The 144,179-nt window shown below is 47.6% G+C and overlaps 1 protein-coding gene across 2 annotated transcripts; it reads right to left on the bottom strand.

Moving 5' to 3' along the window:
* Positions 1-42,948: 42,948 nt before the first annotated feature.
* Positions 42,949-85,933, bottom strand: vegfab (vascular endothelial growth factor Ab). 2 transcript variants are annotated; one of them, XM_069887806.1, is made up of 8 exons: positions 85,084-85,933; positions 79,022-79,061; positions 67,398-67,594; positions 57,466-57,542; positions 56,983-57,015; positions 55,833-55,904; positions 50,736-50,867; positions 42,949-44,033 (listed from the first exon to the last, which is right to left on the bottom strand). In XM_069887806.1, exons 1-8 carry the CDS (start codon positions 85,147-85,149, stop codon positions 44,012-44,014), a joined length of 639 nt encoding a protein of 212 aa, XP_069743907.1. In that variant the 5' UTR covers positions 85,150-85,933; the 3' UTR covers positions 42,949-44,011. The 2 variants fall into 2 exon arrangements, with proteins under 2 accessions (XP_069743907.1, XP_069743908.1); XM_069887807.1 differs by lacking the exon at positions 55,833-55,904 and having other exon boundaries at positions 85,084-85,932.
* Between the last annotated feature and the right edge of the window lie 58,246 nt (positions 85,934-144,179).

The raw sequence follows: 144,179 nt of genomic DNA, 5'->3' as shown, positions 1-144,179 counted from the left end.
TTTGAGGAACTCAGCTGGTCTAGCAGTGTCCGCTGTCATCCTGTGGCTTCCCAATTTTCCACCCCATTCCCTTGCCGACATGTCTGAGTATGGTCTCATGCGCCGCCAGACTGAGGCCGCCTGCAAATTGGAGGAACAACACCTTAGCTTTCATCTGGGCACCCTCCAACCAGATGGGATTAACGACGACCTCCAATTTCATTTGGACCCCCACCACCTCTCGCATCTTTCCCCTATGTCTCCTGTCCTCTCTCTCTCTCTCTCTCTCTCTCTCTCTCTCTCTCTCTCTCTCTCTCTCTCTATCACTCTCTCTTGTCCCTTTGCCCTCTGTCTCCAGTCACGGAGTCAAAATCAATACCCACCTATCCTCTCTCCTGTCCTCTTATCATATTTAATGAACATCTTTTGTCCGTTGGTCTGCACTCTTCCCTGTCCTGTTCTTCCCTTTCTCCTCCAGCCTTTAACACAGACGCCCATCTCTCTCTCTCTCTTTTGCTCAAACCTTAAGGGCTCAGGCCCGCATCGTCGCTAATATATCTTCACCTCCTATGGACACTGCGAGACCGATAGTGTTCCTCCAGGATGCCCGTGTTCTTGCTGTTTCACAGCACGGTTGGCATAGCGGTTACTGCGACGCCTTTACCAGGGCCAGCGATCGGGTCACGGGTTTGAATCTCACTTTGTAAGGAGTTTGTACGCTCTCCCCATGTCTGCGTGGGTTTTCCCTCGGGGGGGGGGTCTCTTCTCGCTGATGCCATCAGGAAAAAGGTCTAGGTGCCACAGGATTCGTGCCACCAGGTTCAGGAACAGCTGCTCCCCCTCCACCATCAGACTCATCAATGACAAACTCAATCAGGGACTTTGACTTTGCACATGATTTATTATGTGTTTTTTTCTGTATTGCAATCAGTTTGTTTATATTTCTCTCTTATGTATATACATATCTTTCCTTGAGTACGTTTTCCACTAGTGATGTATAGAGATTCTGCCGTACCCGCTGGAAAAAGAATCTCAGGGTTGTATGTGATGTCATGTATGTCCTCACATAATATATCTGAAACCTGAAATGTAGGGATGTTGGTTGTTCGTTGTTGCATGAAGCTCAGTCCCAAACAAACAAAGCCGCCCATATCAACATGGAAGAAGACCAAGGCGGCAGTAACACCGAGAGGGGAGTTAGAGGGGGTGGGCACAGTTATGAGTGCCATAGAAAGGTGGCTCGATGTGGAGTTTTATAGCACTGAAAGAGGCCCTTCGGCACAACTTATCTATGCTGAGCAAGTTGTTGTCCACCCATTGGCCTACAGTCGGCCCATATCCCTCTAAATCTCACCTGTCTAAATGGTTTCTGAACAAAATGTAATCGTACAAAAACAGCAGAAGGCTCTTCCGGTCCAGGAAACTTGTGCCGCCCAAGACTCCCAGGCCCCGTAGGTTTCGGAGGGTGGGGGGAAACTGAAGGGCCCGGAGAAAACGCATGCAGACACAGGGAAGAATGGGTAAGCTCCTTACGGATTCGAGCCCAAGTCGTGGGCGCTGTGATACCGCCATGCTAACTGCCACGCCGACTGTGGGGCCCACTTCTACCACTTCCTCTGGCAGCACAAACCCATTGGCCTCTCAGTAACTTGTAAGTAGTAAAACTTGTAAATAGTGCGTAATATGTATTAGTGTGATTTCCTGTAATCACTGAATAAACCACCTTTGTTAAAGGAAAAGCAAACCCTGCTTCTGAGTGAGGAGCCTGCCTTGCTGGAGAAACTCAGCAGGTCTCTCCAGCATTGTGTTTTCACTACAGACAGAGCACCTGCAGACTTTTGTGTTTCACTGCCTGTTACGTCATTCCCCTCTTGCCTTGAATCTATCCTCTCTGGTTTTGATTTTGAGAAATGTTTTCCCCTTAATAGAGAGATTTCGAGAATAGCAAAGTGACCCGCCTCAAGGACTTTGAGTTAAACAGCAGGCGCTGGGATTGTAGTGCAATGGGCAAAAGTGCTGGAGAAACTCAGCAGTCAGGCAGCGTCCACAGGAAGCAAAGGGTGACCAATGTTTCGGGCCTGAGCCCTTCGTCGAGGTGTGAGCACCAGGAATATGGCTTGAATAAGTGCTCAAAGAATTATTGAGGATCTTTCCCATCCAGCAAACAGAATCCTGACCCACTGCCGTCAGGAGGGTGCATCAAAATCAGGACTGCCAGGCTGAGAGAATGATGATCCTGTAGCCGAGTAAATCATTCAAAAATATTTATATATGTTTGTAGAGTATGTCGATGTTTTTGGGGAGATAAATTGGGGCAGGGTTATTAGTGTAGGTCACATACAAATATTTTAAAATACTGGAGCTCTGCCCCGTGATAGACATGTCGGCCCCAGAACTTTTGCAGAAGCTTTGGAGAGTGCCCAAGAGGCTTCACTAATGGATTGTTGTTAACAAAAAGGCAACAGATGAAAGAACTTGTTGGAGCCACAGGCTGTCTGGAGGGGAACTTGCTGTTCTAAGAGGGTCTTGAGGTTTTGCAAGCTTTCGCTCTGAGAGAGAGAGAGAGAGAGAGAGAGAGAGAGAGAGAGAGAGAGAGAGAGAGAGAGAGAGAGATCAGTTCTACAGTGATACAGTCATCAACAACAGGACAAGCTGGCAAGCTTGTGAAAAACCCCATTTGGAAGATGGGTTGTGAGTTCTTAATTCAGCCTGGTCAAAGCCCTTGTGGTTCAGACAAGAGGAGAGGACCAGCTGTCTAATGTTTCACTTGAAATAAGTGACACAAAAAAGAACTCTGTGGTGACCTGAAAGAAAGAAGTTATCATCTGGAAAACCCTCAGGGGGCAAGTTTCTTTGGCAAGACACTGAAGTGCCTGGGAGTCCAGCGTACAACAAAACCAACAAGAACCTTCCTGAGCAGTAACCATTTAGGTTTAAAGCACCAAAGCCTGGTGAACTTTATAAATGTTCAATTCTGTGCACAGTCTAAGAATGGCCTGCAATTAGTGAACTTGGAGGAATGAGAAGTGAAATTGGACTGTGAACCAAAGAACGTTTTCTGAACTTACACACACGTGCGCTTAGAATTAGAAGGGGGTTAAGTCAATAGTGATAAGTTAAAGTGTGATTGTTTTCACGTTTAAAGATAATTAAAAGCAACTTTTGTCTAAGTAACCATTTGTCTTGGTGAATATCTATCGCTGCTGGGGTTTGGGGCCCTCTGGGCTCGTAACAATATTATATCTTAATGTATACATGTGATTATTATATGCTGGCTATAGTGTATGTGCGTGCACCATAGTCCGGAGAAACAGTTTTGTCTGGTTGTATATACAATCAAATGACTATAAACTTGAACGAACTTTGACACCTGTGTCGGGCTGCTGTTCGTTGACTGGATCTTGGAGTTTAATATTGATATGTTCAACCTGCAAGGATCTGTTCTGGGACCCCTGCTCTTTGTGATTTTTATCAATGACCTGGATGAAAAGGCGGAAGGATGGGTCAGTAAGTTTGCGGATCATACGAAGGTTGGAGGAGTTGTGGTTGGAGCTGACAGTTGTAGAAGGTTACAAAAGGATACAGACAGGGTTCAGAGTTGGATGGAAAAGTGGCAGATGGAGTTCAATCTGAATAAGTGGGAGTTGATGCATTTTCAAAGGACAAACCAGAAGGCTGAGTACAGGGTTAATGGTTACTTAAGAGTGTGGATGAAGAGAGGGACCTTGGGGTCCAAATCCATACATCTCTCAAGATCGGATAGGATAGTTAAGAAGGCCTGTGGGATGCTAGGCTTCATTTAATAGGGGGATTGAGTTCAGGAGTTGAGAGGTCACATTGCAACTCTACAAATCTCTGGTGAGACCACACTTAGAGCTCTGTGTTCAGCTCATTATAGGATGAATGTGGAAGCTATGGAGAGGGGTGCAGAGGAGATTTACCAGGATGATGCCTGGATTGGAAAACAAGTCTAACGAGGCAAGGTTAACAGAGCTGGGACTTTTCTCTTTGGAGCCAAGAAGGATGAGAGGAGATTATGGATACCTAGCGCCTGTTTCCCAGGGCAGGAATAGCAAGCACCACAGGACATGAGTGAAAAGTGAAGGGAGGGAAGTTTAGGGGAGACATCAGGGGTAAGTTGTTTTACACAGAGAGTTGTGGGTGCCAGGAATGCCTTGCCAGGGATGGTGGTGGAGGCTGAAACATTTGGGCCATGTAAGAAACTCTTAGACAGGCACATGGATGAAAGAAAAATAGAGGGTTACAGGGCAGAGAGCACCTTTTTTTAGGAATATATGGGTCAGCACAACGTCGAGGGCCAAAGGCCTGTATTTTGCCACGTTCTATCACCGTCTCCTCACTGACCATCAACACAAGGGGCACCGCAAGACTGCGCCCTTCACCCCCTGCTTTATTCCCTGCACACTCACCAAGCTCAGCTCCAACGCATTCTATAAATTTACTGATAACACCACCGTTGTTTCACGAATAACAGGAAATGATAAGCAAGAATACAGGATGGAGATCGAGAATGTGGTTGGGTGGTGCAAGAATAACAACCGTGCCCTCAAGTTTGTGGTTAAGGTAGTTCAGGGAGATTTAAAAACTAAGGTTCCTTTTTATTCTACATTAGCGTAATATATGTATGATACTTCAACTTCTGCCTGCCGTAAGTCAAAGAAAGATTCGCCATGAGCAATTGAGAAAGAGAAGCAACAGAGAGCCCCTTCAGTCACTGAGTATCCGTGGATTTGCCTCCAGCGCTCCCTCTCAGCTCTTCAGCTCCCTCTCCCCCCTCCCCACACTCTGACTAATGAAGGCCTTTTAAAGGAAGGATGTGGCGACTTTGGAAAAGGCCCGAGATGTCCTCCTAGGGGAAAGATTCTGACCCTCCATCCTATTCTTCGTGTGTGGCTGAATCAGACTGTGCGTGGAGCTAAAGGACGAGGGCTGAGGTTCTACCCGTGTCAGGTCTTGCGAAGTATTGTCCTGGCCCCATTGCTGCGCAATGTCCCAGTCAACTGGGGCACTGCCTATTCTTCAAGGTAAAGTTTCTCCAGACAAACACCTTGGACAGCAAAGCCTTCAGACAGTGGTCAGCACAGAACGTCATGCAGACACTAAGGACTCAAGGGATGCGACAGGATGGTTCCCTGTGGTCATCTCGCTAATAAGCACCAGGCCTTGGGGGGCTGGTAGTCAGAGGAGCCCTCCAGATCAGATCCTTCCTGTGCAACCAGAATATCACCCATAATGCCTGTTGGTCCCCAGGATGACTGCAGTGGAGCAGAGACAGTCACCCACCTCTTTGAAGAAGAAAGGTTTGCTCGGACTGTGTGGAACAGCATGTCAGAGGATCCACGGGCTGTTCGCGGGGATGCACCCAGTCAGACAACCAGAACTGCTGGAAGACCACAAATATGGTGAGACACGCCCATTGGTCTGCTTGATACTTGTTGATCTTTCAACACACGGAGATATCGGTGAGGAAAACTCTGCCGACTGGCACATTCCGGGCTGCACGAGTACATGCTGAGGGATGCACTGAGGCTTGCCGCAGCCAACGTGAGGGCGCTGTGGGGAACAACCACAATCCAGAGAACTTCTGCCACTGGCATTGAGGGCCTGAGATAGGAGGGGAAGTCCCTCAAACAACAGAGTGGGGAGTGAGGACAAGGTGCCTCAGTGGTGACAATGGTGTAAAATAGAGAGAGTATGTAACAATGTACAGCAACAAAAAGTTACGGTCATGTTTTGGTTGCTGAAATCCCACGCCCGCAGGGTCTGCACCCAAGATGGCGGCGCCTATCAATTGGCAGCAGCCACGAGGGGCTGCAGACTCCGGGGAAGTGGAGGATTGGGGTAGGGCACCAGAGGACAGGAAGTTCACACACCCACCCACCATATGAGAAGGAGATGACCCTCAGGGAGGGGCTTCTGCAGCTGAAAGGCCCATGCACGCGGCAGGGCTGCTGGCAACTCGAGGCGAGGAACCCGCGGAGGCTGCGGGCTTCTGGAGACCGCTGTCAGGAGACTCGCACTGGGCGGCGGACTGCTGGAGACTGGGAAGTGATGCTATGACTGTTTAAGGCATTGGTGAGGCCAGGTTTGGAGTAGTGTGCTGCATATTATAGGAAGGATATAGGTAAGGTGGAGAAGGTGCAGAGATTTACAAAGATGTTGCCTGGCTTATAGCGTCTAGAGTACAGAGAAAGATTAAGGAGACTGGGACTTTATTCATTGGAATGTAGACGGTTGAGAGGGGATTTGATAGAGGTATTTAAAATTATGAAGGGAATAGATAGACTAGACGTGAGTAGACTCTTTCCCCTGAGGGCAGGGGAGGTTGGAACAAGAGGGTGTGGTGGTATACCACCGGCCCACTGCAGGGGGCAACCTCTGTACCTGCAGGAGTGTAAGGGGACAGGACAACACCTGGCCGGCTGTCAATCAGTCGGCCTGAATGGATCAAGCCCCACCCGGTCAGGTGTCAATCACCCTCCGGGATACAAGTCTGCGCCGGCCTCCCGAGGCCTCACTCGGAGTTGCTGCAGCTACAGTCAGCCTGGCTCTGTGGAGGTTTTTTGTGGATTAAAGAATGTTGTACAGTCTTTATCTTGTGTGTGTCTGATTCTGGCTAACAGCGCACCACAATTTAATCCACAAAATTTTCCCACGGCTGCCATGGAAAAACTCATGTGTGCAGGGAGCCTCGAGGTCGACCCACGCCAAAACTGCCCAACTAGGAACCTGTATTGTTCCCGATGTGGCAAGAAAGGCCACTTTGCAAAAGTGTGCCTCTCTGAACCTGCCGGCAGCTCAGTGGCCCTCTATGACCTCCCCACCTCCCCTGCGGACCCCCTCATGAACTTCTGTTCTCATTCGCCAGGAGGTCGGTGACTGGAATGTCACTCCCAGCATGGCTCACGTCCCTGGGACCGGTGTTCCTGCGTAAGCACGTATGGACATACAAGGCCGAAGCCCTGGTGGAGCAGGTCTTCCTCCTACATGCAAACCATAACTACGCCTACGCTAGGTTTGGCAGTGGCAGGGAGGACACCGTCTCAATCAGGGACCTGGCACCAGCAGGAGCACCCACCTCACCACTCTCCAACCCAGGACAACGCTGACTGGACATACATCCCCATCCCCATGCAGCTATAGGGCACGCAGGACCTTCTGGACCACCAGGGGCCTGCTTCAGCCTTAGGAGACGAACCCACCCCCCACCCATCCAATACGACCCGCATTCGTCAACCTCGGGCCCCCCTGGCCACCCCTCCACGCGGCACCACACCAGTCACACACACCCCTGCCACCAGACCCCCCCCACTTCCCCTCTGACCAGTGACCAGGAGCCAGTCCTATGACGGTCACAGAGAGCCAGGCGGCCACCGAATCATTTCAACCTGTAAATATTGTATGTACATAGTGGGTGCAATTCCTTGTTACTGCCCCTCCGGGACAATTTTAAAGAAGGGGGTGTCTAACAGCATACCACAGAGGGCATAAGTTAAGAGTAAGGGGACAAAACTTAAGGAGAAATGTTAGAGGATGCTTCTTCACTCAGAGAGTGGTGGCAGAATGGAATGATCTTCCAGAGGAGATAGTTGCGGCAGGGTCTTTTCTGTCATTTTAGAGAAGGTTGGAGATGTACATGGATATGAAGGGGTTGGAGGGTTATGGGTGGAGAGTGGGAGGGGGGAGCTAGTGGAGTTGTTCAAGTGAACTGGCGCGGACTCGAAGGTTATAGATTATATGATTATATATGACTCAAACTGGCCGGAGTGGGTACCAGGTGTTGGAACCAGGATGCGAGGAGGTTCCGGAGTTGCCGAAGGGTCCCTGACCATGTCGGAGGTTCGGATCTGGAGCTCAAGTTGCCAATGGTTTGGACTGCACTCTGTGTGGCTGCGGAAGTGAACCTACAGACACTCGGTGACTCTGAGGGATCTCTCTTCTGCTTCTCTCTCTCTCTCTCCCTGAATGTAAGAGGCACTTAGGCAATTCCCGCCAGTGGCAAATCTGCCTTACAGCAGGAAAAAAGAAATTTCGTGCAATAGGACACTGCTTAATTACTACGATAATAAATTGAATCTTGAATCTTGATACTAAAGGCGAATGTTGTTTCTTTGGTAAATAATTTAGAGTGAATAAAGTCTATTTTTGCTTTAAAAAAAAAGCCCATCAGGTCTCCACTCTGCCTCTGCCCCTCCAGATGGAACCACCCAAGTTCGTCCAACCTCTCTCTGTCACTCATCCCCTCTCTAAACCAAGCACCAGATGCAGCAGGCCAGGATAACTCCCGGGGACCAGCCAATTAAATTCCACACTGCCGTGCCCGTCTGTGGCCTCATGCTGTTACAGAATTATGTTATTAGTAATTTTTAAGTTATAAAATATATTATTTTTAGTAAAGTCATTTACACACACAAAAACACATCAGAGATATCTTCTAGAGACAAAGTGTCTCTTAACTCAAAGCAGGAAGAATTTTGGATTGTGCTATTGAGACAATTCAGAACCGCCTGTGTACACACACAGCCATTCTGCTTTATTGGCCTGAGCAGACAGTCCTGGAAGCATTTTCTCGTAAATTTTTGGAAGAGTGGAACTTCAAACAAAACCCAGTGATGATGTCATGTGACTGGGACGCTTCAAGGAGGCATCTTTAACATTGAACCACGAAGTCAGAGAGATGCAGTAACCTTGAAGGAGAGGTACTGTCTTGCGCTTTCCCTTTCATAGGGAAGGAACATAGAGCCAGGGCAGGATCATCAAACACCAGGAGTGAAGGGAGGGAAGTTTAGCGGAGACATCAGGAAGTCGTGGGTGCCTGGAATACCTTGCTGGGCATGATGGTTGGGGAGGGGGGTGAAATATTGGGGGCACTTAAGAGACTCTTAGACAGGCACATAGATGAAAGAAAAAATGGAGGGTTATAGGGTAGGGAGGGTTTAGTAACTTTTTTCAAGGGATCTATGGGACAACACAACATCGAGGGCTGAAGGGCCTGTACTGTGCTGTATTGCTCTATGTTCTAATCAGTGACTTCAAAAGGAAAGGGCCACTTCAACTCCCTCTTGTTCAAGAGAGGGCAGTTCTACCTGCCCATTTGTCATGGTCACTACATTTGACCCTTGTCTGGGTTGGAGAAATCATCGTGCGAAACACAAGTTCCGAAACCACCATGCAAGAGAAGGGAATTTGTGAAAAGTCATTCGTATGAAGAAATATGTCTGAAAGCAAATCTACAAAGAATTTGTGAGTTTGAGAACTTTTGAACAGCAGTTGAAAGACTCTGAGTTTCAACATAAAAGATTTCGAAGACTGAACTTTGAAATAATCTCTTCAGTATTGTGCCTGAACACACACACACACACACACACACACACACACACACACACAAGCACACGCGCACACACGCACACACACACACACACACACACACACACACACACACACACACACACACACACACACACACACTCGCGCGCGCGCCAGATTTGAACTCGTGTCGGGGGTGCTGTAACAGAGTTGCTGTCCTATGCTCCAGAACATAGAACATTACAGCACAACGCAGGCTCTCCAGCTCTCCAGTCCACAATGTTGTGGCGACCTCTATAAACTTACTCAATATTCTAACTTTTCTCTCCCTCGCACCCATGTTTTTCTTGCATCCATGTGCCTGCCTATGAATCTTTTAAATGTCCTCTATTACACCAGCCTCCACCCACACCCCCATGCAACGCATTCCAGGAACCCACTACTTTCTGTGTAAAAACTTTAGGCCTGATGTCTCCCCTAAACTTCCCTCCCCTCACCTTACGCAAGCGTCCTCTGGTATTTGCTACTGACAAAGAAATGTCCCGTTTAAACAGTTCACCATTTGGCCCTTCACCCACAGTTTAGGGGAAACACTTTCAGTCTGACTGGCGGTGAAGAGCTATCGCTCTCCACTCGTTTGTGGAAGGAAGTTCAGGGCAGTGAGATTGGATGGATTTGGATGCAGGCCAAGATGGTGGCGGGGTCCAATCGTCAGCCAACACAACCGGGAAACTCTGCTCTGTGGTCAGATGCCTGCTACTCTGGGACAGCACCATGTTGAAACTCTTCCCACCGTCCGTTAGGAATTTACGGAAGATGACGTAAACACACACTTGTGGGAATTGACCCCGTCACTGACTTGGCAGAAATTGGTTGGACTTTGAAGCAAAAATACAGGAGGAAGTTAGATGTCCGTTTTATTTTGTTTCAGCTTCTACCTTGATGAAGGGCCCAGGCCCGCAATGTTGGCCACCCTTTAACTTCCCACAGATGCCACGCAACCCGTTGGGTTTCTCCAGCACGCTGCCCTCGGCCCTAGGGTCTGTGCACTTCCTTGTGTCGCTCAGGGTACAATGCGGAGTTGCAACTTAACGGTCCGGCCCCATTGGGACACGGGTGGAATGGGGCGGCGGCAGTGTGGGTGAGGAGGTGTGGGGGGCTTACCCGCTCGGCTGCAGGGAGAAGGGACAAACCCTGTGGGGTCCGAACCCAAGGTCAGGATGGAGGCAAGTGCTAGTCCCTTGTAGACATGGGGAAGGGTAGGGCCACCCTTCAGACTGGCAGGCAGTGAGTGACAGACTCTCTCTGCGCCTTGGGGGAAAGCATCGGGAGTATTGTGATGTGAGTGGGAGACTGTAATGAGAAACTCAACCTTCTATTAAGACAATTTAGATGATTATAACCCACATGGGCTTTAAGGAATCAGCAATCTTCATGGCTAGGTTTAAATGCAATGGATCTAATGATAGTCGGTGGCTAATCTACACAAATGAGGAAATTATAGGGGTGACTGCAGTCTAAACGTGCAGGCCGGTTGTGCCAAGGTGCTGGCTTCTAATGAGATGGGACACCTTGTAGATCTGAGCATGTTTAAAGATTAGGATGAATGAGGCAGCAGCGAGTTCCTGGTCCTTCTGGCCTCTGCTTGCAACGGATCCTCCAACAGCCCTTCCTCTTCCAACCAACCATCTGACCAGATGTTCTATAAATGGGCGATCGCCAAACAAGCCTGAGAGGGAAAGGTGCAATGGTTGTGGCACCGGAGGTCATGAGTTCAAATCCTGCCACAAGGCAAATTGCGGGAGCTGAATTCAGTGAATCGGCAAGGCCAAATGAAGCCCCTGAGGTAAACATCGGGTTTCCTGTTGTCTGCCCGGAGGAAAAGACCTCATCTCGTCACCTCTGTGCGACCTGGCAGCATCACAGATCGGGCGTCGATGCAAAGCACAATCAGTGAGGGCATCAGAAGTCACAGGGAGAAGGCAGGAGAATGGGGTAGCGAGGAAAAATATATCAGCCATGATTCAAGTGGTGGAGTAGACTCGATGGGCTGAATGGTCTAATTCTGGTCCTCAGTCTCATGGTCCTTTCCGGGATAAAGCGTGGCTTCAGGGGTGGACATCCATCCTGGTCCAACCGATGTCCATGGAAGTGCCCAGCACCTCTGCTTCCTCATTTGCCCTGAGCCCCTTCTCTGGAATGTATCCTGTCAGAGTGCACCACCATGCAGGACCTGTCAGGGTGTATCACCATGCGGGACGGAGACTGCTACACCAATAAAAAACTGTAGAGGGTGGTAAAATAGCGACATTTTAAACACTCCAGGAAGGCGTGTTGATATCAGAAAAATGGAGGACGGAGCATGTGAGGTAGGAAAGGGTTATAGTTGTGGAACAGCTTCACATTGGTCATCAGTATATCTGATATTCTGTTATAAGCTGCAGATTCACACACCCCCTCCCCACCATCACACACACCTCCCCTCCATCACACACCCCCTCTCCACCATCACACACACCTCCTCTCCATCACACACCCCCTTCCCTCCATCACACACCCACTCTCCACCATCACACACCCCCTCTCCACCATCGCACACCCCTCCCCTCCATCACACACCCCCTCTCCACCATCACACACACCTCCCCTCCATCACACACCCCCTCTCCACCATCACACACCCACTCCCTTCCATCACACACCCCTACACTCCATCATACACCCCTCCCCTCCATCTATATCACATACCCCCTCCCCACCATCACATACCCCCTCTCCACCATCACACACCCATTCCCCTCCATCACACACTCCCTCCCCTCCATCACACACCCTCTTCACTCAATCTACTCCATCACACACCCCTTCCCCTCCATCAACTCCATCATACAACCCCTCTCCACCATCACACACCCCTCCCCTCCATCACACACCCCCTCCTCTCCATCACACACCCCCTCCCCTTCATCACACACCCACTCTCCACCATCACACACCCACTCTCCACCATCACACACCCCCTCTCCACCATCACACACCCCTCCCTTCCATCACACACCCCCTCTCCACCATCACACACCCACTCCCCTCCATCACACACCCACTCTTCACCATCACACACCCCCTCTCCACCATCACATACCCCTCCCCTCCATCACACACCCCTTCTCTACCATCACACAACCCCTTCACTCTATCACACATCCCTTCCCCTCCATCACACACCCCCTCTCCACCATCACACACCCCCTCACTCCATCACACATCCCCTCTCCACCATCACACACCCCTACACTCCATCATAAACCCTCTCCCCTCTATCTACTCTATCACACATTCCCTCCCCACCATCACACACCCCCTCTCCACCATCACACACCATTCCCCTCCATCACACACCCCCTCACCTCCATCACACACCCACTCCCCTCCATCACACACCCCCTTCACTCCATCTACTCCATCACACACCCCCTCCTCTCCATCAACTCCATCATACAACCCCTCCCCACCATCACACACCCACTCTCCACCATCACACACCCCCTCTCCACCATCATACACCCCCTTCCCTCCATCACATACCCCCCTCCCCTCCATCACACACCCCCTCCCCTCCATCACACACCCCCTCCCCACCATCACACACCCACTCTCCAACATCACACACCCACTCTCCAACATCACGCACCCCCTCCCCACCATCACACACCCCCATCCCTCCATTGACACCATCTATAGCATCTGCTGCCATGGAAAAGCAGCAGAATAGAACTTTACTGTTCATTACAGGCTCTTCATCTCATGATGTCATCCCTTCCAAGTAAATCTACCCCACAGCGATCTTGCTCTTGCAGCCCGTAACACTCTTGCCATGGTAACAGTTTCAGGGGAGTCGGCATTAAAGTGGAACCGCTTCTCCCAGAGATTAGTGAATCTGTGGAATACTATACCCACGGATGTAGTAGAGGCTCATTAAATTTATTAAATTTGGAGATTCTGCAAGTTAAAATGCACAAGATTACGAGGGGTATAGATAGTGTAAATGCAAGCATTTTTGTTCCCCTGTGGTTGTAAAGTTAAATTTTCCATTATTGCCACATAATACTACATTTCAAATGTCACAGGCATGAAATTCTTTAACTTTTGCCTACTATAAGGCAGACAGAGAGTGGCCTCTTTGTCCAGTGTCCCTCACAGAGTCTGGAGTTCCATGGCAGTCTCGCCTCCAAGTACCGAGCAGTCCCGAGCCTGCTTAGTTCTGAGATCAGACAATTCCAGGTGTATTCAGGCTACTAGGTGCTGTTAGGTGAGACCAAAAACTAGACCAGTGGTTCTCCACTCTTTTCTTTTCACTCACGAACCACTTTAAGTAATCCCTCTGCTATCGGTGCCCTGTGATTAGTAAGGGATTGCTTAAGGTGGGATGTGAGTGGGAAGGGAAGGTTGAGAATCACTGCTCTAGATCCAATTGTTACTGAAATATTTTGCCTGAGAAAAATTGTCATTGGCCCATTTCCTTTGGAGTTATGAAACCATGCACATAACGAGTCAATGAGGGACGATTAAAACATTGGTTCAAACTTTTTCTTTCCACCCACTCAAAAGGTTGAGAATAACTGAACTAGAGGGCGTGGGGTAAGTGTGAAAGGTGACATTTTTTAAGGGAACACGAGGGGGAACCTCTTCACACAGAGAGTAATAGGTGTGTGGAACCTTGGCTGAAATGGTGAACACAGGCTCAATTTTTACATTACAGAAAACTTTGGGGTAAGTGCATGGACAAGAGGGGAATGGAGGGCTCGGATCCTGGTGCATGTGAATTGGATTCAGCATAGACTAGTTGGGCTGAAGGGCCTGCTTCTCTGCTGTGGTGTTCTATGGTTCCTTGGTCGGGCCCCATGCCGTCCTGCACTGTTCTACCTTCTCTTCTGATAACTTCAGCCCTGGTAATTGTCCCACTGCCTTAGAGGAGGATGCGGTGGGGGTAAATGGCCCATTTCTGTGCTTGGAGCTCTATGACGATGGCACATGAGCCTCTTGGAATTGAGATGGGTGTGGCACATAGTGTGACCTTTTTGTTTCCCTCTGGACTAGCTGTGGCCCTGTGCGACTCAGTTATTCCCTCCGAGGTGCCTTGAGCCAGGGCAGTGAAGAAGGCGTTTGGCGTGCTTGATCGGCCAGGGTTCTGAACGCAGGACCTCTCTGAGGCCGCTCCTGGAGCTCTGTGCGCAGTTTTGATTTCCTTACTTGAGGCGGTGCAGAGGAGGTTCAACACGTTGTATCCTGAGATGAGGGGGATAGCCTGTGAGGAGAGACTGAGTCATGTGGCTGGAACTCCTCAGAATGAGAGGAGATCTTGTGTCGAGGTATGGGTGGGGCGGAGGGGTGAGATGAGATAGAGACAGGAAGGTTGTTGCCATTGGTGGGTGAGATTAGAACTAGTCTCAAGATTTGGGGGAGTAGATTTAGGGTGAAGACGAAGAGTAAGTGTACTTCCCAGAGAGCGGTGAACCTGTGGAATTCTCAGCCGTGGCCTCAGTTCCCCATCTGTTCCCCCAGGATCCTTATTTCCCCCACTGCACCATTAGCTGTCTAATATATTTAATGAGGCCACCTCTACTGATTCCATGGTCAGAGAATTGCAAAAGGTACTGGACACAGCCCAGGACATCACAGGCAAAACCCTGCCCACCAAGAATATCTACAGGGAGCTCTGCTACCAGAGAGCACCAGGCAAGCTCTACTCTCGCTGCCACTTTCCAGTCTCTATCTCATTTGTCCCTCCAATCCAGAGGTAATGGCCAGTTATGTAAGAGTGTGGATGAACAGAGGGACCTTGGGGTTCAATTCCATACATATTTCCAGGTCGCCACACAGTGTGATAGGATGGTAAAGAAGGCCTATGGTTTGCTGGGCTTCATTAAAAGGGGGACTGAGTTCAGGAGTCGAGAGGTCATGTTGGAACTCTACAAATCCCTGGTGAGACCACACTTCGAGTATTGTGTTCAGTTCTGTTCACCTCATTACTGGAAGGATGTGCAAGCCATGGAGAGGGTGCAGAGGAGATTTACCAGGATGTTGCCTGGATTGGAAAATAGTCTTATGAAGCAAGGTTAGCAGAACTGGGACTTTTCTCTTTGAAGTGTAGAAGGATGAGAGGAGACTTGAGAGGTCTGCAAGATTATGAGTGGCATAGATAGGGTGGATGGCCAGTGCCTGTTTCCCAGGGCAGGAATAGCAAACACCAGAGGACATGAATACAAAGTGAAGGGAGGGAAGTTTAGAGGAGACATCAGCGGTATATTTTTTAGGTTGAGAGTTGTGGGTGGCTGGAATGCCTTGCCAGGGGTGGTGGTGGAGGCTGAAACATTAGGGGTATTTAAGAGACTCTTAGTCAGGCACATGAAAAATAGAGGGGCACGGGATTGACCAGGTTTAGTATTTTTTTAAGGAATATATGGGACAACATCAAAGGCCAAAGGGCCTGTACTGTGTGGGAGGCCAAGGTTGGTGCTAAGTGTGTGGTGAATGCTTGTTAATTTCATCTGATCTGCTGTCAAAGGGGAGATGCACAAACTCTGCTGGAACTGCACGACGCAGAACTCAATCACTGGCCATCCGAAATTGGAGCGAGTGCAAGAAGCACTCAGCAAGTCAGGCAACATCTGTGGGGAGAGAATCAGGGTAACTGTCCCAGGCTGTTCGGACACAAGCTGGAAAGGGATGGCTAGGTGAAATTGTCAAGGTTGATGAGAATAGAGCAGTAGATGTCGTTTATCTGGATTTCAGTAAGGCCTTCGATAAGGTTCCACATGGAAGGTTGGTAAGGAAGATTCAGGCCCTAGGTATTAATGTTGAGATAGACAGATGGGTTCAATGGTGGCTAGAAGATAGATGCCAGAGAGTCAGGGTGGATAACTGTCTGTCAGGATGGAGGCCATTGACGAGCAATGTGCCTCAGGGATTGGTGTTGGGTCCCTTGTTACATTAATGATTTGGATGGGGTGGCAAATTGGGTTAGTAAATATGCAGAGGATACAAAAATAGGGGGAGTTGTAGATAGTGAGGATGGTTTTTGGGGACAGCAGAAGGATTTGAACTGCTTAGAAGAGTGGGCTGAAAGAGGCAGATGGAGTTTAATGTAGATAAGTGTGAGATGCTTCATTTTGGGAAGAATAATCAAAACAGGGCGTATACGGTGAAGGGGAGGGCATTGAGGAATGCAGAGGAACAGAGAGATCTTGGAATAATGGTTCATCGTTCTTTGAAGGTGGATTCTCATGTGGATAGGGTGGTGTAGAAGGCTTTTGGTATGTTGGCCTTTATAAATCAAAGCATAGAATATAGGAGCTGGGAGGTGATGTTCAAGGCAGTGGTGAGGCCAAATTTGGAATATTGTGTGCAGTTCTGGTCACCGAATTATAGGAAGGATATCAGTAAGGTAGAGAGGGCGCAGGGAAGATTTACTAAAATGTTTCCTGGATTGCAGTATCTAGAATACAAAGAAAGATTGAGTAGACTGGTCTTTATTCATTGGAGCGTAGAAGGTTGCGGGGGGATTTGATAGAGGTATCTAAAATTATGAGAGGGACAGACAGAGTAGATGTGAATAGGCTCTTCCCCTTGAGCGGAGGTGAGATTGGAATAAGTTAAGGGTTAGGGGGCCAAACTGTAGAAGTAACATGAGGGGAAACTTAACTCAGAGAGTGGTGCCTGAGTGGAATGATCTTCCAGAAGAGATGGTTACAGCCGGGTCATTTTTGTAATTGAAGAAAAGGTTGGATGAGTGCATGGATGTGAGGGGATTGGAGGGTTTATGGGCAGGGAGCAGGTTGGTGGGACTAGAGGAGATCTCCTAAATCAGTGCAGACTAGAGGGGCCGAGATGTCCTGTTTCCGTACTGGAATTGTTATATGGTTGTTATATGAATCAGTGCTGAGTTCCGAGAAATGTATTATTCACTGTTGGTAAATGTTGGTAAAAGCTCTTCAGCGCTTGACGTACTGCTTTGCGGAAACTGCCAAAATGTTTGGCCTGGAAGTCAGCCTGAAGAAAACTGAGGTCCTCCATCAGCCAGCTCCCCACCATGACTACCAGCCCCCCCACATCTCCATCGGGCACACAAAACTCAAAGCAGTCAACCAGTTTACCTATCTCGGCTGCACCATTTCATCAGATGCAAGGATCGACAATGAGATAGACAACAGACTCGCCAAGGCAAATAGCGCCTTTGGAAGACTACACAAAAGAGTCTGGAAAAACAACCAACTGAAAAACCTCACAAAGATAAGCATATACAGAGCCGTTGTCATACCCACACTCCTGTTCGGCTCCGAATCATGGGTCCGCTACCGGCACCACCTACGGCTCCTAGAACGCTTCCACCAGCGTTGTCTCCGCTCCATCCTCAACATCCATTGGAGCGCTTACATCCCTAACGTCGAAGTACTCAAGATGGCAGAGGTCGACAGCATCGAGTCCACGCTGCTGAAGATCCAGCTGCGCTGGATGGGTCATGTCTCCAGAATAGAGGACCATCGCCTTCCCAAGATCGTGTTATATGGCGAGCTCTCCACTGGCCACCGTGACAGAGGTGCACCAAAGAAAAGGTACAAGGACTGCCTAAAGAAATCTCTTGGTGCCTGCCACATTGACCACCGCCAGTGGGCTGATAACGCCTCAAACCGTGCATCTTGGCGCCTCACAGTTTGGCGGGCAGCAACCTCCTTTGAAGAAGACTGCAGAGCCCACCTCACTGACAAAAGGCAAAGGAGGAAAAACCCAACACCCAACCCCAACCAACCAATTTTCCCCTGCAACCGCTGCAATCGTGTCTTCCATGTCCCGCATCGGACTTGTCAGCCACAAACGAGCCTGCAGCTGACGTGGACTTTTTACCCCCTCCATAAATCTTCGTCCGCGAAGCCAAGCCAAAGAAAGAAAAGAAAAGAAATGTTAGCAAGGAGGTCTGAAGGCTCATCCCTTACTGGATGCCTCAGTACCCACGCTTGAACTCAGAAGGCTGTTGAAAGTGTCAAATCTCGCCAAGTTCTTCCCGGGCACCAACTTCCCATCCATTGAAAATATCCATGTTTGATGCTGCTTTGAGGAGATCACCAACATCACAAAGGTTCCCCATCACTCAGGTCGTAACCTCTCCTCACTGCTACCTTTTTTTTTAGTTTTTTATTTTTCACACCATAAATCACATTAACCATGATACACACTTTTTCCTTTTCACACATATACAGTGCCATTTTCTCCCCCCCCCCACCTCCTCCCATCCCACCCTCCCTACCTCCCCCCTCCCGTCCATTTAAGGTATACAATCTAGGATACATTAAACCAGTCAGACAATGTTGTCATTCAATAAAAATACACCAGAAATTCTACTGAGTCCATTCTTTTCATTTCCTTTTCCTTCCGTTAACTTAGGTAATGATTGTCCCCGGTAGGTTTTCGCTATTGTATTTAATGTAAGGCTCCCATATTTGTTCGAATATTTCAATATTATTTCTTAAACTATATGTTATTTTTTCTAATGGAATACACTTATTCATTTCTATATACCATTGTTGTATTTTCAAATTATCTTCCAATTTCCAGGTTGACATAATACATTTTTTTGCTACGGCTAGAGCTATCTTAACAAATCTTTTTTGTGCATCCTCCAAATCAATTCCAAATTCTTTGTTTTTTATGTTACTTAGGAGGAAGATCTCTGGATTCTTTGGTATATTGTTTTCTGTTATTTTATTTAATATCTGATTTAGATCTTCCCAAAATTTTTTTACTTTCTCACATGTCCAGATTGCATGAATTGCTGTTCTCATTTCTTTTTTACATCGAAAACATCTATCAGATACTGTTGGGTCCCATTTATTTAACTTTTGAGGTGTAATGTATAGCCTGTGTATCCAGTTATATTGTATCATACGTAACCTCGTATTTATTGTATTTCTCATCGTTCCGGAGCATAACTTCTCCCATGTTTCCTTTTTTATATTTATATTTAAATCTTGTTCCCATTTTTGTTTAGTTTTACCATTTGTTTCCTCATTCTCCTTTTCTTGCAGTTTAATATACATATTTGTTATAAATCTTTTGATTATCATTGTATCTGTAATCACATATTCAAGGTTGCTTCCCTCTGGCAAACTCAAACTGCTTCCTAATTTATCCTTCAAGTAGGATCTCAATTGGTAATATGCCAGCGCTGTATCTTGAGTTATATTGTACTTATCTTTCATTTGTTCAAAGGATAAGAATCTATTTCCTGAAAAACAATTTTCTATTCTTTTAATCCCTTTTTTTTCCCATTCTCTAAAGGAAAGGTTATCTATTGTAAAAGGGAGTAACTTGTTTTGCGTCAATATTGGTTTTGGTAAATGATAATTTGTTTTATTTCTTTCAACATGAATCTTCTTCCAAATATTGAGGAAATGATGTAATACTGGAGAACTTCTATGTTGTACCAATTTTTCATCCCATTTATATAATATGCGTTCAGGTATCTTTTCCCCTATTTTATCTAATTCTAATCTCGTCCAATCTGGCTTTTCCCTTGTTTGATAAAAATCTGATAGGTATCTTAATTGTACGGCTCTATAATAATTTTTAAAGTTTGGCAGTTGTAAGCCTCCTTGTTTATACCATTCTGTTAATTTATCTAGTGCTATCCTCGGTTTCCCCCCTCTCCATAAAAATTTCCTTATTATTTTCTTTAACTCCTTGAAGAATTTCTCTGTCAGTTGTATTGGCAATGCCTGAAATAAGTATAATATCCTTGGAAAAATGTTCATTTTAATACAGTTTATCCTTCCTATTAGTGTTAGTGGTAAATCTTTCCAATGCTCTAAATCGTCCTGTAATTTTTTCATTAGTGGATAATAATTGAGTTTATATAGTTGGCCGAGATTTTTGTTTATTTGTACACCTAGGTATCTTATTGCTTGCATTTGCCATCTGAATGGTGATTCCTTCTTAAATTTTGAGAAATCCGCATTATTCATAGGCATTGCTTCACTTTTATTTATGTTTATCTTGTAACCCGACACTTCTCCATATTCCTTCAATTTCTTATATAATTCTTTTATTGATAGTTCTGGTTCTGTTAAATACACTATAACATCATCCGCAAATAAACTGATTTTATATTCCTTGTCTTTTACTTTTATTCCTTTTATATTATTATCTGTTCTTATCAATTCTGCTAGTGGTTCTATAGCTAACGCAAACAATAAAGGTGATAGTGGGCATCCCTGCTGTGTTGACCTGCTTAAGTTAAATTGCTTTGATACATGTCCATTTACTGTCACTTTTGCTAACGGTCCCTTATATAATGCTTTAATCCAATTAATATACTTCTCCGGTAAACTGAATTTTTGCAATACTTTGTCAAAGGCCTTCTCGGCGTCTAAAGCAACTGCTACTGTAGGTGCTTTATTCCCTTCTACTGCATGAATTAAGTTAATAAATTTACAAATATTGTCTGTTGTGCGTCTCTTTTTGATAAATCCAGTTTGGTCTGAATTTACCATTTCCTGTACATTCTCTGCTAATCTGTTTGCTAATAGTTTAGCTATTATCTTATAATCTGTGTTAAGTAAAGATATTGGTCTATATGACGCTGGTGAGAGTGGATCTTTCCCTTGCTTTAGTATTACTGTAATTATTGCTGTTTTACATGAATCTGGTAAGCTTTGTGTTTTATCAATCTGGTTGATTACTTCCAGGAGGGGCGGAATTAATAAGTCTTTAAATGTTTTGTAGAATTCTATTGGGAATCCATCCTCTCCTGGTGACTTATTATTTGGTAATTTTTTTATTATCTCTTGTATTTCTACTATTCCAAATGGCTCTGTTAATTTATTTTGTTCCTCTATTTGTAGTTTTGGTAGTTCAATTTTAGTCAGAAATTCATCTATTTTCCCTTCTTTCCCTTCGTTTTCAGTTCGGTATAATTGTTTATAGAATTCTCTAAAGTTTTCCTTAATTTCTTTTGGATTATATGTAATTTGTTTGTCTTTTTTCCTTGATGCCAATACCATTTTCTTAGCTTGTTCTGTCTTAAGCTGCCATGCTAGAATTTTGTGCGTTTTTTCACCCAGTTCATAATATTTCTGTTTTGTCTTCATTATATTCTTCTCCACCTTATATGTTTGTAGTATTTCATATTTTATTTTTTTTATCTGCCAATTCTCTTCTTTTAGTTGTATCTTCCTTCATTGCTAATTCTTTTTCTATATTTACTATTTCCCTTTCCAACTGCTCTGTTTCCTGATTATAGTCCTTCTTCATCTTGGTTACATAACTTATTATTTGCCCTCTAATGAATGCTTTCATTGCATCCCATAGTATAAACTTATCTTCCACTGATTCCGTATTTATTTCAAAATACATTTTTATTTGTTTTTCAATAAATTCTCTAAAATCCTGCCTTTTAAGTAACATGGAGTTTAATCTCCATCTATACATTCTTGGAGGGATGTCCTCTAGCTTTACTGTCAATATTAAGGGTGAATGGTCCGATAATATTCTAGCTTTATATTCTGTTTTTCTTACTCTGTCTTGCATACGAGCTGATAACAAAAATAGGTCTATTCTTGAGTATGTTTTATGTCTAGCCGAGTAATATGAATATTCCTTTTCCTTTGAGTGTTGTTTCCTCCATATATCCAAAAGTTGCATTTCTTCCATCGATTTAATTATAAATTTGGTTACTTTGTTCTTTCTGTTAATTTTTTTCCCAGTTTTGTCCATATTTGAATCCAAATTCAGGTTGAAATCCCCTCCTATTAATATGTTCCCTTGCGTATCTGCTACCTTCAAAAAGATATCTTGCATAAACTTTTGATCTTCTTCGTTAGGTGAATATACATTGAGTAGATTCCAAAACTCCGAATATATCTGACATTTTATCATTACATATCTCCCTGCTGGATCTATTATTTCCTCTTCTATTTTAAATGGCACATTTTTACTAATTAATATAGCTACTCCTCTTGCTTTTGAATTATACGATGCTGCTGTTACGTGTCCTACCCAATCTCTCTTTAATTTCTTGTGCTCCAATTCAGTTAAATGTGTTTCTTGCACAAATGCTATATCAATTTTTTCTTTTTTCAGTAAATTTAGCAGTTTCTTCCTTTTAATTTGGTTATGTATTCCGTTAATATTTAAAGTCATATAGTTCAACGTAGCCATTTTATACTTTGTTTATCTTCCCTTTCCGTTTCTCCATCATTACCTTTCCTTCTTATCCATTTCTGTTTTCTTATTTTGAACCCTTTATAAGACAACATTCCTAAAACATCAAACATTTTCCTTATTCTCCTATTTAAAACTTCTTTAGCCCCAATCTCCCCTTCCCCTCCTGAGTTGTCCTTTATCCCTTGTCGGACAACCACATCTCCCCTCTCCATTTGGATTTGCGAATTCACTCACAAGCGTCAGCTGATTTTGCAGTGACCGCAACTCCTCCCCACCCAGCCCCCCCAGAAAAGATTTCACTTTTCATATGTAACAAAGGTCACTCTTTTACTTCCCTCCTTATTCCCTCTATTCCATTTCCTTCCCTTATTAATTCTTGTCTATACTATCTATATTTTCCTCTAAATACGGATACATTCATGTATGCACATTATATATATACACACATATACCTCTTTACCCACATACATATAAATCATGGTCATTTTTACTCTTATTACATGTCTTCATCTCTCTGGTTGTTTTGTAGTTGTTCTGCAAATTTCCTTGCTTCCTCTGGATCCGAGAATAGTTTCTTTTCCATAAGATCGTTTTCGATGTATTGAGCTCCTTCCTCTTCTTCAGGAGTTCAAAACTTATGTGTCTTTTTAGTTCTCAGTCTTTTGTACTCTCGTTACACGTCTTCATCCCTCAGTCTATTTTGTAATTGTTCTGCAAATTTTCGTGCTTCCTCTGGATCCGAGAATAGTCTGTTTTGTTGTCCTGGAATAAATATTTTCAATACCGCTGGATGCTTTAGTATAAATTTATACCCTTTCTTCCATAAAATCGCCTTTGCTGTATTGAACTCCTTTCTCTTCTTTAGGAGTTCAAAACTTATATCTGGATAAATGAAGATTTTTTGCCCTTTGTACTCCAGTGGCTTGTTGCCCTCTCTTACTTTTTCCATTGTCTTCTCCAGTACCTTTTCTCTTGTAGTATATCTTGGAATTTTACTAAAATAGATCTTGGCTTTTGTTGTGGTTGTGGTTTAAAGGCCACTGCTCTATGTGCCCTTTCTATTTCCATTTCTTGCTGTAGTTCTGGACATCCTAGGATCCTGGGGATCCAATCTTTTATAAACTCTCTCATATTCTTGCCTTCTTCATCTTCCTTAAGGCCCACTATCTTTATGTTATTTCTTCTGTTATAATTTTCCATTATATCTATTTTCTGAGCTAACATTTCTTGTGTCTCTATAACTTTTTTATTAGATTCCTCTAATTTCTTTTTTAAGTCCTCTACCTCCATTTCTACTGCTGTTTCCCGCTCTTCCATCTTGTCCATTTTCTTTCCCATTTCTGTTAAGGTCATATCTATTTTATTCATTTTCTCTTCTGTATTGTTTATTCTTCTTCTTAAATCATTAAATTCTTGCACTTGCCATTCTTTAAATGACTCCATGTATTCTTTAATAAGAGAAAGTATATCCTTTATCTTGCCTTTCCCTTCTTCTTCTATTTCACTGTACTCTTCCTCTTCTTCTTCCTCTGGGTTGGCCATCCGTTGTTTCTTTGTTGCCCTTTTCTTCTCTTCTTTCTTGTTTTCGTTATCTTCTATGTTCTCCTCTTGCTGCAGGTGTTCTGCAGCTGTCATTGCCGGCTGTGGAGATCGACTCCCCAGCTGGTCCCCCCTCCCGTCGGTGTGTTTTTTTGGATGCACGGATGCGCACTTTTACTCGGCTCAGCGAGCCATTTTTGTAGTCCACTTTCTACCGACCTGAGGGAGCGGGTTTCTCTCTCCACCGCGGGGCTCTTCGAACAGGTAAGGCCTTCTCCTTCTTCTTCCGTTGTCTTCTCTTCCTCTCTTCTTACCGTTGATTTCGATTTTTCTTTTTTCGTCGCCATCTTCTTTCCACCTTTACACTCACTTTTCTTTAATTTTTATTTCTGTGCCTTTGTGTTTTCCTTTGTTTTTTCCGACTTTTCTGGAGAGGGCTGGAGTTCACCGTCCGGCCACTACTCCATCACGTGACTCCTCTCCTCACTGCTACCTTAAGGTATAAGGTAGAGAATTCTGATGACCAGCCCCCCTGGGTTCAAGAACAGATCTCCTCAAACATCTATCAGGCTGTTGAACCTCGCTGCAGGACCCTGACCTTTGCTATAAACTACTCTGGAACCACAGATCTGTGAAGTTAGAAGCTTTGGGTTAAAGGGACCTTGAAAATTCTGTAATTCTCCAAAGAAGGTGGAGAGATATATACAAGGACTATAAAGGGGACATTAGAATGGATTCCAGAAAAAAATAAGAAGGCAACGTGAACTGTGAACTTAATAATCTGGGTAAAAGTGAAAAGAGAGTTATATTTTGAGTTGTCTTGTATTGGTTAATTACAGTAGTATTTGATGTGTGAAAGGAGAGCTCGGGAGAGGGTGAATACTTAGTAAACTAGCGGCAGGGTGGACACCTCGATTTAAGGGGGTAAATGGCTCCAGAGAAGGAGAGTTTTTACAAAATGGTTCTGAAGTTAAGGGGAGCTTTCTTTTAGACAGTACTGCAGGCTTTTTCTCATGGGCTTCTATGGTTTCTTGTTTACATCAGTACAGGGGCAATGCACGTGTTTTATAAAAGGGGAAAATCAATGTACTGAATGAATGAAGGGTCATATGGCAGAGCTGGAGTAAAATGTTAAAATTTATTCGTTTTAATGTTATCAGTTTAAACGGACCATAAAAAGGAAGAGAATCTTGGCACACAAAAAAAAAATTAAAGGCGGACATAGTTTTTCAACAGGAAATGCACCTTACAAAATTTGAACATAATAAATTGAAAAAGGACTGAATGGGACAAGTCATTTTGTCTTTCAACTCCAAAGCAAGAGGGGTGGCCATTTTAATTAATAAAAATACACCAGTGTTGGTTTTGGACACATCCATTGATTCAACGGGAAAATTTGGAATGGCACGTTGTTGGACGTATGCAGATTCCTGAATGCTTCTGAATATTTATGCTCTGAATTTTGATGATGAATTCTTTACATCTTCTTAAAAGCAGTGGTTGGGGGAGATTTTAATTTCTGCTTGGACCCCATCCTTGATAAGTCACCAAAGGCAGTGACAAAAGCAAAAGCTGTGAAAATTACTTGATCTTTTATGAAAGATTTAAATCTGATATGGAGACAGTCACACCCCAGGACGAGAGATTATTCATTCTATTCAAAGGTTCACAACTCTTATATGCAAATTTATCTTTTTTTAATGTCTGCGCAAATAGAAAACAGAGTGGTTGAAATGGAATACCTGATTAGATTGCTATCTGAGCATGCACCACAGACCTTAATGATATTGATGGCAGAGAACCAAGAGAGTGTTTATGGATGGCATCTTAATTCTACACTGTTGAGAAGGACGGACATCTGTAATTTTATTAGGGGACAAATAGAATTGTTTTGTGAAATGAATTGCCCTTCTACAGATGATAGATTTTTAAAATATGGGACACACTTAAGGTTTATCTAAGGGGACAGATAATGTCAGATACTTAAAAAAGGACCACGTGGCAGAGATTAATGGTCTTGAGAAAGAAATAACACAGCTGGAAAAAGTACCAGAGAACGGGTGAGAAAGATAAATACAAGATCTTGGAAAATAAAAATAAATTGAAATTTCATACATTACAAACATTTAACATAAGAAAGAACTATTATGAATTGGGAGATAGAGCACATAGGTTCGGCTGGGAAATACACCTAAATTTATAACTAGGACGTATTTTGTTCTCCCAGGGGAAAGTGCTACAAAGATTGAGAGAGAGGTGGGAGTTACAATACCAGAGGAGTTTTGGTCTGACTGGTGTTTGGAGAGTATGACGTCAAGGATCAATGCGAGATACAATTTTCTACATCTACTATACCTCATGCCACATAAATCAAAATCTGAAATATCCAAAATGTGCTTCAGATGCGGCATTGAAATTGGAAGCTTTTCACATTCTACCTGGTCGTATGTAAAGGTGAGACCATTCTGGCATAATATCACTGTAACACTAACAAGAGTAGCATGAGTGTCTTTCCCATGCGACCCAGAGCTCTACCTTATGGGCAACCTTATGGATGTGAGCTACACACTGACTACATTTCAGATTTGCTTTGTTAAAGTAGCTCTGGCTGTGGCCACAAAGTGTTGGCAACCACCTGGAAATACGATTCCCCCCTTCTTATTGCTTGATGGGCCTTGGAGTTACGTTGTTTTGTACCCATGGAGAATAAATATGACATTCATTATGGCAAACATACATGGATTATGTAGGGGTCCAATTATAAATTTGACCTTTCAATGTATGTAACAATGTGGTATCCCCAAAAAAGAAAGAGCACTGACGGAACATGAAGTTATATTTTTCTATTTATGGGGGAGGGAGGTGTGATGGAAAGGGGGGGGGCAAGTTCTGCTGATATTTAATATATTTGACATGTATAAAAGGTTAAAAATTGTATGAGGATATATATGGAAAATGAAAAATAAAATATTCAATAAAAAGGTTGCCCCATAGGTTGATAGGATAGTTAAGAAGGCCTGTGGGATGCTGGGCTTCATTAATAGGGGCATTGAGTTCAGGATTTGAGAGGTCACATTGCAACTCTACAAATCTCTGATGGGACCACACTTAGGATATTGTGTTCAGTTCTGGTCACCTCATTACAGGAAGGATGTGGAAGTTATGGAGAGGGGGCAGAGGAGATTTACCAAGATGTTGCCTGGAATGGAAAACAAGTCTTACGAGGCAAGGTTAGCAGAGCTGGGACTTTTCTCTTTGGAGCGTAGAAGGATGAGAAATGACTTGATAGAGGTCGACAAGATTATGAGAGGCTGAGATAGGGTGGACAGGCCAGCAACTGTTTCCCAGGGCGGCATCAGGAAAAACCAGAAGACATGTGTATAAAGGAAGGGAGGGAAGTTTAGGGGAGACATCAGGGGTAAGTTTTTTTAACGCAGAGTTGTGGGTGCCCAACGCCTTGTCAGGGTTGGTGGTGGAAGCTGGAACTTAGCAGCATTTAAAGAGACTCTTAAACAGGGACATGGATGGAAGGAAAATAGAGGGTTAAGGGGTGTGGAGTGTTTTGTATTTTTTTAAGGAATATATGGGTCGGCACAACATCGAGGGGCCGAGGGGCCTGTGCTGTGCTGTATGTTCAATTCAATATGTTGGCGAATTCAGCAGAGGTGACGATCCTTTATTCCGCCGGTTCCTTGCAAACCGATACGACCTGAGGCTTGCTCCGGCTCACTTTGTGGCATGCCTGGCAGGCTCTGATCAAGGCACGAGACTCTGCAGGGAGCTTTGTGGAAGGCTGTACCTGGCTTTGGAAGCAATCCAGATCAAGTGAACCTTTTCATGCAGCCTCCCTTAATCCAGAGGCATGAAATGTTGTATCCAATTAAAAACCCAAGCAGAAACACTCCCCTTCCGAACAAAGATCTTGTGATTTTGCCGGAGTGTGTCACGTTGGGAGATAGTATTTCAAGGTGTGATGAAATACCTTGCATAGTTGGATGGAGCAGACATCTCAGTGGGGGACAAAACACAACCCAGAGAAATAACCACCCTATCGCCAAGTCCTGTTGAAGCAAAATTAAATATTTAATCAGAACTCTGGATTAGTTGAAATAATTCAGCATGTCAAAGCAATAGCTTTTAAGGGGACCCTGCTGCTCCAATTCCCAGGCTGAGAAATATTCGTTCTCGTTTCATTTAATTCAGCTAATCACTACCTGCTTGTCAAAGGAGCCACGGCCTTTAACACAGACGCCTGTCTCTCTCTCTCTCTCTCTCTTTTGCTCAAACCTTGAGGAAGGCCTCAGGCCCGCATCGTCGCTAATATATCTTTACTCCTACAGTCGCTGCGAGACCGGGCAGAGTCCCTCCACGTTCCCATGTTTTAACTATGATCGTGCAGTTACACAGCATGGCTGTCGCGACACCTTTACAGCGTCAGGGATCGGGACTGGGGATTCGAATCTCCGCGCTGTCCGTGAGGAGTTTGTAGGTTCTCCCTTGTCTGAGTGGGTTTTCCCCCTGGGGTGGGGTGGGGGGGGGGGTGGGGGCAGCTCCAGTTTCCTCCCACCATTATGCAGAGTGGGAGTGTAGGTTAATTGGGTGGAAATTGGGCAGTACAGACTCATGGGCCAAAATGGCCTGTTACCATGCTAAATTTAATTTAAAATTCTAAATTGAAAAATTTAATAGCCGACTGTTTAATTTTTCTTGAAATTTAGACGTACAGCAGGGTAACAGTCCCCACCAGCCTATGAGCCCTGTGCTGCCCCATATACCCCAATTACCAAGAATCCTTGTACGTTTATTGTTTGGAATGTGGGAGGAAACTGGAGCACCCCGAGGACACCCAGGCAGGTCCTGGGGAGAATATAAAACTCTTTAGAGACAGTGCTGGATTTGAACCCGGGTCACTATCACCATAATAAGGTTGCGCCAACTGCTCTGCCCTTATTTATCAATTTGGAGACACAGAACAGTAACAGGCCCTTCCGCAACATGAGCCCACGCTGCCCAAATGCCCCTCCATGAGCGATTAACCTAACAAACCCCGCTCGTCTTTGAGTCGTGCAAAACCCCGAATTTCATGACTTGTTCATGACGTAAATCCTGATTCTGACTCTGATCCAGATCACTCATGCAGGTCACGGGAGAAGCCACAAACTCCTCGCAGAGGGCGATGGATTCGATCCCAGGTCTCTGGCACTATAATGGCGCCTGGGCCCACAATGCTACGTGAAATTTGACATTGTCTGCCTCTCGGCCTCTGCTAATTACAGGCCAACTCTCAAAGGTTTGACCAAGCTGCAGTGAATGGGGCTACTGATCACATCACAAGGGAAGAAACGTCTTTTGTAAACTGTGTCCGTAGCTGACAAAGGAGGGAGACTAAGAATTCAGCTGAATGGTGCATACCTTACACTCAATGTCATCAAAAGTAAGGAGCTGATTGTTGACTTCAGGAAGGGAAAACCAGAGGTGTATGATCCAGTGATCATCGAGGGAATCAGAGGTGGAGAGGGTGAGCAAATTTAAGCTCTTGCGAGTCTCTATCTCACAGAATCTTTCCTGGACCCAACACACCAATGGCATCGTGAAGAAAGCACGTCAGCGCCTCTACTTCCTCAGGAGTTTGCAGAGGTTCGGTATGACATCAGAAACCCTGGCAAATTTCTACAGAGGTGTGGTAGAAAGTGTGCTGTCTGACTGCATCATGGACCCCCGATACCCCTGAGCGTAAAGCCCTGAAAAAGGTAGTGGACACAGCCCACAGGCAAAACCCTCCCCGCCGTCAAGAACATCTACAGGCAACACTGCTGTGGGAGGGCAGCAGGAATCAGCAAGGATCCACACCATCCAGCACACGCTCTGTTCTCGCTGTTGCCATTAGGAAAGAGGTGTAGGTACCACAAGACTCACACCACCAGGTTCAGGATCAGCTGCTGCCCCTCCACCATCAGACTCCTCAACAACAAACTCAATCGGGGACGTGGGTACTTTGAGTCAGTGTTTTTTTGCCCTGCCAATAAATGGTAATTCTGCCTGTCCTGCAGGAACAAGAACCTCAGGTGAGTTTTAAAAAAAAATTATTAAAAAATTTTCCATACATAACTCTACAGATTTAAATAAAATAGTTACATACATGATGGTTTTTCACCCCATCACACAAACCCCACCCCACCCAACCTCTCCCCCTCAAAAAAATATATTATACAATACAGATAATAAGGATAAAAGGAAAAGAGAGAGAGAAATAGAAAGAGTTTTTGGATTGGAATATAGAAGTGTCACCTGGACAGCTCAAAGTTTTTCGTAACTACTTGGGAGTATCTCGCAGGTCTAGATGCATAGGAAGGACATCATTACAAATTTAATCCCATTATTTGGGCGTACGGATACCAAATTTGTATAAGCATAGAATACTTTTTTCTCAAATTATAAGTAATTTTTTTCCCAAAAGAAAACAACTTTGAACCTCTGCATGCCACCTTAACATATCCAAAGATGTATTGGATTTCCAAGTGACTGCAATACATCTCCTTGCTACTGCTAAAGCAGTGGTTCTCAACCTTTTTCTTTCCACTCACATCCCACTTTAAGTAATCCCTCTGCCATTATGCTCTGTGATTAGTAAGGGATTGCTTAAGGTGGGATGTGGGTGGAAAGAAAAAGTTTGAAAACCACTGTTTTAATCGTCCCTCATTGACTCGTTATGTGCACGGTTTCAGAATTGGGTCTCGAGCAGTGATTCTCAACCTTCCCTTCCCACTCAAGTCCCACCTTAGGCAATCCCTTACTAATCAAAGAGCACCGATGGCAGAGGGATTACTTAAAGTGGGGTGTGAGTGGAAAGAAAAAGGTTGAGAACCACAGATCTAGAATGAGGGGATTCTGCCTCAAGATTCGGGGGAGTAGATTTAGGATGGTGATGAGGAGGAAGTGCTTTTCCCAGAGAGCGGTGAATCTTTGGAATTCTCTGCCCAAGGAAGCAGTAGAGGCCTCATTAAATTCATTTCAGATGCAGTTGGATAGATCTTTGCATGGTAGGAGAATTAAGGGTCCTGGCATTCGGGTCAGCTGTGATCTTATTGAATTTCGGAGTAGGTTGGATGGGCGGGATCCCCGGTTCAGGTCCAAGTCTTGCAACAAGGGGTGGCTCATCTATTAAGCAATTACGAACAGATGTAAAACTTGTGCAGTTGAAGCTAGAACATGCCATTAATTGGGGTAAAATTAGATGTACTTTATAATGCTGAGGCTTTTCATAAATGGGTTTTGCTGAGAAACTGAGTGGGACCAGACAGAATAATAGTCTGGCACAGAATAGAAGGGCCAAAGGGCCAATGGACTATGGTTCTATGCACAATTGGCATCAAATCAGAACAAAAGCATCAAAGATAGAATATAACTTAAAACTCCCCAAGTCCAACGTGTACATTTGGAAGCGTGCATGGGTTTTAATAACATATTTATTCAACTTATCTGTCAGCCTGGGATTTTACGATAAAGGTCAGGTGTTAGCCAGAATTCCTGCATGTGCAGTTCCAGCCATCAGCAAGATGGCAACGTCCTTGGCGTCTCACAGAGGTGAGGAGTACCAGTGACTTGACTGTCCGTTCCGAATTCTGGTCGGGAGGTGTAAGACTCTCGGTAAAAGGTTCCCCAGTTCAAGCCTGGAGCTTGGAGAGCCCAGCAGGATATATGGGAGGAGTCACGGGTGACCGCAGATGCTGGAATCCGGAGCCAAAATAAAACAAACCACTGAAAGAACTCAGTGGGCCAAGCAGCACCTGTGTGGGGGCGGAGGGGGGGGTGATTGGGGGTGGTGGGGGGGAGGTCTGATGAAGGTTTTTGAATGGAAACACTGGTCATTCTTTCACCTCCCCCCACAACATATGACGGGGCTGGACTTCTTGAGTTCCTCCAGCAGGATGAGTTATTGTTGCTCAATTGGGAGTCCACTACACCAGACCTTCTCAACGGCGACCGTGCAACCCTCTGGGGGCCACAGCACATTAAAGTGATTTCATGGGGGTTGTGGACTGAAATCATAAAATATTTCTTTTTTTTGTGTAGTCGGTAGGAAAGAATTTAAATTTAGACATACAGTGTGATGACAGGCCATTTTGGCCCATGAGTCCATGTGGACCGATGTACACCCCCCTATGTTTCGAATGGTGGGAGGAAACTTGAGCCCCCCCCTCCCCCCCACGTGGACACATGGGGAGAAAGTACACACTCCTTACAGACAGCGCAGGATTCGAACCCCGTTTCTGATCGCTGGTTCTGTAAAGGCATTGTATTAACCACGGCTTCCTCCAGGGCTCTTGCTGTGCAGTGCAAGCTGGCTGGACTTCCTGCTCTCTGCAATAGCGGTTACCTTCTGCCAGAGCTGCATCAGCTGTTGGCAGCGAGAAGCAGTGAGACTTTGCCTTTTCACATTTGGCTCTTTATTATCCTCTTTGAACCTGTGAGGTCATGATAACAAATAATTATGATAATGAGTTTATTGGTGTACAACGTACATATGTGTCGATATTCTTAATCACTGCAGCCAAACGAGAACTTTCAAAGAAAATCTATTTATAGTAATCTAATCAAACCTTAAGTTACGAGACACTAAACACATTAGCAGGGACAATAAACGTGCAAAAAGTTTCTTGAAATAGTGTAGGCAGTCCTTCTGTGGTGTCAGAGCAGCCTGTGATTAAATGAACAAGGGGAGGTTCAAGGCACTGTTGGAAAGAAACTGTACTTGAGCCTAGAGGTGCTTGTCTTCAGGCTGAGGTACTGAAGGAAGCAGTGAGAAGAGGTTGTGACCAGGGTGATGGGGGTGTTCAGGGGGAGGAAGGTCCTTGATGATGTCGGCTGCTTTCTTGGGGCATAGATTATGGTGATATGTATATCCTGCTGTGTAATGATACAACCAGTGGGCATAATTTCCATAATAATTCACCTGTGGAAATTTGATGGCGAATCCGACAATAGGCCAAATCTCCTTACCCTTTTTCGGACATAGAGGTGCTGGTGTGCCTTCTTCCCCATGGGCAGTGTGCTGTAACCATAGAACCGTAGATTTGGAAGAGGGGACAGAGTGTCGTGTAGCCAAGTTTTCAGATGATACTAAATTGAGTGGAAAAGCAAATTGTACAGAGGATGTGGAGAGGCTACAGAAGGATGTAGTTACGTTAGGGGAGTGGGCAAAGGTCTGGCAGATGGAGTACAACGTTAGTAAATGTGAGGTCATCCACTTTGGTAGGAAAAGTAGAAGAGCAGATTATTATTTAAATGGTGAAAGACTGCAGTATCCTGCAGTGCAGAAGGACTTGGGAGGACTTGTGCATGAATCGCAAAAGTTGGGTTGCAGGTACAACAGGTTATTAAGAAGGCAAATGGAATGTTGGCCTTCATCGCTAGAGGAATTGAAGTCAAGAGCAGGGAGGTCATGCTGCAACTGTACAAGGTCCTAGTGAGGCTGCATCTGGAGTACTGTATGCAGTTCTGGTCACCATACTTGAGGAAGGAGATACTGGCCTTCCAGAGGCAGTCCAGAGGGGGTTCACCAAGTTGATCCCAGAGATGAGGGGGTTGACCCACAAGGAGAGACTAAATCACCTGGGATTAGACGCACTCAGATTCAGAAGAATGAGAGGAGATCTTATAAAAACATATTAAATTATGAAAAGGATAGATAATATCGAGGCAGGAAAATTGTTTTCACTGGTAGGTGAGACCAGAACTAGGGGACACAGCCTCAAGATTCAGGGGAGTAGATTTAAGATGGAGATGAGGAAAAACTGTTTTTCCCAGAGACGAGTGAATCTGTGGAATTCTCTGTCTGGGGAAGCAGTTGAGGCAACTTTATTAAACATATTTAAGGTTCAGTTAGATAGATTTTTACATAAGAAAGTATTACGAGCCCAAAGGACTCCAAAACCCAGCAGCAATTGATATTCACCATGACAAATGGTTACTTAAACAAAAGTTGTTTTTAATTATCTTTAAACATGAAAACAGAATCACACTTCAGGTTATCACTATTAACTTAACTAACCAATCTTAACCCCCTTCTAATTCTAAGTGCTCGTGTATGTAATGAGTGTGTAAATTTAAGAAAGTTCTTCGGTTCACAGTCCAATCTCACTTCTCATTCCTCCAAGTTCACTGGTTGCAGGCAATTCTTATAATGTGCACAGAATTTAACATGTATAAAGTTCACCAGGCTTTGGTGCTTGAAAGGTAAATGGTTACCACTCAGGAAGGTTCTTGTAGGTTTGCAGAGAGAGATTTGTTGTTCCATAATTTCCACAACTGAGGTACCACTCCAGTGGCTTTCTGATGAAACTTTCCCCATCACGGTTCTCCAGATGATAACCTCTTTCTTTCAGGCTACCCAGAGTTCCTTTCTGTTCCACTTATTCCAAGAGAAACATCAGACAGATAGCACTTCCAGCCATCCGCCACTCTGGAACTTCTGTTTCAGTTCCATCAAGCTTCTCCTGGCTTGTTACAGCTTTCTGTGTCACACAGTCAAAGACTCCCTTTTCTCTCTCTCTCTCTCTCTCTCTCTCTCTCTCTCTCGCTCGCTATCTGAGATTCAAAACTCCCAGCAGCATGTCCTTCTCTCTCTAACTTGCAAAACCCCTGACCTTCTCCATTTGTTGGTTTAGGTAAACAATAACCTCTCAATGACCTGAGTGAGCACTTTGCAGAGGTCAAAAGCTTTGCAAAAAGGTCCAAAACAGACAACCTGGCTCTTCCAAGACAATAGTCCATTCATTTCATGACATCATTTCAATTAGCACCTACTTGTGAAATGTGGATACCATTCCTCACAGTTCCTCTTCAAAGTACTGGGGACATGAATTCCCCAATGTTTCAAATAAGATCTGTTTTAAAGTGTGTGCATGTATGTAACCTTCTCTAATTTTACCAATTTATCTCCCAAAAACATTCCCAAATATTCCATCACAAAAGGAATTTGGGGATATGGGGAAAAGGAAGGTGGATGGAGTTGAGTCAAAGATCATATTGAGGTAAAGTGTCACCTTGATGAAGGGCTCAAGCCCGAAACATCAGTTCTGCATCTTTACCTTAGCTTCTGCAGAGTTGTTTCTACTTCATCATTTGGGGATGTTTTTTTGGGTCGGGACGCACTGGACACTTCCACCTGGATATTTCCACCTTCCTCCACTTCCTCAGGACCCAGGGGGAATTCAGCCGGTCCCCTTCTCAGACGCACCACTGAAATCATCCTCTTGGGGTGCATCACTGCCTGCTACATGGACTGCTCTGTCCAAGACCGCGAGAAATCGCACAGAATTTCTGAACGCAGGCCACCACCCACAACCCCCTCTCCCCTCCATCGACTCCTTGGAGAAGCAGCTTAAAGATTAAAAGGATTTGTCCCCCTCCAGTCATACTCTCTACTCCCCTCTCCCGGGAAGAAGCACAGATTCAAGGACAGTTTGTTGATCGTTTGCCAGCAGGTTCAAGTTCAAGTTCAGATTTATTGTCAGAGTACGTGCATGACATCAACCCTGAGCTCTGTGGGCCCAGCAGAATTTCTACTTATCAGTAACTGTAAACTGTACTCAAGAAAAAGATATTAATGAGTTAAATATAAACAAAGAAAGAAATGTAAACAAATTGATTGTGCAAATACAGAAAAACATATTCAGTAATAAATAATGTTTAAAGAACCCTTAAGTGAGGTCATGATTGAGTTTGTTGTTGAGGAGTCTGATGGTGGAGGGGTAGCAGCTGTTCCTGAACCTGGTGGTGTGAGACTTGTGGCACCTACACCTCTTTCCTGATGGCAGCAGCGAGAACAGAGTGTGTGCTGAGTAGTGTGGATCCTTACTGATTGCTGCTGTCCTCCGACGGCAGCGAGCCACGTAGGATTTTATTGGTGGTAGGGGAGAGTTTTACCTGTAATGCCCTGGGCCATGTCCACTACTTTCTGCAGGCCTTTACTCTCATGGCCATTGGTGTCCACATACCAGGCCGCGATGGAGTTGGGCAGCACACTTTTCACCGCACCTCTGTAGAGATTGGCCAGGGTTTCTGGCGTCGTACCAAACCTCTGCAACCTCCTGAAGAAGTAGAGGTTCTGATGAGTTTTCTTTGTGATGGTGTTAGGCCAAGGACAGATTCCTGAACGAATATCACACCAGCGAAACAATGCTGCCTTTGCTCTATTCTCAGTGCTCTCTGTTACTCTGCAGTGGGGATTTTTAATTGCTGTACTATGTAAGAGTTGCTTGGCTGGATTGCACCCAAAACGAACTTTCTCATCGGTGCATGTGACAGGACACTTGAACTGAATTTGAACCCCCATGCCTACTCCCCTACAGTTGCACCCTACAAACCTTTTTTTAACCTTTCCAAACTTGGAACAAGACTACAATTTTAAATTTGAATGCTGTTTGATTTAAATTTAGGCATACAGCACAGTAACAGGCCTTTTCGGCCCACGAGTCCGCGCTGCTCAATTACACCCAATTGACCTACAACCCTCTAGTACGTTTTGAAGGGAGAGCAGATGAATCGTCCTCCTGCAACAGGATGGCTGCTGACTTCCCCAATCCTAAGGGGTCCCCAAATCCCTTTTAGATAATTGACCTTTTCATGGAATACTTGATCCCTCATCGATCCCCAGATATAGAACTGGGTGGGTGGGTGGAAGGGGTGTCTTCGCTAAATGGGGGTGGATGGTGGTGGAGCTGGATGGCGGGGGGGGGGGGGAGGGTTGGGGCGCTATCAAAGATACAAAGAATCCCTATATCTTTCTTCTACGCTCAGTTCATCCTCCCATTCGCTCTCAACTTATTCAAAGGCCGAAGCCTACATGGCAGCCACCAAGGCCCATTCTCGTTGGCTCCTCCATAGCCATAGGTGCTATTTTCTGCTGATCTGCCCCTGCTTTCCACCGCTAAAGTTCAATTGACCATCTGCCCACCCATTAATTAATCCACTTTCAAACCCTTGGCATTTATCGACCCCTTGGATAGTCCCATCAAACCCCTCCCCCGCAGGTTGATATCAACCACTTTGGACCCCTGCCTAATCTCCTTCGTACACCCGGTCCTGACCACCCTGGACAGGGGCAGAATCCACAAATGGCCACCCCAACTAGTCCCTTCACATGGGTTACCCCAAAGGTGAACTGCCTCTTGCTGGAGTCCAGGGACTGGCCTTCAGGCAGTTTCATCCGCAGGACACACTCCAGTGACGCAGCGACCAGGACAGGAAGGGTCCTCGGCAACTCATTGCTGATGGCTACCCAAATGGTGACTTCCTTGATGGGCCCAGTCCCCCTGTACCCCTCAGATCCTCGACAGCAACCCAGGGTCCCCGACATGCGTCAGGGTTGGCTGGGACGCTCGGTGCCGGTGTCCACCGTTGATGTTACCCTTTCCCCAGCGTACAGCCACGGGGTGGGGGGGGGGGGATCTTCAAGCTGGCAAAAGGCTGCCGAACAAATCTGCCGGGTGAGCTGCCCCAATCCTGTGGCCACTGAGCTCTGCCACCACTTCCTGCAGGGATATGGTATGGTCTGGAGGGGGCTCTGATGTGGGGTTGGGCCAACCCTTGCCCTTAGGGGACAGATCCCATCTCTCACTTGATTCCCCTTCCAGACCACACACAGCCCTTTGACACACCTCACAATGGGATTGTTCTCCAGTCTAGATTGGCTCTTACCTCAGCAAGAGGACACAGATGATAAGAGCGAGCCTGCATCAAACGGTCAGGTTTAATACTCTGACCTGGGAGATGACCCAGGACTTCAGGAGGCCAACCGTGGGGTGAGGGGAGTGACTTTTGGCCTCCTTACCTGTCCAACCAGTAGGGCGACCCTCCGTGTTACACCTGGACCCAGACCATATCCATCCATACCCCTCCCATCCATGTACCCATCCAAATTTTTCTCTGATGTCAAAAATCGAGCCTAATTCACCACTTCAGCTGGCAGCTCGTTCCACATTCCCACCACTCTCTGCATGAAGTAGTTCCCCTAATCTCCCCTTTCACCCTTAACCCATGCCCTCCGGTTTGTGTCTCACCAACCCCAGTGGAAAAAGCCTGCTTGCGTTTACTCTATCTATATAACCACATATTAATTACAGCACAGAAACAGGCCAGTTCGGCCCCTTCTAGTCCATGCTGAACACCTTCTCCCGTCTAGTCCCATGGACCCGCACCCAGACCTCACTAATCACAGAGCACCGATGGCACAGGGATTACTTAAAGTGGGATGAGAGTAGAAAGAAAAAGGTTGAGAACCACTGCCCCAATCTCGTACCCTCATAATTTTGTACATCTCTTATCAAATCTCCCCTCATTCTCTGAAATTCCAGACAATAAAGTACTAACCTGTTTGAAGTAAGTGCTCCAATACTCCCTATACCTCCAACCCTGGCCAATATCCTTGCAAATCATTCATGTTGGAACTTTATTTGTTTCTATGGGAATGACTCCTATTCTTCCGGCTTCCCGTGAATATAACCCTCACCAAACAATCTCTCCCCCTCCATCTTACCTGCCATCCTAAGATCTGAGATGACAATGTAGCGGGGAGCTTACATAAGCCATTTGACTGCAATCATTAACGTACACCATCCAAAAGAACAAGAGCTGGAACATCTGGCCCACTGAACCTGCTCCGCCATTCAATGAGATCATGGCTAATCAAGCCATGGACTCATCCCTACCTCCCCGCCTGTTCCCCACAACCCTCACCTCTGTAAACCACTATGAAACTATGTTTTATATTAAATGAGACCATCTCTGCTGTTCCCTTGGGCAGAGCGTTCCACAGATTCACCACTCTCTGAGAGAAGCAGTTCCTTCTCATCTCCGTCCTAAATCTATTCCCCCAAACTTTTTTCTCCTTAGTTCTGGTCTCGCCGATCAGTGGAGCCAATCTTCCTGCCTCTGTCTTATCTATTCCCTTTGTGATTTCATTTGTTTCCGCAAGATCCCCTCTCATTCTTCTGAATTCCAGTGAGGACAGTCCCAGACGGCTCAATCTCTCCTCACCCCCTCATCTCCGGAATTGGCCTGGTGAACCTCCTCTGCACCGTCTCCCAAGCCACTATGTCCTTCCTGACGTACGGAGACCAGAACTGTGCGTGGTGATCAGGTGCGGTCTCGCCGGTACCTTAGCACAGTTGCAGCTTAAATTCAGTCCCTGTAGCGATGGCCCCGTTCACCTCCTTGATAGACTGCACCTGCAAACCCTCCTTTGGCGATTCGCACACAGGCACTCCTAAGCAGTGTCTCTGAACTTTGAAGGCAGAGTACGACGTTAATGGGAGGACACTGGGCAGTGTGTGGGCGAACTGAGTAATCACGGGGTTCAGGGCGCTCAGAGTTGCTGCACAAATTGGTGGTATTGTTCAGAAGGCGTGTGGGGCGCTGGCCTTCATTAGGCCTTCGAGCTTAAGAGCCCTGAGGTAATGTTGCAGCTAGATTAGACTTTGGTCAGACCCCACTTGGAATATTATGGTCACCTCACTACAGGAAGGATGTGGAAGTTATAGAGAGGATGCAGAGGAGATTTACAAGGATGTGGCCTAGATTGGAGAGCCCGCCTTACGAGGTGGCTATTGGGTGGTTGGTCATTTTTTCCTTGGAGCGACAGAGGGTGAGGGGATAGAGGTGGGCATTGATCATGTGGAGGCTTTTATCCCCCAGGGCTGAAATGGCTAACACCGTGGTTCTTTTTCTTTCCACTCACATACCATCGGTGCTCTGTCATTAGTAAGGAATTGCTTAAGGTGGGATGGGGGTGAGAAGGGAAGGTTGAGAATCACTGCTCTCGACTCAGTTGTTACTGAAATATTTTGCTTGAGAAAAATTGGCCCATTTCCTTTGGAGTTCTGAAACCGGGCACATAACGAGTCAATGAGGGACGATTAAACCAGTGGTTCTCAACCTTTTTCTTTCCACCCACATCCCACCTTAAGCAATCCCTTACTAATCACAGAGCACTGATAGCATAGGGAATACTTAAAGTGGGATGTGAGTGGAAAGAAAAAGGGTGAGAACAACTGGGCTAAGAAGAGGAGATATAATTTTAAGGTGCGTGGGAGTAAGTACGGAGGATGTAAGAGGTAAATTTTCACACAGTGGTGCATGGAATTTAGAGATACAGGACGGTAACAGGCCCTTCTGGCCCATGAGCATGTGCCACCCAAATACCCCAATAGCTTAGCACCCTAGAATGATTTTGAAGGGTGGGAGGAAACCGGAGCACCCAGGGGCAAAGCCACGCAGACCCGGTGAGAACCTACAAACTCTTTCCAATGGCGGCAGGTTCCAACCCGAGCCGCTGGAGCTAACACCGCTGCCCACAGGTACTAAGAAAAGTGGGGAGGGGGGGGGAGAGGAGGAGTCGTGCAGTGGGGAAATTCTAGGCAGCTGTTTGAGTGTTGGTCATTGGGGTAGCCCAACCCTGCGGTACATTTCGATGATCTCTGCTGTGGAACGCAAACCCACCGACCAGGACCCACGTCCCCTCACCAGGATACCTTTTGAATACCAACACCCCCCCCCACCCGGTCCTGAACACACCCCCTCCCCACTACCCAGACCCCAGAATAACACCCCCAAAAAAACATCTGATTAGAAGAAAGCAGATTACAATTAACATTTTTTAATAAAAAAAGATTTATATTTTAGTTCAAAAATAAATATGTGATGCTACAGAATAATTATCTAGACCAAAATAATGTTGTTAATATTTTAACAGTATTTCTTTAATAATTATGGATAAGGACAGTAGCACCAATAAATATACTTTTAAATGACAAAAAAAATATACTAAAATGTGACTATAAACATTATGGAAAGAATCAATTGCGTGGATCTTTTATCTGCTGCTTCTTTTCAATATTTAACCGACTGAATATTAAAAGAACAATTTGAAACATTCTGAGTTTTATACAAAATACACAGCAGTTTTTTGTTTCTTGCTTGCCAATGAGCATTGTCTTGGTAAGGATGGACAGGGATTGGCTTGGAGGCAGAGGGAGCAAGCTATCCGCATGGGGGGAATGGCCAGCCTTCTGCGGCAAAGCCTTGGTGGAAGGTCAGTGCGCCATGTTGTGGCGGAGGGGGGAGAGGTGGATCCTGCCCTTGGTTCTCCCGTGGGTTGAAGCGGAGTAAAAACACAGAGCTGGGAGAAACTCAGCGGTGTCCTTTATGTAGCAAAAGTAAAATAAAATGCACAACCAACGTTTCGGGCTGGAGGCCTTCATCAAGGTATGGGAGAATGTCGGCAGGTGGCCGAATGAGGGGAGGTGGTCGCAAAGGCGGAAGGTGATAGGTAGACTAGAGAGGGAGGGGATTGCAGTGATCAAGGGTGAGGAGGGATGGCTAGGTGAATAGAGAGGGAGGAAGGAGAGCTGGAAGGGGAACAGGTTAGCAGAAATCTTCCTGTTTTCATTTTTGACTCTCCCCCCCACCCCCCTTCTCTCGTACACTTTGAGGTGCTTAGGCGAAATGGTTCTGTTGGACTTGCGGTGTTTGCCAAGGGGCATGCTTCACTGATGCAGGTCTGGGAGGAGGAAGTTGTGGGGGGTGTGGGGGGAGGGAGATGTCCATCGCGACGGGCTTTAGTCGTGAGTGTGAGTGGGTGAGGGGCGGAGGGAGAGTCATTGCGGGGGTGTGAGAGAGCATGTGAGAGAAAACAGGAGAAAGGGTGGGATAGGAAACAAGAGGGCGTGAGGGTGAGGGCAGAGATGTAGAGAAAGGAGGAATGTGAAAGAAGGGATGGAGAAACAATAAGAGAGGTGATAGAGGAGGGATGGATGGAGGGGAGAGGAAGGGAGAGGAAGAGGATGGAGAGAGAGTGAGAGGGCAGAGGGGAGAGAGTGTGAAAAAGGGGGAAAGAGAGGGGAAGGGACTAGAAAGTGAAAGGGATGGAGAGAGGAACTACCAGAAATGAGGGTGGTGGGAAAAGGGGTTGGTCATGTCATGAGGGTTCTATAAAAAAGGTGTTTGAAGGCAGCCAAAGGAGCAACAATTTCCATGGCAACTCCTCAACATCTGTAGGTACATCAACACTGCTCCACAAGGCTGACTGCCGCTTGCTTTGCAGACTCCATTACAACTTCACTCGCTTTTGCCCATCCCTCTCTGTCTCCTCCTGCAACATGTGGGTCTTTTCCCCACGACCCCCCCCCCCCCCCCCCACCGACCCAGGGGTCTTTCTAGCAGACATAATGTGGCATCTGGTGACCGGTTCCGATCCAGGGATGCACCCACCCTGCCCACTACTCCTTGATCTCTCCCCCCATTCTTTCCCCAGTGGGAGACCACTCCTTGCCCTGGCAGGGTATCGTCTCGGAGCAGGGAGCAGGCAAGGTGTGGTAGTGGGAGTTTTATCCAGTGCCTCTCCGCGGTGCCCGATCTTGATCTGAGCAGTGAGCTAATCTCAGGATCCCAGCTTAACTGATAGACTGGTCTCACCGAGCTGGACTCGACTGAAACTGATCTGGTGAGTGAGAGTGGAGAAGTGGTTCAACATCAGCCCCATCCCTTCTCGCACTCACCCTTTTCTTGCACTCCCATTGCCCAGGAGTTAGTCAGACAGGGCTGAGAAGAGGGATGGACATCACATCTGGTTGTCAAGCACAGACCAACATCAAGAATGACCACAAGCGCGCGTGTGCGTGTGTGTGTGTGAAAACAAGAGTGGGATTGTGTGTGTGAGACTGAAAAAGTGTGTGTACGTGTTAATAGATTGTGTGTGTACGACTGTGTAAGGTTTTAGAGTGTTGGACTGTGTGCATGTGTCAGAGACTGTGAGTGTGCGTGTGTGCGTGTGTGTGTGTGTGTGTGTGTGTGTGTGTGTGTGTGTGTGTGTGTGTGTGTTTGTGCGTGTGTGTGTGTGTGTGTGTGTGTGTGTGCACGAGTTCAGAATCGGGAATCACCTCTACGAGCAGGGGGGTGGGGGAAGACCATTCATATATCTGTCAGACAAACCAGCCAAAACCCTGCTAGCAGCAAAACATCACCCACTTGTCTCGTCTGTGATGCGGGTTCACGCACGCTCCTTCTGTCGGCCCGCGCACTCCAGCTCTCTCGCTCTGCCCACACGGCATGCCAGGGCTCGCCCCCTTCAGCAATGGTTCCTTGGCCACGCTCTTCCCGGCGGAGACCCTGGACCAGCAGGTCGGGCGGGGTGGGGGTGGGGCGGAGGGGCGCGTTCAATGTTCTGGCCCCATGCGACCCCCCCACCAGACTCCAACACAAGGCACAAGTAGACAAGGGACATCCATGCAGTTCCGTCCCCTTTGTGAATGACCTCAATCACCCCACCACCCCCCTAATCCCCCAAACAACGCTTTCCAATCCCAGATCTTCAAACACAAACATCTTCATCCATTCCCTGGAAAATCTTGGGTCCTTGATGCGAAGCTTCAATGTGTTCTTATTTATTACATAATGAATATTTAATCTTCAACTTTAAAGAAGTCTTTCGCAAGGCTTGCTTCTTAATATAAATATATATATATATATATATCGATATATATATATATATATATATATCTCGATATATATATATTTATATATCGAGAGAGAAAGAGAGTTTTAAATTTTATATATATTTATATTTGTCTTTTTTCTTTTAAAAAAGTGACCCTTAAATTGAACCAGGAATCCATCTCTTTGCCAACAGTTTTCCAAGTACTCTCCAACAATTTTAGCAGCATGTATCCTGAATAATACTAACCCTTTTTCTACGAATAGTCACGCTTGCTGTAGGCCTTCTTATTTCAATTGTCTTCCAGAAGTAGTATCAATCAAATTCAAAGTGCTGTGCTCTTATCCTTCATTTTTGTTTTCTTGTTCAACTAAAAAAAAACCAGGATGATTTTTCTTTAAAAAAAATTGATAATGGTTACAGTTTCTGAGAGAAGTTGCCTTTCGTGCCAGGTTCTGCTCATCTCCGGGGTCTTTCACATCTGGAACGAAAGGGAGAGAAGAAAGAGTTTTAAAATGGGGATGAGTGGTGGCGGTGGGGGTGGTGGGGGGAGGGGGGGAACGACATCAGGACCCCAATGGAGTGCAGCCCACCCCTTTCCAGGATTTGGCCTGCCAAATCCATGCTGACCGTGTTCCAGAATTAAAAAAAAGGCTGTAACTGACCATGAAGATTTATTGTCTATCTGTTTTTTTTGGTATTTATTTTCTTTTTAATTTGCTCTCCAAATCTCTGGTGAGACCACACTTGTAGTGCCCCTGTTCAGTTCTGGTCACCTCATTATACGAAGGATGTGGAAGCTATGGAGAGGGGGCAGAGGAGATTTACAAGGTTGTTGTCCGGATTGGGAAACGAATCTTAATGAGGCAAAGTGAGCAGAGCTGGGACTTTTCTCTTTGGAGTGGAGAAGGATTTAAAAGAGAGGCATGGATAGGGTGAATAGCCAGCGCCTGTTTCCCAGGGCAGGATCAGCAAACACCAGAGGACACGTGTACAAAGTGAAGGGAGGGAAGTTTAGGGGAGACACCAGGGGCAAGTTTTTTTTTTGCGCAGAGTTGTGGGCGCTTGGAAATGATGGCGGTGGAGGCTGAAACATCAGGGCATTAATGGGTCAGCAGAACATTGAGGGCTGAAGGGCCTGTACTGTCCTGTGGTGTTCTATGCTCTTTTATACAGTAAAGCCCCCGTTAGCTGCAATTCAAGCAAGCAGTGGAAAAAAAAATTGCGGAAAATAAATAGGTCAAAGCCACGGAAGTTTAAAATTTGTGCGCCCCGCCGTTAGCTCACCAATCCACGCAAAGCTAGGACAGGCACACACAGGACAGGCAATCTCAAGCAACTGGAAAATTCACTTCTCTGGCATCCACCAATCCCCCATAGGTGCTGGATACCGGGGTTTTACTGTTCTATTGTGGTTATTTACTTTTCATAAAGCAACTGTTCAGTTGGTAGCAAGTAGGAATTCTGGTGCATAAGTACATTATCACCCAACTATCCATTCTAATCTCACCTTGTCGGTTCAAGTGCTTATCATAATAAATGCAGTGTGAGTGTCTACCTCCAGATTATTTGTTTATACAGCATATAACAGAAATCAGTCCTTCGGCCCACAGTGCTGTGCCGACCCAATAACTCACCATAATGACTGCCTGAGCCTTAACTTTCCATTTCTCTCCACTCCACCTACTTATCCAAATGTTTCTTAAAAGATCCTCTTTAATTTAGTTTTGAGTTAATTTGTCACTTAAATACCGAGCACAGAGAGAAGGGTTCCACTGTGAACAGACCAACATTTTCCCAGGGCGAGAGTAGCAAACAAGGCAAGGGGAGGAAAGTGGAGGGGTAGGGTATTTTTTTTTTTTTTACACACAGAGAGTGATGGGTGCCTGGACTGCATTGTTAGAGGGCGGTGGCACAATAGGGGCATTTCAAAGACTCTTCGACAAGCACATGGATTTAGAAAAATATTGGGTGTGAGGGAGGGAGATTGTTGAGTAGGTTGAAAGTGGTCTGCATCTCCCTGAGGGCTGTAATGCTCAGTGTCTTAATACATACAGCTGCGTAAACATTATACGATCACAATTAAAAGGGTTAGCACCAAGCACGGGTAGCATGTGGGGTTCATCCAGAGGCGAAAGAGTGACCTGGTGGAGGCACACACAGGACAGATTGCAGAAACTTCTCTCCTCCATACATCTCAAACCAGAGGACACATCTTTAAGGTCAAAGTTCCAGTTTGAGGAAGGACTTTTTTTCTTTAAAAATCGACCCAAAGGTTGGTTCGAATCATGTATGCATTGACATGGGGGTGAAGGAAGGAAAGGCTCTCACAAGGCAACCACTTGAATGTCCAAGGTATGGGAAGCTGTGGGCCAGGGCGTTAGCGTCAATGGGTACTTGACCGCCACTAAGGACATGGTCGGCCCAAGGGCCTCGTTGTGTGCTCTCTGACGCTCTTTGCTTCCCCAGAGGAGGTAAGTGGACCAGGTGATATCTTACAACAGAGAAATGCGAAAGGTGCAGATGTTGGAATCTTGCGCATGCAAAGAATCGGTGGAGGAACTCAGGTCAGTCAGCATCCATGGGGAGAAATGGTCCATTCATGTTCAGCTCGGGTCCCTTTTTATCAGGACTGGAGGCTTGATGTTATATGTACAAAGGATATTGGATATTGCCAGGACTCAGGTGGAGTGGGCGGGTTATAGGGGGTGGCAGCTGAGATACATGGAGGGTTTGAACAGGCCGGGACTTTATTCCTTGGAGTGCAGGAGGATGAGGGGTGTACAAGATCATGATGGGGTAAACATAGAGATCCTTTTACCCAGAGTAGGGGAATTGGTAACCAGAGGACATGGGTTTAAGGTGAGTGGGGGAGATATTTAACAGGAATTGTGGCTGATTTATTTTCCCTCTCAACCCCAGTCTCCTGCCTTCTCCCGCAACCTTTAACACCCTTGCTAATCAAGAATCAGCTTTAAATCTACACAATGATCTCCACAGCAGCGCGTGGCCTTGAATTCCATAGATTCACCACATTTCTCCTCATCTCCTTTTGAAAGGGATGCCCTTTTTATTCTGAGGCTGCGCTCTCTGGTCCCAGACTCCCACACGACTGGAAACATCCTCTCCATGTCCGCTCTCTCTTTCCAGCCCTTTCAATGCTCTGAAGGTTTCAATGAGATCCCCCTACCATCCTTCTAAACTCCAGCGAGTGCAGGCCCAGAACCACCAAATGTTCTTCATGGGCTAACCCTCTAATCCATGGATCATATCACGGGACAACATGCTGACAACAGGGCCGTATAAAATATATCAGGGAACTTTACACGTCTAATTTTTGTATTCAATATTATTTTTGGACATAGTACGTTATGATTTAATCGTTTAATTATGAATTATAGAATTTGATGTCCTGAATGAAATAAGTTATGTAATAATTAAAATTATGATCCTAATTTACAATGGATGTGTGAGATGTTTATGGTAGCGTTAATAAAGGGTTTTTGTTAAAGTCAATAAAAAATGTTTAATAAGAGAAAGAGGCTTCTAGCTAAGTTCGAGAAGCTAAAGGGGGTGGAAATGACCTATCAAGTGCAAACAGCAGGTTTGCACGCGGATTCGTGGGCCAAATAGACCACTCATGCTCCATGAAGGTCCTGCTTCATTTCAGCCCCCGGTACTCATTTTCCCTCCCCCCCCTTCTCTACCTACTCCTTATTTTCCTGGCTGCCTCTCCCCTGCAACCTTGTTATTCACCCCGTGAGGACAAGTCCTGGACTCCGCTGGGGTGAGATTTCACAAAGCTCGGTTAATGATTGACTCCACAAACAAGCTCAGCTTCCATTAACACCGCTGATGAAGATTTTCCACTTTGTGACTCGTGATCGCTGTAAAGCAATCGACCCTTTTCATGTCAGCCCTTGTCGCTGGTACCTGCTACAGCTATCAAAGAGCTAATAAAACAAGGCAAAGAAATGTTGCGGACATTCCTGGAGTGTCAGAGAAGTGTAATTAAACACCGGAGGAGCAAAGGTCTCCTTGTGCAATTCATTTGTTCAAAATAGGGTCAGGCTGATTGACAGCACCTCTGTGCCAAGTAAGTGCCGATCTTACAGGCAATCTCACAGCCACCAGCTGGGGGTCCTTCCGATCACCGGAGGAGGCAGGGCGAAGTGTGGTTGGGATCACCATTTCTAGATGGAGGACCCAGTTCATCCACGACGTAAATGTCGCTGTTTTTAAAAATTATCTGAGTTTTGGACTTCAGTGATGTCTCTTTCCAAGACTTGCCAGTTTTTTTCCCCTCCACCCTCTTTTTTTTGGAAAATGTTCCGTCTTGGGATCTGAGGGCCCCCTCGAGGTGGCGGGGGGGTGGGGTGTGGGGCTGCTTTCTTGGACTGTTGCAGTCCTTGTGGGGGGGAGGTGCACCCACAGCGGCAGGAGGAAGGGGAGTCCTCGGTTTCCAGCGGTGGCAAAGGGATAGCGTCGGTCTCCGAGGGGAAGCGTCAAGTGGCGATGCTCACCCTCGTTCTTGGTGGTCAGCTTAGGAGGTGCTGGTTGGAACCATCTCCGAGAGCTCAGCCACTGTGGAGGGGCGAGGAGGTTTCGGGTGGTGGATGGGGCATGCGATGAGAGTTCTCGGAGGAGCAGCCATCCGAGCGAGAGGAGAGAGTTTCTTCGCACTCGTGCCTTGGAGGCCTCTAGGTGTTAGGTGTGCGAGCTCGTCAACACAATGCACCCAGGGGCCTGGAAGCTACAGAACTTCCAGCCGAGATTTCGGCGAGCGGTGGTGATGGCAGATTTGCCGATGCCACTCGATGTTGCAGGCAGCCTGCATATCTCACTCCGCTGGCAGATGAAGCTTGGCTGGCACTTGTAGCTGGCATTGGTACCAATGATTCCCAGCGACTAGTTCCATAGTCTGGCTGTCCAATATCCCAGGTGAAGCAATTTCCCTCTCCTTTTATCCAACTGGGTCATTCCCTTGCTTCGAGCCTGGGCGCCCAGGCACTTTGTCGTCCGTTGGATCCTGATGTTCTCCACTCTTCTCTAGTCCTGTTCAATCCATGGGACACACTCTCTCCAGGATGTGGGCCTCTTCCAGAGTCCTGCATAGAAGCCAGAATCCAACAGACTGTCCAAACTCAGGACCAGGAAGTTTTGGGAACAATTCGATCTTCTCCTGACCCTAACCTGCCTGTTCCCCATAACACTGAATTCCCCAACTATGCAAAAATGTGCTCAAACCGCGTCTTAAATATTTTCAATGAGGCGGCCTCTACTGTTTCCTTTGGGTAGAGAAGTCCACAGATTCACTATTTTCTGACCAAGGTTTCTCCTCATCTCAAACCTACCTCTGTAACAATATTCATAAGGACGGGGCTTGCCATTGACCCTGACCATCCCAGGAAATAACCCTGAAAGCCTCAACTCTCCAATGAAGGATACATTGCCCGGAACTCGGCTAAGGATGAACGCCACCTCCTCTAAGAGGCAGGCAGGAAGGACAAAGGGCAAGCGAGAACCCACGCCTGGGAATTGCCGCCTGCTCAAATGAACATGGGGAAATAAACGAGGTGTTATCACAGTGGGGGGAAAGCGGTTGGAGAGAGAAGGGTGGTGATAATACTCAACCACAATGGAGGATGTGGGGTGACCTGATGGAGGTGTACGAGATGATGAGAGGCATTGATCCTGTGGATGGCCGGAGCCTTTTACCCCCCAGGGCTGAAATGGCTAGCACCATAGTTTTAAGGTGTTTGGGGACAAGTACAGGGGGGATGTAAGAGGTAAGTTCTTTGCAGAGAGGGGTGGGTGAGTGGAATTTGCAGCCGGAAAAGGTGGCGGAGGCAGGGACAACAGGATTTGTTCAGAGGCTTCTAGAAAGGTACTTGGAACTGGGGAAAATAGAGGGTTATGCAATAGGGAAGTTCTAGGCAGTTGTTAGGGAGGGTTGTCAGCACAGGAATGTGAGCCAAAGGCCTGTATTTTGCTGTAGAGTTCTATGTTCTACACTGGTTAAACAAAACACAAGGCAGGTGAGCAACTTATCCATGGGCACACGCACTTAAGGAGGGGAAGGAAACTGGCCAAGTTGTGCTGCAGGCTGGAGTGTTGTTAGGGCTGCCATACGCAGGTGGAAAGACGAGCACCATCAGTTAGATTGACGACTGCTGCAGCCTGCTGACTAGTCTGGGATCTGGAGTGGGGGGGTGGGCACAGATGAGGCAGGGAGGGGAGGGGAAGGTGTTTTTGCATTCTGTGGCTGCTGCTTCCCAACCTGGGAGCAATGGGGAGAAGGGGGGCCTCCATTAGTGGATTCTGTGCCCACTGGCCCTTCGACCCACAGATTTCACGCTGAACCTCAAGCGTCCATTTACACTTATTCTACACTGATTCCATTTCATTCTCCCCCCAGAAAAGTGCAGCACCTCAAGGCACAACCTCCCCTCTCTTTCCTCATCCCTGGTCTCACTCGTAATCTGAGTGACCCAAGCTCTTGGAAAATACTGGCGGGTAATGATCCCTGACCACCGTCTATCATGACCTCTGACCATTACTTCTAACCCCTGACCTCCCTAACCAGTACCCTTTGATGATGACCAGGCCGGTTGGGTGGTGACATGAGAACCCCAGCACTGGAGGACGGTGATCCTCCCGACCTCTGAGCAGCGATGGCGAGCAATGGCCTCTGACCAAAGCTGGTGGGTGGTGGAACTCTGACCTCTGACCCAAGCTGGAGGGTCATGACCCCTGACCCCAGTCCGCCATGGCCTCTGACCAAATTGTGAGCAGCAGACGCAGAACCCTGAGCTCAGAGCATTGCTGGTGGGCAGTGAACTCTGACCCCACCCCACCCACCCAGTGGCAAACCCTGATCTCTGACCAGCACTGCTCTCTATTGCCCGACCTCAGACTGACAGTGAACCCCCAACTCCCTAACTTCGACCAACGCTGACAGCTGGCTGTCCCTCACCTCCGACGTTTCCTAATCCAGGCACTGACTGGGAGACCCTCTACATCTTCCAACTCTTGTCGATGAATTGGGCATTGGCAAAGTTGGGATCAGAGAGTGAAAAGGGTATGTAACAAATCACGAGACCCACACAGAACATCAGTAACAAAGCGTGGACACCGTCAAAGATAAAACAAAGATCATAGCATGAAGCTTTATCTGACGAACCTGCAGCTTCGTTCATTTAACTCAAGACCCCTTGACTTGCACCGTAAATGTGTGAATTTACACGAACATTTACAACTCTGCGGATCTTGTACAAACAAGTGCTTTCTCTTCTCTGAGCAAGGCTCACAGTTACTGCGAAAAGGTAACAGAAAACATCGCTAAATCTAAAGCACGTCAGCAAAGAAACATTTAGACATGCAAATCGATAACCAAGGTGTTCGCCCGACAGCCCAACGCAAGCCTGCGGTGGCGAGAGCAGGGGGAAAGAGTGAGCGGGAGGGAGGGGGAGAGAGTTAGAGTGAAAGAGAGTGTTTGTGTCTGTAAATTCTTCCTCTGAAGATGTTGAATTCCTCCAAATTGGTGTGATTCTGTTTTAAAGTGTTCCGTAAGCCAAATTATTTCATCCTCTCTCTCTCTTCCACTTTTGCCCTTTCTCTCCCTCTTGCTCTGACGTGGTTGCCCGTCTCTCAACTTCGCGACCCAACCCTCCCCCAACCCCATGGTTTGCCTGCCCTCAATCCCTTCTCTGTCGTGAGCTCATTCTCTCCCATGCTCTGCACACGCGCGCCCTCTGGCTGACATCGAGTCACAACTTCACAAAGCCATGCATCCTGAGCTAAACCCAACGCCACAGGGTGCTAAAGGCCAGCAAGATCGTTCTCTGAAGGGCCCCAAGAAGCATTGTAAGTAGAAGTCTGAAACATTGGTTCTGTATCTTTATCTTTGCAATGCAAAGTTCACCGAGTCTTTCCATGATCTGTTTTTACTTTATCTATCTGTTGTCCTTCTGCCAGTTTCTTTCCAAGGGCCAGTGTGGATTAGTAAAAGCAGATGAAAGGTCTTAACTTCACAAGGCAATGGGGAGATTGGTCGGTCAGTCAGATGTGGATCTCAAGACCCCACCCACGGGGCAATTGAAGACCCGAGTTCGGATTGGCGAGGGTGAAGCGTATGCTTAGAGGACCGAGGGACTGGGAGACCTTGGAGAAGAGATTCCTCCCCCCACCCCCACCCCGGGGTGCATCACGTGCACCCTGTTGAGGGGGGGGGGGAAACCAGGCATCCGCAAGGGTGCCAATGGCGAGCAGGGCTCAGAGGTGCTAGTTGGTGGTTTTTTTTTAAATTTAGAATTGGCAGATCTTTCTTTTTAAACATGTTGAGAACGATGGAGAAGGGACGGGGATCTCAGGTCAGAACAGCAGAAAAGAGCCCTGCTCTCCCTTCCGAAAGCAACAACCCTCCCCACACACCCCCACATTCCTCGAGCGACTTTGGAGTGGCCAAGTCAAGGAAGGCACATGGAATCAAACACACATCGGAGAAGCAAAATTGCGATGCTCAATCGATCTGACAGACAATTTCAAATCAACGCTGAAGCAGGCAAAACCAAGCCAAACACCACATTGAAGCCACGATTTAACCACTGACCGAGTACTTTTGAAATCTCCTGTTGGCTGTCATGAGGCAAAGCACCCCGATTGGGATATTCCTCCAAATTTTATGCAGAACCAATAATGATCGGTTTTCTGGGCCACATTTTTATCCACACCAGGAACCTACGTTGGAGCGGTCTTCAATGAGCTGGGACTAACTTCAAAAGCAAAGCAGCTCAGGGTATTTGAGAATCAGGGGCCAGAAGTTTGATGGTATAAAACCCACTCAGGAGAGAGCCGCACTCTCCAACCTGATCTCACGGCCATCCTGGACCTCTCCAATGGAATCTCAAATCCCTGTCCATCTCCACCACCCCCCACCCTCCACCCCGTCTCCCAACACTTCACTCTCCCCCACGGACAAGTGCTCACTCCCCACCTCCGCATACCCCCTCCAAGGAGGAAGAAAGACATAGTTATTAATTTGACCGTGAGAATTAGGATCTGGGAGATGGTCAACCGGCTCAAGGTCAAGGAACTGCCTCCAAAGCCCTCTTGCAAGTCACAGATGGAATGCAAGCCTGCCCTCCCCATCCCCTTCTGGAGCAGCCCTTCGAGACTGTACCTTCCTTCATCGAGATCATGGACGATGGGTGTACTTGGCCCTATGACCCTCCAAATATCCCAGAGCATAATGAAGGAACTCAACTCTCTTGGGCACCCAAGAGCAGAGGAAACAGGAGCAGGAGTCGGCCATCCGGCCCATCGAGTCCTGTCCGCCATTTAATGAGATCATGGCTGATTTGGTTCTATTTACCCGCCTGTTCCCCATCACCTTGTAATTCCCCAATTTTTCAAAAATCTATTCCAAATCTTTTCCTTGCCTCTGGCCAGCACGGTTAGTGTGGTGGTTAGTGTAACACTGTTACAGTTCCAGTGACCCGGGGTTCAAATCCGGCACTGATTGGAAGGAGTTTGCACATTCTCACCGTGTCTGCTCTGGTTTCCTCCTACCCTTCAAAATATGTTGGAGCTTGTACGTTCATTGGGTGTAATTGGGAGGCACGGGCTCGTGGGCCAGAAGGGCTCTTTGTCGAAATATAACAGACATTTAAAAAAATGTCTCCTCCCTTCAGTCCTCAAAGAATGACTCCCTTGACTGTGAGACCCCCCCCCCCACAAACCCCCACATCTCCCTGCCTCCCAGGGTCTTAATCTTCAATCCTCACTGGAGCATTCTGGCTCCAGAGGCAAGCAGAGGGTCCACGTGGTTCCACGTGCCCGCAGCGGCCTCCGCATGGTCCGAACTCCCAGGATAAAGGCTGCAGGGACATGCCCGACTTGACCGCCCGGGGGTGGTGGGGCTGGGGGCAGAAGGGGTGACACCCCTCTCTGCTTGTTAGAGACACCCAGATGCACAAACTCACCACCCCACCTCCCCAACCAAAGAAGGATGTATCGGCTAACAGCTGTATTAGTACTGATTGATCACAGTCAAGCCAGCCAGAGAGATCAGAGATCATAGACACCTTTCCCTCCACCCGCACCCCACCTCGTCTCCCCCCCAGAGCATCATGGAGCCCACAGCCCTGCACAAGCTTAGGCCCACAGATTACGAGAAGGCTGCGTTAAATTTCCATGCGATCAGACTAAGCTGCCCACACCCCCCCCCCCCCACAAAATTGGTAAGCAGATCAGGTGTGCAGAAGATGATTCCAGCGTTGGGAAAATCTGGGACCAGAGGGCACAGAATGAAAGGACGTCCTTTTGGAACACGGAGGATGAGAGAGCAGAGAATCTGTGGAATTTGTTGCCAGAGACGGTTGTGGAGGACAAGTCGCCGGGGAGATAAGGCAGAGGTTGATGGGTTCCCAATGAGTACAAAGTTGTTCTGTACTGGTCGCCTCATTAAAGGAAGGACGGAGAAGATGCAGAGGAGATTAACCAGGATGTTGCTCAGATTGGAGAACATATCACATGAAACAAGTCCGACAGAGCTAGGGCTTTTCTGGATGGTGATACAGAAAGTTGGGGGGAGTAAGTTTGTGGATGACATGAAGATTGGAGGAATTGTAGATGGAGCTGAAGGTTGTCAGAGGTTGCACGAGGACGTAGACAGGATGCAGTGTTGTGCAGAAAAATGGCAAATGGAGTTCAATCCAGACAAGTGTGAGTTGATGCATTTTGGCAGGACAAATTGAAACACTGAGTACAGGGTTAACTGTCAGTTAATTAAGAGTGTATACGAACAGAGGGACCTTGGGGGTTCATGTTCATACATCCCGCAAGGAAGTTGATCAGGTTGATAGGATAGTTAAAAAAAGGCCTATGGGATTCTGGGCTTCATTAATAGGGGGATTGTGCATAAGGGTAGAGGAGTCATGTTGCAGCTTTAGAAGTCTCTGGTGAGACCACATTTGAAGTATTTTGTCCAGTTCTGGTCGCCTCATTATAGGAAGGATGTGGAGGCCATGGAAGGGATGCAGGGGAGATTTACAAGGATGTTGCCTGGATTGGAGAACATGTCTTCTGAGGCAAGGTTGACAGAACTGGGACTTTTCTCTTTGGAGCATCGAAGGATGAATGGGCACTTGATTGAGGTCTGCAAAATTACGAGAGGCCTAGATAGGTTGAACAGCCAAAACCTGTTTCCCAGGGTGGGAATAAGAATGACTAGAGGACACGTGTATAAGATTAAGGGATGGAAATATCAGGGAGACATCAGGGGAAAATATTTTTAAACAGAGAGTTGTTGAGGCCTGGAAATCCTGGCCAGGAGTGGTGGTAGAGGCTGAAACATTAGGGGACTTTAAAAGACTATTAGACAAGCACACGGACGAAAGGAAAGTAGAGGGTTATAGGGTAGGGAGGGTTTACCACTCTTATACGGTTCATCAGAACATGGAGGGCCAAAGGGCCTGTAGAGTGCTGTAATGTTTAAAGTTTTCTCTTTGGAGCGACAGAGGATGGGAGGTGAGTTAATACAGGTGTATAAGATGATAAGGAGCTCAGGAAGGGTGGACAGCCAACACCGTTTTTCTGGGGCAACAGGAGCAAACAGCGGAGGATATCTGTTTAAGGTGAGTGGAGGAAAGTTTTGGGGAGATATTATTTTATACAGAGAGTGGTGGGCATTGCTGGGCTGATGGTGGAGGCTGGTACAAAAGGGTCATTTAAAAGATAGGACATGGATGTAAGGAAAATAGAGGTCTGTGGGTAGGAGTAGGGAAAGGTTAGCTTGTTGGGTAGCAGGATAACATAGTGGCCCAAAGGGCCTGCACCGTGCTGGAATGTTCTGTGTTATGGGGAGAGACCAGGAGAATGGGGTTTTGAGAGGCAAAATAATTCCAAATAAATCCCCTCTGGTAAACCTCAGTCCCTCCTGGCCAGGGAGCACATCTCACCACCTACAGCCAACCTGGACCACAGTCCAGTGTCACAGAATTGGGTCGGAGGGGGGGGAGAGCTGGCTGTTGGTGCAAAGCTGGATGAGTAAGGACGTCAGGGAGAAGTGGTTGGGGGGAGAGGGGTGTTCAGAGGATCGTGACAAACAGCCATGAATAGAATGGCACAACGGACTTGACAGGCTGAATGACCCAGTTCTACTCCTTAGACTTCAGTTGATTGGTAACCTCCACCTTGAGATTAATTAACCAGCTCGAGAGGGAGAATTATTCAGCCCCAGGCAGAAAAAGCTCGATCGAGAGAGTGTAAGCTGACATACGGCCTGCACACTGTCACACTGCATTTCTTTTTTCTCCGATTCTGACCCTTGCCTTTCCCTCTCTTCCGCTGGCTGTGGAAAGAGAAGAGGTCTATAGTTTAGCGAGAGGTCTCCTGGCCTGGTTCCTGGTGTTCGGACAGACTGAGGTCCTAGCTGCTCTGCCAATGAGGTATCCGACTGAAGGAAAGTCTCCCTAGGGTTTGGTAGGGGTGGAGAGAGTCCACACTCAACCATAATCTCCTGCCCCAGCCTTATCGTCTCCCCAACCACCCCCCCCCCCCACTGGTCCCTGATGCCTGCGAGATCTTACTGAGCACACCTTTCACTGCCCCACCCCCCACCACGGTCTGGACTCTGGTCCCTTCAGCCATTCTGCGGCTGGGTGCGTCGGTTGCTGAGGATGGAGTGGAGGGGGGAGGTGGAGGAGTGGGAGGGGTGGTCTCTTCGTAACACCCAGAGCAGCAGGGAAAATGCTCCCACTGACAACACATTCCTCACTGAGTAATGTCAACCACAGCTCAATCAAGTCCCAACAACTTTTCAGTGACTTCAGAAGCACAGCACGGTTACAGGCCTTTCTGGCCTACGAGCCGTCCAAACACGCCCACGTGACCAACGAGCATCTTTGGAATGCGGAAGGAAGCTGCTTTCCCGCGTGGACATAGGGAGAGCATACAAACTCCTTGCAGACAGAGGCAGAGTCAAAAGTCAGGTTACTGGCGCTGCAATAGCGTCGCGCTAACTGTGCCAACACTTTCCTTGGGGAACGGTAGCCCTTGAATCTTGAACCGGAATCAATCCGCTGCCTGTGAGTTGGGAGGGGGCAAGGAGTAAGGGGAGGGGGCATTTGCATCTCGGATGGTGCTCTTCTCAGTGTCCAACCGGGGGCACAGGGCATAGAGCACCATCTACCAGCGGGTCTGGGAGCTGGTGGCAACGCCGGCGGCTTTGTCACTCAGCCATCGCACCATTGGATGGTGCATCCTACCCCGCCGTGTTTCAGAGAGTGGGGGGGTGGGGTTAAGTTTGCCCGAGAGGCCAAAACTCTTTCCTCACGCTCCAACTTCAAGATGTCAAAAGCACACAAAGCAGAGGCTCAATGATTATTTTTGTTTTGCTTTTGCTGTTTCAGGATTGAAATATTTCTTACCTTTTTTGTTTATCAACACCTTCTCTCTTTGATCTGTGGAAAAAAAACAAACGGTAAGTTATAAACACCACTTTCTTTCAGATTGGGGGGCTAAAGTGAGTTACGCACTATCCTTTCCCCCCCCGGGATTAGGGTAGTGGGCCACACACTATCCCTTCCCCCTCCAGGACGGGATACAATGGACTATCCCTTCCTCCTGGGACTAGGAAATGGGGGTATAGTGGGCCACCCAGTTTTCCTGGTGAGGTCTCTCTATCAGTCACCCTGCTGATGTAAGAATGTCCAACCTTACCCCCACCCCACAAACACACACACACTCTCACGGTCATGTCCCCTGTGGAGCAACCATGGCTGGGTTAAGATCAAGGAAGCTTTCCTCTGGGTGATCACTGGTACCCTTGGGATGTCATCGCTCTCCCACCACTTCCCCTCACCCCCCCATCCCCTCCCAACAGCACAGCCCAACGCCAAACAACGTCTCACCTGCAGATACATTTACTGTGCTGTACAAAGTGCATCAGCCTTATATGTTCCTCGTGGTGGGGCTTGATTTTCATTATCTGAGAGGGAGGGAAGAAAGAAAAAAGCACACATTAGTAGCCTATTCAAAGTTCCAGTCTCCATGAACAGAAGTCCCCAGCTAGATCAGCACACTGAGCATGAGACAGGAATGAGGGCTTATGGGCAAGGATCACAATAATGGGCAGAATGGCCTCGGGTGGGGGGAATGGGTTACTGCTATTTCTTGGACCTTCACCAATTAAGTAAGAATTTTAGCATGCAAATTGAGGGCAGGTGAGAAAGGTTCTACCTGTATGCAGGATAAGGCCATTCAGCCCATACACTCACAGAGCAGTCCCATCTATTAATTAACCTCCTCTTCTCCCTGCATTCTCGCCAGCTGCCCTCCAGAGATTTCCCTTTACCTACACGCGGGGCAATTTGACTCAGTTCAGTGCACATCCACCCTACCTTCCCACCTTCTGCTCCATCTACGGCTCCTGCTTGCCTTGGCAAAGACCCCAGCCAAACATTCTTCCCATCAGGAAGAGGATGCACGAGTGTGACATCACACACCACCAGATTCAAAAAGTTTCTTTTCTGCTGGCTATCAGACTCCTGAATGATCCCCGTGCAAGTAAAATTATGCTGCTTTCGTTCCGCACCCACTGTTCTCTCTCTGAAACTCTACACTACTGTATCGCGGCTTACTGGTTGTGCTATGTATGAGATGTTGGACTGGACTCCTCGCAAAACAATTTCTATTGCTGCATTGATGGTACGTGTGACAATAACCTTCAAGTTGATTTTTACAAAAAAAGTCACTTTTTTTTAATGTACAGCATGGAAGAAGTTTATTCTGGCCATTTATGCACTAATTAACCTTCAGATCCCATACGTTTCAAATGGTGGGAGGAAACCAGAGCACCCGGAGGAAACCCATGCAGATACGAGGAGAACGTACAAACTCCTTACAGACAGTGCGGGATTTGAACCCCAGTCATTGTCTGCTAACTGCTGCGCTGACATTGCCGCCCAGATTCAGAGACTAATTAACTACAAGTCCTCAGAACATGAGAGGAAACACGTGCGGCCATGGCAGAGGCTGGTACAATAGGGACGTCCAAAATATTCTTCGGCATGTAAGAATAGCAGAGGGATATAGGTGTGAAGGATGGAAGGCTTTAGACTTTGGAGTAGGTTTACATAGGTCAGCACAACATTGTGAGCCAAAGGGCCAGTGCTGTGCTGCAATGATCTATGTTCTAGGCTGGAGGGCCTGCTGAGTTCTGCAGTGGCTTGCACCTGGTGTGAGCGAACACGGTTGGTTTCCTTCCGACAAACACAGAACAGGAACAGGCCCTTCGGCCCACGATGCCTGGGCTGAACACAAGGCCAATTCAAACCAAATCACGTCTACCTTCACATGATCTATATATAAATGCCCTGCAGATCTCCTTTAAACTTACCCCTCTCACCTGAAACACATGTCCTCTAAAATTTGACATTTTAACAGGGAGAAAGATTCTGACTTTATGTTCATTAAGACAGGAAGGTTTCAGAGGGTAAGTTTCTTTCCATCTTTATGCAGCCCATCTCTCAGCTTCTAATGTTTTCGCAATATAGAACCTACAACATCCCAGCAGAGTACAGGCCCTTTGGCCCACAATGTTGCGCTGACCTTTGCAAATCCACGCCTCAACAGTCACACTCAGGGGTTCTCAACCTTTTTCTTTCCACTGACATTCCACTTTAAGTAACCCCTCTGCCATCGGTGCTCTGTGATTAGTAAGGGATTGCTTAAGGTGGGATGTGAGTGGGAAGGGAAGGTTGAAAACCACTGCTCTAGACCCAATTGTTACTGAAATATTTTGCTTGAGAAAGATTGTCATTGGTCCATTTCCTTTGGAGTTCTGAAACCGTGCACATAACAAGTTAATTGGGGACGATTAAAACAGTGGTTCTCAACCTTTTTCTTTCCACTGACATTCCACTTTAAGTAACCCCTCTGCCATCGGTGCTCTGTGATTAGTAAGGGATTGCTTAAGGTGGGATATGAGTGGGAAGGTTGAGAATCACTGCTCTAGACCCAATTGTTACTGAAATATTTTGCTTGAGAAAGATTGTCATTGGTCCATTTCCTTTGGAGTTCTGAAACCGTGCACATAACAAGTTAATTGGGGACGATTAAAACAGTGGTTCTCAACCTTTTTCTTTCCACTGACATTCCACTTTAAGTAACCCCTCTGCCATCGGTGCTCTGTGATTAGTAAGGGATTGCTTAAGGTGGGATATGAGTGGGAAGGTTGAGAATCACTGCTCTAGACCCAATTGTTACTGAAATATTTTGCTTGAGAAAGATTGTCATTGGTCCATTTCCTTTGGAGTTCTGAAACCGTGCACATAACAAGTTAATTGGGGACGATTAAAACAGTGGTTCTCAACCTTTTTCTTTCCACTGACATTCCACTTTAAGTAACCCCTCTGCCATCGGTGCTCTGTGATTAGTAAGGGATTGCTTAAGGTGGGATATGAGTGGGAAGGTTGAGAATCACTGCTCTAGACCCAATTGTCACTGAAATATTTTGCTTGAGAAAGATTGTCATTGGTCCATTTCCTTTGGAGTTCTGAAACCGTGCACATAACAAGTTAATTGGGGACGATTAAAACAGTGGTTTTCAAACTTTTTCTTCCCACTCACATACCACCTTAAGCAATCCCTTACTGATCACAGAGCACTGATGGACTACTTAAAGTTGGATGTGAGTGGAAAGAAAAAGGTTGAGAACCACTGATTGTTGTGAACTAGGTTTACACAGGACGGGGTAGAGGGGCTGCTCTGTGATGTCATGCTCAATATTCCGTGTAAATATCAAAGGATCGATAAATAAATATTTATTATTACTGTTAGTACAAGAGAGTGACACTTTAATTGTGCATGCAGGGTAGTTCATGGCTAGTTATGGAGGCAGGGTAGTTCATGGCTAGTTATGGAGGCAGGGTAGTTTATGGCTAGTTATGGAGGCAGGGTAGTTCATAGCTAGTTATGGAGGCAGGGTAGTTTATGGCTAGTTATGGAGGCAGGGTAGTTCATGGCTTGTTATGGAGGCAGGGTAGTTCATGGCTAGTTATGGAGGCAGGGTAGTTCATGGCTAGTTATGGAGGCAGGGTAGTTCATGGCTAGTTATGGAGGCAGGGTAGTTCATGGCTAGTTATGGAGGCAGGGTAGTTCATGGCTAGTTATGGAGGCAGGGTAGTTCATGGCTAGTTATGGAGGCAGGGTAGTTCATGGCTAGTTATGGAGGCAGGGTAGTTCATGGCTAGTTATGGAGGCAGGGTAGTTCATGGCTAGTTATGGAGGCAGGGTAGTTCATGGCTAGTTATGGAGGCAGGGTAGTTCATGGCTAGTTATGGAGGCAGGGTAGTTCATGGCTAGTTATGGAGGCAGGGTAGTTCATGGCTAGTTATGGAGGCAGGGTAGTTCATGGCTAGTTATGGAGTTGCCCATTCAGAGCCAGCTCTTCAGCGCTTGACGTCCTGCTTTGCGGAAACTGCCAAAATGTTTGGCCTGGAAGTCAGCCTGAAGAAAACTGAGGTCCTCCATCAGCCAGCTCCCCACCATGACTACCAGCCCCCCCACATCTCCATCGGGCACACAAAACTCAAAACGGTCAACCAGTTTACCTATCTCGGCTGCACCATTTCATCAGATGCAAGGATCGACAATGAGATAGACAACAGACTCGCCAAGGCAAATAGCGCCTTTGGAAGACTACACAAAAGAGTCTGGAAAAACAACCAACTGAAAAACCTCACAAAGATAAGCGTATACAGAGCCGTTGTCATACCCACACTCCTGTTTGGCTCCGAATCATGGGTCCTCTACCGGCACCACCTACGGCTCCTAGAACGCTTCCACCAGCGTTGTCTCCGCTCCATCCTCAACATCCATTGGAGCGCTTACACCCCTAACGTCGAAGTACTCGAGATGGCAGAGGTCGACAGCATCGAGTCCACGCTGCTGAAGATCCAGCTGCGCTGGATGGGTCACGTCTCCAGAATGGAGGACCATCGCCTTCCCAAGATCGTGTTATATGGCGAGCTCTCCACTGGCCACCGTGACAGAGGTGCACCAAAGAAAAGGTACAAGGACTGCCTAAAGAAATCTCTTGGTGCCTGCCACATTGACCACCGCCAGTGGGCTGATAACGCCTCAAACCGTTCATCTTGGTGCCTCACAGTTTGGCGGGCAGCAACCTCCTTTGAAGAAGACCGCAGAGCCCACCTCACTGACAAAAGGCAAAGGAGGAAAAACCCAACACCCAACCCCAACCAACCAATTTTCCCTTGCAACCGCTGCAATCGTGTCTGCCTGTCCCGCATCGGACTTGTCAGCCACAAACGAGCCTGCAGCTGACGTGGACTTTTTACCCCCTCCATAAATCTTCGTCCGTGAAGCCAAGCCAAAGAAAAAATGGAGGCAGGGTAGTTCATGGCTAGTTATGGAGGCAGGGTAGTTCATGGCTAGTTATGGAGGAAGGGTAGTTCATGGCTAGTTATGGAGGCAGGGTAGTTTATGGCTAGTTATGGAGGCAGGCTAATTCATGGCTAGTTATGGAGGCAGGGTAGTTCACGGTTAGTTGGAGTGGTCATTGAGAGGTTTAGATTTCAATTTCAGACTTTGATTTATTGTCAGAGTACATACATGACATCACGTACAACCCTGAGATTCTTTTTCCTGTGTGCGCGGTAGAATTATCACTAATTATAGTGCAAAATAATCTGTGTACATCGTGCACTTGTAAACAAAGAACTGTAAACAGATAACGCATGTAAACAAACTGAGCAATACAAAGAGAACAAAAAGAAATTCAATAAAGTGCACAAGTTCGAGTCCATAAATGAGTCTCTGATTGAGTTTGTTGTTGAGGAGGCTGATGGAGGAGGGGGAGCAGCTGATTCTGAACCTGATGGAGCTAGACTTATGGCACCTACACCTCTTTCCTGATGGCAACAGTGAGAACAGAGAGTGTGCTGGGTGGTGGTGGGTCATTGATGATTATGGGGAGAGCGCAAGAAAATGTGCTGGACCCAAGATCTGCAATTGAAAGGCAGGGAGGAACTGATGGGCTGAATGGCTGATCCCTTGCTGATTTTGAACAGGTGCTAGAAGTGGCCTCAGTAGGCTTACACTCACCAGGAAGGCGGATAACTCTTCAAACAGGATAATGACGGGACGGAATGAAGAGGGCGTGGAATCGAGCAGCAAGTTCTCCCAAAGGGCTGGCCCAGGCTCAAGGGGCAGAACGGCCTTGGGGTCTGCTGCGTGGCTGACAATAGGAACCCTGAAGCAAACGGGGTCAATCGTGGCAAGTCTATTCTCGGCCAACAGATGCCTTTCCTGGTCTCCGTCCAACAATGACAACACTTTGGAAGCTTTTCATTGGGCCATCAAGTGGTCGTTGCAAACTGAGGTTTAAAAATAAATACAAATGCTTATATATAGAAAGAGTCCCTGTCAAAATTCAGTGTCTCAAGGCGTGAGAAAGGGTGGAGCTGCATTGTTAATTGGTTGTTGATGAGTTGCGTGGAGATTGACTTGGAGCCAACTATTGCCCACAGCCTGTGGTTGGCCTTGCTGTCTATTTAGATCTCTCGTCCACAATCAGCTGCTCAATGAGGTCTAAAGTGTCATACGCTCCCGTGACCACTCATCGAAATGCTTGACCTTTTGCACTGCCATCGTGGTGCTGGAAAAACCGGCAGGCATCACTAACAACTCAGCACACCTCCCCCCCTCCCCTCCTCCGTGCCAGCCCTGCTCTTCCTCAACCCCAACCCCCATTCTCCCCTCGTGCCCTTCCACCTCCCCACCCCCACCTCACACACTGCGTGCTGTGGGGTCATCTGCCGGGATACAATTCCTTCAGTGGTCCCAAACCGACGGGCGGACAACACGGCCACGCCAGCAAACAGCTAGTGAGTCACCCGCAAACCAGAAGATCTGACGGCCCAGCACAGGAACCCACAGGTTTGAGAGCAGTTTCTTTCCAATTGTCAACAGGCTCTTGATACACTTATTGGGGACTGCTCTGTCACCACAAAAGGATTCTCTGCACTATTGTCACTTCTGTTTGCACAAGGATAACGGAATATTTATTATCTATTTTCCTGTATGTTTATTGCACAAAATATTTAAAGTGTTTTTTTAAATGAAATAACTGTTTGGCTGTAGTAAGAAAGAGGTTAGGTGCTTAAGTTCACTGTCTAGTGTGTTTGACAATAAAGTCAGCCCCCATAATTGTGAAATATAAGGTTATAAGATTAATTGAGATAAAAGTGAAATTATACCTTTGGTTGAGGGAGATTATAACCATATAACAATTACATCACGGAAACAGGCCATCTTGGCCCTTCTAGTCCACACCGAACCAAGTACTCTCCTCTAGTCCCATTTACCTGCACCTTGCCCACAACCTTCCATTCCCCTCCCATCCATATACCTATCCAATATTTCCTTAAGATGACAAAATGGAATCTGCCGCCACTACTTCTTCTGGAAGCTCATTCCACGCAGCCACCAGTCACTGAATAAAGAAGTTCCCCCCCATGTGACTTCTAAATTTTTGCCCCTTAACTCTTAAGTCATGACCTCTTTTTTCAATCTCTCCTACTCTCAATGGAAAAAGCCTGTCCACATCTACTCTATCCATCTCTCTCATAATCTTAAATACTTCTATCAAATCCCCTCTCAACCTTCTACACTCCAAAGAATAAAGACCTAATCTGCTCAATCTTTCTTTGTAATCTAGATTCTGAAACCCAGATAACATTTTTGTAAATCTTCTCTGCACTCTCTCGATTTTGTTGATATCCTTCCTATAATTTGGTGACCAGAACTGCACACATTATTCTAAATTTGGCCTCACCAAAGCCTTGAACAGTCTTAACATCACTTCCCAACCCCTATATTCTATACTTTGATTTATAAAGGCCAGCAATGCTAAAAGCCTTCTTCACCACCCTATCCATATGAGATTCTACTTTCAGGGAATGATTAACCGTTATTCCTAGATCTTTCTGCTCCACTGCATTCCTCGATGCTTTCCCATTTACTACGCACATCCTGTTTTGATTATTCCTTCCAAAATGAAGCATTTCACACTTCTCAGCATTAAACTTCATCTGCCTTCTTTCAGCCCACTCTTCTAAGCTGTCCAAATCCCTCTGCAATCTTCAATGTAAAATCAAATATTCAATTTAAATGGTCAGATAATGGAATTAAATACTTGGGCATTAAAAATGATAAAAATTTAAATAATTTATATAAGTTGAATTATTTACCATTTAATAAAATTAAAGATTTGAAGAGATGGAAAGATTTACCTATTCCTTTAATAGGTAGAGTGAATTGTATTAAGATGACTATTTTTCCAAGGATTCAATATCTTTTTCAATCTATTCCTTGTAGTATACCTCAAAAGTTTTTAAGGACTTAAATTTAATAATTAGGAAGTTTTTGTGGAAAGGTAAGATGGTTAGAGTATCTTTAGATAAATTATCTAGGAAATTTGAATTAGGAGGTTTGCAGCTTCCACATTTTCAAAATTATTATAAAGCTGTTCAATTGAAATTTATTAAAGGAATGTTTGATTTAGATTTAGGACTGGAGGGTGGCTCAGGTTGTTCCACTGTTCAAAAAAGGATCTAAAAGTAGACCTGGTAATTATAGGCCTGTAAGTCTTGTGTCAGTGGTGGGTAAATTAATGGAAAGGTTTCTTAGAGATTGGATATATCAGCATGGTTTATCAACATGGTAGATCATGTCTAACAAATCTTGTAGAGTTTTTCGAGGAAGTTACTAAAAAGGTTGACGAGGGGAAGGTGGTGGATGTTGTCTATTTGGACTTTAATAAGGCTTTTGACAAGGATCCGCATAAGAAGTTAGTAAGGAAGGTGGAACCATTAGGGATTAATGATGAGGTAGTGAAATGGATTCATCAATGGTTGGATGGGAGATGCCAGAGAGTAGTGATGGAAAATTGTTTGTCGAATTGGAGGCCAGTGATGAGTGGAGTGCCTCAGGGATTGGTACTGGGTCCACTGCTGTTTGTCATATATATCTTAACAATCTAGATGATAGGGTGGTAAATTGGATAAGTACATTTGGAAAAGATACAAAGGTTGGTGGTGTTGTGGCCAGTGAGGAAGATTATCAAAGCTTACAGGGTGATATAGGACAGTTAGAAGAGTGGGCTGAAAGATGGCAGATGGAGTTTAATACTAATAAATTTGAGGTGCTAGATTTTGGTAGGTCTAATCAAAATAGGACATACACATTAAATGGTAGACAATTGAGGAGTCCAGTAGAACAATGGGATTTAAGAGTCTAGTACATAATTCCCTGAAAGTTGTATCACATGTGGATAAGGTGGTGAAGAAGGCATTTAGTATGTTGGCTTTCATAAATCAGAGTATAGAATACGGGAGTTGGGATGTTATGTTGAAATTGTATAAGGCATTGGTGAGGCCAAATTTGGAATATTGTATGCAGTTTTGGTCGCCGAATTACAGGAAGGATATAAACAGTATAGAGAGAGGGCAGAGGAGGTTTACGAGAATGTTACTGGGGTTTCAGGGTTTGAGTTACAGGGAACAGTTGAGCAGGCTGGGACTTTATTCCCTAGAGATTGATTTGATAGAGGTATTCAAAATTATAAGGGAGACAGCTAGAATCGAGGTGGATAGACTTTTTCCACTGAGAGTGGGGGAGATTCAAACAAGAGGGCATGGATTGAGAGTTAAAGGGGAAAAGTTTAGAGGAAACATGAGGGGGAATTTCTTCACGCAGAGGGTGGTAGAATTGATATTGATGTTAATATTCAAGGAAAGATTGGATAGGAATGTGGATGGGAGAGGTGTGGAGGGTTATGGGCCGAATGCGGATCAGTGAGACTAGGTGGGAGAAGCTGTTCGGCACGGTCTGGCCTGTTTCTGTGCTGTAAATGGTTATATGGTTTAACATGGGCAAATATAGAATTAGCTAAAGAAAAAAAAAAGTTGCTACTTGCACCAACTCCTCTAATCTCTGCATAATCTATCTAGAGCAGACATTCTCAATGGGGGTCATGGCCAATTTAAGGTGGGGCTACAGACTGAAATCATAAAATATTTCTTATGTCGGTAGGAGAGAAGTACAGGAGAACCACAGCCTAGTTGGTGTAGTGGTTAGCTTAACGCTGTTACAGCCCCAGTGATCGGGACTGGGGTTCGGATACGGCGCTGTCTGTAAAGGACTTGGTACGTTCTCCCCACGTCTGCATGGATTTGCCCCGGGGTGGGGGGCTCCGGTTTCCTCCCACCTGCAACAAAATGTACTGGATGTTGCAGGTCAATTGGGTGGCACGGACTCATGGGCTGAAAGGGCCTGTTTCTGTGATGCAAGTCTAAATTTATTAAAAAATGTAAATTTGACAATAAACTTTCTGACCCTTTCTGACCAATTAACCCCCTGACCCTGCAGGTCTTTGGAATGTGGGAGGGAATCGGAGCCCCCGGAGGAAACCCACGGGGAGGCCATGCAAACTCCTTATGAGGCAGTGATCCTGGGTTGTTGGCGCCGTGTTAACTGCGCCCCCAGGTTATCACAGCTCGAAAGCCTGCTGGTGTCCCTTCATCAAAATCCCGGAACACCCTCTGCTGCCGTCGTGGTGGGGGCACCTTTGCCAGGACTTCAACGGTTCAAGAGGTGGCTCATTCCCCGGGCCTTCTCAAGGGTGGGGGGTGGGGGGGGATGGGTGGGGACATTCGAAGGGCAGGTGAGGACCCAAGACGTTGGGGCGAATTGAACCCACCACCCGAGGCAGGTCAGGCATCGGTGAACCAAACCCCACTGGATTCCATGACCTCCTTACCTCCATTGTCACGTTATGCAGTTCAATGGGGGCGCACTCTAGGCTTTCGTCATTGCAACATCCGCCACACCTCATGAGAGGCACGCAGGAGGGTTTAAAGATGTACTCCACCTCTTCAGGGTACTCGTGCAGGATGTCTATTAGTGTCTCGATCGGTCTGCAATAGCTCTTTCTCCAAACCTCCAAGAACTTTATGACTAAAATGGAAGCAAAGCCAACAGTGAACAAAGGAAATGGCAAATTCCACTCCGACGATGGGACTGCGAAGGGATTAGGGATGTGGGGAACGAGAAAAGAGAGTTGGGTAGATTATGCCTCGGCTCAAGTCTCTGAGGCTGATTGACAGCAGAATTACGCTATTTGGTCCAATGAGTCTGCTCTGCCATTCGAATCGTGCTTTCCCGTTCAATCCCATTCTCCCCGTAAACTTTGACACCTTCATTAATTACAGAATAAATATAGTCTTTTTTCCACTGAGGGTAGGTGAGATACAAACCAGAGGACATGGGTTAAGGGTGAAAGGGGAAAAGTTTAGGGGGAACTTCTTCACGCAGAGAGAAGTGGGGGTGTGGAACGAGCTGAAGTGGTGAATGCGGGCTCAATTTTAACATTAAGAAGTATTTGCCCAGGTACATGGATGGGAGGGGTATGGACTAGGTGCAGGCAGAAAAATAGTTCGGCGCACACTAGAAGGGCTGAAGTTCTAATCAAGAACCTGTCAACCTCCACTTTCAATCCACCCAACCTCTCGGCCTCCACAGCCGTCTGCGTCAATGAATCCCACTGCCCTCTGGCTGAAGAAAGTTCCCCTCATCTCTGTTCTAAAGGGTTATCCCATGACTGGAAACGTCTGCTCCACATCCACTCTGTTAAAACTGAGCCTGCATTCACCACATCAGCTGGCAGCTCGTTCCACACTCCGACCGCTCTCTGCGTGAAGAAGCTCCCCCCTAAACTTTTCCCCTTTCACCCTTAACCTATGGTCCCCCACTTTTTACCTTTCCTAACCTCAGTGGAAAAAGTGTGCTAACATTTACTCCATCTACATCCATCACAATTTTGTATACTTCCATCAGATCTTCCCTCATCGTTCGATGCTTCCCACAGCTTCAGTGCCCCCAGATCTAATTGTTCCTGTCCAGTTCCCATTGGCGGATCTGGCATGAGGCCCAGGCACAGGAGGTCAGCAGGCGGTGACGGAATTTGAACGAGGACCTCAGTTTATTCGGGGAACCCTGATGCCAAATGGGTTGCGGCAGGAATCGGGAGGGTGGAATTCTCCTGCCTCTTCCAGGATGCCATCTGGATTGGACAACATACCTCATGGCAGAGGGCTGAGCAAGCTCTTTGGAGCAATGGAGGTTGAGAGGTGACTTTGGAGAGATCCAGAGAGTCACAGAAAGTGGGGGGGGGGGGTGATTGCCCAGGGCAATGGCCAATACTGGAGGATATCGGTTTAAGGTGAGCTGAAGAAAGTTTGGGGGAGACAGAGAGTGGTGGGTGCCTGAAATGCATTGCTGGGGTTGGTGGGGAAGGGTAGTACAGTGGAGGCATTTAAAAGACTCTTAGGCAGGCAGATGGATTTAAGAAAATTAAGGGGTGTGGGGAAAGGGAGACTAGTTTAGATTGTTGAGTAGGTTTACAAAGGTTGGCATGTCATGGGATAAAGGTCCCGTACTGTGCTGTAATGTTCGAATAGGTAGGTTCTTAGTCCATAAGATTATTTTTCTTTTAATTTAGAGATACAGCATGGTAACAGGTCCTTCAGGCCCATGAGCTCACACCCCCCCCCCATGACACCCATAAGCCCATGACCTCTCCCCCAATGACACCCATGCAGCCAATAAGCCTACTACATCGCTGGAGCGCAGGAAGAAACTGGAGCACCTGGAGAAACCCAATGGGCACGAGGAGAATGTACAAATTCCTTACAGACAGCGCCGGATTTGAGGCTGGGCCACTGGTGCTGTAATAGCGTCACACTAAGCGCGCTGCCCTAAAGAGTTGTCAGGGTTTGGGCCAGGAAAATGGAGCCGAGGCCAACACTACCAGTTAGCGAGTGGTGGCAGAGTTTCAATGCAAGAAACAGGAGCAGGAGTTGGCCATCGTCCTGTTGAGCCAACTCCCCCATTCTACGGTTCAACTGGCCGAGGACTCAGACCCGTCTTTTTCCGTAAGACCATTAGTTCCCCAACTGTACAAAAATCTATCTAACTGTGTCTTAAATTCATGTAATGAGGCAGTCTCCAATGGGCAGAGAGTTCCACAGATTCACTGGGAGAAGCAGTTCCTCCTCATCTCCATCCTAAATCGACTCCCCCACATCTTGAGGCTCTTAGTTCCTGAGGTTGCAAGCCTCATTTTAGTTCTTGACACCCTGCACCCCCCCACTTTTAGTTCTTGAACTTGTCTTGGGGTTTTATGGTAGGCTGCTGTGCCCTGGTTTCAGCGGGTGGGGGGTTGGGGAGGTAACTCTAGGAGGAATCACAAGGGGTTGGGAGAGTGGCTGGCTGGGAGCTCGTGCCACGTGATACAGGATGAGGAGGCAGGCCTTCCAAGCGACGGGCATGACCTTCAGTGGTGTCCTTCTCCTGTTCTAGCTGCAAGCAGCCTGGTCTCACGAGTGCAGGTGACGCGCAGCACACACCGAGACACAGAAGGGCAGACTCTCACCCAGGCAGGTGCACGCAACATGCTCACTGAGACAGGTGCTCAGATGCAGACACACAAGTCCTCATGCACAACACAAGCCCGCAAGCAGACACCCATGGTCAGACCATGAACACACCTTCCCATCCACAATCACTCACCCCTTCTTCCCACGCACGTATGAATGCTCGCATGGATGCACACGCAAACACCCCAACGCTCTCCTTCCTCTCCGTATCACCCTTCCTCTTTCTTACACTCTCTCAATCTTGCTCTCTCTCTTCTCTTTTCCTCTCTCTCTCTTTTTAAATTTTATATTTTACTTACAGCACAGAGGAAGCCAATTCCATTTAAGCCCGTGCCGCCCAATTACACCCCGTACGTTTTGGAGGGCGGGTGGAAACCCACGCAGAGACAGTGAGAACGTACAAGCTCCTTACAGACAGCGCGGGATTCGAACCCAGGTCCCGGTCACAGGCACTGTAACAGCGATGCGCCAACCGTGCCCACCCTTTTCTCTCTCGATCCTTGCCCCTCTTTTCCCTCCTCTCTCAGATAGACCACAGCTACATGCATGTCCCTTCTCTCCCACCCCACCAGCCAACCCAAACTCCAAGTGCATTTTAAAAGAGATTTTTTTTAACCAAAAAAAAAATCGATCCCAGGTAAGGCTGGGAGGGTAATGGAAAATTCACTCAGTGAGAGGCGAAAGGTTACAGTGAATTCTGAAGCAAATCCACGTGACATGTAGCTGGCAAGCAACTGGTCAATGCTGGGTTTCTCCACTGTATGACCTTGCCTGTCTGCCATTTCATCGCATGTTAAAGGCAGCCTTTATAACGAGCTCTCTTATTTATCTTATCTCACATTTCTCTAAACTGTACACAGAGTTGTTTATAGTTTTCTCTCTCTCCCCAGTCCCTTTCACCCTGACCTCTCCCCTGTCCCTCTCTGTTCCTGTGTCCCTCTCCCTTTGTCCCTCACTCTCTGCCCCTTTCTAATGTCCATCCCCATCTCTCTCTCTCTCTCCCCTGTCTCTTCCCCTCGCTCACTCGCACCCTCCCTCTCTCTCTCTCTCTCTCTCTCTCTCTCTTTCCCCCACCCCAATCCTTGCTCTTCTCCTGATGCAGTGGCCGTGATCGGTGGTAAAGTGTTTGAAGACAGTTAACACCCCTCATCATGGCCTCCGATTCAAAGGCAGTTTCTGGGCAGGTCGAACCTTTCCTTCCCGGGAAGATGTGGTGGGGGCGGGGGGGATGTCTACATGACACTACCTCAGGGACCCACAACTCTGACCTTGATCTATGATCTGCCCCGGAAAACAACGACCCTACAGAGTTGCATACAACCACGAGAACCATTGATTGGATGGGCAATCAGAACCTGTTGCCCATGGTAAAAGCACCACACACCACAGGGCATGTGTTTAAAGTGAAGGAGAGTAGGCTTAAGGGAGATGTGCAGCGGAGATATTTTGCGTCGAGAGGGGTGAGTGCCTCGAATGGGCTGCCAGGAGTGGTGATTTGAGCAGATACAATAGTAATGTGAGATTAACTGGTTAGACAACTGAATAAGAAAGGGAATGGGAAATGTCAAGGACAAGCAAAAGGGTTTTAATTTGATTTGGACATCATGTTCAGCACGGACATGTGGGCCAAAGAGCCGGTTCCTGGCCACACTGTTCTCTGCTAATCTCATGCCTCGGGTCAGAGGATGGAAAGAAAGGAAGACAACCCCTCCCCACCCCGAGATGGTAGTTTTCCCTCTCCCCCTCCAGATGCTGATCGCCCCGCTGATCATTGCTCGAACTAGGTGCTCCGACCTCTCGAGGGGAGGATTCCGGAAACACAGTCACCGGCAGGAAATCACTGGCACCAGCTCCAACCCAATTGGGCAAAGGAGCCTCCGCCGAGGCCGGGAAGACGTCTCATGAACCTCTGCCTCAGGCCGAGTGGGGAGGTGCCTAACATGTAGCGGACAGGGAGTAGGTGCGATGCTGACTGGAAACGCGGTGTTTTACTGATGGGTGGGACAGGCACCATGAATACGTGGACTGTATAACATGGATCCATGAAGATCCAGAGACGTGAGTTCAAATCTCACCACAGCAGTTGAGAATTAAAAATTTAAAAGGATCGGCAACGGTGACCAGAAGATGGAGTTCAATCCAGATAATTGTGAAAGTCCAATTTGTAGGTAGAGTACATGGTTAATGGCAGGGTTCTTAACAGTGTGGAGGAACAGAGGGGCCTCGGGGTCCAAATGCCTAGAGATCTCAAGGTTGCCGCACAAGTTCATAGAGTACTTAAGAAGGCTTCTGATATGCAGGCCTTTGATAGTCGTGCTATTGAGTTCAAAATCTGCTCTGTTACACTCTGGACCTCTTTGGAGCGACGAAGGATGAGGGGTGACGTAGTCAAGGTCTGTAAGATTATGAAGGGTTTAGACAGGGTGGGAAGCCCCTTTCCTGGGGCGACAACAGCAAACACCAGAGGATATCGGTTTAAGGTGAGGGGTGGAAGTCCGAGGCAAGACGTTGGAGGAGCTGTTGTTACATAGGGAGTGGTGGGTGTCTGGAATGTAGGAACAAGGGGTGGTGATAAAGGCTGCTACAATAGGCACATTCAAAAGCCTCAAGACAGGCATGTGGATGTAAGTAGAACAAATGGGTTGTGGGTGTGAGGGAGGTGAGGGTTAGATTTTTGTGGAGTAGGTTTATATGTGCCAGAACAATATGATGGGCTGAAGGGCATGTACTGTCTTGTAATGTTCCTCGTTCCATGGGACTACATATTTCTGTAACACCTGGCCTGGTCACCTGGATGGATTAATTAATAGAGGAGGGGAACTTGAAAAGGGAGGGCAGATTAGTTTTCCACCAAACCCGATGTCTCAGCATTTGGACGTCTGTTGTCCATCTCTCATTGCCCCTGAGAAGGAGGTGGTCTCCGACCATGCTGTTGGGTATCAGTGCGTGTATCGGTATCTGGTTCTCCTGCTGTTTGAGCGATTGTGCTTGCATTATTGTCTGCTTCAGGGCCTTCTGTAGTCCTAATGCCTGTGCCAGCATTGGTGCCACACAGTATCAGGACCCCTCACAGACTCATGCCAGTGTCTCCACCAGCATCACATCCTCTGACTGTTGGAACCCTTGTACCACCTTGAGCCCGGCCAAGATCAGGTCCCACTCAGTGCCTGTACCACCCTCCTTTCCCACCCCTTCAGTGCCTGGGCCACCCTCGGGTCCTCCTACATCCTCAGTGCCTGTACCACCCTTGGGTCCTACTCTATTAGTACCTGTACCACACTCAGGTCCTTCTCTCTCAGTGCCTGTACCACACTCAGGACCTCCTATACCCTCAGTGCCAGTACCACTCTTGGTTCCTACACCCTCAGTGCCTGTACCACCCTTAGGTCCTATCCCCTCAGTGCCTGTATCACCCTTGGCTCCTACATGCCCACTACCTGTACAACCCTCAGGTCCTCCTATCCACTCAGTGGCAGTGCCACTCTCGAGTCCTACACACTCAATGCCTGTATGACTCTTGGTTCCTACACCCTTAGTGCCTGTACCATTCTCAAGTCCTCCTACACCCTCACTACCTGTACCACCCTGCAGTCTACATTCTCATTGCCTGTACCACTCTTGGTTCATACACCCTCGATGCCTGTACTACTCTCGGTGCCTGTATCACCCTTGGCTCCTACATGCCCACTGCCTGTACAACCCTTGGGTCTTCCTATTCACTCAGTGCTGATACCACTCTTGAGTCCTACACCCTCAGTGTCTGTACCATTCTCAGGTCCTCCTACACCCTCACTACCTGTACCACCCTCCAGTCTACATACTCACTGCCTGTACCACTCTTGGTTTCTACACCCTCAGTGCCTGTACCACTCTTGGGTCCTACACCCTTAGGCCTATACCCCTCCTGGGTCCTACAGCCTCAGTGCCTGTACACTTCTTGGGTCCTACACCCTCAGTGGCTGTACACTTCTTGGGTCCTACACCCTCAGTGCCTGTACCACTCTCAGGTCCTACACCCCTAGTGCCTGTACCACCCTCGGATCCTCCTTCACCCTCAGAGCTTGTAACACCCTCAACTCCTCCTACACCCTCAGGGCCTGTACCACCTTTGGCTCCTACAGTGCCTGTACAACCCTTGCTCCTACACCCTCAGTGCCTGTACCATCCTCAGTGCCTGTAACTCCCTCAGGTTCCTACACCCTCGGCGCCTATAGCTCTCTCAGCTCAATGACAGCATCCCAGAACAGCTGACATCAGAGCAGAAGGCATTGAATGCAAACAAGAAAAACTACGGGCTCTGGGATCTGTCGCAGAACGCAATCATGCTAGAGTAACTCCGCAGGTCACACACCGTCCAGAGGAAATAACAGGCAAACGTCGTTTTCGGCCTGCTCTCCATCAGGAGTGAAAATTGGTCAGGCACTTGGATAAAAAGTGAGCGTGGTGATGGAGCAAGGGGTAACAGGTGGATGCAGGTGGCAGGCGCAGGAGAACCAAAGGCTGATTGGGAGGGCAGAGGGCTCTCATATAGGAGAGGGAAGGGGCTGGGGAGCTGGACGAAAACAGACAGAGGGAAAGAGGGAGAGTGGGGAGGGAGCGAATGGAAATTGGAGCTGGCGATATTGATGTCATTTAGTTAGAGACTGCCTTCTCCAACTTCTGTTGATCCCCCTCTCCCAGCCCCTCTCTTTCCCTCCCCCTCTCTCCTCTCCTCCAGCAACCCCTTCCCTTCCTTCTCTTGTCCTTCTTAGCTCCCTGTCCACTCCGCCATCACTTCTACCCTCCCACCTATGATCTTTCATGTGTTGCCTTTACTCCTTCCCATTCCCATCCTCCCTCCTCTACTCCATCCCCCCCCGCCACTCCTCCCCATTCTATTTGGGGAGGGAGGGCCCAGGCCAGGATCGTTGACAGCCTTTTACTTCCCGTGGATGCAGCATGACCTGCTGAGTTTCCCCAGCACAGCTGAAGGAGGCGAAGGCAGGACTGTCCTCCCCTCCACTATGGACTCCCATTTACGTCCCCCACCCACCCCACCCCACCCCGCAGCCCAAGAAAGGCAGCCCACGCAGTGAAGGGCCTGTCACACCATGGAAGCCCTCTTCTCCCTCCTCCTAATAGGAAGAAGCCTCAAGGGTGTGAGAGCGCACCCTGACGGGCATAAAGACATTTCCTTCCCCACAGCCATCAGGCTCCTGAATGAGCCCCACAACAGTGCTCTCATGCTGCTCTTGATCTTCCTTTTCATTGTAACCCTGTCAATTGTGCTTTTCACATGCTGTACGAAGGTAAGAGATAACCTGTTGGTCTGCTCGCAGAAGAACCTTCCTCACTGAACTAAGTACAACATATAGAAATCTACAGTACTATTCAGGCCCTTCAGCCCAGTGTTATTTATGCCGACCTAATAACCTCCTCTATCAACTGCTTAGGCTCTAAAGGTTGTCATCGCTGATGGGTGGGAGTGGGGACGAGCTCTCACTGCCTGCACAAACGCTCTTCATGGCATACGTCTCAAATAGCCTTGGACCACCAAGTCCAGCTTCTGGCCTTCACGTGGGCCACAGTTCTTATGCCTGGAGGAGCTGTTCTCACGGACAGGAGAAGGGGCAAAGGTGGGCCACTTGAAACCAGCTGCTCCAAGTAGATTGGGGCTGGTTATCCACGGACGGTCACTCATCTCGGAGGGGTAAAGCTCTGATTTCAACCCTCCGCTGCCTTGTGGCTAAACCCGCTCAGGGGAAAGGCTTTGGGAGTACACCCCAAGGACAAATCCAGAGTCGGAGTCCTGAAGGGGCTGACTGCTGTACCCAGCGCCGGCACGGAAATACCTGTGAATGCTGCTGGCCCCAAACTATCACCATTCCTTTGGACCTGCCATTAGCATTAGGTGGGAGCGGGCAGTTCCACTGCATGGGCAACAGATAGATCTCCATATCAACTCTGCCCTGGCTTGTGCCCTGGAGAGACCACTCCAGCTTCCAAGAGGGGCAGTACCCACAGCCGACCACGACCGAAGGAGACCACGCAACTGCCTACTGCAAAATCCTCTATTTTTTTACGTTCCAATCACCTCTTGGCTCTTTGGACTCCATGTCCCTGTTTTCAGTGACTACTGACAAGCACATATACCCCATGTCCTGGTTTTCATACTGTATATGTTTATCCATGCCCATTTCACAAACGTCCGTGGTCCCATCAGGTTATAAGAGTTCAGAAAACCCGACTGAAGAACGGGACGTAGCATTCATAACGGACATGGCGAATGCAACAAATTCCCACAAACAACACGTGTGGCTCATGTCCCCTGCAAGCTCCAAATGTGGTTAAGTACAGATTACATATCAGCCAATGTATACAGTAGTGTATTCATTAAATTATGTGTCCAATATTAACCTACTTAACCTATCTATTACCTTGCCAGATACATTAGCTGAAATACAGTATGTGCACAGTATCTTGGCCAGTAGTTCTCAACTTTTTTCTTTCCACTCACATCCCACTTTAAGTAATCCCTGTGCCATCGGTGCTCTGTGATTAGTGAGGGATTGCTTAAGGTGGGATGTGGGTGGAAAGAAAAAGTTTGAAAACCACTGTTTTAATCGTCCCTCATTGACTCGTTATGTGCACAGTTTCAAAACTCCAAAGGAAATTGGCCAATGCCAATTTTTCTCAAGCAAAATATTTCAGTAACAATTGGGTCTAGAGCAGTGATTCTCAACCTTCCCTTCCCACTCACATCCCACCTTAAGCAATCCTTTACTAATCACAGAGCACCGATGGCAGAGGGATTACTTAAAATGGGATGTGAGTGGAAAGAAAAAGGTTGAAGACCACTGGTCTTGGCTATTTAGTCAATGCAGGTACAGTACACTATCCCATATAGTTTAGCTAAATAGATAATGTGGTGTTTTTACACACGCACACACACACACACACACACACACACACACACACACACACACACACACACACACACACACACACACACACACACACACACGTATGAAATGAATGCTTAAAAATGGCTGGAGTCTAAAGGGTTAAAGGCCCTATTGACCCTGCCACCAACATTGCTACAGGCAACGCATTCCACGCACCCACCGCGTATAACGTGACAAATAAACTGAAATGTGAGCCAGAAAGGAGGCAAGGTTAGCATGCGACCCTATCGCTGCGCCAGTGACCCCGGTCCATATCCGTGCACCGTCCATGAGGAATTGGCTTCCTCCCCCCCCACCCCACCCTGCCGGCCCCCTTCACGACGTTCGGGGGATGGGTGGTTGGTAGGTTAACTGGGTGCCATGGGGCGGCGCGGGTTTCATGGGCCGGAAGGGAGCCTACTACTGCGTAAATTTTTAAAAAATCTCAAACCCTTGCCACGGTACACTGCGCTAAACAGAACTGCTTCCCATAGCAGACAGACCTTGGCATCCACAGTGCCTTTCATGACCTTGAACGATGTCCAAACTGCCTTAGCAGATGCAATTTGCAGAATATCCCCGCACTCATTTCCACCACTCACATCATCTCACCACCTCTTTGACACACAATGCATCAGCAGGAACTATTTCTCATTTATTAAACTAAATCTTTGTTCCGCTGCCCGTCCCAGCCCTTGATTGATCACTCTCTCTCTCTCTAAGATCCTGCCAACTGACATTCCCCAGCTCCAGAAATCTGGCATCGAAAGAAGGTGCCCTCCCCAGAGGAAATTGCCCAAGCCTCCAGGTAGGACCTCCACCCCAACCTCGGCAAAGGGTCGATGGAGCTTTCCTCGCCAGCAACTCTAAGCATGGATTGACTCCCTCAAGATTGGGGGGGGGAGGTCGTGGGTGAGGTGGGGTGCTCACTTAAGCCATCCACTGATTCACAGGGAGGTGGGCTCATTGGCTCAGGTGACCGTGGTGGGGAGCACTGCAAGGGCGGCATCCGGCCTGTGGCCAGTAGGTGGCGGCCATGGCCCATGCTGAGCTGACAGGTCAGTGACATCTCTGCAGTGACAGCTACAATCCGAGGGAATGGAAAAGCTTCGAAAATGCCCAGAAATTGCTCAGTTCAGAAGAATCCCCATATATCCCGAATTCAATCAGCCAGAAACTCAAACAACCGGCAAAAAGAAAAATCGAGGAAATAAAGAAACTTTAAAAATTCAAATAATTAAGACTGGGTGGATGGACCCCACGGGGGAGCGCTGAGACTTTGTTGGACACACGCAGGTTGCACTGCAAAAAGTGCCCATTCTTTTTGCCACTTGCGTAGGGGGTGAGCCAGTTTGTTGGTGCAAGGAAGGTGGTGGGTGCCCCTAGGGCTTGAACGGGACACTTGCGTAGGGGGTGAGCCAGTTTGTTGGTGCAAGGAAGGTGGTGGGTGCCCCTAGGGCTTGAACGGGACACTTGCGTGGGGGGTGAGCTGGATTATCAGTGTAAGGAAGGTGTGCCGAAGCCTGACCGGGACACTCGTGTGGGGGATGAACAGAGTTGTTAGCACGAGGATGGTACGCCAGGGGCCTGATCGGGACACTTGCAGTTGGCCTGTCAGCGCGAGATAGGCGGTAAGGTTTTGATATAGTTGCGGTGGAATGAAATAGCGGCATTGAGGATGAAGAGCTGGGGGTGTCTCCCTATCCCTCCCTGGTAAACTTGGAAGAGGGGCTTAATTATGACATCGGCATGTTATAGCGCCAGCAACCAGGGTTCAAATTTAAATTTTATAAGTTACGTGAATTACCTAATGAAAGTGAACTTCACATAATTAAAGACTGCTTTTTTCTCAAATTCCTTTACATTTTGCACTGCCTTTTAAATGACGTATTCGTAATGCAGGTGTATTTAGTGAGGCATTGGAAGAGTGAGGCTCGGACAACCGGGAAATTCACATCCGCGATCCCCATAGGTGTTGGGTCCTGGGGATTCTCCTGTATTTCATTTCACTCATCGGTCATTACCTTCGTTCTTTCGAAGTCCCTCATTGGGGATGTGTGCCATCTGCGGTCAAGACAGGGAGAAGAGATCATCAATACACGCCACCACAACACACTTTTAGATGACATACACTGAGTCAAGGATGAACATTAGTTAAATCTGGTGGCAAACTAAGTGCAGGAGGGAATGCACCACCATAGAACACTACAGCCCAGTACAGGCCCTTCAGCCCTCGATACTGTGCTGACCCATATATTCCTTTAAAAAAAATACAAAACCCTCCCTACCCCTTAACCCTTTATTTTCCTTTCATCCTGTGCCCGTCTAAGAGTCTCTTAAATGCCCCTAATGTTTCAGCCTCCCTGACAAGGCATTCCAGGCACCCACAACTCTCTGTGTGATGTCTCCCCTAAATTTTCGTCCCTTCACTTTGTACCTAGGTCCTCTGGTGTTTGCTGATCCTGCCCTGGGAAACAGGTGCTGTCTGTCCACCCTATCTAAACCTCTCATAATCTTTAGACCTCTGTCAGGTCTCCTCATCCTCCTACATTCCAAGGAGAAAAGTCCCAGCTCAGCTAACCTTGCCTCATAAGACTTATTTTCCAATCCAAGCAACATCCTGATGAATCTCCTCTGCACCCTCTCCATAGCTTCCACATCCTGCCTATAGTGAGGGGACCAGAACTGAACACAATACTCCTAAGTGTGGTCTCACCAGGGATTCAGATCAGTTTTTAAATTTGTCACTTCCAGAAATTGGGAGGGAGGGTATGATTTGCTGGAATCTGGAGCTAAAGAATCTTGGTGAAGCTCTATTCTTTCTCTTCCACGGATGCTGATCGACCCATTGACTCTTTCCGGCAGTTGCCTGAGTGGCCCAGCTCCTCAGCTCCTACCCTGGCTTCATTGCAGCACATCACAGTGCAGGCCCTTCGCCCCATGATGTGGTGCTGACCTATGGAAACCTACTCCGCAACCATCTCGCCCTTCATGACCTCGCACCCACAAACCCACAGTCTTCTTCCATCCGTGAGCCTAGCTGAGATTCTTTCGAACATCCCTATTGTACCAGCCTCTGCCACGACCACTGACAATGAATTCCAGGCACCCACCACTCTCTGTGTAAAAAAAAAAAATTACCTCTGACATCTCCCCTAAACTTTCCTCCCCTTACCTTGTACAAATGTCTTCTGGTATTGTTTCCCCAGGGAAAAAGGTCCACCCTATCTAAGCTCCACAATGTTATATACCTCTATTAAGTCACCTCTCATTCCACTTTGCTCCAAAGAGAAAAGACCCAGCTCTGCTAACTTTGCCTTGTAAAACTTGTTTCCCAATCCAAGCAACATCCTGGTCAATCTCCTCCACACCCTCTCCAAAGCTTCCACGTCCTTCCTATAATGAGGTGACCAGCACTGCCCACAATACACCAAATGTGGTTTGACCAGAGCTGCCAACATGGGCAATTCTTGCACAGGTGAGACCACTCAGCCCATTGACCAGCCTCATACCTTCACCACCTTCCCTTTGTCTCACTCACTCTGCAATTCCCCCCCCCCCCGGAAGGTGAATGACGGGATCCGCAGGTCTGTGAGGCCAGGACTGAGGATTCAGAGCTATCTGCCTGCCCTCCTTCAGAGAGGTTCGGTCAGGCGCATCAACCCAAGGACTGCTTGTGACTTCCCAACCCCCCCCCACCAATCCCTCTCCTTCCCAAAACCTTTGGACAAAACCTAGCTGCCTAGTCAGAGTGGCAGGAGTTCATGGATTGTGAACCTGGGTTAAAGGGAATTTATTTATTTATTTTGAAATTCGACCTTGCGGTTTCATGTTTCAACATCTCGGACTTTATACAGGAATATTGATTTACTTTGCGAGAGGTTGGGGGGGGGGAGGAAGGGAGGGGAGAGAAAGGATGTGAGAAAGGGGGGCAAAGAGGGGGAGGAGGGTGTGGAAGGGTAAAAGGTGGAAAGGGGGAATGGATGGGGAGAGGGGAAGAGGGACAGGGGAGGGGAGAGAGGTGAGGGGGAGAGAACAGGGAGACTGAAAGAGGAGAGAGGGAAAGGGGAGGGGGAGAGGGAAAGGGGGAGAGAGGCAGGGGAGGAGAAAGGGGAGGGGGGAGAGGAAGGGGAGGAGAAAGGGGGGGAGAGGAAGGGGAGGTAAAGGGGAAGGGGAGGAGAAAGGGGGGAGAGGAAGGGGAGGGGGAGAGGGGAAGGGGAGGAGAAAGGAGAGGGGGAGAGGGGAAGGGGAGGAGAAAGGAGAGGGGGAGAGGGGAAGGGGAGGAGAAAGGGGAGGGGAGAGGGGAAGGGGAGGGGAAAGGGGGGAGAGGAAGGGGAGGGGGAGAGGGGAAGGGGAGGAGAAAGGGGAGGGGGAGAGGGGAAGGGGAGGAGAAAGGGGAGGGGGAGAGGGGAAGGGGAGGAGAAAGGGGAGGGGGAGAGGGAGAGATGGGAGAGAGAGCAAAGGAATGTAGAGGAGATAGAGGAGGAGTGAGAGTTGGAGGGAGAAAGGAAGGAAGGAGGGAGTAAGAGAGAAAATATGAGGTGAAGAGTGGCGAAAGTTGCTCGGGTTTTGGGTCAAGTCGAAACATGGCAGAAGAGCGCCACCTGGTGTCGGCCCAGCGGCCACTTACTCCTCCTGGAGAAGGTGACAAGGAGAAATAGACGAAGGAGGGTCGGTCGGAGAGGTGGTGGGGAGAGAACAGCAGGTCTGTCCAAATAGATAAACACACGTGTGTGTCTGTCTGTATATGTGTGTGGAGATCTCGGTCTATAGGATGTGTATGTATATGTGTGTAAATGTGTGTGTATGTGTGTGTGTATGTATATGTATGTGTGTGTCTATGTATATGTATATGTGTGCATGTCTATGTGTGTAAGTATGTATTTATGTATGTCTATGTGTGTGTATGTATGTGTGTGTATGTATGTGTGTGTAAATATGTCTATGTGTGTGTATGTATGTATGTATGTGTGTCTATGTATGTGTGTCTATGTATATGTATATATGTGTATCTCTATGTGTGTAAGTATGTATATATGTATGTCTATGTGTGTATGTGTGTGTGTGTATGTATATGTATGTGTGTGTGTGTGTATGTATATGTATGTGTGTGTCTATGTATATGTATATGTGTGCATGTATGTGGCTGTTAAAATGTGTAAGTATGTATTTATGTATGTCTATGTGTGTGTATGTATGTGTGTAAATATGTCTATGTGTGTGTATGTATATGTATGTCTATGTGTGTAAGTATGTATATATGTATGTCTATTTGTGTGTATGTATGTGTGTGTATGTGTGTGTATGTGTGTATGTGCGTGTGTGTGCATGTATGTGTGTCTATGTATATGTATATGTGTGTATGTCTATGTGTGTAAGTATGTATATATGTATGTCTATTTGTGTGTATGTATGTGTGTGTATGTGTGTGTGTATGTGTGTATGTGTGTGTGTATGTGCGTGTGTGTGCATGTATGTGTGTGCATGTATGTGTGTCTATGTATATGTATATGTGTGTATGTCTATGTGTGTAAGTATGTATATATGTATGTCTATGTGTGTGTATGTATGTGTGTGTGTGTATGTGCGTGTATGTGTGTGCATGTATGTGTGTGCATGTATGTGTGTGCATGTATGTGTGTGCATGTATGTGTGTAAGTATGTATATATGTATGTCTATGTGTGTGTGTATATGTATGTGTGAATGTTGGAGGAGAATTTGACAACTGCATATTCTCATCTGGGCGGCCGCGGGCGAGTGGTATGACCGAGTTTGTCCAGTTACATCACCCTGCTCGCCTTTGCTCTGTGCGACGGTTCTCTGGGTGTTGCGGTGCTCGTCCTGTCGCTGGGCTGTTAAAATGAGCATGGTCGGGCAGCGAGCAGTGACAGGCAACCCTCTCTCTGGAAATCTATTTACCCCGTCCCCCCACCCCATTATAATGCTGCTCTATCTCCCCCCCCCCCCCCCCCCCCCCGCCCCATTCCTTCCTTCGGCCTGGTTGCTGAGAATCATCCTATCCGCTGTTCAGTGGACCCTCTCCCCATCACAGGTGTCGGGGGACGTGGGGAAATCCTAAAAACCCCATGCCCCATCGTGAGGGAGAGTGGGGGTGGCGAGGCAAATGACATGAAGGACGGCGAGAGGAGGGAGAGAGGGGGACAGGCGAGGAGGTGGGGGGGGGGAGTGTCAATCAAGACAGGAGTGACGGCGAGGGAGAGGGGAATAGAAGGAAGAGGGGATAGAGAGAGGGGGATATAAGAAGAGAGGGGAGGGGGATAGAGAGAGAGGGAGTGGGATAGAGAGAGAGAGGGAGGGGGATAGAGAGAGAGAGGGAGGGGGATAGAGAGAGAGAGAGGGAGGGGGATATGGCCACAGGGTTAGAGTGGCGGACGAGTGGGGATAATGGGGGAGACGGGACATGGAGAGGGGTCGCGGGAAGGAGAAGAGGGAGCGGAGAGATGGAATGGGGAAGAGGGCGTCGCCTTTGAGCGGGCTGAGCAGAGAAGGTGGCAGAGGGTCGCAGGTACGGGTAGTGCCAAGGAGAAGAGTCGGAAGACAATAAGGAGGCGAGGAGAAAAGAGAAGGGGAGTCCTCAACACTTAAGAGAGGGGAGGAGGCAACGAGTAATCGAGGGGCTACAGCGGTTCTCCAGTGGCCGCTCAACCCCAGTCCCTGGTTCCGCTCTGAGAAATGTTTTCAAATGCGCGCGTTTCTCTTTTTTTTTAAACAAGTCGTCAGTAATTTTTCATCATTTCCTTAAAGAGAGGGTGGGTACGATGGGTGGGATTGTATATTTGTCAGAGCCTCCCTCCTCTCCGCGGGAGTCGGGACCGGGTCTCCGAAACTAGTCCCAGGGTTAAATCTGGTCTCTGCACTGGAGTGTGAGAACACAAAGGATCGGAGAAACGGGGAGGGGGGTGGAAGCGGGGGTCGGGGAGCGACAGAAAGGGAAAGTGGAAGAGAGACAAGCAGGATGCGTAAAGGGGAGAGAGACGGGGTGATGGAGGTAAGGCAGAGAGAAAGGGGACACGGTGACACAGGCCAGAGATGAGCGAGAGAGACAGGGGTAGAAAGAGGGAGAGAGGTGGGGAGAAAGGGGAGAGAGTCAGGGGTAGAAAGAGGGAGAGAGGAGAGAAAGAGGAGAGAGATGGAAACGGGTAGAAAGAGCGAGAGAGGCGGGGAGAAAGAGGGAGAGAGGTGGGGAGAAAGAGAAGAAAGAGGGAGAGAAAGGAGAGACAGGAGAGAAAGGGGAGAGAGGGAGACGGGTAGAAAGAGGGAGAGAGGTGGGGAGAGAGAGACAGGGGTAGAAAGAGGGAGAGAGGTGGGGAGAAAGGGGAGAGAGTCAGGGGAGAAAGAGGGAGAGACAGGAGAGAAAGAGGAGAGAGATGGAGACGGGTAGAAAGAGCGAGAGAGGCGGGGAGAAAGACAGGGGAGAAAGAGGGAGAGAGGTGGGGAGAAAGAGAAGAAAGAGGGAGAGAAAGGAGAGACAGGAGAGAAAGGGGAGAGAGGGAGACGGGTAGAAAGAGGGAGAGAGGTGGGGAGAGAGAGACAGGGGTAGAAATAGGGAGAGAGGTGGGGAGAAAGGGGAGAGAGACAGGGGAGAAAGAGGGAGAGAAGGGGAGACAGGGGTAGAAAGAGGGAGAGAGGTGGGGAGAAAGGGGAGAGAGAGACAGGGGGAGAAAGAGGGAGAGAGGTGGGGAGAAAGGAGAGAGCGAGACAGGGGGAGAAAGAGGGAGAGAGGTGGGGAGAAAGTGACAGGGGGAGAAAGAGGCAGATAAAAGTGCGGGGGGGGGGGGAGAGGGTGATAGAGGAAAGTAGAGAGACACCGAGGTGAGAGAGTAGATGAAACAAGAACCGGAGAGTAAGTAATGGGCGAGAGAGAGGTGGTGGTGGTGGGGAGAAGGGGATGAGAGAGAGAGAGCACCGAAGACAGTGGTAGGAAGGCGCGAAGATAAAACGTAAAAAAAAGAATTTGAATTCCATACCCCCTGCGCGCTGTCAGCCCAACACACACGTGTTACACTCCGTCAAATATACATTTTCAGTAATTAATAAAGACATGCGGAGAGAGCTGTGACTTGCCTTGGCACTGTGGAAGTACAGGAGAGCAGCGAGGAGGCAGTTGAGAACGCTGAGCAGCGAGTTCATGGCTGCTGGTAAATTATATCCCACAAGAGTCGCAAATTCCTTGATTTTTTTCTCTTTTCAGGTTTCAGAAATATAATTGGCGATTCGCTACGCGTCTGTAACAGTCATCCTAGGGGTTTAATTTAGACAGAACTGTTAAAGCAAGAGGTGGCGAGACGCTCCTGTTGCAATCGCTCCGATTCGCTGCCAACGTCAAAGAATCAAGCTCGCTAGGTAAATCTCCGGCTTGTGTTTCCTGGTGGCGTTCCCTTGCCTCGGCGCTTCAGTGTAACATCCCCAGCGGACGCCCGGTCCCTTGAAGGTCTCCTCTGTGTTATAATGTCCCTCGTCTGTTCAGCGGCGAGTCGTCTTCGACCGAGGCCACTCTGCACGGAGGGAACCGTTCACTTCTCTCGGCACAGCTGCGGGGGGGCTCCCCCCTGACGACCGCCCACCCCCCCCCCCCCCACTTCCTCGTCGGTGGCCCTCTTCAAATCCACTTTATTCTCAAAATTAAAACAAAGGAAAATAAGTCGATGCTGTGATTTTCTTAAAACAATCCAAGTTTCGGTTGAAATGAATAAAATCCACGATAAAACAAAAAAAAGAATCCGTAAGTGTATTTCTCAAATTAAAGAGTAAGGGGGGGAGAGAGAGAGAGAGAGAAATCCTTCCAGAGTTCGACCTGGGATTTGAACGTCTTGTGTTGGTAGATCCGTCTGCTAGGTCGGTGACTGCGTCCGCTCTTCTCACACTGGGGTTTAACCCAGAGAAGGCGGAGTCTAAAATACCATTGGGTCTCCGACCCTGCAGTAAAAGGTCGCTGATTTTTTCTCTCTCCCCCCCCCCCCCCCCCCTCCCTCCATGCCACACTAGCGATGCATTCGGAGCGATTCGCTACTGCGCGCAGTCAGAGATGTACTGCCCCAACAAGGATCAGTTACAAAACGGGCAAGAAAGTTCCGAGAGCCGCTCAACAAAATAATGCAGGAGAACATTTCACCTCCCCCCTCCCTCCCTCCCTTTCACCCTGCCCCAAGGCTGGCGTTTCTCTACCAGCCTTCGCCGGGCGCTGGCTTGGTTGATGGCCGCGATCATTGTTTTCGCCCAGGTGAACCGAGGCGGGTTGGGCTGTCCTTGCAAACCCGAGAAGCGAAAACCGGCGGCGGTGGTGGTGGGGGTGGGGGGGATTTTAAAGTGAAAGTTAGATCCTCTTAAAGCGGCAACGCTCGATTCCCCACTATTGATGGTGGGGCCGGTTTGATCTCTCTTTTTCGACTTTATTGAATCGTCTCCGTCCTCTGAGACCCTTTCAGGACCGGGTTGGGAGTTAACGTAAAGCATCACAGCGCAGAGCAGGCCCTTCGGCCCGCGATGCTGTGCCGACCTTGAAGAAGGACTCGGGCCCCGGAACGGCGCTTCGCCTCCAATGGACGCTGCAGGACCGGCTGAGTTCGGTTCACGCTGTTTGTGGAGTCCCCATCGCCATCTCTCTCTCTCTCGCCTGCCTCAGAGTCTTTTTGAATGATCCGCGCTGGGACCAGCCTCCACCCCCTCTACCCCTGGCAATGCATTTCCAGGCACCCGCAGCTTCTCCGTGAATTAAGAGCGAATATCTGTGCTGGCCGAAGTGCTTCCCCAGACTTGGGAGTGCGGGGTAGAACAGGACAGGCGAAGCCAGGGTGAGTCTGAATGGGTGCTGGATGGCTGGCACCGAGACTGTGGGCCGAACGGCTCGCTCAACAGCCGCCAGGCTTCTTGAACCTTCCTGGCAAACACCCGTACTGATCCAGCGCGGCAATTTATTTCCAGTTGTGAATAATCCTCATTAACTTTCTGTCTTTTGCTTTGCCATTTTTATAGGGGGCGGGGCGTGTTTTATCTCGCCCTGAAGCTGCAGCAAGGGAGACTTGCCTTGCATCCGTGCGTTCAACGGAGGTAGGCAACAATAAACTAAATTCGTTCAACCGGAACGGTGATTTTAGTGCCTGATCCCCGTGCGGGAGGTTCGTCCTGGGGGGGTCAGCCCGGCTTGGGTACCTACCTGTAACGACGGGTCTAATCGAGGTCGTCCGCCGGACCTTGAGTAAAAGGTCCACTTCAGACACCCCGATCTAGGGCAATGAACTTCAGGGCCGGTCTGGCTTAGCCCGGCGGGCGACTCTGCCCACTTGGCGCCGCCCGGCCCTCTCTCATTCATTTTGTTCTTCCGCCCCCTCCCCCTCATCCCAGGGTGGGCTTCAACCTACCCTCGCCGTCCCTATCCCCTCCCCACCCCGCCAATCCTCGCGGAGTATCACAGTCTGTTGGCAACCCTGGACAGGGGCTCATTCCTTCAGGCCTGAGACAACCTCCTCTGGACGTAGCGAGGCTGAGTCTTTACCATAATCACGGCTTTTGTGTTTCGCCTCAAGTACTGCATCCAACCCGGCATTTGCAGCGGGGTTTATAATCTGCATCTGAACAACTCCTCGCTCCCCCCACCCCCTCTCTCTCTTTGTGCCTATTTTACTCTCTGTCCAGCTCTCTCCAAGTACAGTGTGGGTCCGACAGTTTTAGGTATCGCTCTGGACACCTGCCCACCACCCCCATCTCGCTGTTTGCATTTCTTCTCCCTCCCTTCGCCGTTCATCATTCTCCATCGATCTTATCTTTCGGTTCTCTCTCTCCCAATCTCTCCATCCCTCTCTTTCGCCAATCTTCCCCCTTCCCATTTCCCTCCCCCCTCTCTCTCTCTCGCTAATTCCCGCCCCCTTTCACTCCCCCAATCTCTCCTCTCTCCCTTTCTCCTCAATCTCGTTCCCCAATTTATCTCTCCCCAATCTCTCCTCAATCTCTTCCCCTCTCCCCTTCTCACTCCCCAACCTCGCCTTTCACTCCCAAATCTCTCTCCTCAATTTCTTCCCCCCCCTCTCTCTCTCCCCTCTCCCTTTCTCACTCCCCCTCCCTTTTCTCTCCCTCCTCAATCTCTTCCCCTCTCTCTCTCTCTCTCTCCTACCAGCCCCTCGCCTTTCCCAAAGCCCGGTGCAGTCTAATCTCTATTTATTTTTCTCGTCTTCCTGTATGGGTCCTGCTTTGAAACACCGAGGAGGCTTCAGATGAATAAGGAGATGGCGCGGAGGAGGGGACGAGGGAGTTAAAGATAGAGAGACCATCCCGGAAGGGGAGGTGGGGGTGAGCAGGCAGCCACACTCGCGGCAGAAGCTGCTCGACTCAAACTGACATTGGTCCGATCTGAAGAGGACATCAGGTGGATGTTAGGGTTCAGCAGGGAGTAGAAATCTGGGCTTTGCAGACATCAGGTTTTCCCAGCTCCGGTGTTCTTGTCACCACCCTCTCTGTCCGTCTCTTCCCCTCTTCCAACATCGTCTCTCTTTCTATCCCTCTCTCACACTTTCCGCATTCAACCACAGATACTTTATCTTCTCCTTTCTCGGACATTCTCTCTTCCTTACATCCTCTATTACTCTCCCCTCTCTCGTACACTCGCCATTACCCTCCCTCCCCAATCTCTTTCACACTCTCATTCCCTCTTTCAACCCCCTTCCTCCCCTTCTCTCTCGCACAACCTCTCCTCTTTCCCTCGCCCTTCCCCTCTCTTACATACTCCCTCTTTCTCTCTATCACACAATCCCTCTCTCTTCCTTAATAACACACCCTCTCTTACACAGACCCTCTTTCGCTTCCTCGATCACATATTCCCTTTCTCTCTAGCACACTCCCTTTCTCTTCCTCTACAATACCTCCTCTCTTACACACTCCCTTTTTCTCCATCACATCCTCTCTCTCTCACACACTCTCTCTTTCACATTTTTTCTCTCACACATTCCATCTCTTACACAATCCTTCTTTCTCCCTTTCACACTCCTTCTTTCCCTCTCTCTCTCACACAATCCCTCTCTCACACACTACCTCCTTCTCTCCCTCTCACACACCCCTTTCTCTCTTACAAAATCCTTCTCTCTCTCCCCCTTCTCCCACACTCCCCCTCTCTCCCACACTCCCCCTTTCTCTTCCTCTCTCCCACACTCCCCCTTTCTCCCACACTCCCCCTTTCTCTCCCACACTCCCCCTTTCTCTCCCTCTCACACACACACTCCCTCTTTTCCTCTCTCTCCCCCTCCACCCCCCCTCCCTCCTCCTCCCCTCCCCCTCGTCCCCTTTCAGGCGGGGAGGAACGGCCTGATGCGGGAGCATCTGGTGAAGTGCCTCCGCCCCATTGGTTGGCTGCGGCGAGGCGGTTCCCTGTGCGTCATTGCAGCGACGGCTCACGTGATCCCCACCTCGCCACTCCAGCCTCCCGCAAGGGGCGCGTGCGCGTGGGGCAATGTTGCATTTCCCCACCCCCCTCCCGTCGGGGACGGGACCGCAGACGTGTCCAACCTCGTCTCCCTTTCAGGTCACGCAGCTGGCACCAGAGTCGGAATTCTTGACTCAGCGCACGGATACTGAGGTCTGCAAGATGATGGCCTCTGGCAGCGTGACTGCAACGTGAGCCCATCCAGCAGAGCATTGCATCTGGCTCCATTCCGTGCAGGGCACGCTTTTCCACCCCGCACGACCCCCCTGGATGAGACCCCAGTCTGTCATCAGCTCCCGAGCCTCTGGATCAGATGTGACTGGAATCTGCAAATAAACCTCGGAAACCCTTGACTAGATGCCGATTAGAAACGACCCAGATGTCCATGATATAACCACCCCCCCCCCCCCCCCCCCAACCCAGTCAGGAAATCCACTGTTCTACAACCATCGGTGGAGGTTCCATCAGTAATTATTCATCTGCATTTACTTGCACCAGACCCTATGGAGATCGGTTCCAGGGATAACCCGCGGAGTCCCTCCAGCTTCACGCGACTCCAGCTCTTGCTTGTCCCCAGATCCCGGTTGCTGGGGGGTCGCGAAGGTCGTGGCGAGGCGGCGCTCACCTGTCTGCCCGTCCATCCACCCACAATGAAGGAAGAGCGGCGCCTGCTCGCTGCTGGGGCCCAGAGTGAGCCCTGGGGTCCCAATTATTTTAATGTGTTACTGACAAGCCCAATCCCCCCCCCACTCAGTCTTTAAGATCAGGACTACGCTGGCAATGTTCCCACGAACCCCTTTGGAACGTGGTATTGCTGACTGGCCTGTCTTCACAACTAATTATCATTCGGCGTTGGCGACCACCTCCTGCACCCTTGCCAATGTCACTGCTTTGAATCCCCCTTTATTCTCTCGGATTGGAAGCCTCTTACCACTCTTTCTCCTTTTGCTCTCCCTTTCTTTCTCGCTTTCAACCTTCTCTCTCTCTCTGATCTTCCCGTGGCTGGGAAGCTGTCCAAGTGCAATATTTCCGCCAGTCCCACCAGAAGGTGCCTGCCCACACCTGGCCACCAAGAGAGGAGATGTTGTGGACAGAGCAAAAGCAGTTTCCTTCCTGCACCAACACACCCACCCAAAACCCACGCAGGAGAAATAAATCAGAAAAGACCTTTGGTCCCTTTATGGGTACGAGGTTCCGCTCAGTCTATGAACCCCTTGGCTTTATTGATATTATTGGTCAGTCAGCTCCTATTGCCCTGATTTTATTGCTACACCATCCCTTATTGGTTATCGACTCCTTGATCATTGATCTTATTGGTATTGGTTTGTGCATCGACCCTTATTGGTGTGCCACCCCAACTGGTCACTCAGAACCCCTTGTCCCATTCATCTCATGGGAATGTCAGTCCCTGTCTGGACATGAACCTTTCGCTCCCATAGATCGGTACAGCAACTCCCATCTGTTCCTTGGACCCATTGATCTCATGGGTCCACCAATTCTGATTGGATCTTCAGGATCCCTGGTCCTATTGATTTTATTGGTAAGCTGACCCCTATTGCTCGTGTCAACTGGTTCAATCTCAAAACCGCATGGCTTAGTTCCACATGCTAGCCTCATTCAGTACCAGGAGCCTGGACATCCTCTCACTGTGCACCCTCTCCCTCCACAGGTCAGCATCTGAATCCAAGGACATTGGGTGGTGGTGAGGCGACACCCTGATGGCTGTCACTCAAGAAGTAAATCCAGAAGAGACTCACTGGTCGAATTGTTGGGGCGTGAGGGTTGCTCTGTTACAGAAGGCTAGGAGTTGGACGCTCCTTCTTTGGAGTTGAGAAGAACCAGGGGTGATGTCACAGAAACATATAAGGTCCTATGGGGGCTTGACGGGAGATACAGAGAGTTTCCTACTCGTGGGGGAATCTTGAAGGAGGGCACACAATTACAAGATTAGGGGCGGTCATTAAAACTAAGGTGCACAGGAACATCTAGCAAAGTGTGGCAAACTCTCGAACGTTCTATCCTGGGGTGGGGGCGGAGGGTAGAGAGAGCTGAAGTAGAGGCGAGATCACTGGAAATATTCAAAGTTTAAGATATTTTGGAAAGATGGGGGGGGGTGGGGGGGGGATAGATGGGAAACGAGAGGGGAAAAAAAGAATACGCCCCGGGGCAACCATGATCATAATTGAATGAGATTGATGGACTGAGTGGACTTAAATTCCTGCATCTATACTTTGAGACAGACAGCCGATCCCCTCTTGTCCCTCCACCATCAGGGATCTGTCACAGGTTCCTCATGTCGACTTGGGTGGGCTTCGGGGTGGGGGGGGGGTGGTTGAATATCCCCTCACCCCACCCCGTCTCGAGGGAATGGCTCACCGGCTGTCGCGGTGGTCCCACTCCCAGGTGCAGGAGTGGAGCGGCGTTGCCCTTTTAATTGAAACTGTAAAGGGAGAGCGGGTTCTACTGTACATGCAGTTACACACGTCCGTTTTTCTTCCGTTGTAAATGGAAATTATGGATACAAATTCCTGTATTAAAAGGGATGATCCCTCCGAATGAAGTGATGTGCCACCGCACACACAGACACACACCAATGCAGGCGCAATACAAATGATCTGCAGACTTTTTTAAAAAGTTGGGGAAAGGACAGTTAATGAATAATTTAAAAAATTGGACTCACGTGTAATCTTTTGCAACCGGTTCAAGCCTCTGAACAGAAACTGCGCCAATCAAGAGCGTTCCTCTCAAGGTCTGAGAGTTGGGGGGTGGGGGGGGGGGGGGGGGTAGAGAGGATGGGTGACAGTGTGGGGGCTGGACCAGAAGTGAACTGCCGGCCGCTTTGGTAATCGATCAGCATTTGTTACTGTGCCCGACGGATTGACAGAAACCCGCCTCTCTTAAGGAGACCGCGTCTCTGCAGTTGGGATCAACGGGTTCATTGCACTGAGAGCAACGCCAATCGATTTCACACTCATTTAAGGCAGCCTTTACAAAATGTGGAGTTCACACCTTTTTTGTCCTTCATTGCACTTATTGAAGCGTGAAACGCGGGCCTCGGCGTCGCTTAAAATTGCAATGTAATTAAATGTTGAATATTGGAAGGTCGGATTGTGATTGGAAGGACACACATTCGCCTCCAAAGCTGAGTTCTTGCCTCCTGGTGGAGAGGTCATTAAGTGTGTCTGTGTGGGCGCGTGCGGGAGTGTGGGTGTGAGTGCGGGAGTGAGCGTGACCGTGGGTGTGAGTGCGGGTGTGAGCGTGACCGTGGGTGTGAGCGTGTCCGTGAGTGTGAGTGCGGGTGTGAGTGCGGGTGTGAGCGTGTCCGTGGGTGTGAGTGCGGGTGTGAGCGTGTCCGTGGGTGTGAATGTGGGTGTGAGTGCGGGTGTGAGCGTGACCGTGGGTGTGAGTGCGGGTGTGAGCGTGACCGTGGGTGTGAGTGCGGGTGTGAGCGTGACCGTGGGTGTGAGTGCGGGTGTGAGCGTGTCCGTGGGTGTGAGTGCGGGTGTGAGCGTGACCGTGGGTGTGAGTGCGGGTGTGAGCGTGTCCGTGGGTGTGAGTGCGGGTGTGAGCGTGTCCGTGAGTGTGAGTGCGGGTGTGAGCGTGTCCGTGGGTGTGAGTGCGGGTGTGAGCGTGTCCGTGGGTGTGAGTGCGGGTGTGAGCGTGACCGTGGGTGTGAGTGCGGGTGTGAGCGTGTCCGTGGGTGTGAGTGCGGGTGTGAGCGTGTCCGTGGGTGTGAGTGCGGGTGTGAGCGTGACCGTGGGTGTGAGTGCGGGTGTGAGCGTGTCCGTGGGTGTGAGCGTGTCCGTGGGTGTGAGTGCGGGTGTGAGCGTGACCGTGGGTGTGAGTGCGGGTGTGAGCGTGTCCGTGGGTGTGAGCGTGACCGTGGGCGTGTCAGTGAGTGTGTGCGTGTGCACGCGCGTGAGTGTGTGTGTGTGTGTGAGTGTGTGTAAGAGAGAGAGAGAGTGAGGGGGGGGGGGGAGAGTGTTCTTGTCGCAGTGAAACAAGGATCTTCGTGGACCAGGTAGCCGGTTGACAGCCTGACTGGGATTGCCAGCAGAATGAAGTCGTTGAGCAGCTGGATCGAACGCAGGAAGGTGCCCACCTTTCGGGGGGTCTCCTGGGGGAGCAGGTGGAAGCAGAGCCGGTTTGTTCCGACTCATGAACCCTCTGTGTGTGCCCGTCATTCAATCCCATCGCCGCGCCGGGGTCTCTGCAATCCAGCCTGTCTCTGTGCCTCGACTGCCTGTTGCCTATCAGTCTTTGTGGGGTTATGTTGGAACCAAGTGTCAAAGAGGAAGAGATCAGAGACGGTCAAACATTTACAGAGAGACACACGCGGTCGCGCCTTCATCCAGGCTGGATTTTGGCAATGTTTCTGTGTTGTTTGTTTGCAGATATCTGTATCCAGGTATGATACAAATGTGTTCTTTAGTCTGCGTATCTCTGTATTCTTCAGAACTATTTGAGTCGATCTCCGTGCCTGGTTGAACACGCGTTATCTATGTAGATTTCAGTGTGTGAAAGTTTATCTGTGTGTGTCTTTATATCAATAGACGTATTTATGAGTTTGAATCTTTTTTTAAATTAAGTTGCCAGCCCAAACCTCAGCCTTTTGGTCAAGGCCAGCAGGAGAACACCCCCCCCCCACCCCACCACCTCCTCGCCCTGTCCCCCAAATGGAAATCTAGTGCCAGTCCCTGGGCACAGGGCTTCCCCAACAGCACTGGGGGAACAGCTTCATAGGAACCCAGAAAATGAGCAGGGAAGGGCCCTTAGTACCTGCTCCACCATTCTGTACTATCATAGCTGATCATGCAACCTCGGTATCCTAAGCCTGCTTTCTCTTTGCACCCCTTGACCCCTTGAGCCAACAGGGTCACATCCAACTCATCAAACGAACTAGTCTCAACAAGGTGCTGTGGCAGGATCTTCCGCAAACTCATGACCCTCTGAATGAAAAAGTTTCTCCTTATCTCCATCCTAAATGCCACCCCCCCCCCCCCCACCTCTTCTCCTTGGACTGTGGCCGCTTGTTCCGAACTTTCCCAACATTCTTCCCACATCTAACCTGTCTGAACCTGTCAGAATTTATACCTCAATGAGAACCCAACAATAACCTCACACTCAATGTCACCAAAACCAAGGAGCGGATTGTTGACTTCATGAAGGGGAAACCAGGGGTTTATGATCCCGTGATCACTGGGGGAATCAGAGCTGGAGAGGGTGAGCGATTTTAAGTTCTTGGGAGTTACTATCTCAGAGGATCTTTCCTGGACCCAACACACTAAAGGCATCATGAAGAAAACACGTCAGCGGAGTTTGCGGAGGTTCGGTATGACATCAGAAACCCTGGCAAATTTCTACAGAGGTGTGGTGGAAGGTGTGCTGACTGGCTGCATTACGGTGTGGTATGTGGACACCAATACCCCTGAGCGTAAAGCCCTCTAAAAGGTAGTGGATGCAGCCCAGGACGTCACAAGCAAAACTCTCCCCACTATTGAGAACATCTGCAGGGAACACTGCCATAGGAGAGCAGCAGCAATCAACAAGGATCCACAACCACCCAGCGCACACTCAGTTCTCGCTGCTGCCTTCAGGAAAGAGGTGCAGGTGCCACAAAACTCATACCCCCAGGTTCAGGAACAGCTGCTCCCCCTCCACCATCAGACTCCTCAACGACAAACTCAATCAGGGACTCATTAAAGAACTCTTACTTGCGCCCTTTATTGATTTTTTTCTCTCTCTGTATTGCAAAATCAGTTTGTTTACATTGCTTTATTTGTTTACATGTGTACGTTGAGTTTCATCCATCAGTTCCACTGTCCAGGGATCAGTCTGCCCTCCCTCAGTTGGAAGAATGAATGAACTGCTGAGTTTCTCCAGCATGTTTGTGTGTTCCAATCAATCCCAGCATCTGCAGATTTTCTTGCTTCACTCAATAGCAAGAATGCCAATTCAGTCAAGTCAAGTTAATTGTCATCTGATTGCACAAGTACAAGCTGACAAAAAAGCGTTCTCCGGTCCTCGGTGCAAAATACGCAGACACACACACATATAAACCAACAATACATATTGCAGGACAAGTATTGTATCTATAAAAATAAATAAATGTTGTTCTGTTCAAATAAGAGTCTCGGACGGTCAGTGTGAGCAGTTCCCTTTGGTCATTCAGCATTCTCACTGCCCGTGGGAAGACGCTATTCCTCAGCTTGGTGAGGCTGGCTCTGATACTCCTGTATCTCCTCCCCGACGGGAGCCCTTCCTCGGATCAGGAGATCAAAGCCGCACACAATACACATAGTGCAGCCTCATCGAGGCTCTGTCCCACTGCAGTAAGGCCTCCCTGCTTCTCTCCTCAACACTTCTCGCCTTACAGACCAATGTACCGGGGGTGGGGGTTAATGGGGTGTAAGTTGGGCATTGGACTCGAATTAGCCTGTTATGGTGTTCTATGTCTAAATTGAATTTAAAAAATTTTTTAAATGTGCCTTTTGCTTACTTTGTCGCAGTTTCCAGGAATGATTTAAGGTGGAAACTCCCCACCACCTTCTCAAGGGCAAGTAAGAATGAGCAATAAATGCTGGTCTCGCCAGCAGCTTCCACAAACCAAAAGAAAAATTAACAACAAAAAAAAATTATGCCTACTGACTGGAGGCACATGGGAGGCTGCAGACAGTGTAATCTGGAACAACCACTGGAGGAACTCAGCAGGTCGAACAACATAGAAACAGGCCACACTATTCTTCTGCCTAGACCCACTGACCTTTCCCCGGACCATACCTCTCCCATCCGTGTACCTATCCAAATTTTTCTTAAACGTCAAAATTGAGCCTGCATTTGCCAATTCAGCTGGCAGCTCATTCCACACCCCCACCGTTCTCTGCATGAAGTTCCCCCTAAAGCCCCCTTTAAACATTTCTCCTTTCACCCTGAACCCACATCCTCTTGCTTTTGTCTCACTCACCTTCAGTGGCAAAGGCCTGCTTGAATTTACTCTGTCTATATCTATCATAATTTTAAATACCTCTATCAAATCTCCTGCCTTCCAGGGACTAAAGTCCTAACTTTTCCCCGTAACTCAGTTTTTCATGTGTCACCAACATCCTTGTAAATCTCCTCTGCACTCCTTCAATCTGAGTGATATCCTTCCTGTAATTTGGTGACCAAAAGTGCACACATAATACCTCAAATTTGGCCTCACTAATGCTTTACACAATTTAACCATCACATCCCAGCTCCTATTCTTAATATGTTGATTTATGAAGATTGATATGCCAAAGGTTTTCTTTACAACCCTATCTACTGTGACGCCTCTTTCAGCAAATTATATATATGTATTCCCAGATCCCTACAGCACCTCATAGCCTGAATAAGCCTGGGATTGTCTGATCTCCGAAGCTAAGCAGGCTCAGGCCTGGTCAGTACTTGGAGGGGAGATCGCCTTTGATCACAGGTTTCTGTGAGGGGCGCTGGACAAAGTGGCGACTCTCTGTCCGCCTTATGGTAGACAAAAGGTAAAGAATTTCATGTCTGTTACATTCTAAACGTATTATTACCTGACAGTAATGGAACCTTTCTTGTGATAATACAGATTCTATCACCAATGTGTCTATGTACAGATGGTAGTGTAGGATGACTGTGATTGGCTGAGAGTGTAACCACACCTAGATTCTATCACCAACGTGTCTATGTACAGATGGTAGTGTAGGATGACTGTGATTGGCTGAGAGTGTAGCCACACCTAGATTCTATCACCAATGTGTATATGTGTATATGTACAGATTGTAGTGTAGGATGACTGTGATTGGCTGAGAGTGTAGCCACACCTAGATTCTATCACCAATGTGTATATGTGTATATGTACAGATTGTAGTGTAGGATGACTGTGATTGGCTGAGAGTGTAGCCACACCTCGATTCTATCACCAATGTGTATATGTACAGATTGTCGTGTAGGATGACTGTGATTGGCTGAGAGTGTAGCCACTCCTAGATTCTATCACCAACGTGTCTATGTACAGATGGTAGTGTAGGATGACTGTGATTGGCTGAGAGTGTAGCCACTCCTAGATTCTATCACCAACGTGTCTATGTACAGATGGTAGTGTAGGATGACTGTGATTGGCTGAGAGTGTAACCACACCTAGATTCTATCACCAACGTGTCTATGTACAGATGGTAGTGTAGGATGACTGTGATTGGCTGAGAGTGTAGCCACACCTAGATTCTATCACCAATGTGTATATGTGTATATGTACAGATTGTAGTGTAGGATGACTGTGATTGGCTGAGAGTGTAGCCACACCTAGATTCTATCACCAATGTGTATATGTGTATATGTACAGATGGTAGTGTAGGATGACTGTGATTGGCTGAGAGTGTAGCCACACCTCGATTCTATCACCAATGTGTATATGTGTATATGTACAGATTGTCGTGTAGGATGACTGTGATTGGCTGAGAGTGTAGCCACTCCTACTGTGAGGTCTTAAAGGATTGCTCCTAGCCAGACCAGGTCATTCTGGACTGGTCGACCTACTTGTGATACGCTCCAGTCTTTTTAGTTAATAAAAGCCTTGGTTTGGCTCAACAAGTCTTTGGTTCTTTGGAAGCGCATTACATTTCCCTTTCACCTGCACTCTGTTCAACTGCACTCCTCAGCGACTTGCCATTTACCGTGTAAATCCTACCTTAGTCTTTCAAAAATACAACACCTCACATTTCTCCGCATTAAATTCCATTTCTCCCGCAGCTGGTCCAGATCCCTCCGCAGGCTTTCAAAGCTTACCGCGCTGTCCACAACGCCTCCAATGTTGAAGTTCTTTTATCTCCCACTGACGCTGCTTGACCTGTTCTGTTCCTCCAGCAGTTTGTTACTTTCCTTCAACATGTCAACAAGTAGATGCATGTAATTCCACCTATCTGATTATTTGGAACTATTTAATCCAAAACTAAGGAGATGATTGTTGACTTAAGGAAAGGAAAACCAGAGGTGTACAATCCAGTGATCATTGGGGGATCAGAGATGGAGAGAGTTCTTGGGGGGGTTGTCACTATCTCGGAGGATCTTTCCTGGACCTAACACACTAATGGCACCGTGAAGAAAGCACGTCAGTGCCTCTACTTCCTCAGAAGTTTGCGTGGGTTTGGTATGACCCCTGGCAAATTTCTACAGAGGTGTGGTAGAAAGTGCGCTGACCGGCTGCATCATGGTCTGGTATAGGGCCACCAACAGCCCTTACCATAAAGCCCTCCAAAGTGTAGTGGATGCAGCCCAGGACATCAGAGGCAAAACCCTCCCCATTACTGAATACTCGTCGGAGAGCAGCAGCAACCATCAAGGATCCGTACCACGCAGAACACACTCTGTTCTACAGCTGCTCCCCCTCCACCACCAGACTCCTCAACAACAAACTCAGAGACCGTCATTTGAGGACTTACTTGTGCACTTTATTGATTTTCATTTTGTTCTCTCTGTATTGCACAGTCAGTTTGTTTACATTCGTTATCTGCTTACAGTTTGTTTTTGTACTACTAGTTAATGGTAATTCAGCCCTGCCTGCAGGATAAAGGAATCCCAGGCTTGGATGTGAGGTCAATAAATCCGAAATCTGAAGTCATACATCTCCCTGTACATGGCACATCTCTGAAAGGTGCTGCAGATTAATATCACATACGTAAGTACAGATATGCTGAAACTCTTACTTTCTGTCATCACACAGGCTTGTTACAATAGCATGAATTAAATGATCATAATGTCCCAGGAGATGGATAGAGAACGGCACGGTTGGCGTTGCAACTCCAGCGATCGGGACCGGGGTTCGAATCTCCTGGTGTCTGTAATGAGTTTGCACGTTCACCCCGAGTCTGCGGGGGGATGGGGGGGGGTGTTCCCCTTGGGGACTCTGCTTTCCTCCCACCGTTCGAAAATGTACGGACATTGTAGGCCATTTGTGTGTAATTGGGCGGCATGGGCTCATGGGTCGAAAGGGCCTGACACCAAGCTGTATGTCTAAATTGTAAAATTAAAGGAAAAAAAATAAATTTAAAAACTTATAATAAATGCAGTTCAGGACAAATGTGGTTGTGTGTTTTATATATGTTGTCTGTTTTGGCCTACCAATGGATATTTGCATAAATAACATGTCCATGTTTCCATACGTCCAAGTTCGTGTGTGGATGTATTTATTTCTTGATGTTCTATGTACGTGTGAGTATGCGCGAAACCTCCGAAGGGGTTATTTGCTCTTTTTAATAACACAGAAGATCTTCCTTTTTAAGGAATTCTAATGAAGGCCCCACACAATACTTCCCCTGTTCCTGGTACAAGGGCCCTCATCATAATCCCAACTAATACATCGTACCAGAAAGGAGCGACTGGTAATGAGTTAATGCAGTGCATGAAGTGGGTGAGCACATTGACAGTTCTCTCTCCTTGGAGGCCATTCGCTGTTGGAGCAACACATCTGATACAGGCAGACAGGCCAAGCAAGGACAGGGAGGGCTGTGACGGTGCAGAGAGGGGAAAAAAGGAAGCAATTTGCTTTAAAATATTCTTTTTGTGCTTCAGACAAGAGGAGACGGGGCTTCAAAACTCTGGTCAGACAACAAAGGGTTTCCTATTTCTAAGGTTTCAATGTTCTTTTCTTTTAAACAAGGTACAATTAATCCTACTTTTGCCTCAATCTGATTAAAACGATCAGATACAGTCGGCCCATCAATCTCACTACTGATAAACAACCAGCTACAGACAGTCCATCAATCTCAATGGCGATAAATGCCCAGCTACAGCTGGCCCATCAATCTCAGCAATGATAAATGCCTGGCTACAATCGGCCCATCAATCTCAGTGCTGATAAACGACACAGTTACAGTCAGCCCATTGGTCTCAGTGTCGATAAATGATCAGCTACAGTTAGCCCATTGATCTTGGTGTCGATAAACGTCCGGCTACAGTTGACCCATTGGTCTCAGTGTCGATAAATGACCAGCTACAGTCAACCCATCGGTCTCAGTGATGATAAACGACCTGCTACATTCGGCCCATCGATCTCATTGTCGATAAACGACCAGCTGCAGTCAACCCATCGGTCTCAGTGTCGATAAACGATCAGCTACAGTCAGCCCATTGGTCTCAGTGTCAATAAATGACCAGCTACAGTTGGCACATCAATCTCAGTGATGATAAACGACCAGCTACAGTCAGCCCATCATTCAGTGCTGATAAATGTCTAGCGACAATCGGCCCATGATAGAGATACAGAGAAATGAAGCATTGAAATGGAGTTGTTTTCTCACTACCCACCAATCTGTATTAATCCCATTATCAATTCTCAGTCCATAATTTTCTGTGCCTTGGAAATTCAAGAACTTGGCCAGATGCATCTCAAATCACTTTGAGAGTCTCTTTCTCCATCACCTTTTCAGTCAATACCCCAGGGGAAAAGGTGCTGGCTGTCCGCACTATTGACACCTCCTATAATCTCGTCGACCTCTATTAAATCACCACTCATCCTTCTTCGCTCCAAAGAGAAAAGCCCCGGCTCTGTCAACCTCGCCTCATTAGACACGTGGCCAACACAGGCAACCTGGTAAGTCTTCTCTGCACCCTCTCCATAGTTTCCGCACCCTTTCTGTAATGGGGTGACCAGAACCGAGTACGGTGTTTTGCGGGGTCTAACCAGAGTGCAACGTCACCTCACAGCTCTCAAACTCAATCCCCCAACTAATGACACCCAGCACACCATAGACCTTCTGAACTTTCCTATCAACCTGCACGAGATCTATGGATTTGGACCCATCGATCCCTCTGTCCTTCCACACTATTAAGAATCCTGCTATTAACCACATACTCTGCCTTCAAGTTCAAAAACATCTCAAACTGTGCTGCCAAAATTTGATCCCTGGCTAGATGAGGTTCCATACAGCGCTAGTGGTGTGTTGTACACTGATTGATTACATCCGAATAAACTTCAGAGTCCCACAGATATAACAATATGTGCCTGGCATTTCTGAACAGAGATACATTTTCAGATGGCTATGTCTGACACTTTAAGCATCAGGCACAGATGTGTGAGGAGAGCTTTGAACTCAGGACTTTTTGACCCAAGGCATCGTCAAAGGCCAACATCTTGAGGCCCTTGGCTACCATAGTAACCAAGAGAGGCACACAGATGTTAGCGAGGGATATGGGTGCATTGTGCTTGCCATTCTGCTTCGGAGCCTGTGACGGCAAGCCTGCCTCACCACCAGCATCGAAGAAAAATGGGATTGGGTGTTTGCAGCCGGGCGCAGATTCAATGGGCTGAAGGGCCAGTTGGTGTGCTGCACGGCTCCATGAAGGTAAATGCCAGGTTGTGTATAGAGGTGCTTCCGTCCACACCTTCAGAGGAAGTGCCATGATCAGCACGGCTGGTGTAGTGGCTGTTGCAACGCCTTTACAGCGCCAGCGATCGGGACCAGGGTTCGAATCCTGTGCTGTCTGTAAGGAGCTAGTACATTCTCCCTGTGTCTGTGGGAGCTTTCTCTGGGGGCTCCAGTTTCCTCCCACCATTTAAAACATATTGGGGGTGTAGGTTAATTGGGTGTAAATTGGACGGCAAGGACTCATGGGGCAAAATGGCCTGTTACCATGTTTTACGTCTAAATATAAATTGAAAATTTAAGGATTCACAAGTATGTTCCCAGGACTGGAGGGCTTGAATGATAAGAGAGGTCAGACAGTCTGGGCTTTTCTGCAGGGTGGGAGGCAGAGGCGGGAAGGAGTATAGAGGTTTACACAATCTCGAGGGGCATGGACATGGTCAATCTTCAGAATCTTTTTTTCCCCCAAGGTAGGGGCATCTAAAATCAATGGACACAGATTTAAAAGGGAGCTGAGAGGCTTGATTTTCTCACAGAGGGTGCTGGGTGTGTGGAACGAGCTACCCGAGTAAATGGCCATGGTGGAGACAATTGTGACATTTAAAAGGCATTTGAACAGGTGCATGGGTAGGAAAGGTTTTGAAGGATATATAGCAAATGCAGGCCAATGGGATGAGCTTGATCAATAACCTAGCGTAGAAGAATTGGGCCCAAGGGCCTGTTTCTGTTCTAACTCCCTGAATCACTATCTAGCTCTCTCTCTCTCTCTCTCTCTCTCTCTCTCTCTCTCTCTATATATATATATATATATATATATATCTATCTATATATCTCTATCTATCTCTCTCTATCTATCTATATATCTCTCTCTTTATCTATCTATCTATCTATCTATCTATCTATCTATCTCTATCTATCTAACTCCCTGAATCACTATCTTGCTCTCTCTATCTATCCATCTATCATCTACCTATCTATCCATTCATCTATCCCTATGTGTGTATATGCACATATCCCTCTCTCTCTCTAACACACACACACACACACACACACACACACACACACACAAATAAAACCCCGTATTAATTTATTTAACATCTCAATGACTTTTCCCCCCATGCTCACTGCAGGGCTCAGAGATAGGAGGGGGCATGGGGAATAAAACAGAAACCTGTCGATCAAATCACCCCGGTATCTCAAAGCAAAGCACATTTGGCAAACTCCGTGATGTTGATGTTCGAACTTTAAAAATAGATGCTTATGGTTATATCAAACAGCACTGACGTCATCCATGGAGACAGTAGAAAATAACAAGCTTCATCTCTTCTTCGCAATTGATTCTTGCCAATATGGAATTAACCCTTGTTAATTGTAGGCCTGTTGTCCAGGAGTTTGAGCAGTGATTGATGCCTGTTTATTGCCAAATCCAAAAGTACAATGTGCAGATGAACCAAAATTCTCACCTGCTACAGCAACACAGCAAGACACGCCAACCAGAACAGTATGATTTAAATTACCACAGTAGGACAAGTCAGAAAAATACCCTTTTCTCACTGTTACCATCAGGAAGGAAGTGCAGGAGCCTGAAGACACACACTCACCATTACAAAAACAGCTTCTTCCCCTCCACAGCATGGCAGCAAGCCATTTCAGCTCACCAGCCCATGCTGCCCAATCTTCTTTTCTTTGGCTTGGCGTCGCGGACAAAGATTTATGGAGGGGTAATGTCCACGTCAGCTGCAGGCTCGTTTGTGGCCCAATATACCCCATTAACCTACTGTGGTGATATCACCTCCAGCCTACTGCAGGGGGCGATCTCTGTACCTGGAGGAAGACCACCTAAGAGGCTGACTCCACCTGGCCTGCTGTCAATAAGCCAACCTAAATAGACCACCTAAGGGGGTGACTCCACCTGGCTGGCTGTCAATCAGCTGACCTGAATATAGACCTGAACCGGCCCCTCCTGAGCCAGTCGCACCAGGAGCCACCAAGGCATGAACTGGTGTTCAGACTTTTACTGGAATAAAGCCTGTTGTACAGATTTTGTGCTTGCTCGCTTTACCTCAATGCACCACACCTAGAACCCCTTTTACGTTTCAAACAGCAGGAGGAAAACAGATCTACCCCACCCCCCCGGGGAAAACCCACGCAGACATGAGGAGAGCATGCAAACTCCTTACAGACAGCGTGGGATTTGAACCACAGTCCCGGTCGCTGGTGCTGTATCAGTGTTGCGCTAACTGGTACCGCCAACTGTCCAATTTCTGAACAGACAACGAACCTCATGGACACGACATCATTTTTATTCCTCTTTTTTACGCATAATTTATTTTTTAAAGCTTGAATTTATGAAATTGTAATTACAGTAATTTTGCACCTTGTTCTGAATAAAACTGCTGCCACAAAACAACGAATTTCACAACAAATCTGCTTCTGATTCTGAGACTGATTCTCTTTGGAATGAGAAGGATGAGAGGTCAGTTACTAGAGGAATAGAACATGGAATATTTAGCTCTCCGTCCCATAGGATGACGATGGTTCCTTTCAGTCAGTTTGTGAGGGATGGATGTGAGGATACCCCCATTCTTCAGAAAGAAGCAGCATCCACGTGAATGGATTTTAGGTGAGGAGGGGGATTGAACAGGCCCAGACCCACCCTCTCGACATCCCCTTCTGGATCCATGGTGAGGTCCAAGACGGCTGGAGGAAGTTATGTTGCAGTGAATGGCCGGACTGAGCTTCGATGCTAGGACGCCCTTTCTGCACTTCACGGCACGCATTTGCCAGATGGCCATTGACCCTATGAGAGGGTTTTTTCACCCTTGGACAGGTCTTATTTTTCATCCTGCAGGGGGTCCAGCCACCCTGCTCATAGAACATACAACATCTACAGCACAATCTTTGGCTTGGCTTCGCGGATGAAGATTTATGGAGGGGTAAATGTCCACGTCTGCTGCAGGCTCGTTGGTGACTGACAAGTCCGATGCGGGACAGGCAGACACGATTGCAGCGGTTGCAAGGGAAAATTGGTTGGTTGGGGTTGGGTGTTGGGTTTTTCCTCCTTTGCCTTTTGTCAGTGAGGTGGGCTCTGCGGTCTTCTTCAAAGGAGGTTGCTGCCCGCCGAACTGTGAGGCGCCAAGATACACGGTTGGAGGCGATATCAGCCCACTGGCGGTGGTCAATGTGGCAGGCACCAAGAGATTTCTTTAAGCAGTCCTTGTACCTCTTCTTTGGTGCACCTCTGTCTCGGTGGCCAGTGGAGAGCTCGCCATAGAACACGATCTTGGGAAGGCGATGGTCCTCCATTCTGGAGACGTGACCCATCCAGCGCAGCTGGATCTTCAGCAGCGTGGAGTCGATGCTGTCGACCTCTGCCATCTCGAGTACTTCGACGCTTGGGGTGTAAGCGCTCCAATGGATGTTGAGGATGGAGCGGAGACAACGCTGGTGGAAGCGTTCTAGGAGCCGTAGGTGATGCCGGTAGAGGACCCATGATTCGGAGCCGAACAGACTCTACAGCCCACAGAGTTGTGCCGCACATGCCCCTACTTTAGACACTACCAGGCTTTCCCATGGCCCTCTATCTTTCTCAGTTCCATGTATCTAAACAAAAGTCTCTTTTCTGACCCTATCGTATCCGTCTCCACCACCGTTCCCATAACATGCACCCACCACTCTGAGTAAAAAAAATGTACCCCTGACATCTCCCCTGTACCTACTCCCCAGCACCTTAAACCCGCATCCTCTTGTGGCACCAAATTCAACCCCAGGAAAAAGCCTCTGACTATCCACATGATCAATGCCTCTTGTTGTTTTATACACCTCAGTTATCGGGGTGTGTATGTATGAGTGTGTGTATACAGTATACATATGTGTGTCTGTGAGAAAGTGAGTGTGTGTGTGTGTATACAGTATATGTGTGTTTGTGAGAAAGTGTGTGTGAGTGTGTGTGTGTAAGTGAGTGTGTGTGTGTGTGGTGTGTGTGTGAGTGTGTAAGTGAGTGTGTGTGTGTGAGTGTGTGGTGTGTGTGTGAGTGTGTGTGTGTAAGTGAGTGTGTGTGTGTGAGTGTGTGTGTGTGAGTGTGTGTGTGTAAGTGAGTGTGTGTGTAAGTGAGTGTGTGTGTGTGTGTGAGTGTGTGAGTGTAAGTGAGTGTGTGTGCACGCTAATCATTGCATTGTGAAGATAATTTACCCAACCAACTGTCTCCGAATGTTTAAGCTGCAGGAACAGACTGTGGAAGTTTAAGAGCCAATGCTGTTTGTCGGCAGTGGCTCAGATGCAGCCTCAGAGTCCTGCTGTGCCTGGACTTCCCCAGCAGGAGGCGGCAGGTGCAAGCCGACAGGTTGCCCAGGAGAGCCTGCAGCCTCTGGCACTGTGGTGACTGACACACCAAGCTCCTCGGACCCAGGACTGCGGCGCTGGGTGGAGGGGGCAAATTAAAGGGCGCCCGCAGCTCTGTTGACACCCACCTCAAGACACAAAAGGTCTGGGCGGCTGAATTAATGAGAATATTCACAAGAAGATGCAAATTGCTCTGGGAGGATTGCAACAGCAGTGATCTTGCCGCCCAATTAAACCAGGGCTCTGATAGAGAACAAGGGTTCGATTCCCACCAGAGGATCCACCAGGGGAATTTAAATTCGACTTAATCAACGTGGAAAATAATTCAATGTAAGTCAGAAGCTATCAAGTTATCAGAAAAGCCCAGCTGGCCCACTAAAAGGTCTGTAATATTGTCAACCAATTAAATAAATCATCATGGCCAATTAATGGAACATATAAATAGCCGGATCTTCAGTTGAGGCTCATCCTTCACGAGGCAACATTTGACATTGACACATGAGAGTTGACCCAAGGACACAAGCGACCACTCTCCATTACACATCAACAGTTAGGAACGTGCCACGAAATTCGTTGTTTCGCGAAAGCATCATAGGTGCAAATACGGCGAAGAAATTACATTTAAAAAGGAAATGAGTTTGTGCAGAAGTGGAGTCGTATCTGCTCATTCAGGAATGCGATGGCGGAGGGGAAGAAGCTGGCCTTGTGCCGCTGAGGGCTCGTCTTCAGGATCCTGTACCTTCTTCTCAATGGCAGCAGAGTGAAGAGGCTGCGGCCTGGATGGTGGAGGTCTTTGATGAAGTGAAGACTGGTGCCCGTGATGGGGCTGACCAAGTTCACAACCCTCTGTAAGTGTTTTCCTGTCCTGTGCATTGGCACCTCACATACCAGACTGTGATGCAACCAGTCAGAATGCTCACCATGGCACACCTGTAGAAATCGGCAAGAGTCTTTGGGGGAAGGGGGTACCAAATCTTCTCAAACTCCTCACAAAGTACAGCGGCTGGTGAGCCTTCTTTGAGATTGCATCGACGTTGAGAGCGCAAGAGAGATCTTCAGAGACGTTTCCACTGATGACCCCTCGATGAGCACTGGTTCGCGTTCTCCTGATTTCTCCCTCCTGAAGTCCACAATCAGCTCCTTAGTTTTGCCATCGTTGAGCGCAATTGGGCAGAGAGCGGAGAGCACAAAGTTCCTTGGCGTGCGGACGACCACTCCTGGACCCACAACACCTCCTCATTAGTCAGGAACATGCAGTAGTGCCTACACTTCCTAAGAAGGAAGAGAAAGGCAAGGCTACTGGTCCCTATCTTGTCAACAGGAGCACAACTGAGAGTGTCCTGTATATCTACATTACTGCACGGGACGGTACCTAAAAAACATCAGACCGGAAGTCAATGCAGAGGATTGTCAAAATGGCCAAGATGACTGGGGTCTCCCTTTCCTCCATTGATGAGATTCACTGGGAGCGTTGCTTAAATGGGGCTCAAAGAATTACTGAGGATCCTTTCCAACCAGTACATGGTATCTTTGGAAGTAAAACCCCAAAATCTGCAGACTCCATGGTTGAAATAAAAGCACAAAATGCTGGAGAAACTCAGGAAGTTAAAGAGTGTCCTTTATGCTACAAAGGTAAAATGATATAATAGACGTTCTGGGTTTGAGCAGAAGCCAAAGAAGTCGCTGTTAATACCATCCACTTGGAGAGATGGAAAATCAGGTGTTCATAAATTTACAGGTATAAACTATATATTGTAAATCTCCAACCAAATGGTATTAACATCAACTCTAGATGGGGTCTCACCAGTGCCCCATAGAGTCTCATTAACACCTCTCTACTCTTATACACTGTACCTCTTGAAATGAACATTAGCATAGCATTCGCCTTCTTCACCACCAATCCCACCTGAGCATTAACTTTTAGATACTCTCCATCAGGACGCATAGGTTCTCTGCACCTCCAAGGACTGAATTTTCTCCCCATCCAGATAATGCTCTGCCTTTATTTCCACTGTCAAAATGTAGAACCAAACACTTCTCAACATTGTACTTCATCTGCCCCTCGCATACCCCCATTCCATTCTGATTGTTCCAGTCGATAGTTAATAAAAGCCTGATAGTTTCACAACTCCATGGTGCATCAATAAGTTTGTCTCAATACCATGTACCCCTCCCTCTATCCTCATAGTCCCATATCCACCCATGAGGGACTCAGATAAGCTCACAGCCTGATCCAAAATTCCAAAATTAGGTTTTAGGAGAAAGGGAAACAATTGAAAGGGGAAGGCTGTTCGCATAGAGACTGGGGATGTGGAACAAGCTGCCTTATTAAATCAACATTTTATTTACCACACAGTAGGTCGATTCTGGCCAATGTCACTCAATACCCCGGTACGTTTTTGAAGGATGAGAGGAAGTTGGGGCTCCCGGAGGAAACCCCTGCGGAATCTTGGAAAACTTACAGTCAGCGGCGGATTTGAACCCGGGGCGTTGGCACTGTAACATTGTTGCGCTAAGCGCTACGCTAACAGGCTTACTGATGCGATAGGATAGACAGTCCTGACATGGTGCAATCACCTCAATCCAGTAAATTGGAGCGGAGATCCCCAGGGGCACTAAGACACCCTACGGACACTACAGATGGTCCCTGGGTAACATCAGGGTTCTGGAATCTGATTACAGAGAGAGTCAGGAGCATTAATTCTCTACAGCTCCCTGCCCTTCAGCCCATGATGTTGTGCTGACCTAACTAACCCTTCCCTATTTTACACCCATAATCCTCTATTTTTCTTTCATCCATGTGCCTGTCACGGCTTTTCATTGAATAATCAGGCCCACACTACCTGTAATGGTATGGTTGTTTTCTTTGGTCATTGGGTGGGGGGTGGGTGGGAGTGGGTGTGGGGTTGGAGGGATTCGTGAGGGGGGGGGGTTTGATTAATGCAACTGTGGTGTCACAACATGGAGAATGCAGAACATCAAAGCACAGTTCATGCCCTTCAGCCCATGATGTTGTATTGACCTATGCTATCCTACCCTCCCTCTCGTCCGCAACCTCTCCAATTCCTTGCACCCTTGTGCCGTCTCAGAGTCTTTGTACCAGCCTCCACCACCAACCAACGGCAATGCATTCCAGGCTTATTGTGTTTATGTGGTTGCCAGCTCTGTGTCCAGACCTCCCAGTTTTGCTCTGACAAGGATCTCGGGTGCAAAGACAGAAACGTGCTGGAGAAACTCAACAGCATCCACGGGAAGTAAAGGGCAGTCAACATTCTGGGCCTCACCCACTCTTGATGAAGGGTCCAGGTCCGAAACAGTTCAAGTTCAACTTTATTGTCATCGACAGTATAACAGATGAAACAGCCTTTCTCCGGACCATGTACAAACACAATACACTGCACATAATAATCGCATTCATGTATAAAGATCTAATTTAAAATTAAATGCGTATAAATATTTTGCAATAATTTACTCAGTTCATAAGATACAGGAGCAGAAGTCGGCCCATTGACCCTGCTCCGCCATTCTAATCAGGAGCTGATCCATCCTCCCACTCAGCCCCACTCCCCGGCTTTCTCCCCCCATCACCGTTGATGCCCTGACTAATCAGATGCCTGTCAAATATCTGCTTTAAATACATCCAGCAACCTCGCTTCCACAGCTGCCTGTGGCCACGTTCCACGGACTCACGACCCTCTGATTAAAGAATCTTTCTGTTTTAAATGGATGCACTTTTATCCTAAATTTACGCCCTCTTGTCCATCCATCCCTCGTCCACAACCTCTCCAATTCCTTGTACCCTTGTGCCCATCTCAGAGTCTTTGTACCAGCCTCCACTACCAACCCCCAGCACTGCATTCCAGGCTTCTTGTGTTTACGCGGTTGCCAGCTCATGCCCATCCATCCCTCAAGGTAGTTGATCAGGTTGATAGGATAGTTAATAAAAAAATCTATGGGATTCTGGGCTTCATTATTCGGGGGATTGTGCAGAAGAAAGTCAAATTTCAGCTCTATAAGTCTCTGGTGAAACCACATTTGGAGTATTGTGTCCAGGTCTGGTCACCTCATTACAGTAAGGATTTTGAAGCTATGGAGAGGGTGCAGAGGAGATTCACCAGGATGTTGCCTGGATTGGAGAACAAGTATTTTGAGGCAAGGTTGGCAGAGCTGGGATTTTTCTCTTTGGAGCCAAGAAGGATGAGAGGGGACTTGATCAAGGCCTACAAAATTATGAGAGGCTTAGATAGGGTGGACACCCAGCACCTGTTTCCCAGGGTGGGAATAACAACCACTAGAGGACACATGTATATGATTAAAGGAGGGAAGTATCGGGGAGACATCAGGGGAAAGTATTTTTACACAGAGAGTTGTTGAGGCCTGGAATGCCTGGCCAGGAGTGGTGGTAGAGGCTGAAACATTAGGGGCCTTTAAAAGACTTTTAGATAGGCACATGGGTGAAAGAAAAGTAGGGGGTTATAGGTTAGGGAGGGTTTAGCACAACATTCCCTACCATGGGAAACATCCTCGCCATATCTACCCTGTCCAGGCATTTCAGTGTTCCAAATGCCTCTATGAGGTCTCCCCTCATCCTTGCGTACTCCATCGTGTACAGTTCAAGAGCCGACAATCGTTCCTCACTGCTAACCCTTTCATTCCTGGTAACATTCTAGCAAATCTTCTTGGAACCCTCTCCAACACCAGCACAACTTTTCTCAAATGCGGCACCCAAAACTGTAGGCAGTGCTCCAAGTGAGGTCTCACCAGTGCTTTATAGAGTCTCAACATTACATCCCTGTTCTTGTAGGCTATCCATCTAGAAATGAATGCCAACCTTGCATTCGCCTTCTGCGGTGAACTGCTGAATTACTGATTACCTGGTTCCGTCTCGTCCTGTGACTGTACCTTTGAACCCCCCCCCCACCCTCCGACCTTGTATAAAGCCTCTAAAACCTTGCCCCTTCCCCAGAAAGCCCGGGTCACGGCACAGGATGAGGTCCTCATCCATTGGGATCACCGACTCAACCTGAAGGTCTATCTTTAGGGAATCCTGCACGAGGACTCCCAAATCCCTTTATACCTCGGAATCTTGAATTTTCTCCCCACCTATATAATAGTCCGCCCGTCTATTTCTTCTAACAAAGTGCACGACCGTTCACTTTCCAACATTGTGCTTCATCCACCACCTCTTTGCCGCTCTCCTAATCTACCCAAGCTTCTCTGCAGCCTCTCCCTATCCTCAGCGCACCTCCCCAACCACCTATTTTGGCATCATCTGCAAATTTAGACACAAACCCATCGATTCCAAATCATTTACATATAACGTGAAAAGAAGTGGCCCCAACATCGACCCCTGCGGAACACCACGGGTAACTGGTCGCCAACCAGAATAGGATCCCTTTATTCCGACTCTCTGTTTCCGGCTGGCCAGCCAGTGCTCGTATCCGCCCTGTAATTCCGTGGGCTCTCATCATGTCCTTATGTGTGGCACCTTGCCGAAGGTCCAAATACACAACATCCACCACACCTCCCTGGTCCATCCTACTTGTCATCTCCTCAAAGAATTGCAATAGGTTTTGTCAGGCATGATTTTCCTTTAAGGAAACCGTGCTGACTCAGGCCAATCTTGTCATGCACCTCCAGGTATTCTGTAACCTCATCCTTGACTCCAACAGCTTCCCATCCACTGGCTCCAAGGACTATAATTTCCCTTCTGCTGCCTCGCTCCCTTCTGAAACAGCTGTGGATGCTCTGTGACCTGCTGAGTTTCTCCAGCACGTATTCCGCAGCGCCAGCAGATTTTCTTGTTTCACAAGGAGCTGCATTGACCGCTGCTCCCTCTGCTTCCCCTCCCCGAATCCTAAGGACCACCCCTCCTGCCTCCAAGCACAGATACCAGCGGACCCCACAACCCTCTCACTACCGTAGCACCAGAACTCACTCGTCATGACCCGCCACAGGCTTCTCCTGCATTTCACCCTGGTGCTCTGACCACTGGTTCTCTGACCACTGGTTCTCCTCCCTGTTAACCTGTGCTCCTCCCACCTTCCCGACCCCCCACCACCACCCCCCCACCCCCCCGATTTTCAGCACTCCTGAGGAAGGTCTCAGCCCTCCGAAACGTCGGCTGCCTTTGACTTCCTCTGGGCGCTGCATGGCCTGCTGAGTTTCGCCAGCATGGCTGGGTGTTACACATAAGCCCAGCATCTGCAGATGTTGTTGTTTACCTCTGACCACCAACTTGATATCAACCAGATGTGGGGGGAGCCAGATTGAATCAGTCTGGGAAAGTGCATTCTCTACGAGCTCTGTATCACCAGTGAATACCCACCGTTACCCAGGATAATGAAAGGAACAGCTCGAACACACGTTAAAAACCATTATGAGTGTTGAACATGGTGACCCAATGGCTAAGAGCCTCTATCTCCCAGCTCCAGTGAACAGGGTTTGATCCCCACCTCCGGTTCCGTCTGTATGGAGTTTGCATGTTCTCATTGTAACCCTGAGGGTTTGAATGAACGAGTGAATAAACCAAGTATCAGTTTCATAAGTAGAATTATTATTAGGAACATAGAGAATGACAGCACAGTTACAGGCTCTTCAGCCCATGATGTTGTGCCGAATTAGAACCGTAGAACATTATGGCCCTGAAATCAGGCCCTTTGGCCCTTCTAGTTTGTGCTGAACTATTATTCCCCATAGTCCTCACTGACCTGCCCCCATATATCCCTCCATACTCCTGCATCCATATCCCTGTCAACATTTTTCAAATATGTCAAAATTGAGCCTGTATTATTCACCCTCCCACCTCTCCCTGTTTGAAGAAGTTCCTGCTCACGTTCCCCCTAAACTTTTCCCCTTTCACCCTTAACCCATGTCCTCTGGTTTGTATCTCACCCACCCTCAGTGGAAAAACCCTACGTGCATTTAGTCTGTCTACACACCTCATAATTTTGTATACCTCTTTCCCCTCATTCTTCTCTGCCCCAGGGAATAAAGTCCTAACCTGTTTAACCTTTCCCTGTAACTCAGTCCCTGAAGTCCGGGCAACATCCTAGTAAATCTTCTCTGCGCTCTTTCTATCTTACTGATATCCTTCCAGTAGTTAAGTGACCAAAATTTCACACAATACTCCAAATTTAGCTTCACCAATGTTTGATACAACTTTTCCATAACATCCCAACCCCTATACTCTGCACTTTGATTTCTGAAGGCAAATATGCCAAAAGCTCTCTTTACAGCTCGATCCACCTGTGACGACACTTTCAGGGAATTATGGATCTGTATTCCCAGATCCCCCTGTCCTACTGCACTCCTCAGTGTCCGACCATTTACCGTGTACGTCCTTTCTTGGTTTGTCCTTCCAAAATGCAACACCTCACACTTGTCTGCATTAAATTCCATCTGCCATTTTTCAGCCCATTTTTCCAGTTGGTCCAGATCCCTCTGCTAGCTTTGAAAACCTTCTTCACTGTCCACAACGTCTCCAATCTTAGAGTCATCTGCAAACTTACTGATCCAATTTATCACATTATCATCCAGATCATTGATATAGATGACTAACAACAATGGACCCAGCACCGATCCCTGAGGCTCACCACTAGTCACAGGCCTCCAGTCTGAGAAGCAATTATCTACCACTACTCTCTGGCTTCCCCCTTCCAACCATTGTCAAATCTAGTTCACCATGAATATCCAGTGTCTGAACCTTCCTGACTAACCTCCCATGCGGGACCTTGTCAAACACCTCACTAAAGTCCATGTAGACAACATCCACAGCCTTTCCTTCCTCAACATTCCTGAAAAACTCTATATGTTAAATATGACATACCACACAGAAAGCCATGATGATTAATCAGTCCCTGGCACTCCAAATGCTTGTAGAATACTTTCCAATAATTTACTTACTACTGATGTCAAGCTCACCAGCCTATAATTTCCAGGGTTACTTTTAGAGCCTTTTTTAAACAACAGAACAATGTGAACTACCCACCAATCCTCCCGCACCACTCCCGTAGCTAAGGACATTTTAAATACTTCTGCCAGAACCCCTGTAATTTCTGCACTAGTCTCCCTCAAGGTCTGAGGGAAGGCTTGTTTGACTCTCTCTGCTTGCAAAACCACATGACCCTCTTAGAACAGCAAGTTCCACTCCAGACATTCTATGGCTCTAACAAGCTCTTTCACCTGTTGCCTTTTTGTAAACAACAATCCATTACTGAAGTCTCTTGGGCACTCTCCAAAGCTTTTGCAAAGGCTCTGAGGCCCCGGCCTGTCTAGCATGAGCAGAGCTCCAGCATTTTAAATAAGATCTGTTTTAATGTGTTTGTATGTGACCTACACTAAAAAAAAAACCTGCCCCAATGTATCTCCCAAAAACATATCTATATTCTGTCACAGGTGGATGTGGAAGGTTGAGCTGTAGTCAACGAAACGTATCCTGATGTGCATATTGCTGTTATCTAGGTGATCCCGAGCTGAGTGGATCCTGAGCCAGTGATATTGCTTCTCCCTTGGAGCTATTGTAATGGTAGGCGATATGCAGCAGGTCCAGACCTTTACGTGCTAATTCTGGCCATGACTGTGGTGTGCTGTTAGCCAGAATCAGACACATACAAAGTAAAGACTGTACCACAGGCTTTAATCCACAAAGACTTCTACAGAGCCAGGCTGGCTGTAGCTGCAGTAACTCTTGAGTGAGGCTTCGAGAGATCGGCGCAGGCTGATATCCTGGAGGATGATTGACACCCGACCGGGTGGGGCTTGATCCCTTCAGGCCAACTGATTGACAGCCGGCCAGGTGTTGTCCTGTCCCCTTACATTCCTGCAGGTACAGATGTTGCCCCCTGCAGTAGACAAGCGGTACACTCCTGCAGGTACAGATGTCGCCCCCTTGTAGTAGGCCAGCGGTACACTCCTGCAGGTACAGTGTCGCCCCTGCAGTAGGCCGGTGGTGTAACACCACAATGACCAACCTCTCAAAGCATTTCATCACAGTAGATATGAGGGCAGTAGTTATTGGGGCAGCCCACTCTGTTCTTCTTGGGGACCGGGATGATTGATGCCCCTTTGAAGCAGGTGGGAACCTTTGTCTGCCGCAGTGAGAGGTTGAAAATGTCCGTGAACACTCAGGCAAGTTGGTTGGCTCAGATTTTCATGCCCCTGTCAGGTACACCATTAGTCCCTGATGCCTTTTGAGGGTTCCGGCCTCTTGAATTATATTCTAATGTCGGCCTCAGAGACAGGCATCATAGGGTCCTCAGCCTCTGCTCAGATTCTCGTAAGCGCTGTTGAGTTCTCCTCAAAGCGGGCATGAAAGTTGTTCAGCGCAGCAGGTAACGGAGTGCCACAGCCATTTCTGGTTTTCAACCTTGCTATGTAGGATGAAATGGCTGCACTCCCAGCCATAGCTGGCAAGTATCTGACTCCATCTCCAGCTTCCCTCAGAATCGCCTCTTTGCTGCTGAGTTAACCTTCCGCAGGTCGTACCTGGGCTTCCTGTAGAGACCTAGATCACTGCCCCTAAACGCCCATGATCTCGCCCTCAGCAGATTGCGGATCTTCTGATTCATCCAAGGCTCCTGGTTGGGGAACTCCCGGTGTGTATGCAGGTGGGCACACACTTGTCCCCGCAGATCTCGATGAAGTCGGGGACAGTTGTTGCATATGTTGTCAGGAATGAGGACGACCCCTGGAATATATAACCATATAACAATTACTGTACGGAAAAAGGCCATCTTGGCCCCTCTACTCCACAGTGATTTAAGTGATCTCCTCTAGTCCCACCTACCTACTCCCTGTGCATACCCAGCAATCCTCTCTCATCCATGCATTTATCCAACCTTCTCTTCAATGACAACATTGACCCTGCTGCAACCACCTCTTCTGGAAGGTCATTCCACTCAGCCACCACACTCTGAGTGAAGAAGCTCCCTCTCATGTTACTTCTAAACTTTTTCCCCCTAACCCTTAACTCATGACCCCTCGTTCCAATCTCGCCTACCCTCAAAGGGAAGAGCCTATTCACATCTACTCTATCTATCTCCCTCATAATTTTAAATACCTCTATCAAATCCCCCCTCAGCCTTCTACGCTCCAATGAATAAAGAAGTCAACTCAATCTTTCTCCATATTCTAGATACTGCAATCCAGGCAACATTTTAGTAAATCTTCTCTGCACCCTTATTGATATCCTTCCTATAATTCGGTGACCAGAACTGCACACAATATTCCAAATTTGGCCTCACCAATGCCTTGAACATTCTCAACATCACCTCTCAGCTCCTATATTCTATGCTTTGATTTATAAAGGCCAGCATACCAAAAGCCTTCTTCACCACATGAGATTCCACTTTCAAAGAACAATGAACCATTATTCCAAGATCTCTCTGTTCCTCTGCATTCCTCAATCCCCTCCCCTTCACCGTACATGTCCTGTTTTGATTATTCTTCCCAAAATGAACCACATTTATCTACATTAAACTCCATCTGCCACCTTTCAGCCCACTCTTCCAAGCAGTCCAAATCCTTCTGCAGTCTCCGAAAACCCTCCTCACTCTCCACAACTCCCCCTATTTTTGTATGGTCCAGCCCACTGACTCTAAGCGATCCTGCAGGCACTCCTCCTTCACCCTTGACCGTACTTTCACCATCTTCCCCACTGGTGCTGTAGTCCTCGATCTCTGCTGTGACACCGGGAGTAGAAGTACAGCAGGTGATCAGACTTACTGAAGTGTGGTCATGGGATGTCTCGGTCGGCGTTCTTCATGGTGGTTTTGCCTTCCTGATTTCCCTCTGATGTCTTTTATTGAATTTTTTATACCCCTCAAGTTCATTGCTTGCTTCTTGTTGCCTCTCTCTTCTTCTTAACCAGATCCCCACTACCCCTTGTGTGGTAAACCACTGCTGTGCTTTGATTGGCTCTACACACCCCCTGAGACCAATCCTATCCATAGACCCCCATTCCACTCTGCCTTGACCAGTCAATGAGGTTGACGGCTGTTCCAGTCTATAGTTAATTAAAGCCTGATAGGCTTTTGTGATTATTGATGGGGCATCAACTTTATTAACTATATTTTTCTAAAGGAAGCATGGAACAGGACCTAAAACCTGAGAAATTTGACATCGACCCTTGATCGCTGGATGCCCTGAACACGTTTGAACTCTGGCCATGCTGTCTTGAAGACTTTCTGGAGGGGGTTATCACTACAGACGCTAACTGACTGAGATTACTCTTTTCACGAGTCGGACCCCAAGTGTTCCTGATGATCAGCGATGCCAGCTTGTACCAGCAGCCATGAAGATTCTGAAGGCCCAGTATCATAAATGAGGTCTATGCCAGGCACCTCCTGGCCACCGGTAAATGCCGACTACCTGCCGGCCCTCCAAATCCTATGCAGAACATATGACTGACTGACCCCACTGTTTGCCAACCTCACTCCTGACTGCAAGCCAGTGGCTACCACAAGCAGGCGATACTGTGCCACAGACAAGGCATCCATTAAGTTGAAATTTCAGCGTTTGTTGAACGTGGGCATCCTCAAGGCCAGCAGTAGCCCTTGGAGTGTCCAGGTGGTCATGGTGAAGAACAGGGAAAAGAATAGGATGGTCATAGACTACAACCAGACCATCAACTGGTACATGCAGTTCGATGCTTAACCCCTTCCCCACATATCTGATATGGTCTACCAGATCACACACTATCGGGTATTTTCCACAAATTGCCTGAAGTCGACGTATCACCAGCTCCCGATTCACCCAGAGGACTGCCAGTATAAAGCATTCAGGGTGGACACCACCACTTCCTCCGGGTCCCCTTCAGCATCACCAACAGGGTCTCCGTCTTCCAGTGCAAAATGGACCTCATGGTGGACCGCTAAAAGCTGCAGGCCACTTTCCCTTACCTTGATGATGTGACCTTCTGCGGCCATGATCACGATGCAAATCTCCCTAAGTTCCTCTGGGCAGCAAAATGCCTGAATTTTATTTATAACGAGGATGAACGAGTGTTCTGGACAGCACGACTAGCCTTCCCCAGCTGCGTGGCCGAGAATGGCGTCATTGGCCCTGACCCCGACCGCATGCATCTGTTGCTGGAGCTACTCCTCCCGTATACCCTCAAAGCACTGAAGAGATGCCTCAGGCCCTTCTCATATTACGCTCAATGGGTCCCCAACTATGCAGACAAGATTCACCCACTGGGTGAAAGAGGCCCAAGCTGCCCTCGACTGTATCAAAGATGACAGCTCCAAGGCAATTATGCATGCCACAGACGAGTCCACACATTTCAAGTAGAGAGCGATGTGTCTGACTTTGCCCTGACTGCCACACTCAACCAAGCGGGCAGACCTGTTGCCTTCTCCTCACGCACCCTCCAGGGCTCTGAAATTCGCTGCTCCCAGGCTATCATGGAGGGACTACGCCCCTGGGGGCACTACCTTGCAGGGAAACGGTTCACCCTCCTCATGGATCAGTGAGCGGTTGCATTCACGTTTAATAACAAGCAGAGGGGGAAAAATCAAGAATGATAAGATCCTCAGATGGAGAATCGAACTGTCCACTTGCAGCTACAAGATTCTCTACTGGCTTGGCAAACTTAACGAGCTCCCAGACACTCGATCCTGTGGGACGTGCCAATGTCCAAATGGACAGACTGAAGACCCTCCATAAAAATGTCTGTCACCCCAGAGTGACTATGTTTTTCCATTTTATTAAAGCTCGGAACCTACACTCCTCTGATGACGTCCGAACAATGACTAAAAGTTGCCAGGTCTGAACCGAATGTAAACCGGAATTCTACCGACTGAACAAGGTGCACCTGATCAAGTCTACCCACCACTTCGAGCACCTCAGCATTGATTTCTAGGGGCCCCTCCCGTCCTCCAACCAGAATGTCTTACAGTCATCGACGAATACTCCCATTTCCCTTTCGCCATTCCCTGCCTGGACATGACCCCGGACACAGTTATCAAGGCCCTTTGCAATGTCTTTACACTCTTGGGTACCCCGGCTTCTTTCACAGCGATGAGGGGATCTCATTCATGAGTGACGAGCTGCGGCAGTACCTGCTGGCCAGGGGCATTGCCGTGAGCAGGACCACCAGCTACAACCCTAGAGGAATCGGGCAAGTGGAAAAGGCCTGGAAAACCATCCACCTGGCGTTGAGGTCACGAGGCCTCCCTATCTCCCAATGGCAAGAGGTCCTCCCAGACACACTCCACTCCGTCAGGTCACTTTTATGTACAGCCACAGGCAACACGCCTCATGAACGTACGTTTGCTTTCCCTAGGAAGTCTGCACCGAGGACTACGCTGCCCGCCTGGCTTATCTCCCCAGAACCTGTCTTGCTTCGGAAGCATGCCAGGCAATCTAAGGCTGACTTGTCGAGAGGGTCCACCTTCTCCATGCTAACCCCGAGTATGCCTACACGAGGACCTGGTCTCGCACCTTTGGATGCCTCTCCGACCACCACTGACCCCCACTCCCCCACTTTTACCTTAGGGGGCCCTGAGCCTGTGGATAACCACTCTCCACCCCGGCCACTGTTGTCGCCAATGGTGCACCCCAGCACCACACTCCCTTACCCCCCTCACCTGCCCCCTCCCCTCGACACACTGTAACAGCCAATGTCAGTCCGACTTCACAAGCTGCTCAGGGCACTACGGAAGTGCCCCAACCATTACCACGTTGTTCGCTGTGGCAGAAGAGACCCTCTGACAGACTTAATCTGTAAAATGTATAGATGTATAATTGTTTCAAAGACCAACACCACCCAGCATACGCTCTGTTCTCGCTGCTGCCATCAGGAAAGAGGTGCAGGTGCCATAAGTCTCACACCATCAGGTTCAGGAACAGCTGCTCCCCCTCCACCATCAGACTCCTCGACAATAAACAAATCAGAGACTAATTTAAGGACTCTTACTTGTGCATTTAATTTTTTTTTGCTCTCTCTGTATTGCACAGTCAGTTTGTTCACATTTGTTATCTGTTTACAGTTCTTTTATTTGTTTACATGTTTACACCGTGTACAAAATATTTTTTGCTTTACTAATTAGTGATAATTCTGCCACGCCTGCAGGAAAAATGAATCTCAGGGTTGATGCCATGTATGTACTTGGGCAATAAATCTGAAATCTGAAACATGAAATCCAGAAAACTTTCTTGAAAACCTATGATAAATCCTCAGCCATCCAGCCCTTTTACAGTTTCGGGGTCCCAGGCAATACGTGGAAAGTTAAAATAAACTACAACGGTGGTTCTCAACCTTTTTCTTTCCACTCACATCCCATTTTAAGTAATCCCCATGCCATCGGTGCTCTGTAAGGGGTTGCTTGGGTGTGGGTAGAAAGAAAAAGTTTGAAAACCACTATTTTAATCGTCCCTCATTGACTCGTTATGTGCACGGTTTCAGATCTCCAAAAGAAATGGGCCAATGACAATTTTTCTCAAGCAAAGTATGTCAGTAACAATTGGGTCTAGAACAGTGATTCTCAACCTTCCCTTCCCACTCACATAAGCAAAGCCTTACTAATCACGGAGCACCGATGGCCCCAGGGATTACTTAAAGTGGGATGTGAGTGGAAAGTAAAAGGTTGGGAACCACTGATTCCTACAGCGTTATGTTTTATGCAGCCTCCTGCGATCTCCCTGCAGAATTCCTCCTCCTAGATGCGCTGACTATTGGGTGGTCTATAATGCAACCCCATGAATGTGGTCATACCTTTCCCGTTCCTCAGCTCCTCCCATATCCTTTCAGTGGTCCGACATAAACCTACTAACAACAATCGAATCCTTCCTTATCTCATATCCATAACCCTCCATTTGTCATGCAAACATGTGCCTGTCTCAAAGAGCAAAGAACATAGAACATTCCAGTACCGTACAGGCCCTTCAGCCCATGATGTGGTGGCGACCTATATAAACCTTCTCAACAATCCAACCCTTCCTGATCTCACAGCTATAACTGTCTATTCTTCTGACATCCATGGGCCTGTCTCATAGTCTTTTGAGTGCCCCTAGTGCACCAGCCTCCACCACCACCCCCCCGAAAATGCATTCCAGTCACCCTCTACCCTCTGTGCAAAATAAACCTACCTCTAATGCCTCCCCTAAACTTCCCTCCACTCACTGAGGGCCCTCTGGCGTTGGTGCTTCTGGCAGGGTACACATGACATCATGGGCTCTGAAGCAAGCAACTGCACACCCCCTTCCTGATGAGCACAATGGAGTTTTTGCTCCTTCTTCAAGGAGGAGGGGCCAGCGAGCCGACAGGTGGGAAGGTGGATGATTTCTTGCCGCCTCTCACCCGTTAGCCTGTGCTCCCCTCTCCTCCCTCAGCCCCTTACTTCCTCTGGCCTCTTCCCACCTGTTCGTTCAGATGCCTGCCCGTTTTACCCAACATGGGGCCGAAACGTTGGTGACCCCTTTACTTCCCGTGGATGCTGTGTGACCTGCTGAGTTTCTCGAGTCTGCAGACCGCATGGAGGGGGTGGGGGGAGAAGGGTTAATCACCCTTGTGAATTCCAACTCCACTCTGATATTTAGCCTCTCACGCCCCACCGTGGAAATTAAATTGTTCGCGGTGACACACTGTGATTTTTCCGGGGTGGGGGGAAGGGCCTGTTACCACATGCGATGGGGAGCGAAATCCATCCGAAGTACAGGCAGGCACAAGGCAGGTGGTCAATTCTGCTGCCACTACCTCCCAGCCACGGGCAGCACGATGAAAGGCCATTTGATCTGTTTTAGTATTCTGTGCCACTACCTCAGCCAGCACACCGGAAGAACAGCTTGTTCCTTCTCAGATCGCCCCATGGACTGCATAAACTACATGAAAATCACTGGCTGGGTATCAAAGCCAGGGAACGCGTTGTAAAACAGTTTACAGTGCCCTGTGGATGTGTTCAAGCTTTATATGGACGCACCTTGCCTGGAATGGAAGCAAGTCGAAATACAAGTTTCACAAAGGGAGGTTTATATAAGGTTGAATTATTGTTGGTTGAAAAAGCCGGGGCTTTTATCTCTGGAGGGTGGGAGGCTGGGGGTGGGGCGAGGAACTTCATCGAGCTTAAGGTCCTTCAACAGTCATCGCAAGGCACAATGCTGGAGAACGACGCACAAGTGGGCTGGAGAAGCTCAGCAGGCCAAGTAACACCCAGAGGAAGCAAAGTTCCCTTGTAGGAGCAAGTAACAGGCAGGCGCCTGTTTGGAGGAGAGGAGAGGAGGGAAGGGGAGGGAAAGGAGCAGAGGCCAACAGGTCGAGTTGGATGCAGGGGGTAGAAGGGCAGATGAGCTGAGGTGATAGGGGGAGGAGGCAGCTCTCCAAACGGAAAGGGAAGGGGGGATGGGGAGCTGGACGAAAGGAGGGATAGGGAAAGAGAGGGAGACTCGGTGGAGGGGTTAACGGAAGCTGGAGGTCAGTGTTGATGCCAGCTGGTTGGAGGTTACCCAGACGGAATATAAGGTGTTGCTCCTCCAATTTAGTCTCGGTTTGGCAGTGCCTGAGGCAAGTCTCTGTTCTCTCTCGCCCACTTTTACAACTGGATCATAGAAAGGGTCACTGGATGAGACGGGATCCGCTCTGCCCAACACCACTGTATCTCGGTTAACGTGACAATTAACAATTCAATTCTTTTGCACACTCAAGAACAAATATATTTAAGAGAACCAACTCTTACAAAGGCCCCTGGAAATTTTCACTGCTCAATGCTCCGTTCAAAAATGAACTTTCCATTGTTATCTCGTTTTCTGTCCTGATGTCAAATTTCTGTCGAAATTACAGTTGAATGTTTTGCTTCAAGGATTTAGGAAGGGAGCAATCACTGTACCGTCTATCAGCCTCCAGGCAGTTCTCGGGGCATTGAGCACCAGATAAGCAGGCAGAATTTGGAAGGGAGCAGGAAATACAACTTCCCTCATATTGACTGGCACCTCCTGACTGCAAGAGGGATGGATGGGGCAGAATTTGTCAGGTGTGTTCCACAGGATCCCTGACGCAGTCTGTGTACAAACCGACGAGAGGAGTGGCCATATTGGATCTGGTTCTGGGAAATGAACCTGGCCAAGTGGCGGACCTCTCAGTGGGGGAGCATTTCAGTGAGATTGACCGCAACTTCATCGTCACTATGGACAAGGACATGCATACAGCACGGTAGCAGGCCCTTTCGCCCCATAAGCCTGTACTGCCCCAATTACACCCAAATGACCTACATCTTCCGGTACGAGGGAGGAAACCGGAGCCCCTGGGGAGAAGCCACACAGATGTGGGGAGAACGTACAAACTCTATACAGATTTCAGAGTTAGAATCAAGATTTATTTATTTATGGTGTTTTGTGGCAGCTTCAGAGTTCATATTATAACCATCTTATAAAAAAATTAAAATAATAGCACGGGAAAAAATAAGGCAGTGACTTTGGTTCATTGATCATTCAGGAATCTGAAGGCGGTGGGAACAAGCTGTCCTTGTGCCGCTGAGGTCTTGTCTTCAGGCTCCTGTGCCTTTTCCCCGATGGTAGCAGAGTGAAGAGGGCACGGCCTGGGTGGTGGGGGGGTCTTTGAGGATAGAGGCTGCTTCTTTTAAGACACTGCCTCAATTTCAATTCAACCCCGGTCCCATTCGCTGGCGCTGTAACTGCTACGCTAACCATGTAGATGTTCGTAGAAGAAAGCAGAGAAATAATGTGGAGGATGTTTAGGGACCTACTTGCATGGGGTTCTGGATAGGTTTGTCCCACTGAGACAGGGAAAAGATGGGTAGGAAAAGGGAGCTCTGGTTGACAAAGCAGGTGAGACAGCGAGTTAAGAGGAAGAAAGATGTATACCTTAGATTTAGGAAGCAGGAAACAGGAAGAGCTCAAAGGGGGCATGAGAAGGCCTTGGCAAGTAAGATTAAGGAGAATCCCGGGACGTTCTATGTGTACTTAAAGAACAGAAGGATGACAAGAGTGAAGGTAGGGCTACTTAAGGATAAAGGAGGCAATGTGCCTGGAGGCGGAGTAGCTCCAAAATGAATACTCGGCTTCAGTATTTACCAGAGAAAAGGACCTTGGTCAAGGTGAGGTCAGAAAAGAACAAGCTCTTGTGCTGGACCATGTTGAGATTTGGAAAGGGTAAGTGCTGGATCTTCTTAAAGCATAAAGATTGATAGGTCCCCAGGGGTGGATGAAATATACCCCAGGTTGCTGTAGGAAGGGAGGGAAGAGATACCTGGGGCATTGGCTGTGATCTTTGCATCCTCCTTGGCCACAGGGGAAGTGCCAGAGGATTGGAGAATGGCACGTATGGTCCCCTTGTTTAAAAAAAGATAATAGGGAGAATCCTGGGAATATAGACCAGCGAGTCTTATATCAATGGTGCGCAAACTATTGGAGAGATTCTGGAGGACAGGATTTTTGAACTTTTGGAGAAGTACTCAGGGATAGTCAGCATGGCTTTGTGAAGGGAAGGCCATGCCTCAACGAGCCTTGGTGGGGGGTTACAAAAGGAAATAATGAAGATTGGTTGGTAGATTTGGTCTATGTGGATTTGACAAGGTCTCCCATGAGAGACTCGTTCAGAAAGTCATGTGGGAGCCATGGAACCTTGGCTGTGTGGATTCAGAAATGGCTTGCAGGTAGAAAGCAGAGACTAATATTGGAAGGAAAGTATTCTGCCTGGAGATCGGTGACTAGTGGAGTTCCGCAAGGATCTGTTCTGGGAACCTTGAACTTTGTGATCTTTATAAATGGCCTCGATGAAGAAATGAAAGGATGGGCCAATATGTTTGTGGATGATACAAAGATTAGAGGAGTTGTGGATGACATAGTTGTTGAGAGTTGACAGAGGTTATAAAAGGATATAGAAAGAATGCAGAGTTTGACGGAAGATGGAGTTCCATCCGGATGAGTCTGAGGTCAAATCAGAAGGCTGAATACAGGATTAATGGTCAGATGCTTAAGAGTGTGGATGAACAGAGGGACCTTGGGTCCAAATCCATGCATCCCTCAAGGACACCGTACTGGTTGATAGGACAGTTAAGAAGGCCTATGGGATGCTGGGCTTCATTAATTGGGGGATTGAGTTCATGAGTCCGAGAGGTCATGTTGCAACTCTACAAATCTCTGGTCACCTCATTACAGGAAGGATGTGGAAGCTTTGGAGAGGGTGCAGAGGAGATTTACCAGGATGCTACCTGGATAGGGAAATAAATCTTATTAGGCAAGGTTAGCAGAGCTGGGACCTTTCTCTCTTGAGTGAAGAAGATGAGAGGTGACTTAATAGGAGCCTATAATATTTTGCAAGACATTGATAAGGTAGACTGCCAGCGCAGGATCAGGAAACACCAGAGGATATCTAAGTGAAGGGAAGAAAGTTGAGGGGAGACATCAGGTGCAAGTGTTTTATACACAGAGAGTTGTGGGTGCTGGGAATGCCTTGTCAGAGGTGGTGGTGGTGGAGTTTAAAACATTAGGGGCATTTAAGAAACTCTTAAATAGGCACACAGTTGGAAGAAAAATAGAGGGCTGTGAGGTAGGGAGGGTTTGGTTTTTAATGGTAGGAATATGTAGGTCAGAACAACATCGAGGGCCCAAGGGCCTGTACTGGACTGTAATGTTCTATGTTCTATGATTTCAGTCTTGATGAAAAGCCTCCCATGTGCTACCTCATTAACTTCCTTTTGCAAGTCTATATAGAGTACATCAGTGGTTCTCAACCTTTTTCTTTCCACTCACATCCCACTTTAAGTAATCCCTATGCCATCAGTGCTCTGTGATTAGTGAGGGATTGCTTAAGGTGGGATGTGGGTGGAAAGAAAAAGTTTGAAGACCACTGTTTTAATCGTCCCTCATTGACTCGTTATGTGCACGGTTCCATTAGTCCAAAAGAAATGGGCCAAAGACAATTTTTCTCAAACAAAATATTTCAGTAACAATTGGGTCTAGGGCAGTGATTCTCAACCTTCCCTTCCCACTCACATCCCTTACTAATCACAGAGCACCAATGGCACAGGGATTACTTAAAGTGGGATGTGAGTGGAAAGAAAAAGGTTGAGAACCCCTGAACTATGTCCTATCACGGATCTCTCTCCAACCTCCATTGAACTTTCACCAAAGTAATCAGACATGATTTGCCTTCAGTAAATCCATGCTGGCTTTCTCTTAGCCATCTGTAGAATTTATTGTTTACCTCCATAGAGTAGTCGAGCCCTTTCGGCCCACAATGTCATGCCGCCCTATATAAACCTATTGATCATCCCTCTCTCACAGTCCTCCCAAACAACCTCTTGAACCTCCTCTTGTTACACTCATCAGGGCCTGCTCCAACACCACAAAATGTTTGATAGTGTACTGTAGCAGATTCACTCGTGCAAAATGAGTTTTTTTGCACTCAACAAACTGAATAATTATTTGCTCTTTTGAATTCATTTAGGCATTCTGCTGTTTTTAGTGGGTCACTTTATTTAACAAATGATCTTTTCAGCTATGGCAAGTAAACATTTCAGTGCATATTGTGACAAAATTGTTTTATTATTAATTTTTAATTATTATATATATTTTTTAGTAAAGTTAAGTTTGAGAGTGGACACACTTGCACTCTGGAAGAAGCCATTTTGAAAGCCGAAATGTCTGTTAAGCCATTATTTGATGGAAGCTGGGTAAACGGTCATAGAGCTGAAGTGATTGTCCATTCAACTGCTGGAACAATGAATGTTTGCTGGAGAAACAGCCATGTATGTAAGGAAGCCATCTGCTGGCTGCTTAGCAGACAGAATGGAGTCATATCCACTCATAAACCTTTGGAATTTAAAGTTCAAGGACAATAATTATGTCATGTAATATGATTAAAGACATCTTTCAAAGAAGATATTAGTGAAGACAGAGACATTTTGAGGGCAGAAGACACTTTTCCATCCTGGAAGTAACAGAGGATTGATATTCAATACCAGAAAAGTGTTATTCCTCAACAAAGGAGAGCACAAAATAAGTGGAATAAGCATTTCCGACTGTCTCTTTAAGAGTGGGAGGGGGTGGGACAGTCTGGCTGAGTTCATTACTTCAGGGGCACTTTGAGCAACCCTTGCCTGGGTTTGCAAAATCAACGTGGGAGACACAGATTCTGAAACCTCCATGCAAAAGTGTGTGGGGGGGGGGGGGATTTTGTGAAGAATCACTCGTATGAAGAAACATTGCTCTGCAGACAACTCATCAAGAAATTAAAGAGGTCTGATGACTTGATGTTTCAAAATACTTCTTAACTACTTTTGAGCAACAATTTAAAGAATCTGAGTTTCAAAACAAAACTGACTGAACTTTAAAATCATCTCTTCAGAATTATACCTGAATTGTAATGGTCTAGGTTATTGTTTTGAAAATACCATAGTCTTAGTGTATTCCAATTGCTGCTTGTTTAGTATGTAACAATATGTACATTGTACAATGTGTATGATAATAAACATTATTTGATTGTCATTAATGGTGTCCAAATAAAAAAAAAGCTCTACTGCTTGTGCTTAATAGATATCTCTCCATCCCCTACATATTCTTGCCTCTCTAGAAGCCTCTTGGACATTACTTGCCATCGACATCCTCACAGGTCCCACTCCCACTCCCTTGGTCTGGTGTGAGGCCTTTGGGTGCCAAGTTCCTCGCTTGTCCAATGATCCCACCCCATAGGGTCTACTCCCAGGCTCTCCTTCTTAGTCGGCATTGGAGGGGTGGGTGTCTCCTGTCCTGGTGCCTGGCACCTGTCCGCTGCTTCCACAACACTCGTGGTCTGGGCTGCCGAGTCTGAGCGATGCCATTTCTGGTATGGATCTCCGCAGGCCTCCCAAAAATCGGTTCTGCAGGCAGGTTGAAACTGTACAATGGCCATTGGTGTATCCGTCAGGCAGTAGGAGCCTGAGAAAAGGGCATCACTGCTCCCCCTGCTCCTCCCGGCAATAATAGCGCCACCATTTTGATCCGTCATGAGGGTGTGTCTGTTCCACTTCCTGATTGTTCCCTGCATCTCCCAGTGCGAGCCTTGAACCTGAAACTCACTTAGATAAGGTCAAAAAGAGAGCATTTGGCATGTTGGCCGTCAACAATCAAAGTATTGAGTATAGGAGCTGGGATGTGATGGTAAAGTTGTATAAGATATTGGTGAGGACAAATTTGGAGATTTGGTCACCTAACTACAGGAAAGATATCAATAAGTTTGAAAGAGTGCAGAGAAGATTTACTAGGATGTTGCCCAGTCTTTAGGAATTGAGTTGTAGGGAAAGGTTAAACAGGTTGGGACTTTATTCCCTGGAGTGTAGAAGAATGAGAGGAAATTTGATAGAGTTATACAAAATTATGAGGGGGATAGATTTAGTAAATGCAAGTAGGCTTTTTCCACTGAGGTTGGGTGAGATACAAACCGGAGGACATGGGTTAAGGAAGAAAGGGGAACGTTAGGGGGAACTTCTTCTCGCATAGAGTGGTGGGAGCATGGAACCAGCTGAGCTGGTGAACGCAAGTTCGATTTAGACAACTAAGAAAACCTTGGACAGATACATGGATGGGAGGGCTGTGGAGGAATATGGCTGCGATGCACGTCTGGGCAGAAAAATAGTTAGGCACAGACTAGAAGAGCCGAAGGGCCTGCTTCTGTGCTGCAGTGTTTTTTGGTTCCAATTCCACGACGGACGTTGGGGGAGTGCTGCCGGCTTCTCAGAGGCTATGGCTAAGCTGCAAGCAACGGAGGGGATGGGGAAGGATTGCTGAATCATTGCCAACCATCCAGCGTCAGTGTCAAACCCTCTCGTCACGTAGAGCACGGATCACCACGAGTGACTCCTTCCGACAAACAAAAAGCTTTGTTGGCAGAATAGGCTCAGAAGTTCTTACTCACCTCAGTGCCTGGGGAAACAGCCATTGGTTTCTGACTTGCATTCACATGCAGAGCAGACTGGGTGGGTTTTTGAGAAAGGCGTCAGACTGCAAACTAGTCAATTGGAGCATTCATCTCAAGAAGGCACCAAACTGGACTTGCATTTACAACCTCTGAGTGCTACGATGCTCTATTAATTGTCTCAGGTTTGTGGCTTATGGAGTCACACAGCACAGGCACAGGCCATTCAGCCCATCAAGTCCATGGCAGTCATTTTCTCCACGACATTCCCATTGATTCCACCTGTAACGACACTGATTTACCACAGCTTACAAATAAAGGATACACTCTCTCTCATTTCTTTATTATTCACTGGATACTTCAACTCCCCAAACACCACCCAGCTAAACTCCTCCGACCTTCTCATTAGCTCACGGCCACACGGCTGATCCTGACACTCTCACTCTCCTCCTCCCCTCAAAGGTAAGTACACGACCACAACAATACCATCTGGTGGGAGGGTGCCCAGACATATTATAAAATATTGCTCCTCAAATTTTCGAGTGGCCTGAATTTGGCAGTGCGCAAGGCCACGGACAAGCATATCGGCGCGGCAATGGGGTGCGGAATTGAAGTGGTCGGCCACTGGGACGTCCCCGCTACTGCAGCGACGGTAACTTCTAATGCTGGGCTTTAATTAATTTCTCTGGAAGCGTTCCCACTCCGAAGTTTGAACTGACAGACTGTGGTTGCTGGGTTTATCCCAGCAAGAGTGTAATTTGCCAGTCTTCAGGCAGCACCCTGTGAACCTGCAGGTGTCTGGAAGGTTGATGCAAACTCCATGCAAGTTCTCTGACTGCTCTCAGTCTCTGGGGTTTCATTCCATTTGCACCAAAGAGATTATTCACTGGCTTTTCCAAAGAGTAATAATTTCCGCCTGCAATGCTCATCCCAAGGTCCCAGTTCCATGCCAGTCAACTCACTTTCAGAATTAGGATCAGAAATTCATGGCAATCGGTGTTTCCGGCAGCGTCATAGAGCAAACATTCAGATTATAACCATCTTACAGGATTACTATAAAAAATAATCATGTCTTTGGTTCATCGATCATTCAGGAATCGGATGGCGGCAGGGAAGAAGCTGTCCTTGTGCCGCTGAGTGCTCGCCTTCAGGCTCCTGGACCTTTTCCCCAACGGTAGCAAAGTGAAGAGGGCATGGCCTGGATGCTGGGGGTCCTTGAGGACAGAGGTTGATTTTTTTTACGACATTGTCTCATTTAGGTGTCCTCGATGGAGGGGAGTCTAGTGCCTGTGATGTTGCAGGCCAAGTTAACGTGCCTCTGGAGTTTATTCTTGTCCTGAGAGTTCCATCCTGTCTGCCCTGGGCTTTCATTGGTAGAGGGAAGCCCAATGTAAACTAGAGGAACACCTCCTCATATTCTGTCTGGATTGTCCAGTGACCAAGGGGGATAAAAGATCACAAGATAAAGGAACAGAAGTAGGCCATTTGGCCCATTGAGTCTGCTCCACCACTCCAACCTGAGCAAAATTGTTCTCACATCTAGTTCCAATTTCTGGCCTTTTCCCCATATCCCTTGATACCCTGACTAATTAGATACCTATCACTTTCCCCCTTAAACTCCCCCAATGATCGAGCCACCACAGTTGGCTAAAGAAATTTCTCCTCATCTTCTGTCATAAATGGGTATCTTCTAATTCTAAGACTGTACCCTCTTGTCCTGGATTTACCCACCAAAGAAAACCTCATCTACTCTGTCCAATCCTTTCAGCATTTGAATTGTTTCTATGAGATCCCCTCTCATTCTTCTCTACTCCAATGAATACAGTCCAAGAGTTGATAAATGTTCATCATATGTTAGCCCTTCCATTCCTAGAAACATCCTGGTAAATCTTCTCTGTTCTCTCTACAACATGATTACATCCTTTCTAAGATAAAGGGCCCAAAACTGCCCCAATGAGGTCCCACTGATGCCCCATGGAGCCTCATCAACACCTCTTTACTCTTATACGCGATACCTCTTGAAATGAATGCCAACATAGCATTCGCTTTCTTTACTGCCGATCCAACCTGGTGGTTCACCTTTAGGGTATCCTACACGAGGACTCCCCAAGTCCCTTTGCACTTGTGAATTTTGAATTTTCTCCTCATCCAAATAATATTCTGCCTGTTTATTTCCTCTTCCAAAATGTAAAACTGTCCATTTCTCAACATTGTATCTCATCTGCCACCCCCCTAAACAGTCCGAGTCTCTCTGCAATCTTTTGGTTTCTTCAACACTTCCTGCTCCTCCACCCATCTTGGTGTCATCTGCAAACTTGGCCACAAAACCATTCAATCCACAATCTAAACCATCAATATACATTGTAAACAGAAGCGGCCCCAACACAGAACCCTGTGGAACACCACTAGTAACCGGCAACCAACCAGAACTGGATCCCTTTACTCCCACCCTTTGCTTCCTGCCTGTCAGCCAATGCTCCACCCAATCTAATATCTTTCCTCTAATTCCATGGGCTCTCATTAAGCAGCCTCTTATGTGGCACCTCATTGAAGGCCTTTTGAAAATCCAAATATACAACATCCACAGCCTCTCCCTTGTCCATCCTACTTGAGGTTTTCTCAAAGAATTCCATTAGGGTGGTCAGGAAGGATCTTCCCTTTGTGAACCCATGCTGACTTGGACCTATCCTGTCATGCACCTTGAAGTATTTTATAACCTCCGTCCTTGAAGATCGACTCGAATAACTTTCCAACTACCGATGTCAGACTAATAGGCCTGGTAATTTCCATTTTTCTGCCTCCCTCCTTTCTTAAACAGTGGAATTGCATTTGCAACCATCCAGTCCTCCGGAACCATGTCAGAGTCTATTGATTTCTGGAAAATCATTTCCAATGTCTCCACGATCTCTAAAGCCACCTCCTTTGGAAACTGTGGGTGAACCTCATCCGGTCCCGGAGACTTATCTATCTTTAGTCTAATCAGTTTTCTAAACACGATCTCTCTACTAATCCTTAATTCTATTCCCTGAGACTCCTGACTATCAGGTGTCTTCCTCAGTGAAGAATGACACAAAATATTCATTTAGTTCCTCTGCCATCTCTTTGTTGCCCATTAGAATTTCTCCAGCGTCATTTTCAATTGGTCCTGTATCTCCCCATGTCTCTCTTTCACTCTTCATATATTTAAAAAAACTCAGTGTCCTTTTGTAAGTTATTTGCCAACTTCCTTTCATAATTCATCTTTTCTTTCCGAATGACTTTCTTTGTCCCTTTCTGTAAGTTTTTAAAAGTTTCCCAGTCCTTTTCCCTCCCCCACTATTTTTTGCTTCCTTGTCTTCCCTCCCTTTTGCTTTTATTTTGGCCATAACTTCTCTTGTCAATATTTCTGTTCATAATTTTCATTTTCTTGGAAAATATCTATCCTGCACTTTCTTTATCAAGGGTTCCCAATCTTTTTGTTCCTCTGTACCCCTTGGGCATTTTTATAGATTCCCGTGTACCCTTAAAAATTAAGGATTAAAAAAAACGTGACACTGTGCAATCTGACTGCAGATTCCAACACCACGTATTGTACAGTAATGGTTATTCTCTCAGACCCAATGTACCCCTTGAAAAGAGCAAATGTACCATTGGGGGTACATGTACCCCAGGTTGGGAACCCCTGTTCTTTATTGTAGAAATATCATCCACTTTTTCTCTGCCGTCCCTCCATCTCACTTACTTTACCAGTCAACTTGGGCCAGTTCCTCACTCATCCCACTGTAATTTCCTCTGTTCCACTGAAATATTGACACACCTGAGATCAGATTTTCCTTTCCAAATTTGGATCTGAATTCTATCATGTAAATGTTATGATCACTACTGGCTAAAGGTTCCATTACCTTTAGCTCCCTAATCACCTCGGGTTCATTACACATCATCCAGACCAAAACCGCCAATCCCCTGGTGGACTTATTGACAAGCTGCTCCAACATAGAACATAGAATTTTCTTATTTCTGGTCACACCTACCCTCTTTCTTCATTTGTACCACATCTGTACTTTTTCCTTGAGGGGAGATGTCGGGGTAAGTTTTTTTTTACACAGAGAGTGGTGGGGGCCTGGAATGAATGCATTGCCAGGGGTGGTGGTGGATGCTGGTACAATAGAGACGTTTCAAAGACTCTGAAGCAGGTACATCGATGCAAGGTAAATGTAAGGTTATGGGTGTGAGGGAAGGAAGGATTGTGGTGGAGTAGGTTGGCACAAAATCATGGGCTGAATGGCCTGTATTGTTCTGGATGTCAGAGTTAGCGTGCATCACCAACGACCCAGGTTCGCATCCGGCACTGTCTGTAAGGAGCTTGTACCCCCTCCTTGTGTCTGTGTGGGTTTCCTCCAGGTACTCCTCCGTTCCTTCCCACCCTTCAAAAATGAGCAGAAGTTGGAGGTTGATTGGGTGCAATCAGGTGGCACGGGCTCGTGGGCCAGAAGGGCCTGTCACCCCGTGCTGTATGTTTAATGAGAAAGAATGGCTGAGCATATAGCTGGGGCTGAAAGTTCTTACTTCCTTTGTTCTCAGAAACAAAAGCAACGATTGCTAAAGCTTCAATTCAAAAAGACAATTGGAATATGCAACTATAAAGGGGAAAAGGCAGCTTTAATTTGAAGACTCTTTTGAGAGCCGACGTGACAGCCTGTGAAATATGGGTGGGCCTCTGCACTGTCGCCCCTGTAAAAAAAAATCCAATAAGAACAAGGCTTTGGATTTTATCTTCATTTCTCACACACAAGGGACTCTGCAGACAACACCAGTGAACGACTCTCAAAATTATATAACACGCAAAGAAGAAAACAATATCAGAGCAAAATGAAAATAAATGTGCTCATTAAAATAAATTCACTGCGTAATTTCCAGTAATCAATGAGCAGATCCACTCCAACCTGTTATCTAAATGAGTATATTAAGTCGCATCCGTCTGGGCCAATGTTAATTTCATTCTGATTACCTGATGTCTCATTTTTCTTAGCCTTTGAATTTTGCCAAGTCATGCTGTGGTGCAATTTTTTTTCCCCCCCAGCACCTAAATTACTTCTGAAAAGTTCATGGCTCTGCTGACTTCTGAACTTTTATTTTCTCTCCCTCCTCTAACGTCCTCGCCGCTGACTCTCCCTGTTAGTTGACCTTCGGGGAATCTCGCACGACGACTCCCAACTCCCTCCGATAGCCGACTCCTTCATTCCTTCTATCAAAGGGCACTTTTCCACACTGCTCTTCGAATGGGTGGTCGCCCTCTCTTCTGGCTACTCCCCTCAAGCGGAAGAAACAACAGGCCCCCCGAAGTGGGATGCTCCCTGACCCACTGAGTCCTTGCAACTTGTTTAGCGAATGAAAGAGTTCATTGTCATAGTGTGGGCGGGCGGACGGAGAGTTAGGTACTGCCACCACCTCAGGGCGCCAGCCGGTTCGACCTTGAGCTGTCTGGGTGGAGTTTGCACGTTCTCACTGTGACAGCGTAGGATTCCTCTTGGTGCTTTGATTTCCTCCCGCATCCAAAAGATGTGGCAATTGGTAGGTTAACTGAACGCTGAAAATTGTCCCCGGTGTGTACAAAACATAGAATGTATATGCACATTCTCCTCGGTTCAAAAATGCACACCACGACATTCAGGGACAGTCTTCCCTTCTGTTATCAGAACTATGGAACGGACCTCATTAGTAAAATGGTGGCGCTGTTTTAACTGAAAACTTCTCTGGAGTATACTCTTCAACTTTGATTTATTTTTGTATTAAACCCACCTCCTTGATTTGCTTGGAAGTTTCAGGGGAGACGTCAGGGGAAAGTGTTTTTACACAGAGAGAGGTGGGCGCCTGAAAGGCATTGCCGGGGTTGGTGGTGGAGTCTGGTACAACAGGGACATTGAAAAGACACCTAGGCAGGCACATGGATGGAAGAAAATTAGAGGCCTACGGGGTAAGGAGGGCTTAGTACTTTTTTTTAAGGGCAGCATGGTTAGCCCCGGGCCTTTACTGTGCCAACGATCAGGGTTCAAATCCCACACTGTCTGTAAGGAGTTGATACGTTCTCCCCCTGTCAGCGTGAGTTTTACCCGGGGGCTCCGGTTTCCTCCCACTGCTCGAAACGTACCGGGGTGTAAGTTAATGGGGTGTAAACTGGACAGCAAGGACTCATGAGCCAAAATGGTCTGTTACCATGCTGTATGTCTAAGTAAATAAATAAATATGGGTTGGCACAACATCGAGGGCTGAAGGGTCTGTACTGTACTGTAATCTTCTTTGTTCTAGGTCCTAGGTTCTATCGTGGGTTGAAGGGCATGTACTGTTTCCCCCCAAAATACATTTTATTCACAATAAATTATTTACAAAAGGAAAACCGTTCAGAGCCTGTTCCCATGTTTAGTTTCAGATCCGTACATTCTGGTCACTGCGTTACAGTTGATTCCCTTTACACCAGTTCCACCACTGTGGCACCTTGCTGCTTCTGCCCCACTCTGCTGTCTGAAGGACTCAGTGTCCGGTCCTTCCCCACGGCGCCCTTGCCTTGACCGCACCAAGCCTCAGTGCGTCCCTCAGCAGGGTCTCCTGCTGCCTGGAATGCGCTGAAAGGCCAACAGGTTTCAGTCAGACCGAAGGGCGTCTTTCTCCGAGTTGATGGTCTTCCAGCGGTTCTGGGTGTCTGACTCTGTGTGCGTCCCTGAGAACTGGGGATGAATCGTGATAAGGACCCTGGCATCCTTCTCCACACACTCTTAGTGAATCTGCAATCAGCAAAGAGGTGGGTGACAGTCTCCACTCCACCACAGTCATCCCGAGGAGAATGTGCATATACATTCTATGTTTTGTACGCACCGGGGATAATTTTCAGCGTTCAGTTAACCTACCAATTGCCACATCTTTTGGATACGGGAGGAAACCAAAGCACCAAGAGGAATCCTACGCTGTCAAAGTGAGAACGTGCAAACTCCACCCAGACAGCACAAGGCCGAACCGGCTGGCGCCCTGAGGTGATGGCAGTATCTGACTCTCCGTCCGCCCGCCCACACTATGACAATGAACTCTTTCTCTCGCTAAACAAGTTTCAAGGACTCAATGGGTCAGGGAGCATCCCAGGAGGGGAACGGTCTTTTAACATCTCACTTTGGGGCCCTGTTGTTGAGACTCATCGCCCTGCTGAGTAGTCAGATACTATTTATTTTAATGAATAAAACACATAATTCCACAAGGCCCGGCACTCCTTAAAGTCAGAGAATGAGGAGCAAAGGAGAGGGTCGTGTCCCCCCTCCCGCCCCCCCAAGTCATCATGGATTCGACTGCAGCAGCCTTCGCAGATGCACAGAGTCCGGTCCAAACCATCTGCATCTTGAGCTCCAGATCTGAACTTCCAGTTCATTTTGTCATGGCGGTCTTTGGATGAACATTTGGGCCTTGTTAATTTGGAACAGGACGTCCTCTCTTTTGGCAGTAACTCAGACTTAAGTCAAGTCAAGTTTATGGTCATCTGATTGCAGAATTACAACCCCTTCACACAGCGTCTCCAGTCCTCAGTGCAAAACACGCAGACACACAACCAGATTTACCATGGATGCAGATAAACAATACTAAAGCAGGCAAGTATTCATCTATACAAATAAATAAATAAATGTTGTTTCATTAATATGAGATGAGTGTGAGCAGCTCCTTTAGCCATTCAGCGTTCTCGCTCCCTGTGGGAAGAACCTGTTCCTCAGCCTGGTGGTGTTGGCTCTGATACTCCTGGATCTCTTCCCCGACGAGAACAGCTGAAAGGTGCTGGGGTGCAGGGTGGAAGGTGGAAGGGGGTCCTCAATGATTTTCAGTCAGTGATCCCATTAGATCATTTTGATGGGTGGGAGGGAAGACTCCAGTGATCCTCTCTGCCACTGTTATGGCCCTGTGGATTGATCTGTGATCCATTTCTCTGTAGCAACTGTACCACGCTGTGATTCCGCCAGCCCAGGATGCTCTCAATAGAGCTCCTATGGCCGGTGGCCTTGCCCACTTCAGTCTTCTCAGGGAGTGCAGTCGCTGTTGGACCTTCCTGACAAGTGAGGCGATGCTGAGTGTCCATGATAGGTCACAAGTTAAGTGAACTCCAAGGAACGTGGTCCTCTCCACTCTCGCTACTACAGAGTTGTTGATGTGTAATGGAGGGTGGTCGTTCCTGGTCCTCCTGAAGACCATGATCATCTCCTTCGTCTTTTCCATGTTGAGACTCAGGTTGTTCCTCTCGCACCATCTCACAACATCTTTCACCTCTTCTCTGCAGTGCATCTATGTTGCCGACAAGGCTGACAACTGCTGTGTCATCTGCACATGTGATGACATCGTTGGAGCTGGATCTGGCGATGCAGTCGTGGGTCAGTAGCCCGAACAGGAGCGGGCTTAGCACACAGTCCCTCTGAGGTGCGCCTGTGCTCAGCGGGACACTGCTTGGCCATTCTCTGACCCGGACAGACTGAGGTTAAGGATGCACGTGAGGGATGCAATACAAGCCCCTTCCTTCGGCCAATCCCATCATCAGCGTTTAAAAAGAAGGGCCGCCTGCACTAAGGAGGTAGCCTCCATCACAAAAGACTCCCGACCCCACTACCTTTGGGCAGAAGGTACGGAAACCTGAAAACCAGTCCCTTAAGGTTCAAGAACAGTTTCTTTCCAGCATGCCTTAACGAAGGTCTCAGTGCCGAAACGTTGGATATGTCTAAATGCTGCGGGTCCTGCTGAGTTTCTCCAGCACTTTTGCGTATTAATTAAAATCAAAGCACCTGCACTCTTCTTTCTTTCCAAAGGATCTTAGATTCTTAATGAGGCTTCCTAATCGTGGGCTGTTCCAACACCATGAGAGGACTGTGCACCATTGCAAATCACCAATTTTTGCCTTAGGATTACTATGGGTCTTTATATCCACTTTGTGTTTCTTTAATTTAATCAGTTTGCGATTATAGATTTTCTTGACGTGCCTGTTCGGCTGCTGAGGGTAAACATTTCAGCGCCGATGTACAGTACGCCGTACAATGTGTACGACAATAAACTCGCCGTCATCATCATCGGGAAAGTCATAGAGAGAACAGAAGGGAACTCTCCACCACACATCAATAACTCTTGAGGGGGGGGGGGTGGAGGGAGCCCCCAAATCCTTGGACTTCACTTAACCAGTGACCTATCGTGGGCACGCAAGCATCTCCTCACTTGACAGTAAGGCGCAACAGCGACTGCGCTTCCTGAGAAGACAAGCGGGAAAGGGTACCGGCTGCCATCTTATCAACCTTCTATAGGAGCTCTATCCAGAGCGTCCTGGCCAGCTGCATTGCAGTGCGGTACGGTTGCTGTGGAGAAATGGATCGTAGGTCAATCCACAGGGCCATGCGAGCAGTAAAGAGGATCCCTCTGCCCGCCACCCCCACCCCCTATCGATGTGATCTACCGGGATCATTATCTGACGAGGACGCGCAAAATCATCGAGGACCCCTTCCATCCCGCACACAGTACCTTTCAGCTTTGGAAGAGATACAGGAGGGTCAGAGCCAGCACCACCAGGCTAAAGAACAGCTTCTTCCCACCGGCAGAGAGAATGCTGAACGACCAAAGGAACGGCTCCCACTAACCACCCGTATTTCCGAAACAATATTTATTTATTTGTATGAATGGATACTTGTCCTGCATGTGTATTGTTTGCCTGTAAGTGTTATGTCTGGTTGTGTGTCTGCGTGTTTTGTACGGAGGACCGGAAAACGCTTTTTCATCGGGTTGTACTTGTGCAATCAGATGCTAATAATTTTTTTTCCTGAATATTTTACTTACATTTTTTAAAGCCAAACGTGAAATCAACAAGAAAAAAAGAATATATCAAGAGCAGAAAAGAGCTCGAGATCCATGATACATGGTGACTATAATCCCTCATCCCACCCACCCCCCACCCTCCCAAAGAAAAGTAAAGAAAGAATAAATCCCAAGGAAAAATGGACAAGAGAAAGAAGAAAGAAATAAAGAAAGAAAGAGGAATTTTCGGGGATCCGACGTCTACTCCACAGGCTTCAAAATTCCATGACTTACCTAGATCTAACAGGATGCAGGTCTCCAGGGCAGGTGACAACAAACTTGACTTGAGAAACATGATGAAACAGAAAGAGGGGTGCCAAGGTTTGGCCTACTGGTTCTCACAATGCCTTTACAGCGCGGGCTCAAGTCTCCCGCTGTCCGCGAGGAGTTTGCTCCTTCTCCCCGTGTCTGCGTGGGTTTCCCTCCCACCGTTCGAACCGTAACTGGGGTTGTAGGTTAAAATTGGGTGCAAATTGGGCGGCAGGGACTCTTGGGCCAAAGTGGCCTGTAACTGTGCTGTATGTCGACATTAAAAGAAATATAACTTAGGGAGATCAAACGGATCCTTTTTACCGGGAAGTTAAGACAACAATCAAGGGTTGTCTTTTTAGGAGTTGCTGCTTAACTACCAGTTGCTCAATGATACCAGAGCAGTGCAGGATCAGAGGTCCGTCCAGACGAAGCCTCTCAAATTAATGACACGATATTAGCGGAAATTTGTCTTGCAGCAGGGCCATGCAGGAAATTGGACATCACTCCAGGAAGAAAGTATGTGAAAGGAGTCAAGGAAACTCCCTTGCAGGAGTCAAGGGAGGGCAAGCAAAATATTGAAGAGTATCATATTCCAAAACGGAGCAGAGGTTATATCATCTAATCGTGCAGAATTACACACAATAATGTCACATGGGTCAGTGCTTTGTAATTATTAAACAATATTGAAAGGGCGTGCTGGATGTAGACATACACACACACCCATGAATGCACACACTTTCTCAAACAGAGTCAAAAAACTTCACCCCCACCCCTGCACCGTTTATCTTTTAAAAGACAGCTTTCAAGTGGGAGGGAAACTCAAACTGAAAGTTCCCATGAACCATAACTTCTCACGGTTTTCTTGATGGATACATCATGAGCTGATAAGAAATGGAGATGATTTGCGTATAGGAAAGGTATCAATAAGATTGAAAGAGTGCAGGGAAGGTTTACAAGGATGTGGCCGGCATCGGAGGGCCTGGGAAAGGTTTATTCCCTGAAGTGTCGAAGAATGAGGGGATATTTGAGAGGTGTACAAAATGATGAGGAGTATGGATAGAGTAACTGCCAGCAGGTTTTTTTCTTCCCGCTAAGTTTGGGTGGGACAAGAACTAGAGGGCATGGATTAGGATAAAAGGGGAAAAGAAAGGCCTTCGATAAGGATCCACATGGAAGGTTGGTGAGGAAGGTTCAGGCACTAGGGATTAATGTTGAGATAGTCAGATGGGCTCAATGGTGGCTAGAAGATAGGATCCAGAGAGTCATAGTGGCCAACAGTCTGTCAGGATGGAGGCTGGTGATGAGCGGTGTGCCTCAGGGATCGGTGTGGGTCTCCTTGTTCATCATTTACATTAATGATTTGGATGATGGGGGGATAAATTGGGTTAGTAAATAGGAGGACAATACAGAAATCAGGGGAGTCATGGATATTGAGGATAGTTTTTGAGGACTGCAGAAGGATTTGGACTGTTTAGAAGACTGGGCTGAAAGGTGGCAGATGGAGTTTAATGAAGTGCATTATTTTGGGAAGAATAATTATAACAGGACATATGCAGTAAAGGGGAGGGCGTTGAGGAATGCAGAGGAACAGAGGGATCTTGGAATAATGGTTCATCATTCCTTGAAAGTGGAATCTCACGTGGATAGGGTGGTGAAGAAGGCTTTTGGAATGCTGGCCTTTATAAATAAAAGCATAGAATATAGGAGCTGGGAGGTGATGTTGAGACTGTTCAAGGTATTGGTGAGGCCAAGTTTGGAATATTGTGTGTAGTTCTGCTTCCCAAATTTTAGGAAGGAATAAGGTAGAGAGGATGCAAAGAAGATTTACTAAAATGTTGCCTGGATTGAGGATCTAGAATACGGAGAAAGATTGAGTAGACTGGGTCTTTATTCATTGGAGCGTAGAAGGTTGAAGGGGGGTTTGATAGAGGTATTTAAAATTATGAGGGGGATAGATAGAGTAGATGTGAATAGGCTCTTCCCCTTGAGGGTAGGTGAGATTGGAATGAGGGGTCATGAGTTAAGGGTTAGGGGGAAAAGTTTAGAAGTAACATGAGAGGGGCTTCTTCACTCAGAGAGTGGTGGCTGAGTGGAATGACCTTCCGGAAGAGGTGGTTGCAGCAGGGTCAATTTTGTCATTTAAGAGAAGTACATGGGTGTGAAGGGACTGGAGAGTTATGGAGAGGGAGCGGATAGGTGGGACTAAAGGAGATAATTTAAATCGGTGCAGACTAGAGGGACTGAGATGGTCTGTTTCCGTACTGTAATTGTTATATGGTTATAGAGTTATATGGAAGATTAGGGGGATCTTCTTCACACAGAGCACGATGGGAGTGTGGAACGAGCTGCCAGCTGCTGGTTCAGTTTTGACATTTAAGAGAAATTTGGACTGGTGCATGGCTGGAAGGGATATGGAGGGATAGGGTCCGGGTGCAGATCAGTGGGGCTGACTCAACATAGACATGATGGGCTGAAGGACCTGTTGTTGTGCTGTAACACTAGGCCTCTCCAGGTGGCTTGAGGTGGTACTACCAAGGTTCAAGGTTCTTTTTATTGTCACATAATTAATAGATAAAAATGTAATATACATAATATTCTTCAATGATGGCTCTAAAGGTTGTCATCGGCCACGGGAGGGAGTGGGGATGAGCTCCTACTGCTGCACAAGCCCTCTTCATGACGTGCGTCTCAAATAGCCTCGAACCACCAAGTCCAACTCCTGGCCTTCACGTGGGGCACAGTTCTTATGCCCAGTGGAGCTGTTCTCGCTGACAGGATGAGGGCAGAGGCGGGCCACTGGCGCCTTGAAGCCAGTTGCTCCAGGGCTCATTAACCATGGATGGTCACTCATCTCGGAGAGGAGAAAACTCCCATTTCAACCCTCCACTGCCTTGTGGGTAAACCCACTCATGGGAAAGGGTTTGGGAGTAAACCCCCCGTGGGAAAATCCGGAGTCGGAGTCTCGATGGTGGCTGTACCCACCTACGATGCTGCTGGCACCAAACTATCGATTTTTGGAGAGATGGGGTGGAGGCGTCCCATTGCATTGGCAAGAGACAGATCTCCATATCAACTTTGCCCTGGTTTACTCCCTGCAGAGGCCATACAAAGGCGCAGTTCTCAAGGTTGACCATGACCAACAGAGGCTACACACACTTCAACGTTTGCCTGCCGTAAGGCGAATGAAGAGCTGCCATGATCATTGCTCAGTACCCTTAACAACAGGAGAAAGAGAGGCAAAAGACAGTCCCTTCAAAGGCACTGAGTGTTTGTGCATTCACCTCCAGTGCTCCCGCAGAATCCAACTCAACCCGAGCTCCGGATCCAAACCTCCGATACAATCAGGAAGCCTTCAGTGCCCTCAGAATTCTAGTTCCAGTACCTGGATCCCATGAGCCAGTCTCCAGCAGCCCCCCCCAACCTCGACCGCAGGTCGCCAGCAGCTCCCACGCTTCTCCTTCCCAATGTGAGGGGGGTGGGGCAGATTGGTGTTCTCCCATTCCTGGCGCCCTGCACCAGTCCACTGTGCACCCCAGAGTCTGCAGCCCTCATGGTACGCTGCCCAGCTGCGTCACACCGCGTCCTGAGCATCTTGCTGGGCAGTTCTGACTCATCTAATTTGGTGGGTCTGTGAACACCCATCAGTCAGACCAGATAAGAAAGACATCCTGCCTTCCTCAGGAAGACATTAATGAGCTGAATGGGGCTTTAACTACAATCCAATTGTCTTCTTATTTAATTACCTGAATTTAATTTCCTCGGCTACCGTGTATTATTCGATCTTCTATTTCTGGATTATTAGTGGTTCAATAAATTGATTCTCATGTTACTTTTGTCTCAGACTTTCAGCATCTGCACTTTTTCAATAACACTACTTGACCACGATCTTTTGAACTGAATGTGTAAGTAGCCTGTTTGACCATCCTCTCCTCTAAATAGACCTTCTGAGGTTCACATTGTGCTCAGATTTATTGTCGCCTGGATGGAAAATGCAGCGACAGAGGTTGTTTGGAGAACAGACCAGCAGGTGCCTCATACATGGGACAACAAGCAAGACCCAGTGCAGGAGCGCCGTGACTCAGGGCGATCAGTTGGTGCGGAGCAAATGGAACATAGTTGGACTCGCGTGGGGTTTCATTCAGGACTCTGATATCGCCGGGAAAGAAACTATCCTTGAATCCAGATCTCACCATCGCAAATCTTCTTGTGGGTTAAGTGTGCAAGGGGAAAAGTTTAAGGGGAACATTAGGGGGAGTTTCTCCATGCAGAGAGTAGTGGGGGTGTAAAATGTTCAAAGGGAATGACAGAGAGAGATTCTTCATGCAGAGAATGCTGACAGTGTGGAACCGAGATGCCAGTTGAAGTGGTGAACGTGGGCTTGATTTTAACATTGAAGAAAAATTTGGACAGCCCATCCTCTGTGCTGAACTGTTATTTGCCCTGCACCCGATCATATCCCTCTGTACCCCTCCCATCCATATACCAGCCCAAATTTTTCTCTGATGTCAAAATCAAGCCTGCATTCACCACTTCAGTTGGCAGCTAGTTCCACAACCCCACTGCTCTCTGTGTGAAGACTTCCCCCCCCAATGTTTCCTTTCAGGATTTCCCCTTTCATCCTTAACCCACGTCCTCCAGTTCTTGTCTCACCCAACCTCAATGGGAAAAAAAAGATCCTGCTTCAATTTACTCTATTTACATTTAGTTGGTAACAGCCCATGCCGCCCAATTGAACCCAAATGACCTCAGGCACGTTTTGAACGGTGAGAGGAGGCTGGAGGCCCCCTGGGGGAAAACCCACACAGATACGGGAAGAACGTGCAAACTCCTTACAGACAGCATGGGATTTGAACCCCGGTCCCAGCCGCTGGTGCTGTAACTGCGTTGTGCTAACTGCTAGACCAACTGAGCTGCCAAACTCTATTCCCCTTGCAATGTCTGTGATAGTATATAGATATGTTTCTGGGAGATAAATTGGAAAAGGTTTGTTCGAGTAGGTCACATATAAACACTTTAAAACAGATCTTATTTAAAATACTGGAGCTCGGCTAATGCTAGACAGGTTGGGGCCAACAGTCTTTTTGCAAGAGCTTTGGAGAGTGCTCAAGAGACT

The sequence above is a fragment of the Narcine bancroftii genome, chromosome 6, assembly GCF_036971445.1.
Source record: "Narcine bancroftii isolate sNarBan1 chromosome 6, sNarBan1.hap1, whole genome shotgun sequence".
Classification (NCBI taxonomy): Eukaryota; Metazoa; Chordata; class Chondrichthyes; order Torpediniformes; family Narcinidae; genus Narcine; species Narcine bancroftii.
Note: the sequence above shows the minus strand (reverse complement) of the source record. Positions and strands in the feature narration are given on the sequence as shown.

Excerpts from the sequence above, each read along its gene's own strand:
- vegfab (XM_069887806.1), bottom strand. The coding sequence starts at position 85,149 with ATGAACTCGCTGCTCAGCGTTCTCAACTGCCTCCTCGCTGCTCTCCTG. Across the intron at positions 67,595-79,021 it reads GGGACTTCGAAAGAACGAAG|TCATAAAGTTCTTGGAGGTT; the intron begins GTAATGACCGAT and ends CTTCCATTTTAG. Across the intron at positions 55,905-56,982 it reads GGTGTTGATAAACAAAAAAG|CCAGCGGAAGAGAGGGAAAG; the intron begins GTAAGAAATATT and ends CTCTTTCCACAG.